The sequence below is a fragment of the Lepisosteus platostomus genome, chromosome 26 (genome assembly GCF_059453375.1).
Source record: "Lepisosteus platostomus isolate fLepPlt1 chromosome 26, fLepPlt1.hap1, whole genome shotgun sequence".
In the NCBI taxonomy this organism is placed as follows: domain Eukaryota; kingdom Metazoa; phylum Chordata; class Actinopteri; order Semionotiformes; family Lepisosteidae; genus Lepisosteus; species Lepisosteus platostomus.
In genome coordinates, this window is record NC_142636.1 from 6,711,945 (window position 1) to 6,851,518 (window position 139,574).

The window sequence follows — 139,574 nt, forward strand, 5'->3', positions numbered from 1 at the left end:
TGTGTTGGGCCATTCCCATTATTTTAGACAGGATGAGTCACTCCTGTGGAACGTGGAACATACTGGACTAGTCTCTGGGTTTTGACAGAGCAGTGAAGATCTAGGAGAAGATCACAAGCTCACATAGTAAAAGAATGATGAAACTGATCCTAAACCTTTTTTTTCTCTTCAGTACATCACCTCTGGTGCTTTAAGTATTGCAGCTGATAAAAAACTGAAGCCTTCTCTGGTAAGTAGAAAAGGACACTTTGTAAATTAAAGCAAGATCTGGGACTCTTGTTCCATCTCCACAGCTGGAATCAAGGCTGGAGTCAGGATTGCAGGAGCTGTAGGCTTGTTGTGTGATTATCACAGTAAAATAAAACATTATTAAATAACACTTGATTATCTAGTATTTGACCTGTCCATTTGAAAAAATGGAAGCCTTTGAAACCTGAAATGGCCTCATGGGTGTGTCTTTTTACAGGTCAAGGCTGCACTATCTATGAATATCGTGAGTGCAGTGGGTGCTGGCATATCAATAATCGTTAACTTTCTTCAAATTCTTTTCGATCATTCCTATTATACAACGGTAAGTTTTTTGTTTTTTTTTCTTTTATTTGTATATTGAGGCATATGATGTCACTAGATTGTTTTTTAACACAACTGCAAGACATTTTGCTTTCTCAGAAGTACACCATTTCAAATCAATTGGGAGTTTGGTCAATGTCAGTTCGTCTAATATTGAAGAAAGGTGGAATGTGGAACTCATCTTAGAGTCTCATATCCCCTTTATGAAGGCTCTAAAATTAGAGACAGTGAATTCCCCTAATTAAAAAGCGGTAATTCTCTATTCAGTTGCACATAGTGCTGTGAGGAAGTGATCTATTCTGGACCAGAAAAGCATATCGTGATTAATGATGAGATGCACATCTTGAACAAAATTGCCTGATACTTCAGTTTCAGGATAGAGGTGATGCTAAGTTCAGCTTATTCATTTGCAATTTGACTCACATCCAGTATTTTACGATAGGGAGGCAGGGAGTGCTCAGCACTGCTGCCTTGCAGCACTGCGGCCCCAGGTTCAATTCTGGATCTGGGGTGCTGTCTGTGTGGAGTTTGTATGTTCACTCCATGTGTGTCCAGGTTTCTCCTGGGTGCCACCATTTCTTCCCATATTACTAAGATCTAATGGTAGGTTAATTGGCTTCTGGGAAAGTTAGACGTTGTGTGAGTGTGTGCTTGTGTGTCAGTGTGTGACCAGTGATGGACTGGCATCCCATCCATTCCACACAGACATTTGAACTAATGTTCAAAATCCTTTTAATGGATGATCATGTTTTTTTATATTTTAAAGTGCATCAATTACACACTCATGAATCCTGTCTTAATATATATAATTTAAAAATGTATCTTGTAGGAGTTTAATTTCAAAGCCATCACTGGAAGTGCCCTAATTCTCTCAGTCCTGGAGTTCTGTGTTGCCATCTCTAGTTCTGTCTACGGGTGCAAGGCTGTGTGCAACAGTGATCCAGCGGTAAGAAAGATTTATAATGATTGTGTGGTTTCACCATTAGCTGGTTATACATTCAACTTCCTTATTCATACACGAGAGGCGTACTGTAAGTAGGTTTTTACTGAACCACAAAAGCAATGACTGCAGTCAGGCTTAAGACTTTCACCCAGGCACATACAAAGAATCTCATTAAAGCAGATTAAGAAATTAATGAAATTAAATTTTCTGAATGAATGGAGTGCAGTAGATTGCCAGGCCTGTTTGTTAAATCTACCTTGTCCTATTGGTATGGCCAAGTCTGAACTAGGATTTTCACTATGAACTCTAATAATCCTCTCTCATGAGAAACTTTCACTTTGGCTGTAGTCCTTGGAGCCTGATGTCAAAAGCTGAAATGAAAACAGTCAATTTTGACAATTAAAGAAAAGGTTCAATTGGACCCATGACCCAGCATTTGGCCATACCTCCCTGTAAATCAACAATTTGAAATATACAGAAGACAGAATGATAGGCAATATTACCAATCAGCCAAGACCTGATCAGACAAGAAAGACATCTGCAGCTGGTGACAGCAAAACTGCTGTCAAGGAAAACCCTGACATAACTGTCAGTGAAACATCCTCCAGAGTGCAGGAGTGAAGGAACCAAAAGCCACAATTCACTGATGACTGAGTAACAGAATTCCAGAGACTGCTGTACAGAGGCAAACAACTCCTTTTACCAAGAAAAGAAAGAACCGCTCGCACAGCGGGGACCAGACTGGACCGACCCTGTTCAGAGGGGTCCAGTCTGGAAGAGCAGGGCGCGTGAGGCCAAAAGAGAACAAGAACTGAGTGTGTGAGAAAGGGTGTGTGTGTGCCTGCCCTGTGAGGATACGTGATGGGACAGGCAAAAGCAAAAAGTTAACCTTACGTGGGTGCAGTCCCCTCTGGGACAGCAGGTGTAAACTCCCCCTATTGGGGATGTCCCTGCTGGTCCCCTTGGGGGGTGTCCAGTGTGCCTTTATAGGACCTGCCCCAGCTGGGGCTCATCTAGAAGCCGGGATAGCTGGGACTACAAAGGCAAGGCGTCGCCCTTCTACCAGGGCTCCGCCTCCACACTGGACACGCCCCTGCCTCATGCCACAGCACCTCAGCTCTCTGACCTCATTGGTACCAATTTCTTTCCATCTTGTCTCCTTGCAGCCTGTGATTGTGATCCAGTACACGGCCCAACCTCAGCCTGTGACCCAGAATGCCAGCGACACCCAATACCAATTAGTGTCAAACACGGATGTGTCCAGTATTCCCAAGATCCCTCCCCCAGCTTATGCGGAGTGATGGATAATTCGCAGTAGCTCTGGCAGTCAGTCAATAGCCCGTGTGTCAGTGTTAACTGAAGACACCAAAGTTTTTCAAGTCTCCCATCATATTTCTCAACCAAAATAACAAAATAGGCCTTCAGCAGTAAGCAGCTTTCAAGCAAAAATAATAATATTTCTTCTACTAGTATACAGGCAATGTTCCTGCTGTTTATGACATTTTTTATAGTATTTGCCTGCATATGTTTCAGTGGTTGTTTTCAATGTTTCATCGGCAACTGCAGGAAGTCTGGTCTCTTCTCTGTTTTTTTTAATCTCATAACTAAAAGTAGTTCTCCCCCCATAACGTTTATTCAAAGTGGAGAAAGTGCATTATCTCTGTGTCAGTCTGGATAGACGAATTCTTTCGTTGGCCAAACCTGTGTAATCAGACTCCTTTTCCTTCGTTTTTCTTGCTGTTTCTTCCCAATCTTGTACCTTTCTTTTGTATTTGGGGGAAATGTATTATGTTATGTTTATAAATAGAAATGTCCTCACAAAAATACAGTTTGCTGGTTATTTTGTTAAAAAAGGGGTAAAAACAGTTTTTTTGTGTGTAGATGAAGCTTTAATATCTTAGACAACAATAGTGGAAAGAGCAGTTCAGTTCTCTGTCGGATTCAGAGTAGTGACAGTATTCAGAGACAGCACTTACTGTACCACAGTCCCCTGGAGCAGGATTTTCCTGCTCGTCTTTGAAACGATAGTACAACTTTGTGTCTAATGCTGTATTATATTTTCTGTGTCATGCTGACTGAATGAGAACAAGTGTACTTTAGATGAGGTCTTACTAGTAAATTGTAAGCATAACTTCCCAGGATTTAAATTCCACACTTTGAGCTCTGTACTTTGCACTTATTAATGTTGAATTTTATTTGCCAAGTGTGGGAACAATCCCAGATTTTGTCAAAACATTTTTGCAACTGCTGTTTAAGTGGGTGCCACTTCCCCTAGTATCATTTAGTATCATCAACAAATGGGGGACATTTGTTTTCGGATAGAATCCAACATGGCAGTATTGCTGAATATTTTTTAGTTTTCGGACTGTGGTACAATAGCCAACACAACTATACTGCTGAATATTGCCAGCAGGGCTGAGACAAAAAAAGTTCTTTCTTTCAAATACTACAACAGAAGAGGGACAGCATAGAATGAAGTAAAGTGTGATAAAAAAAATGAGAAACAGATGAAAAGGACAGGGCAGATAAATTAATATTTCACTGAAGTGTCCAGCAGGGAGCATGTAGGAACATGCCAAGCAGAGTTTAGTTTTCACAGAGAAGAGGCAGTGCCACAAGTATTAGAAGCACTCAGGAAAATGTGGGTTTTCCTCTCATTATGCTTAAGGAAAACAGACTGAGAAAGCACCTGGAGAGGATAATATCCACCTTAGGCAATTTCCGAACATTACATATATCAGTCACCAACATTGAAACTATTAATGGAAAGTGAGATATACTGATCTAAAGCTTCCAATGAAAAATAATGTTCATCTTGGCAACATTATTATCTTCTTGACCAGCAGTTCCCAACGTTTTTCGGGTGCACAGACCCCACTGCGCTTTCCAGACATCTGGCAGACCACCGGACACCACTAGTTCTGTTTCTTGTTTAAATGTCACTTTGTTCAATGTGAAATTGATTGATTCTAATATCGAAGTTTATTGATTAATGATCATCATTTTCGCTAGCGTTGTATATCGCTCTCGTATCCAGCAGTATGCTGGCCCTTTGTTTGTATTGCTTCTGCATAACCTTCAAGATATGCGAAAGTCACAGGAGAGCTGATGTACTGTACTCTCTATTAAACCCATTCCTGCGAGGAGGTTTAGAAGATGTTAAGTTGACCTTGGCGAAAGCAACTTGGCGGTAGCTGCATCAAAACCTATAGATAAGAGCTGGTAGAAACCAGCCTGATTAAAACCTCTAAGGTTATACTGTATCAGCCAGACAGGATCAAGTAAGGGACACCAACGCATCATCCATTTGTCCTGGGGTTGCCATAGTAAATTCCGTAGTTGGCCATAGGTGCCTGTGATGAAGATGAGGAAGACGACGAGCAATATTATGGGATGTTGTCTGATATAATCTAGGAAGGTAGGTGGGATGGCTAAATGCTAATGAAATACTGCACTCTGCAGTGTATTAATACAGTAGAGGTGGGATCTCCACCTGAAAGTGTTTTCAATCCCAGGTGCTTGCTGAGAATTCTGTACTTTATGGAACTCCCGTTATACACAGCGTGAATAAAGAAAGACGATTGTCCTTACGACTGTCTCTGGTCCGATTCGTCTTCGGGACTGTCCTGACTACTTGCCAACAATCATCACAACATGATGTGACAGTGGAACACACCTCCCACTGCACTCAGCGGCGTGTGGGAATGTGCAGCTTCCACACCTGACGCTAATCGGCGCTGCGATTTAAGATCCCCACGCGGCCGCAGACGGCGTTCACGGCAGAACCGGATGTATTCCCCTTATCGGCGGCACAAACTAATTTCTTCGCTTAGAGGAAGAGTTCTCTCCTGTACCAGAGAACCGAACCCTCTGCAGATGAATACACACCGGCAAACCGCACGGAAAACAACACGCGCTCTGCCAGTGCTCAGGCAGCCTCCTATCTCTACCGACACTATCACAATGATAACGCATAATCTGCACTCTTTAAACATATTCAGACTCCTTTAAATACCTTATTCACTACCTCAACTCCTATATTTGCAACGCACAGCAGTGCGTGTGACTGAATAGGTATGTTTTGAGTACTTTCCGAGATGACTGATGCTGTTTCACTGCTCCCAAAGAAGGGATGTCAGGTAAGAGTGCAGAGAGACTTATTCTCCAGGACGAGGTGAGGAGCAGGGTAGTCTGGGAGGACCCTGGCGTACAGCAGCTGCTCCACAAGATCCTCACCAGGAGCTGGGTTAGAGAATGTAAAGGAAAAAGATGTTCCTCTAAAATTGAACAATCTACAAGTGAAACCTCATTTGAGCAATGTGCCACCTTGGCCACCATGTTACAATATTTGGCTGTTCTAGAATTCAGTCAGAATTCAAACTGAACTTTTTTTTTGTCCTCAGTTACTTCATACACCCTCCAAGTCCCACAGCTCTGCAAAGGAATTAGTCATGTTGATCAACTGTTTAGAGCAGTGGCAGCTTCAGCTGACATCTCTAAAACCAATCACTATGATTAAGCACTGTTGTACAGATACATTCTCATTTAGAGGTAGCATATCAGGTCTGTTCTGTTTCAGATTATCCAGCTGATCTAGGGCCAGCTGACAGCTGCATTTTTTGAAATAAGCCATGTTGTGACTTTTGCATATATCTTATGCTTCTAAATAAAGGCCCGTGGTTGAACTCATTGTTTAACTTCCTTCTTGAGCTTACATGCCAAGGAATCAGTCTGCATCCAAATAAAGCATGAGGCCTCCTGTTACTGCTACACTCTTCCCAGAAATGAAGAGTCACAACGGATGAGTCCATAATAACCTCATCTTAAATCTTAAAGATCACTGTCCCAGTGGAAATACAGGACATGTTGCTCCTTAGCTTTCATTACAACACTGCCCTAGTAATTTATTGAACCACTGTCTCTTTGTGTTGTATTCCCATTTTTTATTATATCAAAATACTGTTTTTCTTTTATATTTGCTAGTTCTAGTTTTCTAAACCATTATTTTGATTGCTAGTTTTTTCTTTTAGTCTTACAGATCTTTGGGTAATGGATTTAAGCTGAATTAGCGAATGATACTGTTATTCTTAAGGGTGTTGATGATTCACTTTAGCACAACTCGGGCTAGAAGTCTAGTTTATTCAGCTGTACTTTAGCTGAATAAAATGTGAAACTTCTGTGTAGAAATGGAATGACGACGAGCCTCTCTGTCTTTCCACTTGGATGCTCACTGGCGCTAATGACGGTGATGGTAGGGTAAATTCTCTGACCGATTGCCAACCCCTAAATTTAATACCGTTAGTTGCTGTTTGAAGATGAGTTTTAAATTAGCTACAGAGGGTATTCTGCAGTGTTTGAATTTAAACATGTACCGTGATCTGTTGCTCTGTCTGTAAAAATAGATATCACTCCCATTTCTGCCAAACAAAATCCTTTAAATTGGGCATTCCTGAGGAAGAGGGAGTTGAGATTAAGGCCTTCTACCTTCTTGACCCTTTACATTGGTCCTTGCATCATTTTGCGAAGCCTTGGTCCAACACTAACAATAATAGCTACGTGAGTCACTGATGGAACCTTGTGGTTTTAGGAACTGAGATTTTATCCTTTAGGATGGGCACAGCTACGCATATACTGTACCACACTCATGGGTTCAATCACAGCTCTCTACACTGTGTTTTGACCCTCGTGGTCAAAGTCTAAGGGAGTTCAGCCTAATAGGATGAACTGCAGTGGAGTCTTATTAAGCAACTGGAGAACAAAAGACTCACTTTTCTGCCACAGGTGCAATCCCCTGGCTCCTGATGGATCACCACTTGTCTGGACACAGCTGGATGATCAGACGAGAATAGAGTCGCCTACCCCTATGAGGAATTAATCCAGGACACATAAAGCAGTCCTACTCTCACAAACATGATGGATATTCCATAGCCAATGCCTTGGTAACATCTCTTCAGAGAGCCAGCACACTGTCACTATACATGAGCACCCATCCATCCAATCTCTAACCGCTTCATCCAATGCAGGATCGAAGGGGAGCTGAAGCCTATCCAGGCAAACGACAGGCAGAAGGCAGGATACACCTTAGACAGGACGCCAGTCTGTCGCAGGGCAGACTGACATGGACATACGAACCCTCACACCAGGGCCAGTTTTCCCAGAAACCAATAGAGCTATCAGTAGGTCTTTGGACTGTGGGAGGAAACCAGAGCACCCACACAAAGCCCACATGAACCCTGGGGAGAAGTCCACACATATAAAGTCCACACAGACAGTACGCCAGGTCTGGAATTGAACCCAGGACCCCAGCTCCAAGGCAGCAGTGCTAACCACTGTACCACTCTATACTTGGTTTGAAGGGAGAGTGCCACATACTGGTCCTCTAAAGCCCCTTACAGCAGGAGTGAGGTTTAGTCCAAAAGTTTCCCATCCCAGAATGAACAAGGTGCAGTCCTGCTTCTGAGAGCTGATGAGATCTGGTGACAAGGTACCACCTCACCTGCCCAAGATGGATATGTGTAATAATAATAATAATAATAATAATAATAATAATAATAATAATAATAATTGCTTACAGTTATATAGCGCTTTTCAGGTAATGGGGATCCCCTCCACCCCCACCAGTGTGCAGCCCCACCTGCATGATGCAAATGCAGCCATAGTGTGCCAATGGCCTCCTCTCGTTTGTATCTTGTGTGATCTTAGGTTCTATATAAAATAGTTTCACTGCAGATAAGCACATAAATCAAGGAATGCAGTTTATCTATCTCTTACAAATAGCTCTTCAATACAGTATGTATATAGTGCATAAGTTACATATAATATTACTTTGACTCGAATGCTACAAAGAAACTCCTGTATATACTATCATATTTAATTAATGATTATCAAGGAAGCTTTGATTGTTCTGGAATCATATGCACTTCCAGCACTTCCAGTGTAGATGACTGGGTTCAGTACTTGGTGTGTCTGGCTCTTGCTCAAGACAGGACAGCTGTGAGAATCCACACCGTGCAGCAGACAGTCAACAATACCTGTGCTGCATGACTGTAGCAACCCACTCCTGCTGTGGAATCTGGAGAGTCAGGCAGAGGCTTCTCTGGGAGAGACTGAGTGACGCCAGTATGCTTGCACAACAGCAGTGGTTCAGCCAGGCCACTGTCACTAATCTCTGATCTCAGGAAGTTCTTTTGCATCTGGCAGGGCATTGCGTAAGGTTGTAATATAAATATTTTGGCCTGGGTGATGAAACTATATTCAGGCTCCTGGTTTTAGCATCTGTCTGTATTTCCAGTAAGGTTTCGCTAGCACAGGACATGTCCTAATGTTATTGATAGGTTATGCTGTTCATAATCAACTGTAGCTCAAATGGCTGATTGAACCAAATTAGCACTGCATAGCAGGTCTTTCAGTACCTCCTGTAATATATTCCTTATTTATTTCATAATATCATTCACTCTATAGATATTATGTTCATAAAATATTCACACACATTGTCCAATACTCTCAACTAGACAACAAACAGAAGCAATAAAAATATAAATCCACATTATTAAGTTTATTATTATATAGTGAAAAACGTAGATATTATAAGATTCTACAGTGTACAGGTCGGTTCTTATTAAGAATGAGCACTGCTCTATTTAAGAAGTCATGTGTTAGTTATTTATTAACATACATTGATACTGCATGTTAAACATTGTTCTGAAACTGTTGCTGGAACTCACAGCCATACCTAGCTGAAAAGTGCTCCAGCTCTCCAGAGTTTCTGGTGGAGAGAGCCAAAGGTCAGGAGCTCAGAGGCTACTGGAGGTGTCCAAGGCAGGACAGAGGGTGACGGAGAGGGTGAAGGGACATGGCGGTTGTGAACAGGACTGGTCCGATAGAGCACAGTCTTCAGGGCAGGAACAGACAGGCAGACTGCACTGCTGCCTGGCCAACTGCTGGAAATCTCAGAACCACTGGTCCGGTTCAGGGTGGGAGACATACTGGTAGGCACACCAGGTTTGAGGACAGACCTGGAATTCAGGTGGAATCCGGGAGAGAGAGAGGTCAGTACTGCTGAAGTGACTCAATGACAGAGCACCACACCAGTCACATATCAATGTTGAATTAGAGGGGTTAATTGGTTGAAGGGAGTCGGTGAATCTGGCCCAGTGGAATGTGTCTTCTCATGGGAATGTTCTCATTTTCCCTGGAGACCAAAGGCTGTGGGCAGCCCTTTGATTACAACTTTAATTACACCAAATCACACTTCCATTAGCTCCCACTTACTACCTCAATGGACTGGAGAAACCTGCTCTAGACTCTTCTCATTTACCAAAGAGTTGGGGGCTAGATTACTGTGATTTCACTCTGCTTATAACAGGCATCTGTTCAACTAATGGAATCTGCAATTATTTAAAATTGGTTTATGATCCTTAAACGTTGCAGGTTGTAAAGCACATATCAGATTGTTAGGGTTACAATGAACACCCATTTGCAAGCTCCTAACAATTACCGAAAGGCCTTGATAGCTATTTATTCATTAGACAGCCGATAAGATTACTGACAGCAGCAGCAGAGAATAAAATTAAGCCAAAACCATATATTTTATATTTCATTCTTGAAATGACACCTGTGACCATCCAGCCACTGATCTTCAGGATGCTCTGACGCAGCACAGTATTTCATAGCTGCTCATTCCTTTTATTAATAAAATCTCTATTTCTGACTTATAATTTGGGGAGGGTTAACCATAGAGAGTGATTAGTTAATCAGGACACTGCAAATTCAGTAGGACTAGGTTAAAGTATAGGGGTACAGTGTGTTCTTTGGCAGTTATATCAACAGAAAACAGAAAACAAGAGAGCTGAAGTGTCTGTGGCCCTTGGTATATTCCTGTTATTCTCCAGCGGTGGCATTCCAACAAAATAGCCAACATCTCGGACAAATCCGGTCAAGAACAATCTGCATGCTTCCTGTTTTTCCCAGGCTTGCATACAGTAGAGGAAAATCCATATTTTAACAAGCTAAAGAGGTGTCAGGAAACATAAACACAAGCCAACACAGGAGTTGTAGAAGCTGTGTGTGCTTTGTTACATGTTCTGTCTGTTTTTTTTGTGGTCCTGCTCCCTGGAAGCACTATGGACACGCCCCGTTTTCATTCCCGACTCCCGCATGCTTTTCCCCCTGTGTTGTCCTCACTCATCCCCGGATTGTGTCGTCTGCATAGGGTCCCGAAAGAACGTTTTGTTACATTATGTCTCACCCCGACTCCACCCGATACCTTGAGCCCGGATGAACCCTCTCGTTCGCTCCATTGCTACGCATGGGGTCCTACTGCCTCACCGGTCTCTCTCCATGGCTGGCCCCCGGCTTCCGTGACAGTAAAGGCTATGCACACGCGGAAAGTTTAAATAAATTAGCAAAAGACACAAAGTTTCAGCTGCTGCCCCTTCCTCCAGCATGGACAGGAGAGATGGAGGGGAAATGCTGGGAATGAACTAGAGAAACAGTGAAATTAAAATTTGAGACTAATTGCAGCATCAGATTAAGTTAATTTTTCATTTTGTTTTTCAATTTAAAACTTTCTGTACTCTTGTTACCACAACCGTTGGATATTTTTATTTAGGAGTTATCATGGAAACTGCTCACCACCTTGGGAAAAAATCAGACACCAAGTACAACAGTGATCTCTAAACAGCTTTACTTTGAAGCTTTTGAAATACTGCGATGGTGTGCTACAGCTCATGTTTGAGTTACCTGTGACAGAATGTGAGGCAGAGTAATAGAGAGAATATTTACTGATGGAAAAAAGAAATGCAACATTTTCTGGAATGAGAATACTATAGTTTTAGCTTATGTACTTTCACAAAAAGTTGTCAATGTGTTTTAAGCCCCCTGACCAGCAATACAGCTTGTGCAGTGAGGCACTGCAACTTGCCAATCACACGAAAGCTCGTTAGGTGCACTTTTACCCAACGAGGTCCAGGTGGAACAATGCCTGATCAGGTCACCTTTAAAAAGGCCTTAATTCAAAGCTTAGGTCAATGCAAGAAAAAGGCCACACTTAGTCAGTTTGCTGTGCAGTCCATAATGCCTCGAATGTCACCAGAGGCAAAGGAGAGGGCCATCGGCATGCTGCAGGCAGGCATGTCATGTGCCAGTGTTGCCAGACACTATGGAGTAAGCTGTTCCACTGTGTCCCGACAGCAGAGAAGGTTTCGGCAGACCGGTGGGACAGATGACCGTCCAAGATCCGGTCACCCTCGAGTGACCACACCAGAGCAGGACAGACACATCAGACTGGTCCATCTGAGAGATCATTTCAGATCTGCCCCCCGTACTGCTGCTGAAGCTGACAGCAGACACAATGCCCGCACCAGTGACAGGACAGTGAGGCTCCATGCTGCTGGCCCTCTGCTCTTTCAGAGGCCCTCTGCTCACACCTCCTAGACGTCACACCCGACTGGCTTGGGCCAGACAGAGGCTGCGATGGACTCGTCAGCAGTGGCATCAGGTCCTCTTCACAGACGAGTCACTCTTCCGCCTGTTCCACGCAGACAGGAGGGCCAGAGTGTGGAGCAGGAGATGTTGCGTTGCTTTGCTAGCTGTTGCGTTGCTAGCTGAACTGCTATGTGATGAGGCAGGTGACGGTGACTGCCTTGCCTCTCACGATATAGAAGGGAGTGGCACAGCTTTCTGATCATCAAAGCTTCTGTTTGCCTCTACAGGAAAACTAGGGAACCAAGAGACCAGGGAATTTAAAACCCAGCTAGGACAGACAGATTTGTTACTAACCAGACAAAAAAAAGAGTATAAATAGTAACAAACTAATTAGGAAAAATCATTTGGGAGTTTTCCCAAGCTGGATGAGAAATCCCAAAGGAAAGATCCAGGCCAGTGGAGGCATGCATCCCTGAACTGCCTGTTAAGAAATAAAAGTAATAATCGTAATAAAAAAATAATCACTCCGATCATTCTGGCCATTCAGAGACTTTAGGTACAACAGTCCTCACTTACTCAGTAACATTGCAGAGATGCAACTTCTCTATGCACTTTCAAACACATTTGATAACCAAAAATGATTTTACATCTGATCCTGTCAAAACGGATGCACAAACAAAAATCTGTTTTTTTTTAATCAAGTTTATAAAACAATTCCAAAGAGACAGTGGAATTTGAATGTGTGTTTATTATTTTCTGAGTTATACGTTAATACACCTTTCGTATACAGTGCCCTCCAAATTTAGTGAGAGCGCAAAGTCAGAATAACTTTTCTTTTATTGTCGAGCAATCTCTATTTGTGCTCATGAGGTTTGAATCTATCGGTGGGATCGTTTGAGATTTTCTGTTGCTGCCACTTGAGCTGTTGGAAGTTCTTGGGGTTCTGTCCCAGATCTTTCTTCAGCACGTAAACTACGGACTGAGTTGGACTTCATGAGCTCATCAGCTGCACTGGCTTGCTCGGGGTCATTGTCATGCTGTGGGCAGAAGCTACCTGATATTTATCTGAACCAGAACGTCTAAGAACAACTGTAACTTAGCTGATACCTTCATCCTTGGCAACTTGTAAATTTTTCAATTATAAGAATACAATATATTATAAATCCACAAAGCACATAGTTAATTACAGAACCACAGAAAGATAGTACAGGAACAGCAGTCTGCATGTGAAAGACAGCAGAGCAGAAGATTCAGGATAAAATACTTCCCTAAGCTGAAACACAGACATCAGCGTTTGTGATGTTCCTGCTGTTTCTTCACGTCTCTGCATTTTTACAGATGGACATTCCAGGGAGCTTGGGAACTGTTTTGTTTTCAGAAAAACTGGAAAAACAGACCCTTTTACTAAAATGTCAGGAATCCCATGGCAGGCCTTAATAACGGGAGCATGTTGATAAACACAGGATATATATACAGTAGCTAGTCAAAGTATGATACATAGTGCAAAACAAATGACTGTGTAGTATTAATGGCTAACAATGGGAAGCAGTCAGACAGGAACTGTTGCATTCAGTGGCAGAGGGATTGAACACAGAGCTTCTTAGGAGAATAGCAGGAGGGAAATTGAAAGACCTGAGGCACAAAAACAGGGTAAATTGCTAAATTCTTCACAGTTTACTGTATGTCCCAAATGGGGCCCCCAGGAGGAAAAGTCTAAGAAGCAGATAACATTTCTGAAACAGAGAGTGCATCTACTTTTCAATCCCTCCCAAGACCACTCCATCTCAGTATCATCCAACAGAGACAGGGAGCCCTTGACAATATCAGCACTAAGCAAGAGGGTTAGTAATGGCTGGCACATTAGAGCTTTGAACACCTGCAGCTCAGCAAGGCCCTGTGCTACTACTGCTCAGCGGTTTGGACACTGGAGGAGCTACATAGTGTGGCTACTGGCAATGCCGGTTTCATCGTCCACAAGGGGGCAGTAGTCCGAGGAACGGGCAGGCGTCCCTGATGGCAATGGCTGCTGCAGTACAACTGAAGGCTGTGGAAGAAGATAGATACTTTATTGATCCCGTGAGGGACATTGCAGTGCAGAAGGACACAGAGATGGCGATCACGGGTTCGAGAGGCGCTTCCCACACTGTCCCTGGACCTCTGCTCTCCTCCCAACGAATCTAGAATCCCTGCAACTCGACCGCATCCGTTTCCCTCGTACAGACGTGCTCAAAGCGCTTCTGCCAGCGCCACTGGTTGCACCACTGGAGTGGCCAACAGTGGGAGATCATGATTTTTCCCAGCAGTTACCAAACTCCTCTTTCAATTTGGAAGAATTCCCCGTTCCTGTTTGACATTCTCCTCGCCCAGCCCGGAATCACCACTGTGCAGCACAGAGGAACCGAGGGGCGATGGGAATGCTCCTCCAGCATGCCTGCCCAGCGGCCATGCTGGGAAGCGGACAGTGTTTGGCGAACAGGACAATGTGCCAACCGGAGGAGCAGTTCTTCCCTTGCTAAGCTCATGGCAGATTGTAGGGGTCACTGTTGTAAAGAAAGGCAAGACAGCACTGGATGTCTAATAACCACGAGACACCAGCAGTGCAAAGGCATTGTCTCCCCCCTTGGGGGCGTCTCTCTCACGGTCAGGTAGCGACTCAACCTATATTCTGAGCAGAGGCCTGGAAGCACCTGACAAGTTATTGACATACTGTAAGTGCTTATTGCCCAAGTTTACAACAAGAAAACAAACTCCCCTTCCACACAGCAGAAAAAAGTATCTTTATGCAGAGAACAGACTGCGGAGGGAGGGCTCTGTCAGAGAAACAGCCCTGACCATACACAGACTGCAGAGGAGGGCTCTGTCAGAGAAACAGCCCTGACCATACGCAGACTGCAGAGGAGGGCTCTGTCAGAGAAACAGCCCTGACCATACACAGACTGCGGGGGGAGGGCTCTGTCAGAGAAACAGCCCTGACCATACACAGACTGCAGAGAAGGGCTCTGTCAGAGAAACAGCCCTGACCATACACAGACTGCGGGGGGAGGGCTCTGTCAGAAACAGCCCTGACCATACACTTTCTGGGAAGCAGACTGCAGGATTTAAAGGCACAAGGTGGGTATTCATGTTTAGAAGTCTAACAGGGTCTCACTGGGTAATATGAGACAGTCATGTCCTATAGAAGAGCTCCCCATGCTGAATTTATCAAATAGTTTTGAAGTTTTACAGTGGTTTTGACCTTATATTATCTTTGGTTTCCTATAAAACCAATAAATTAAGGCATACTGTATGATGGTCTATCATAGTAAGGCATAAATAATACAAGACATAAGAGATCAAGGAAAAGCCATTATAATGTATATTAAATATTGATAAGCATGGTTACATCACTTGCCAGTGCTTTCAAGAGTATTTATACTGTACTCCAAGCAGTGAGGGGTAAATTTTTTAAGTAGTGAGCGTAGCACTCTTCTGGACCGACACCGGAGGTCCAGATGCATGCCCAACTTCAAACCTTGTCTGACCGCAGGGGCTCCATCAACTGGCAGTATCAATAATAAATAACTGTTCCTCACCATTGAACTTCTGAAGCACGCATCTTTCAGCCCAAAGGCCAGCATGGAAGCAGCAATGCAAATCTCCAGGACAGTAAAAAAAATCAGGGCCCCACTTGTGCCATTTTGCAAGAGCTACAGGAAGGAAAACAGTACATATTGAACTTTAACACTGGTGTGCACTGTAGCAATTTTTCAGTTACACTACATTTTCAACAGGAACTGTATCGCACAAGAAAGATGATAAATCCCAAATCCTCCATGCAGGTAGCAGTATAGTGGAATTCTCTTTCACAGTGAGCTGCATGTATGCTATGTCGGTCATATTATTTTTTCCAAAGGTGAAAAGCATTATTAGTGTCATGATGTGGTTATTGCAAGATGCTGAAAGCTTCCATCTGCTACAGTCCTCTCTCTAGTTTCCCTGTACACTAACTGCACTCACAAAACATATTTTTCCCATGAAATGTACAAAGAAATGGTCCTTCTGAATGCCCAATCCTCTTCACAGTGATCCAAATTGACACAATTACATGGTGAAGCTGCCCCATCTGAGAAGAGAACACTCTTTATGTAGATGCTATGTCACCTCACTCAGATGAGTCAGGAGCGTCTTTTCAAAGAGGTGTACACGACTACACAGTCAGCGCCTGAAGTCTGAAATCAATCACACTTGCACGTGCAAGACAGTAACTTGGTTGACCTGTGTTCCAATGAAAGCCTTAAGAGGTATTGTGCACATGTATTACAGAGATCAGGCAAATTCTATTCCTACACATAACTGCTTCGCATCACATTTAAACATAACAGTTTGCAGTGTTAGTAAATTCTATTTATTCTATCTATTTATGTGTACTTTGCAATTTATGGTGCCAAACTATTTAAATGCATCAGAAAAGCACCTAAACTCAATTGGTTGATGTCCAGTTATGAATACTTGAAAGGAATCAGAGACTTTTACATGTTTTTTTAATGGGGAATTCTGTGTTGCTTGTACAAATGTTGGCCTACAATCAGAAATTTTGGAACCAATTGCGTTTGCATAGCAAGGGGTGAGTGTGTTTTGAAATTACTGGCAGCTATACTGTGCTACTACACTAATATAAGAAGAGGTCAATCCTTAGTTATGGAACAAAACGTGAAGGGAGCTAGTTAATACCTGTTATTACTTTTTACATGCACATCAAGTCATTTTTGTATAATGTAAGCATACTTACATCGAGTACAATGTATTCAAATGAGTACAAACTAAATGAATTCCATATAGGTAAAAATGCAAATTGTAAAACTATAATTAATTGAGGAAAAGGGACTTTTTCAGAAAGAACACAAAGGACAACATTTTTACCTGAGGAGCATTTGTGAACACTCATACAATATTTATATTATTATAATATAGTATTCATAAAAAAGAAATGGAAATCTGTACCACAGCATTCCTGTGATCATAGCACTCAGAATAATAATAATAATGATGATATTCCTTTTGGACACAAGGTTCTGTCTCTTTAAAGCTCAACGAATAAATTGCTGTTGCAACGATGGCAATAACCAAGCTTATGACATGCATTCCTACTGCTGCCTTGATCTGAAAAAGAGAACATTTGAAAAAAAAATAATCAGGAGAACATTGGAACATTCCAGAATTTTCACACACACACCATCTGTTTATAGACAAAGAGGAAATTGCCAACTAAAACACTGTCCGGATTAATATTATTGCATATGTTCTGTATTAGTTATACAAAGTCAAATCTAATTCAAATATTCCCATGCGTCTTGAAAATATAATTCAGCACACTTGTTCTTGCAAGGGGGCGCTTGTTCATTTACACGCAGGGCTCTTACAGCAGCAAACTGAGAAGAAGGCCTGTCCTTAAAATATGACAACTGCGTAACGATCTAGGATGTGTACAGACTAATCTCTGGGCAAGAGCCCAGAACCCCTATCGTCGACCACTGTTTCCTGTATAACACAGGAAAGTCAACTGTGTAACTGCCAAAACCCTCCAACTCTGGCTGCTGGCATTTACTATTAACACAGCAGTATGATCCGTTTGTCAGTGGGGAAATACATTGGCAGACAAAAAACCCTCCAATGTTCACTCAGTAAAGTACAGGAAAGCACAATGCAGATACTGCAGGTCTATTGCCATTGACAGCGATTGCTTGCTGGTGTTCATTGGCCAGGCTTGTCTCAGCTTCCAGTGAAACAGCGACTCCTGCAACTTGCTACAGTAGCTGCCTGTAGGTTTGTGGTGACATCACTGAGAGACTGCCTCTCTTCCTACCATTATTAACCCCCCTGTAAGGCGCTGCTGAGCTTGCGGTGGGTTAAAAGCTGAATGGCTTCTGGGTTGGTCCATCCCTTATTCTAAATATGCAGTACAGGAACTGGCGAACGTCAACTGAGATGTAATAGACATTGGAACTCAAGTGATATAAAGTGAAAAACACAAGAGCCAAATACTACCTGTCATTAGCCCTTCATTGCGATTTGCCACATTCGTACAAATATGTGCATATGACTTTACAGTTTGCTTTTAATGTCTTTGATGCTTCAGTTCCTAGAATGTCACTAACAGTTCTTGCTGGTGAAGCCAGTTCACTGAGAGACAATTGTGCTCCCACTGTTATCAGACCCTCCCTTTGCTTTGTTGAGCCACTGTCTGTCTTAAATTCTCCTGCTTCCCCATGTGTTGGACTGAATGCAGAAACAGCCACTGTGCAGAAAGTGTATTGGTGACTAATCAGATAACCATCCAGGCCAGATTTCAGCAGAATATCAGGACAATCTTAACCCACTGGACAGTCCTAGTGTATAGCAACTGGGTTTTCAATAGGAATAACAAATAAGCACTCACCACAGACATTCTGAGAGTGTTTTCTCCAGCGACACAGAGAGCCCCAGAAATAATGTACTGTTGAGAAAAGTCAATTTTGTAGATCGTTATTATTTTTTATTAAAAAAACATGTGTGGTTTAATGTACTGTAGCATGCATGTCCTGCTTTGATATTTGGAGAATGTTTTGCTCACAAGAAAAGGATAAACAGTGGGTATTCGCATCTCGCTAATCCCACGTTGCAATGAGAGCAGTGTCAGTGCTCACTGCTACAGTCAGGAATGCAGAGACGTGTGAATTTTGTTCCGACCATAGGATAGGATAACAATGGGTCCTACATAGTATGTCCCTTGTATGCAGCTTGTAGTGCTGATCATGAACACATTTCCCATGATTGTCACTGCTCCTGTGGTTCAGTCAGGTGCTCTCAATATATTTTTATCAAGTCATTGCTGACTGTGAAACTTAAATGATGTACTAGTAGCCTCAGTCAGGTTTCGGGGGGTCTTCTTAGTAGCTGTTATGAAACGTGGGGAAGAGAGTCTGAAATAGTAGGTACAGCAAAGTACACTGTAAGTTTGTCAGTGCAGCGGAATTGTGCTTTGCACTGTGCTCTCTCCAGCAATATGATCTCACCTGAGAGCTGCCCTCACGTCACAGGCCTACTTTAAAGCTATGATACCACTTCCAGAGAAACCTGCCCCAGCCACTATCAGTGACCTGGTGATGTTTCTGCTTTTAACAGCAGACTTTTAATGGACTACTAGAAATTCAACTCACCAGCAAACCTCCCCAGTAAGCGATTCCAGTCTCACTTGCGAGAACAGGGTCATTGTGTGACAGTATGATGCCAAGGAGCACACTGAAAATGCCAATCATAATCTGGGCCGTCTGTGGAAAAGGAAAGACGATATCATAAAAATGGCACAGCTCAGCTCAAAATGAACTCTTTTCCAATATAAATGGAAATAACAGGTCTTTGGACTGTGGGAGGATAGCTGAGCACTCAGAGAAAGTCCATGTGAGCACAGGGAGAACATACAAACTCCACACAAACAGCACCCCAGACATTGAACCCCGTGCCCCAGTGTCACCGTGCTGTCCTGATACGATACCGGCAGCATAAAATAAAAGATACAGCTCTTGTGCTTGTGCTAGGACCAACGTAACAAATTCTGATTAGACAGCAAGCTGGATGTGACATCATTTTTGTCTGAGTGCCATAATGCAAGCAGTAACACCATTAGATGGTAAAGGGTGTTGACATTCCTCTCTCTGCTTGCTTGCACATGAAAACGACACTCAGGTCCAGGTACTTCCTGGATTGCATTCCAAATGAATAAATCAATTCAACACATTCACTTTCATGTGAAGTCTAAAACAAATGTGGTCCCATTGCTATTGACTATGTCAGACCATCGGAGCTTAGCCCGTGGGAGGGTTATGGCAATCCTAACTGCCCAGGTGGGTGGTAGGTTGTCTTGGCCAATTCCTTGGGGCTTCAATCAGATGACTGCCTTTCTGCCACTCTGAGCCTAGTATGAGTGCGGTTTCAATCACATTGTAAACACATTCACAAGCACTTCTGCTCCCACACGGGAGGCTTTAATCAGTTATGAGAGGCGACACCTAGCATGAGGAACAGGAACAGGCCTGTAAAACCCAATCTGAAAATGGCTGAAAGGGCTCACCCCCAGAGCCTTGGGCTCTCCTCGCAGGTGCTTCTTCAGCTCTGCAGAATCCTGGGAGAGGGAAGTGGGGGCTGGCAACCACTGAGCCTGCAGGCCAGGAGAGGGCACAGGGGCCTGACCGGCTGGATACACCTGGGTGGAGATCACCAGCCCACCGGCGGTACTGACAGAGCTGGCCATGTCCGGCAGGTGGTGTGGACTTCCTGCACAGAGACAGAGAGTGAGGGGGCAGGGAAAGCAGCCAGCCGGCCCACAAGGATTTCACTGTTCGTGTGCTTTGCAGATGCACTCCCAGGGGCAAACGGAACACAGGTAGAAACACAAAAACTGCAAAGCAAATTGTCAGGGAGGTGTTCTTTCCGGACCCTATGCAGACGACACAATCCGGGGTAGAGTGAGGAAACACAGGGAAAAAAGCATACAGGGGTCAGGAATGAAAACAGGGGGCGTGTCCATGGTGCGCTGGTGTTCGGGGGAGGTGTGGCCTAGGCAAACAGTCCAAAACTGAGGCCAAAGGGAAATCCGAGACAAGGCGAAAGCCCAGAGCCGGGCGGTCCATCTGAGACGAAGACAAAGGGAATTAGGAACAGGAACAGCAAATAAAAACTTGATGGGACCAGGCGCTCCAGGTCCTGCACTCGCCTGGTACAGGAACCAATGCAGAGCCTGGAACAGAGTGAGCGTCTGTCTTTTAAGGTGGGTTGAATAGAAGGCTGGAACAAAGTGAAAGAACCAGAGCGCTCTTAAGGGGGAGGGACTACAATCGTGACATGAACTCGGCTTCTTGTGTACAGAGTCTTGTCCTGCTTCTATACGGTAACTTTGGAGATGACGATCAGGAAGCAAAATGAAAACAAAGACACGAATCAAAACAGCATGCGGGAGTCGGGAATGAAGACGGGGGGCGTGTCCATGGTGCGCTGGTGTTCGGGGGAGGTGTGGCCGAGGCAAACAGTCCAAAACTGAGTCCAAAAACGGGGCAAAAGTCCAAAGCCAGGCGATCCATACAAGACAGACAAGATAAAAACAAGAACCGGGTCCGGACGGGCACAGGAACAGGAACAGGAACTAAAACCTTAGGCAGTGCCTGGTCCCAGACTCGCCTGGTATGGAAACCAGAGCAGAGCCCGGAATAGCGTCAGAGTCTGGCTTTTAAGGGGAACTGAAAAGGGGGCTGGAACAGGGAGCAGGTGCGGGAGTGAAGTAAAAAACAAGGAAGGGCTGGAGCGCCCTTAAGGGGAGGGGTCTACGATCGTGACACAAAACAGTGCTACACAGTGCAAATCAAATACATCGAAGTTGCATAAAATTGTAAAGATGGCTTGCATGTACTGTATATGGTGGTTTTCTTCCAAAAACGCATTACATACAGTATAGAAGGGTGCCACCTCAGCCATCTGCTGAAGTGCTGGCTGCTGGTCACGTAGCCAGCAGCCATCTCACCCTGCAACTCCCAGCTGGCAGCCCCACTGACGCTCAGCAGGTGTGAGCCTGGTCAGAACCTGGATGGGAGTACCAGCTGCTGGAAGAGGTGTTAGTGGGGCCAGCAGGGGGCGCTCATCCTGCAGTCCGTGTGGGTCCTTATGCCCCAGTATAGTGATGGGGACACTATACTGTAAACAGGCGCCGTCCTTCGGATGAGACGTCAAACCGAGGTCCTGACTCTCTGTGGTCATTAAAAATCCCAGGGCGTTTCTTGAAAAGAGTAGGGGTGTAACCCCAGTGTCCTGGCCAAATTTCCTATTGGCCCTTACCAGTCATGGCCTCCTAATAATCCCCATCTCTGAATTGGCTTCATTACTCTGCTCTCCTCCCCACTGAGAGCTGGTGTGTGGGGAGCGTTCTGGCGCACTATGGCTGCCGTCGCATCATCCAGGTGGGGCTGCACACTGGTGGTGGTGGAGGGGATCCCCATTACCTGTAAAGCGCTTTGAGTGGAGTGTTCAGAAAAGCGCTATATAAGTGTAAGCAATTATTATTATTATTATTATTATTATTATTATTATTATTATTATCATATACAGTGAGATGACATGCGTCAGTTAATCTGCAGCAGCAGAAGTGAGATATAATATTGTTTCCCATCAGTTTAGAAAGGTCAGATCAAGCAAAGACAAAGCGAAATTTAGCGAGGACACGGGTTCACACTACTACTGTTACAAAGGCATGAGATCTTTAATGACCAGGTATTCAGGCCCTCAATTTAAAGTCTTATGCAGCATACACCACACAATCCCCAGGCAAAACACTGCAACATTGCTCTGTAAATGTGGCCGATGTAACACCTACTGTTCATGTACTGCCACCAGCAACACATGCTACAACAACCTGTCGCAGCATGTCGGTGCATACTTAGAGCAGAGTTTCCCAATCATACACACGATAACCCCCGTCCTTTCACCTTTCAACCTTTCAATCCAGATGGACTTCCAGTTGTTTTAACGAAGTAATAATTTGATCACGACTATTCTCTGTTCCCAAAGAGACCCTTTTCAAACTGCTTCTGAATCTAACACTTGAAAACAAATTAAAGTTCAATGGGAACAAAAACCATCATCGGACACCGGAACGCTGGTCATGGGATCTGGCTTAGAGATGTGATGAGGGTTCAACGTGGTACTGCTAAAAACAAGCAATGAAATTAGAATAAAATATGCAAAGTGCTGTCCCTAAACAGAGAAGCTTAAAGTATTTACTGCTTCTACACTACTGCTGACAAAATAACTACTCGCAAATGTTTCCTGTTCTGAAGTTTTTTTGATTACCATACCCCCCACTGTATTAGTCTCCTGCCAACAGTGTGTTAGCCCTGACTATAACGTATTTCTTAATTTAATTTCGGTTACATGAGCTTTTAACCGAATGTCTGCCACGCACTGTATCTATCTGTTGTGCTGGTCCACTTACCACATCAAACCATTTAAAACCGTAGCGATTATTTATACGATGGTGGGTGTTTGGTATTCGTCTGCGTCGAGACATGCAGTTTTCATACTTGTTAGCAGAAGAAGAAAACTCTGTTCTACCGTTACGTTGTTGCTCTCATTATTATTCCTGCATTAACAAAACCCCATAATACTGTACTAACATTGTAAAATTTGTAGAATGGCACAGTACAAACCTACAGTCTCGCTCCGATCATTGTAACCGACACTTTTCCAGAGTTAGTGGGAAAAACCTCGCCCGTGTTAAAACCTGGACCCATAACGCAGAACTAAACAGTTAAATATTTTTATCGAGACCCTTCTCTAAACGAGAATCAATAACAGCTGTGTCTTTATTTTCACTCACTTCGCTCCTGTGTCCTACCGCTTTCTCTCTTCCTCTCAGTGTTGTGTTTCGTGAATTTCAATCCCAGCCCTTCTGATTTCCCCCTCTATTCCGAAGGCACGACGGAGGCGTGTCTAGTCCTCCAACTGAAGGTTTTAACACCCTTCACCGAAGACACACATCACAGTCACGCCGCTTACACAAAATTGACCAACTGTGCCTCCTCGCAGTTCGCAGTTACGGTTTCGTTAGGCTGCCAGTTCCCGGAGCGATTTGCGCAAGAAGTACAGGTCGATCTGGCGGCGACCAAGTCACTTTAAAGCACAGATCTGCGAGCAAACCGGGTCATTTAATGATCAGAGGCGGACTCGCGTACAGTACGCTTGGAAATCTGGATGAGCTGCGACGTTTCGTTGCGTTTTGGCTTTTTAACGACAAAGTGAATCAAATTTCGGGCCAGCAACGTTTTCAGATCGGAAAAAAAAATTGTACTTAGTTAGGTGTAATGACCAGTTAGTTGTATATCAGTGTATTCTCCGGTTATTTGGGATAATTCGTTTGCACAGAATGCAAACAGAGCGTTGATTGCTGTGATGTAGCGCTTTAAAATATTGTAACGCCCTCGCCTGGTGGTGAGGAGGAAGCGACCCTAAGCGCTCATACTACCGCTGGGCAGGTTGTTAGTTGTAGTCGGGGAGAGTCTGAGGGTCAGCACGATGACCAGCGGCTGACCCTACAGTACCTGTGTAAATAATGTCATAGTAGTTCTAGTGTCCTGTGTAGTCTTATACAGTAAGTGTATAGCGTGTTGTTAAGTAATTACCACCCTAAACATGTGTTCCGTCAGTCTCCTCATGTGTGTGTATATCCTGTGTTTGGTTTTTTGGTTGTAAAAGAATAAAGCTATCGCTTGGTTTGTTAATCGCGTCTCCACTGGTCCTCTCTTCTGAGAAGAACCTGTAAACGCTACAATGTTTAATACGGCTCAAATATTGCAAATCAATATTCTGGATTTGATTCCACACGTTACAGGATTCGTGTGGTACTCTACAAAATCCCCCAGCACGCATTGCATATCTTTTGTCCTATTTTCTAATCTGTCACAGAGTGACAAAATCAGGGCGTGAGACCACAGGTGGCAGGGGTAGAACAGGGCAGGAATGCACCAGGGCATCTGGGCATATAGCCTGTTCACCAAAGACCCCTGAGCAGCTTGCTGTGCCCACACCCAAGACATCAGACCAGACCAAGACACCTCCTCCCTGGTTCTGAGTGAGAAGAGGTTCTGAGAGGGAAATATCGTGGGGGACAGAGATTGCAGGGCTGAGTTTTGCAGGGGGAGTTTCCAACACCAGGGACTTGACAGAGAGCAGCAGGGCAAAGGCCCTGAGGCTGGAGGTGGGGAGGACCGGGACATCAGGGACTACAGTGTTTGGGTCGGCCAGGACTGAAGAGGAGGGAGGAGGAGACAGAGTTTCTTTGCTGTGGCAGCAGGTAGGAGTCACACCAGACACACCAGGATGCTGCCGGACTTCTGCTCTGGGACACTGGGTTTGTGAAACTGGGGTTCCTGTTGTTCTTGTACAGTTACTTGCTGCGCGTGCAGTGCCTCTTGTAGATGAGTTGTGCTATGTGTTCTGTGTGTTGGGAAGGCAGCTATAGAAACTGTTGTGGGTCCTGTGGGATGGGGAGACTGGTGTTCCGTAATACAAAGTGTAATTACTGTACGTAGGATATCATCTTGTCTGGTCTATGGGTGCACTGGTGGTTCTAGGAGATATAAAGAACCCATTACAGGGGAATAGAGATCTTAAACCCTTTAGATTGTTTAATAATAATAATAATAATAATAATAGCTTGCACTTATATAGCTCTTTTCTGGACACTTCACTCAAAGCACTTTACAGGTAATGGGGATCCCCTCCACCACCACCAGTGTGCAGCCCCACCTGGATGATGCAACGGCAGCTATAGTGCGCCAGAACGCTCCCCACACACCAGCTCTCAGTGGGGAGGAGAGCGGAGTGCTCCAATATTAGGATTATTAGGAGGCCATGATTGGTAAGGGCCAATAGGAAATTTGGCCAGGACGCCAGGGTTACACCCCTACTCTTTTTGAGAAACACCCTGGGATTTTTAATGACCACAGAGAGTCAGGACCTCGGTTTTATGTCTCATCCAAAGGACGGTGCCTGTTTACAGTATAGTGTCCCCGTCACTATACTGGGGCATTAGGACCCACACGGACCGCAGGGTGAGCACCCCCTGCTGGCCCCACTAACACCTCTTCCAGCAGCAACCTTAGTTTTTCCCAGGAGTCTCCCATCCAGGTACTGACCAGGCTCACACCTGCTGAGCTTCAGTGAGGCTGCCAGCTGGGAGTTGCAGAGTGAGATGGCTGCTGGCTGGTAACGTAGTAACGTTTAGTTACGTTTAGTAACATAACCAGTAAAAAAGATCCAATAATTCTGCATTAAGGGGTCAACATCTGTGAGATTACTTTCATGCAAAGACTCAATTCAAGGAGCTTCATCCATCTAACCATCCATTTTCTAACGACTTTATTCAGGAGGGAGTCACAGGGGACGCTGGAGCCTATCCCAGCAAGCAACGGGCACAAGGCAGGGACACCAGTCCATCACAGACACACACTCACACCAGAACCGGTTTTTCCAGAAGCCTGTTAAACTACAGTATATCTTTGGGAGGAAACCGGAGCACCTGGAGAAAACATGTGTGAGCACAGGGAGAACATACAGACTCCACATAGACAGCACCCCAGGAATTGGCCCCAGGGCCCTACAGCGGCGAGGCAGCAATGCTGACCACAGTGCTGCCTTATTGTAGTTATTCTCCAGATAATTCGAAATATAACTGATTAAAACAGGACAAAAACATAAAGAAAGTCATCCTCCAAAAATGACCACGATAACCAGTGAGGAATCTGCACATGTATAAACAGCACCAGTCATTGGAAATGACTTGTGTAACCTGCACTGGAAAGACAGGTCTGCTGGCCCAAGAACAGAACAGGTGTAAGACCAGAGAAAGGACATTATAATGTACTGTGCTTGTCCAGTGGATTAAGAAAGCTACAGTACTTTACAGTATGTCACAGTATACGCTATACTGTTATACTGCTAGCAATGAAGAAAATACAAAAAATTAGGTATCACAAATTAATGGTGGTAAGTACTTTAAGTTAATGATCACAGATGTGTATTGGTATTTATTGGTTCAAAAGCTATAGCAGGACAGAGGAAACTGGAGAGTCCAGAAGAATCCAGAGGATACCCAAAGGAACATGGGAAGACCATGCAAACTCCACCTACAAGGTATCACAGTTTGAAATTGAATCCAGATTGAAGAGGCAGCAATCACACCGCATTCAGACTTGCCACCCTGCAGTATGATAAAGGGGAGTACTGTTTGGGTTAAACTGACTTCTGTTACTGTAAATTCACTTACTGGCGAAGGGATACATGATTAAGTATTGCAGTATTTCACTTGTGTGTGAAAAAACTGTCTCTGAGCGAGAGGAAACGACAGTAGCACAGCTCAGAGTGCTGAAACATTCACCGGTGCTCCAACATTTCTGAGCAGTTTTCAGCAGTAGTCTAGCACCAGAAGCATAAAGCCAGATTTATGAATAACACATTTCAAACAAGAAAAAGAATCTGAAATTTTAATTTTCCATTGATGAAGTACTAATGGTCGTGCTGTCATACAGGGGTTGTTATACCCTTGTTCAAAGGATGAAAACAAGGGAGTACAGGAACGATAAGATGGACGCCATAGCAGAGTAAATGCAGCTTTTAGCTGGATTCACAGTGGTGCCCTGTGGCTTCTGTTTCCTTCTGTGCACAATTTTCCTCCACAACCCTGAAGCAGAACTACTCTTAAAACCGACGCCGTGCAAACGTGCATTTTCACCTTCCTCTCTGTTTACATTTTCAGCAGCAGATTCAGAAGTACATGAATCACATTTGAAATCAGGTGGTGTCACACTAAGTCCTGGAATTGGAATGAGTCTGCTCCTACACCCTCCTAGTCCTTTACCAAGGCAGCCATATCTTCCCTGGCTGCAGAGAATTCTCCCTCCTCTATTTATCTCCCAGGGGACAGAAGCCCTTGAGGTCGAATGTGTGGTCCAGGCAGCCTCTGCGGTCACTCAGCATGCACACAGCTTGCACAAGCTTGGCCAGATCTCCTCCAGACACCTCAGTAAGAAACCCACCTGGAAGCCAGTGGGACACCAGTCCACCAACTGGCTGGAGTTCCTGCTTTGGATAGCTGCAATAGCTGCATTGACATCCTTGGGCACCACATCCCCACAATACAGCAGACAGCAGGCCATGTACTGTGCTTTCCACGCCCGCCATCACATTTTATAAACTGGTCTGCATGATCAACACAAACATTTGCGATCTCTGGCACTGACAGCTGCTCATCGTAAGCTTTCTCAGCAGATATGATGTGAGCATTAGTGACCAAAGGAAAGTGAATTCTGGGATATGGCACCAAAAGTGTTTGATTTCTCAGATAGTTTAATCTATTCCTGCCTCCTTGCGCTTTGATGGGGCACTGGACATAAATCTTGCAGAATTGCAGTCGGCTCAAATTGTGGTATGATGGACGCGCCACATTGATGCAGATGTCAAAGGCGGCCTCGCTGCCCACCATGAAGGAGCTGTCCGAGTGCTCCAGGGTGATGTGGGTGGTCAGTGGAGACCCATGGACCAGGGTAGACTGAGAACTCCAGCTTGGCTGTCTTGCCACTTATCAACAGGGACATGAATCCCTAACCAGCTCCACAGCTCCAGGTCTACCTCCAAAGCTGTGGAACACCAGGAAACCCCAAAAACCTGTACACTAGGAAAGACAAGAAAGCCAGTGGAAGAAACTCAAATGGAAAAACTAGCATTCCAGTACAGGAAGTAATAACACTAGTCACAGAATCCTGACCTGTTCTAAAGTAGACATGGAAAGCTTCTTGAGAGTTGCCATCAACTATATTCTTAACACACCTCAACGGGCACTTGGGCAGATGTTTCAATTTAAATTTGGTATCAATCTGATAGGCCAGATGACGTACTGGTATTCCTGCAGTGGATCAATCATTTCCTTGCGACTGGCGTAGTGTGTCCCTCCTTTCCCCACTGATGAGCTGAGGTGCTGTACTGTAGCTGGCAATATTTGCCAATTCTGATCTTATCTAACCGGAGAAAACCAGACTGATCAAGTTCAAATTATAGCAAATTTTTCTGAACTAGTTCTTCAGAAGAACATTGAAGCTACCATTCTCCTTTGAATACTAAATGTAAATTGAAATTAAAATGTTGGCAATCTTCAAGTGATCATTAAAGGATCTCTTGTTATTGGTAGGCTTGAGATTCTTTGAAGCAAATAACCCACGTTACCTATGACAGTTGGCTCCAGTTCTACAGTATGTGTAGAACTCTAGGGACATGCCTGCCTTACCCAGTCTTGCTGGAGAAAGTACTGAAGGAGGAATCCAATGGATCAGCTGTAGTCACAGCAAACACAGTCTCATCTGGTCGTATTCCATGTTCCAGACAGTAGAGCTCCCAGCATGCATTTCCAAACTGGACAGCAGCTTGGCCAATGTGGACAGAAATACACTCCCTCTGTAGAGGCAGAAAGCAAGAGGAATGCCCTTGGTCACAAATAAAGTCTTGAAACACTTGTGTGTTCTTACAGTAGCCCGAGCATTTACTAGAACTACCCAATGGGATGGATGGAACATACAGCTTTGGAATCTCATGTTTGGGTTCTTTGTCTTTTTAAAAATCCCCCACCATCTTTACAAACTCTTTAAAGTCTTTAAAAACTTACCAAAAGCCTATTCTGCTTCAGTTTAAAACCAGTATTGCAACTGAATATTTATCTCAAGCAGCCTCAGTTCAAACAGGTCACAGGCATCCCAGAGATAATAATAATAATAATAATAATTGCTTACACTTATATAGCGCTTTTCTGGACACTCCACTCAAAGCGCTTTACAGGTAATGGGGACTCCCGTCCACCACCACCAGTGTGCAGCCCCACCTGGATGATGCGACAACAGCCATAGTGCGCCAGAACGCTCACCACACATCAGCTATCAGTGGGGAGGAGAGCAGAGTAATGTAGCCAATTCATAGAGGGGGAGTATTAGGAGGCCATGATTGGTAAGGGCCAATGGGAAATGTGGCCAGGTTCTTTTCGAGAAGCACCCTGGGATTTTTAATGACCACAGAGAGTCAGGACCTCGGTTTTACATCTCATCCGAAGGACGGCGCCTGTTTACAGTATAGTGTCCCCATCACTATACTGGGGCATTAGGACCCACATGGACCGCAGGGTGAGCGCCCCCTGCTGGCCCCACTAACACCTCTTCCAGCAGCAACCTTAGTTTTTCCCAGGAGGTCTCCATCCAGGTACTGACCAGGCTCACACCTGCTGAGCGTCGGTGGGTTGCCAGTTGTGAGTTGCAGGGTGATATGGAGATCACTAGACTGCTTGCATATTAGTGTTGCTATTTCACAATGCGGTCTGTATCTACTATATTTATTATGGTTGCAGGGTTTTTGTACAGTTAAATTAAATATGCAGATAATTTTCAATAGAATGGGGAAGACAGGAGTGTACAGCTGTTTAATGCTTTAGTTTTGTTATCCTAAACCTCAAGGACAATACAAGTTTTTACTTGTTTGGGAGTTAATAAGCACTCAACTATCTGGAGCAAGAAAATAATTACTTGTTTGGAGGGTGCAGCATTTAATATATACAAACTCAAAGGCCACACCATGAAAATACCATGAAGAGTTCAAAGACCTGAATTAAAACATTTCTACTCTCCAACTTTAAATCCCTGTCAAAAGACTAACTTCTAGACCAAGCAATGGAAGAAAATCCTCTTTTATAAGGAACAGAGGAGGAAGAAAAAGCTTTTCCAGATAATGACTGACGTAAGCACACAAGCATCAGATAAGGAAATCTGCCACAATCCGTTCCAAACAAGATGAAAAGTCGGAGCACTTAACATTGCTACCCTGGTGTCCTAATTTCCCCTGGCCTTTACTAGTCATGGCCTCCTAACAATCTCTGAACTGGCTTCATCACTCTGCTCCCCCCCCACTGAGAGCTGGTGTGTGGGGAGTGTAGTGGTGCACTCTGGCTGCCATCATATCATCCAGGTGGACTATCCAGAAAACCACTATAAATGTGCAAGAAATTATTATTATTATTATTATTATTTTTGCTGTGCCAGCAGACATATCACCCTGCATCTCTCAACTGCCTACCCACTGGAGCTCAGCAGGGTTGAGCCTGGTCGGCACCTGGATGAGAGACCTCCTGGGAAGCTGAGGTTGCTGTTGGAAGAGGTGTTAGTGGGACCAGTGGGGGGCACTCAACCTGCGATCTGTGTGGGTCCTAATGCCCCAGTAAAGTGGAAGGGACACTATACTGTAGTGGGCGCCGTCTTTCAGATGAGACGTGAAACCAAGGTCCTGACTCTCGGTAGTCTTTAAAGATCCCCAGGAGTTATCCCGGTGTCCAAGCCAAATTTCCCAGCTCGGCCTTTACCGTGGCCTCCAGATTGTCCCCATGTGTGACTGGCTTGCACTTGCCCTGCGATGGACTGGCGCCCCCTCCAGGGTGCACCCTGCCTTGCGCTCGTTGCTTGGCAGGTAGGCTCTGGCTTCCCGCGACACCGAACGGTACACAACGGTCTGGTACATGACATGACATTATTATTGCTGCAGACAGTGATTTATTGATCGCCTCCAGTTTGTCACCACGCACTGAAAAAAAAAATCACAGCCATCCAAATACAAATTGGGTAATACAGGCACATACCAGACTCGGGCTTTGCTAGGCTCTTTTGCAGCTCAGAATTACATCCAGATTAAAATGAAACAGTTTAAGCTATAGTCAAGGATACCAGCTGATACATTTTCAGCAGCAACAAAACACAAGCAATGTCACTTTGTAAGCATTCTTTTAACTTCCAGATGAGTTTCATAGGTACCTTTTCTACTAATTAAATAAATGATTCCAATAATTGTGAATCTATATATGGGTCTATTATGTCCCTGTGCGTGTGTTTTATTTTTCCTGTATTCGGGTATCCTCCCCCACATTGGTCCATCATTACACCATCGCTGCTGACGTCATCACCAATCTACTCCCGGCCAATCAGAACCCAAGATCAACAGTTTATGTGCCAGAAGAAGGGTCAACTTTGATTTAGTTCGGCTCGTGTTTGTTCTTAGTTTCGGCTTCATTTGTTTGCTGGCTGGCTTGTTTCATTAATCTTGATTATCTGTGTTTTGTTATGACCTTGCCAGCGCTTGTTACTTTCCCTTTCACCTGCCGGTGCTCATTTGTTACCCCATTCCCTGCTCGCGTATTTCTTTGTGTATTACCTGTTTCCCATATTGTAGTGTGAACTGAACTTCTTGTATGCCAGGGGAAAAGGTAAAGGTAAGGTCGTGGGGTTACTTTGTTTCTTAATTTCAACACATTTGTGTTCTCTCGAATTGACTACTGTAATGCTCTACTCGCTGGGGTATCTAAATCTACTCTGAACAAACTGCAGTATGTCCAAAATTCAGCAGCCAGAATCCTGAACAGGTCTAGTGCAAGTGTTCACATTACTCCTGTCCTGGAGTCCTTGCACTGGCTTCCGGTCAAATTCCGTGTAGACTTTAAAATCCTCATGCTCACCTATAAGGCTCTGCATGGCTTGGCACCTCAGTACCTGTCTGAACTATTATCGCCCTACTCCCCACCTCACAACCTTCGCTCTTCTAATTCTGCTCTCCTTATTGCCCCCCCAGCCCGTCTACATTGTATGGGTGACAGGGCCTTCTCCTCTTATGTCCCCAAGCTCTGGAACTCTCTGCCCAGAGAGTCACCTTCTCTAAACTCCTTCACATCCAGACTCAAAACCCTGTTCTTCAGAAAAGCCTTTACTGAACTGGTTCCATTCTTCACCCCTCTGCTTTTCTTAGTACCACCATCCACGGTCTCCTCTATATATTGTAATTGTGTCTTATCTTGTGTATTCTTCTTATTTATTGTTGTAGTCTTCTTATTTATTGTTGTTGTCATCCTGTAAAGTGCTTTGAGAAGCCACCTTTAAAGGCGCTATATAAAATAAAGTTTCTTATTATTATTTTGTATTTTCTGGTTAGGGGTAGTCAGTGTAGGGGAGTCAGGGCGTTTGAAGACGCTGAAGACCTTTTTGTTTCCTGTTTTGTTCTGGTTAGTTAGGTCAGATCCCACTGTCACTGTATTAGCTACCGCCGGCTTATTTTCTTTGGCACCGCTCAAGTTCCTTTTCCCTGTGTGTTCTTTGTGTTGTCCCGAACAGTTCTTTCCGGGCCCTACGCAGACGACACGATCTGGATTAGTGAGGAAAACGGGGGAGACAGTCATGCAGGAGACGGGTATGGAGACAGGGGGCGTGTCCTAGGGGTGCAGGTGTCCAGGGGTGGTGATTCCGGGGCGAACAATCCATGAAGAAGTCCAAACGGGTAATCCAGGACAGAAGCGAGAGTCCATAGCCAGGCGATCCATCCGGGGGTTAAAACACGGGAACCGGGTCGGGACCGGCGGGGCAGGGAATCAGGAACAGAAGGTTAAAATCATAACGGAGCCAGACGCAGCAGGACCAGGGCTCTCACGAAACGGGGTTCAATGAGGAACCTCGGGTGACGTCTGCGTCTGGCTTTTAAGGGGGAACGGAAATCAGAAACAGGTGCAGGTAATGGGTCAGAACTAGGAAGGGCTGGAGGGCCCTTAAGATGAGGAGTAGCGATTGTGACATGTGTCCTGTAAATACGTACAGTACCAGTTCCTTATTCACTTTCACTTGGTAATCACTTTTGCACTGACATTTTGTGGTCACGCTTCCCTCACCAGAAACCCTCCTGCATCCAAACCCATCCTTAACGTTACACCCCTTTCCCCCTCGACACCTGGGGTCGTAACAGGGTCATTTGCATGTTAATACCTAAATGCAGAGTACTAACTGGAGACCATCCTGTGGTTAGTGTAGAGCTCTACACTACATGTGCCAATTTGTTGCACTTGCTCCTCTCTAACTGAGAAAATAATTAGGCCTATGTTTGAGTCCTCAAGTAGGAAAAAGAAACAAGAAGAAAGAAGGCCTTCTGGGAAGTGAGTTTCAGACCGATTTAAATGAGGTATTTATTGTGCCATGATGGATATAACTGAGTGCCTTTGTTTATTTAAATGCTTAAACAGGCCTTGATATTTGGGATGTAATTGCATCCTGGATTTATTTGTTATATCAGTCCTGGAAGGTCACAGTTCAGAAGGTTTATAGCTTTGTTTGTTTCTGAACACTTTGTAACCAAGCAAATATATTCAAAACACATTTTGTTGCTAGTGGCATAATGGACAGCAGAGAAAGTCCTCGAACAATCTAACTAAAGCTTTTCTCGGAACCCCAAGAGGCACAGTATTTCATCTGGGATTTGTCCATTGTTCTAGTTTTTCACTTTTTCGGTTACAGTTCAGAGTGTTTGAGGCTGTGTTTTCCCCCAGGAGGCTGTGTGATGCAATGTGTCGATAAAGATCAAATACATTCTGATTTTATGTCTTCCTTTTAGGCCATTAAATATGGTAGTGTGGAAGGTTTGTGTAGACTACAGTATATACAGGCACTATACTGCATATTCCTGGGGAGCTACTTGAAAAAACTTGAACACTTTGAGTGTACGTAAAGCCTGTTGGCTAAGCTCACCTACTAAACTAAAATTCTTTGACAACTACAGAGGTTAAAGACTGGGAGATAAAACGTCATCCAGCAGCCCCAGTTTCCTCTGGGGTTAAGCAGCTTGAGCTGTGAACACTACAAAGCTCCTTTTTTTTCCCATCCAAAGCCTACAAAATATTTCAGAGGTCCGAACAGTAAACTTTGTAACAAGGCAGATGGCCCCTTTGGTCTCCTTCCAAATTCCGAACGTTTGTTTTCCAGTAAACTGATCGTGAACTGCAGCTGCAGCTAGACTTGGAGAGCGGACTGGGCCCAGCGCCAGACAGCTGTACAGGTCATTGTACAGGTCATGTTCCGGCTCTGCCAAACATGCCTTGTCATGGAGCTCAGATCATTGTCTGACATGCTGTGTGGAATGTGGAGAAACATTAGGCTTTTGTTCAGCCTGAAGCTTTCCTTTTTTCACGTCAGCTGTTGTAGAACTGCACTCCAGTACAGCCATGAAAGCTACAAGCATTCAACCGATTTCCCAGGGCAAGTTTTTTCATTTTATACATCCCTGCACAAGATTAACCATTCCCACTTCTAAACAACCTGTGCCTAATCAATCCATATACTGTACATTACAGTATGTAGATAAAGGTTCGGGCTCCTCCACAAGCCTGTGTTAGATAATGGTTAGATTATGGATTATACTGGTATCTTACAGTACATTTTATGTGTAGGTTAGAAAGCTTTTGTCTAAGCTACACAAGCCTGTGTGTTGTAAATAAACAAAGAGAAGCAATTTCCATTCAGAGAAGGAAAAAAAGTGGGAAAACAATGTTTTTTTATGGAGTCTTCACTCTACTTTAATGAGGCTACAACCTAGAGTTTGCCCAAAGGGTTTTGGGAGTCATACTGTATTGTTGAAGCTGATCCCCTGGCTCCTTTCAAGAAACAGCTGGATGAAATTTACATCCTTGGATCAATTACTCCTACTAACAGCCTCTTATCTGTAACCTTATGGTCTTATTTGTACTGCTGCATGGTGACAGTGCCCATTTTGTGTTTGAGTCCTGCTTAGGGTGACCAGATGTCCTCTTTTTCCTGAACATGTCCTCTTTTTGAGACTGAAAATATCGGTCTGACTGGGAATTTCTGAAAATTCCAGAAATTGTCAGGGATTTCGTTCTGCTCGTTACTCAGACTGTGTAAACAAACACAGGCCTACATGTTTTCCTTCATTCCACGCATTACCGGTAGATGTTTTGAACTGAGCTTGAAAAGGGTTTTTTTTTTTGTATGTGGGTGGGGCTGTTTTGATGGCCATGAGAAATAACAATGTTTAACTTGTTTCATTATATTTGAAAATGTTTCGTTAACATTGATCATGTTTGCAACCAAGGGGGACTTCTCCTAAGTTGTGATGTCTTCATTTTGTCCTCAGATGTTAAGACTTTTGTTGTGTTAAAATGAAAAAAAAAAACTTTTTTTTAAAAGAGGGCTATATTTTGTTTCTTCCTTGTTTGCCATTTTGGAAGAGAAATAGCTTGTTTCTCTGCAACTGTTTAAAAGTTTACTATGACATTTAATAAAAACTAGAGAGTTCAAATTGATTTTTTTATTAGAAAAAGTAATAAAGATTCATTACTTTGGAGGCATGTGTCGAGTGTCGATTATACCCCCCCGGCCTCTTTTTTGAAACCCAAAATATGGTCACCCTAGTCCTGATATACTTCGGGGAATTATTTTCCCGTAAATCACAGCTTTTTCCAAACAGACTCCTAGCTGTGTTCAGCAGTCTTCAGCTCTTCGTATTTTTTTAGTGTTCTTTACTGTTGTAAACCACACCTCCGATGGCCAATCTGGAAAGGAGATAAACTTGTTATTCCACACTCCTGTGTTGCACTACTCCGTTGTGTGCAAGATTTCTCCCGACGGTGTATTTTTTTTTAAATTCAATCTGCCTGCAGAATATTCGCCTGCATCGATTAAACAACACGACGATCGTATTTTTGCACTTCTGTCCCACTGGCTCCTTCGCCAGACTCCACTGGCAATGTGGACTTTAGCGAATGTCCATCCAGCCACATTCGAAACGCTTCCTCCAAAACAGGGTCACGGGGTTGGAGCCCATCCTGACAGGCAACAGGAGCTGGGCAGCGTTCACTTGGATTGGGCGCCGGGGCATCGCACAGTAGGTTTCAGCGAACGAGAGACGCAAAAATGTACTGTACCTATCCTAACACTGGCCAGGTGTACTGATGCTTCATGGCATAAAAAGGGAATTTGAAAACATAATTTTAATGAATAAATACTGTTAGATGTAGTAGTATTAGATATTTTAGTGTTAATATTTACAAGCCTTACTAATAAATATTAACCTTTAAATTGAATGGCGACATCAGCGGCCTCTTGTCGTCGCCAGCTCGGAAGAGGGCGCTGTGCGAGTGGAGCTGCGATACGAAGCCGCAGCACGGCGCTGACACCGGAAGTAATAGTGGTGGGGCAGCGGATGTTGATGTTGTTGTGTTGACCTACTGTGCTGTCATGGCGGAAAATCCTTGCTTGGCGACTTGACTTTTCATGTTTGTGCCAGGTAAATCGTTCCTTCGATAGCGAGAGATGTTATAAAAATACCAAAGATTTACAGGGAATTGAACTTTTGTGATAGGTAGCTAATACATAACGTGATCAAACTGGGATCTTCACAAAAGCGGCTTTTTTTGGTATGAATTAACAGCGTGCATTCACAGATCAGGACAAAGTGATACCTGGCCGATCAAAAATGGCAGAAACGTCCCTGTTCGAAAAACGCAACATGTCCAGTTTCGACAGAAGCGCTGATTTCTTGCTCACGGACGAGGAGAGCCTTCGTGCGGTAGAGCGCGCTGTCAAGGCAGCCATAGAGACGGTGCTGTACGTGGTGTCGAGGATAAGCGACAGTAAAATGCGGGAGTACCAGATCCGGGTGGCAGAGGCCGAGAAAGAGAACGAGCGGCTGCGGGCCCAGGGGGAGGCTGCGGTCCGGGAGCTGACGGACCTGCGCGTCCGCCTGCGGGCGCCTGAGCCGCCTCCTCTGTCGCACCCGGGCCACGCTACTGGCGGCGGGGAGTCCGGGATCTCCGAGGAGGTTTCCGTTGCGTCCCCGGAGGACCCGAGAGAAGAGGATTTGTGTGCAGACCGTGAAACAGCAGACGTGTGTCCCAGTGAGGAGGAGGAGGGAGGCACAGTTTCAGGTAGCTAACTTCGCTATATCGTTTTTAATGCTATGTTGGTGTGTTGTCCTCATGAATTCGTATTTCCTGCTGCAGTTCTGCTCTGGTTAAGATAAATTGATCAGTACTATCATGAATCCCTTGTGCACGCAACGGTATGCTTTTGTGCTATCCAACAGTTCACGTTTCTAACTCTTGAGTTACCTTTCATCTAGTTAGTTGAAGATTTGAGCAAATGTATTTCCCCCTTCGTTTTGTTGTGTACCTTTTCGGAGCTCTTTGACAAAAATCTTGCCATTTGTATCATTTTCTTTGTATTTATCTTTGATAGGTCTAAACTTTGAAAAACACCACAACAAGAATTGGGGAAAGAGGGATCATGACTTGCATAAAAGAAAATCTTAAATTAACAAGTCACATTAACCTGAGTACCACAGATGTAACAGCTGTTAGCACGTATGTATACTGCCTACAAACACACATAACCTTGACAGTCTGTACTCAGTTCTGTAGCACAGCTATGTACCATATAACAGCAAAAGACATGGAAGAACATCAGTACCAGTAGGCCCATACAAAACAGTAGCATCATGTCATCAGAAGGGCTAGGAAATCTGGTTTTCCCAAAAGATCGTACTGTGCTGAGACAAGACAGGACAAGAAATCCCCATTTTAAAACAATGGTAAAGGCTTGCATCTGCAGTGGGGATTAATCTAACGTGTATCAGGCGGTAGGCTGAATTCATAGAACATGGAAAAATCAGGACTGGAATATTTGTAAGTTCATTGACCTGTGCATAGTCATGTGAAGAAAGGGATAGCAGAGATAGGAAATTAAGCCTCCAGAGGTGGTTGTTATGCTGGTAAGCTGTTGTTTGTAATAAGAAACACTTGAGGCACTGTAGGCACACAGAGCTGGTAAAGATGACTTTTTTTTAAGGGTATGGATGTTTGTCGTTGGCCATGGTGCATAGAAGGTTGACCAATGTGCTATTTATAGCACACTTAAAATGCTTATCAAGAAAACTCAAGCTGGGCTGAAAACCAGAAGATCCGTAATAAATCTCCTCAGCTCTTCAGCAACGGAAGAGTGGTAAAAGTAAGAGGTTTTGTCTTGTTTGCAGGTCTGTTTGAGAAGGGGACTGTGAGGGAATGGATTAAGGAAGAGGCAACCAACGTTTCTGAGATTCCTGTCCGGATCAGCAAGGAATCCTGCTCCGGTGGCCCCGGCGAGAGTGCAAGCACTTCGGCCTCTCGGGCATCCTGTCCCGAATCCGCGAGACACCTGAAGCCTTTCCCTGCGGACTGGGGGCGCTGTTACAGGCTGCAGGAGGCTCTTATTAAAGAGGAGCCCCTCGATGATGACGCCGCCTGCGTCAAAAGGGAGGGGTCCGAAAGGAGCGATGGCTCTAGCGAGGCAGAGTCCAACTCCATGTTCGGCTCCGGAGAGCACCTGTCCGATCTCGGATCTCCTTTCGCTGCTCCGATGCTCCCCGGGGGGACACGGAATCTGGGCATCAGACTCTTCGCTTATAATGGAGAAACGCCAGTGCAGTCTTTTCCCAGTGCACATAGTAAGTGTGTGCATATTACACGTGCTTCAGTGGCAGAAAGCCACAGCTCAATAAACTGTTTGCATGCAGGGATATAAATTACTGTTATTCTGAGCAGTTTGAGGCTTTACACATTGTCCAGCCAGTTGACCTCTATATATGTAAATCCTGCAGGTGAATATTGAGATGCTAGATGTGGAGTCCATTGGCACTGTGGCTTTTAAGTGTGATTGTGTTTGTGCTGTACCAGTGCACCAGTGTAAGTCAGCATGAGTTGAACCAGATTCAATTCGCACTCATCTGTGTGCAGTAGAGACTTGCATCCTGCTGGCTGCAAGGTCACTTGTGCTGTAAAACCCAATTCATTGTCTCATTCTCGAGTTGCACCGCAGAATGAATGTGTTTTATATATTTCTTTTGTTTATTTAAATTGGTGAGTCTTGTATCTCGCTTGACTAACTATAAGGCTCTGCTTGGCACCTAAGTGCCTGTATGAGTACTAATGTCCTACTCCCCACATCGCTACCTTCGCTCTTCTGATTCTGGTCTGCTGTTTGTCTCCCAGGCCCGTCTACACTCTGTGGGTGACAGGGCCTTCTCTTCCTGCGCCCCAAAGCTCTGGAACGCTATCCCTAAGCTCTTTCAAATCTAGACTTACCCATTTGCTCCTATAGTATTCCTTATCCCCATTTACTATCTTCTCTCATTGTGTTTTTTTTCTTTTTTGTCATGCTGTAAAGCATTTTGAAAATCCACCTTTGAAGGCGCTATATAAACTTATAGTTTATTTCTTTTTTAAGTAAAACAGCTAAGTCCAAGTGTAGGTAACATTCGTTTTTTGGTATTTTTAAAACCCATCTGAGCAAGTTAACAAGAAAAAACAGTGTCACTTTATTTTGTCATGAAGGGGAGAGAATGTAAGGCAGAGACATCCTTTTACCTGGACCACTTGTAAAAGTGAACTTTTTCCGCTGGCTGCCAGGGTCTTTAAAGTCAGGGCGAGTATTCACTTCCCAGGGTATGTGAACTGCGGTTTATTTTCAGGGAGAAACGGCAAGCTGTCGTCAGCCGAGAGGCAGCGGCGCTACCGGGAGAAGATCAGAGCTGATCCTGAGAGGGGCCGAGCTCATCGGGAAAAGGATCGCCAGAGGTATCTGTCTGCTCACAGCAGCTTTCAGCAGCGGACAGCTCTCCTGTCGGCAGGAAGCCATGCTGTCACAACACATTGCACGCGCTGTACTACGGCTCATTCCAGCCAAAGCAAGAAACATAATCACTTCTGTAGTTACCGATCAGGGACCAGCATTTTCCCTTGTCAGTGTATAACTGTACATAATGAGCAAGCACAAATGTTCATCAATGTATTGATGAAAATAAAAAAAAACCACAGGAATACAGAGATTCACCCTGGATGGGACACCAGTCCATCACATGGTTATAACCACGCACACTCACACCAGGGCCACCTAGAGGAAACCCATGTGAACATGAAGAGAACATACAAACTCCACACAGACTGCACCCCTGGGAATTGAACCAGGGCCCCAGTGCTTCGAGGCAGCAGTGCTAATCACAGTGCCCCCCCCCATCTTCTTTCAATACTCCTTCTTTCTCTCCTACACAACTCAGAAATTTCCATCACGTGAACGTAAACAATTGGTGATTCCAAATTGCGAAGCTCTTGGAACTGAAGATATAAAGCATTGCTGAAGACATATTGTAGCGCTCTCGCCGCTGCCGCCTCAGGTCAGCCCCCCCACCGCTGGGGACTCGAACCCGGGCCTCCGGGGTCACTCAACAGGGACCCAGCCACTTGAGCTAAAGGGAGATCTCCCATCAGCTCGGCGGCTGCGGTCCCTGCTATCCACAGGGAAGGGCGGTGACGTCATCGCGCTGGTGAGCCGGCTCTCACAACCTGCAATGGTGGCCGTATGCGTTACAGTATTAAGACTGAATAACTTGTCTGACTTTCCAGCATTATTATCTAAAAGCTTTGTCAGGTGAGTGAATGAAAATCTTGGACATCAGCTTACTGTAAGTGGCTCGGTTTGAGATTATGAAACCAGCACGCAATCGATTAAATAGTTTTAGGTCAAAAAGAGGCACTTGAATGTTGTGCACGGGAGCAGTTCTGGATAAAATCCAGGGAGAGATCAGAAGAAAGCCCCTGTCTTGCCCATTTCATCGTGCAGGGCAGGGCAGCCCGTGCTGACTCCGGACTCCTGTTTTCAGGTACCACGAGAGGAAGAAGCTGATCAGCGATCTCTCGGAGCACTGCCAGAGACTGAAGCGGGAGGCGTGGCGAGAGGCGGCCAGGCGGTACCGGCAGCGGAAGAAATCCTGCTCCGTCCCGGGGCCCTCCTGCCTGCAGCATCGGTCGAGCCACTCTGTGGAGCCCGCTGCCGGGCAGAGAAGAGGTGCCTTCTCTCCAGAGATCAGCCAGATAACCTGAGACACTCATCAGCGCCAAAGCTGGGCAGAGGCCGCGTCTCAGAAGCTGTGAAATCTCTGCAGATGCCCGTCATTCCACAGGTTTTGATTAGTCTCGGGTGTCAGGATGTCCTTTTCAGGCCACACTCTTGTTTAAGAAAGACACGCCGCCGATGTCGTTTTACGGTACAGTGTAGCAACTGCCAGTCAAGGCATGTAACCTCGAGCTTCTCAAAACAGAAAAGAAAGTCTTTTAAGACTCTACGTAGATGGCAGATCTTTTTTTTTTTGGCAAGAGGAGTAGTCACAAAATATAACAGAGTAAAAGTATTTAGGTGATTTAGATGCACTGTGGTCACTCAAGGGATGCTTCCTGGTGTCTTCGTGTTGGGTGGCAGGACAGTGCTGGAACTATGGGACACAGGCTGAAGGAAAGAGAAAACAAGGATGAAGCAGGGCGAATCGATTTCTGAAACCACTAACCGCTGTGCCTGGTGGCAGGATCCACCCTGTGCCACACAGCCCCTCCTGAGTCTAGTTGTAGTGATGGCGTCAGGTGTAGGTGGATTGATCTCCGCGATTCCATTTAGTACAATTGCCTTGGTTTTACGTTTTGGATCAGAACAGCGAGACAGCTGTACCCTGTTTCTACTGGCTTTATTTATTGGTAGCTTAACACGGCATAAGTATTTGAAAATGCTTATGTTCCTTGCATAGTTGTTGGTAAATCATCGTCGCCTGGGTTTTTGAAGGAGTTTGGGAGATTTCGCAACAAAGTTCTATAGAGGTGTGAGCCTCTGGGCCTGTTTGTCAGGTTTAAATAAAATTTAAAAAAAAACATGGATGAGGTACATGTTTGGATCACTTTCACTTCCCGGCATAAAGTAGGGCCTCCTGTTAAAGCAGTCTGAAGATCCACATCTCCCCTTTCCTGGACTACACAGCACTTGTGGTGTACAATGGAAGCAACAAAAATATAGTGAAGTTGAACATTGTTGCTGGTTTAAATCTGGCAGAGGAACTGCTGCAATAATGGTGTTGGCATAGTAGAGACATTTTTTACTTTTAACTTCAATAGTGTCCTCTTACTTGCGTAACTCCTCTGTCGGTGAGCAACACTGTTAATCGATTTGCTTATTCACAGTCCTGTACAATAAATTAAAACTGTTCCAGATCCCCCAGAATTCTGTGTGAAGGACAGCCCAGTTCTGAGTTGTCTGCCACACACAGACCCATGTGTGTGGCTTGGGAAGCCTACATGTGTGATTGCAGCTCTTACATAAAGATACTGTATATTATTACAACACTTTGGGAATGATGTGTTAAACTGTTACCGATCTGAATGTAGGTGTTTCTTCTTTGTTTTTCATTTAGTATTTTTCTATTTACTACAATGGAATTATTTTAAATAAAGTTTTAACAGAGGTTACGCCTACCATTAATTGATGTTTAGCTAAATGTTGCATTTCTACACAATTTCTTATAAGTAAAGGCAAAGTGGTTGTTTATAAGACTTGATTTGTCAGAAGAATCGAATTTACGAACATTTCTTCTTAAATGCTGGGGATTTGAGTTTGCCCCATGGAGCAAACAAAATACAGAATATCTCATTTTGAAAGGTGGCAAAGCCAGAAATGTTTCATTTATAGGTGTAGTATTCATTACATTGGGGCATCTCTTGGCCTATTCAGGTCACTGTATATGGCTGTGCTGTCATTAGGGTTCCTCAAGTTCAGTCCTTGAGGGCCGTACTGTAAAACTTCTTACAGGTACCTGCTTATATGTTTATATTGCGAGGGAAAGCAGTCCTGTGCGTGCTGCTAGAGCATGGCTATTCATCACTTTTGGCTTGTTTTTGTGTGAGGGTGACAAGGATTATATTTCATGAGCAGGGCGTTTGAACATGACATGGGGGAAAGACTGTCCAAGGTTTCCAAAACCATCTTTAAGGGGTGTGCTTCACTTTGGGGAGGAGCTGCTGCAGTCAAGAGAGTCCAGTCCATCCAGTCTGTTCAGCCATGTGACCTGAGGACCTGAGGATCTCCTCCAGCTTCTTGAGGATCGTGAGATGTTGTTCTCAGCACCATCACTGGGGGCTTCCTGACAGTTTGTTGTCTCCAGTTTTCTCTAGTTCATTCCTTGAATTATGTAATGGGAAGGAGGAACATATTTTTTTCTGTTCTGTAAGGAAGTGGGAAGAATATAGTAAACATTTAGCATTATTCTCCATGTAATAATTCTGTTGTTTTTCCAGCAGGGAGCTCTTTCAAGCTAGAAAGATTCTGATTATGTCCAGAAACGTGCTATGATTTTCACCTCAGCGTGGTGAGTCCTCACAGAGCTCCAGTTGAAGGAAAGCCAGAGGAAGACGGACGAATTCTGATATTTTATCAAGACTGGTGCTCTGGAATCTGTCGAGAGCAGAGCCACCAGATTTGTTCCGTAGCTGAACTGCATGTCCGACACTGGCAGGCAGTCTTCAAGGGGACCTGGTGAGAAGATCCACAGGTCTCAGAGTTAATAAAGTGAACGCAGAAGACTTCTTCAGAATAAAAAGTAGGACTCAAACCTGAGGACACGAGAGGAAACTACTTCGAAGTACGTTTAGAATGAAATGGAAGGAACTGCTTCTTCATGCAAAGGGTTGTGGGGATCTGCAACAAAATCCCCAGCCATGTTGTTGACGTTGGCTTCCTTCAACAGACAGCTGGAGGAGATGGATGAATGAGCCAGTAACGCCATTGAATTAGATTCTGAATCACCCTGCGATCTATGTGGATCCTAATGCCCCAGTAAAGTGAAAAAAAGGCACCGTCCTTCGGATGAGATGTTAAACTGAGGTCCTTACTCTCTGTGGTAATTAAAAATCCCAGAGCGTTTCTCGAAAAGAGTATGGGTGTTACCCCGGTGTCCTGGCCAAATTTTCCCCTGGCATCATGGCCTCCTAATAATCCCCATCTCTGAACTGGCTTCATCACTCTGATCTCCTCCCCACTGAGAGCTGGTGTGTGGGGAGCGGACTGGCGCATCATCCAGGTGGGGCTGTACACGGGTGGTGGTGGAGGGGATCCCCATGACCTGTAAAGCACTTTGAGTGGAGTGTCCAGAGAAGCGCTATATAGGTGTAAAGAATTATTATTATTAAGTAAGTAAACAAGATATCTATCTTCAGTCTGCTTTTACTCCTAAGGGTTGTGGCATGAACAAGACATGATTTTATTAGTTAATTTAGGAAACTTATTTAAAGCACTATAATGTTGTTTTTTTGCTTTTTTGGGGAAGATGTGAATGTAATGTTTGGAAATTGTATCACTATAAAACTACAGTATTTTAAAGTATTTTACCATACACACAGCTCTGTCACTCTGTAACACATCGAAACTCAGAATCTCACCCCAGCAGCAGGAAGTGAAGGAACGTTGCTCAACCACAGAGGAAGTAGATGCAAGGTGTGGCCTAAATTCTAAATAAAATAAGTCAAAAGAGTCTGGAACTGCAGCAAAAATATAACCTAAATAAAAAATTCAAACGTCACAACAGAGGTAAGGGACAATCCTTTTCCATATCAAACCTCCTGAACCCTGGTATACTTCATGTACTTCCTTCCTAGTATTTTGGGAGGAAATGAGACTTTTGTCTGTACCCGTGGTTTGGTTTATCGAACAACTGGACGAGCACAAATTCCATGCCTGTATCATCCCGTCTTTAGTAGAAATGTATATTGGTCCGAACTACTACATGTTCCCAATGCCGCCAAATCACAGGACATTAATTTTAATGTTCAGTGTTTAATAAATACATATTTGCATCAATCGAGGTCTTTTTGTTTTATTACTGAGAGGCATCAGATTATTATGTTGGTATATGAAGTAACCTGAATTTAAAAGTGGTGTACTGTATCCTGTATATGGGCATATTGCTCTTTGTGGAAGAGCTTTTGCGTATGTATTCATACTAAAATGACTGATAACTGAAAGGATATGTCTATCATTGTCGATTGGTTCTGAAGACCTCTGACAGGACACTCAGAGCTGGGAGCTTGGTGTTGGAGGGGGTCAGTTCATATTGGGGTGAAAATACTGCATCAATCTTTATTTTTGGATTTTCTTCAAATAATACAAAAACAAAGCTTTGTCAGAGAGCTCTGCATTTCATTGCACAAACCTAAATTGACTCCACGCTGTCCCCGGTTCTTCTTCTAGCAGAGCCTGAGAACTTTCCCCGGGGTCAAAATGAGCACACAGCTGGGGCAGATGCTGGCAGACCGGAAAGACATGGTGGAGGAGTGTATGGAGCTCCTGGGGAAAGGGACCGAGCTGCTAGCCAGCACTGTGGGTGAGCTCTTCCCTGTCTTTGAGGTTGCAGCTCCAATCCTGAAGCTTGCTTTGGATAACATCGAGTCCACTGAGGCAAAATACATGAAGGAGCAGTTCCAGAAGGTGAGGGACAAGATGGAGGTCATCTCGGAGGAGATCACCCGCATCAACGAGGAGATCAAGAAGAGCCAGGTGGACGCGGAGTACTTCTCTGTGGAGGAGAACCTGACCAACCAGTTCCGCAAGTACATAGACATCCTGAACGCCAAGCCCAAGTTCAAGGAGGTCAAGAAGAAGCTCTTCCTGGAGCACTTCAGCAAGACGGGGGGCGACAAGAACCTCCACACTCTGTACAACGCCGTGACGGGGGACAACTTCTCCGGGGAGTCAATCCTGGAGATCACGCTCAACTACGAGGAGAAGAGCCGGCGTCCCATGGAGGAGTTCTGCGCCCGGCTGATGAGGCTGTTCTGGGTGGGCCTGATCGTCCTGATGGGGCACGCCGCTCTGAGCCGGCAGGACGAGGAAGCGCCGCTCGAGGCCTGGAGGGAGAAGATGCAGGACGTGGAGAAACGTGTGAAGGAGGCGATCGCAGACTGCACGGAGAATTTCGCCAGCCAGGCCGAAACGGATGTGGCCAAATGGCTCCTGAAGTGGACCGCCGGAGCCCAGCAGGAGCTGTCCGACCACATCCTCAGATTCCTGGAAGAAAAGTACGACTGGATTTCCTGGTCGGTAAGGGTGTATAACGACTCGGGCTCTTGCATTTCAAATTTTTGGGCTGGAAAGAAGTACCAAGGGATCAGTGGCGGAAAACACTTCACCATCCATAAAGACAACACTAATGTCGTGGTGTCTTACAGCACAAAGCCTGAGCCCATCGATAAGACAAAAATTCAGGAGCTGGTAGAAAGCCGAGGACAGACAAAGAACATGCAGAAGCTGGCGACGTTCCTCCACAGCCGTTGCCCACAATGCTTAGCGCACGCGGTCAGCAAGTACAAAGCCGTTGCAGAGTCCAACAACTTTCCAAAGGAATGTTGCTATTCTGGAAAGTATAAAAAGGCCTGCGTATTTGTGTATTCAGATTAGTTTTACGACTTACATCACTTAAGACTTCTTGCTTGAGCATAGCTGCTCTTCTAATCCTTTTTGGACAAAATTGGATTAAATGGAAATCATATCAGATATCTGCCCTGCTCGCATGCATAAGCAACTCACGACGACCAGATTCTAAAAGATTCTAAGATCTGCCTTCCCTAGTACATGTTTGTGATAAGTCAGCCCTGTCCACACCTACCTGTATGGAAGAGTGGCTGAATGACCTCTGCTCATTTGCAAACTTCAATGCTTCAGACTGTAAGACAGGTTACACATAAGACGATCCGTTCGGGCAGTCTAGCCTGTTTGATTGCTAGTAGCTTAGTGACCCAAGGATCTCATCCCGCTGTTTCTTTCAGTAACATGGCTACACCACACCTTGTGTAAGAAAGAGCCTCCTGTTCTCCAATTTAAACGAACTGCTATGCAGTTTCCACGTGTGTCCTCTGGTTAGAGTTCCACTGTTTGTTCTGAACGCGTTCGTTGGGATGACCGGTATCCTGGTCAAATTTCCCCATTGGCCCTTACCAATCATGGCCTCCTAATAATCCCCATCTATGAACTGGCTTCATTACTCTGCTCTCCTCCCCACTGAGAGCTGGTGTGTAGTGAGCGTTCTGGCGCACTATGGCTGCCGTCGCATCATCCAGGTGGGGCTGCACACTGGTGGTGGTGGAGGGGATCCCCATTATCTGTAAAGCGCTTTGAGTGGAGTGTCCAGAAAAGCACTATATAAGTGTAAGCAATTATTATTAGTGTTATTTTTTTTTCGCCTGCCAGTGTAAGACATTGCTTGAAAACTAAGAGTCCAGCTGGTTGCTTTTCTTCGGACTGATTGCAAAGCAGCAACATATTGTGCAGTGAGCAAAACTGGACAGAATACTGAGGTGGTTCTGAGTTCTGAGTCACGGTGGTCTTTTTCTGTTTGTTGGCAAACTGAAAGTAGTTGGATGGAGCCCCAGAGGTTTCGAAATTAATAACCCTGATGAAAAGTAATCTGAAAACTCTTTGGATTGAGGCATGATAAACGTCTACTAACCTGTTGGGTAAAAAGCAAACTCTGATTTGTATACTGTATATGACAGAGCTGCTCAAACCCAGTCCTAGTTTATTGTTACTCAACTATTTAATCAATTCATTCTAAGACTTTTTGAGGAACGTCTGGAATTTGAATACATGATAGCAAAGAGGAAATATGGATGGTTAAAAGCTTTGAGTTCCTGTGAATTAGTACCTTTCATTGATAAGTGTCTCTCACAGAAAATGATGCCAACTTAAATATTAAAAAAAATACTGGATGTGTGTAGCTTTCCTATAACGTGTAAATAAGCATTGATATAAATTGTAGGCTGTAATGTGCCAATCTGCTTCAGAGTATGTACTGTACAATATTCATCAGACTCTAGTGTGTTTGAGTCTGCTCGGTTTTGAGCCTGGGCTTGTGTCAGGGTCTACCCATATTTTATCCATGACAGAGCCTCTGCCAGAATTCCAAATGGAGGAACATTCAGTGAAATAATCCAGAAAGGAAGTCAGACACGGGCAGCAGTAAAACCTCCCTTTTGCAGCAGACATGCAAACTGCTGAGCTTGCAGCTGCACAAGTTATAATTCTCTCAGGAAAACAACAGCAGCAACACAAAGTGTCACATTTATAATTAAAACTGTTCTTCAAAGACCGTGAATATAGGAAATGAGAATTAGTAATTGTAACTGTGGCTTTTTATCTCAAGTGGCTTATGTGGATGAGAGGATACTTTTGCACCTGTGGCTGCAGAGTCATTTTGAAATACAGCCTGGATAGGAGATAAGGTAACAAGTGCGGAGGATTTGATGTGTTTGGTTATTTTGGCATTGGTATGTTTTTCATCTTAAGTTTCACTATTTTAGTTAATAAAAAATGTGGTTTAAGATCAGATCAGAAGATATCAGGTCAGAGCGCAGGGTCAGACATTTATAAGGCGCCCCCGGAGCAGGTGGGGTGAAGGGCCTTGCTCAGGGGCCCAACAGAGTAGGATTCCTCTGCCGGCCGCAGGAGCAGATCCTTAGGCGCAAAGCCACCGCTCTGCCCCTAATTATTTAACTATTAATTATTATGAACCTTAATTTACATTTAGAAATAAGGTGTAGAACATGTAGTCATGATAACAGATACATCATCTTTTTCTCGGTTCTTAGAGTGACAAATCCTCCTTCTACAAATGTAACCATCAAAAACACTCAAAAGGGGGGGGCGTGAAGAGCCCCGCGCCGCTGGCGTACGTGAGGAAAGTGCGGCCTGCAGGTGGCGCCACACGCGCTTTCACTTTCCAGGCGCGTGCAGCAGCGTGGGCACCTGCCAGTCGTCGGCGATGCGCTGGGAGCCGTAGTGCAGCCCCAGGGCCAGGCCCCGGAAGTCCTGCGGAACCAGCAGCTTCCCGCGGGCCTGCCCCAGGGCGGGCGGGCGTGTCCCTGCCGCGCCACAGCAGCCGCCAGTCTCCGAAACCCGCGCCCGTAGCTCACCAGGGCGGCGCGGATGGCGTCGGTCTCGCTGAGCTTCCTCCTTCGCCGTCATCAGCACCGTCGCCGTGGGCCGCGCCCCGAGGAAGCGGGTGACCTCCGCCAGCACCTCTCCAAAGGGCGCCCGCTGGTAGATGATGCCGTGGTGGATGGTGAGGTTGCCCCGGACGTGGCGCACTCTTATGCCCAGGAACCGGATGCCCGCTTCCAGCTGGAGCTTGAGTGGCCACGACAAAAGGTCATGGTATTGTGGGTGCCAGGAAGGGTGACCCCTGACAGGAGGTGCCGGTCTGGGAGCTGTGCCATCCAGGAAGGGTTGAGGAACTGGGGCGTGCTGGCGTCATCGTAGTCTGGTCTCTGAATCGACTCCTAACATCCACTGGTGAAAACCCTGAAGACAGGTGAGGTGTCACGATCGTAAACCCTCCTCTTAAGGGCGCTCCGGCCCTTTCGGATTTTAGTTGATTATGTGCACCTGCCCCCTGTTCTGTCTCCTTATTTAAGCCAGGCGCTCTCACTATTCCAGGCTCACCACTGGGATATGGACGCCCGGAAGCCCACGTACCAGCGGGTCCAGGAGAGAGCCGACGGCATCTGGGTCCGGGGCTCGGAGCACCTGGCCTCATTTCAGATCCCATTCCGGATTTTAACTGGGTTTGTTTAGTCTTGGTTGGATCCCCTGGTTTTGGACTTTGGACTGCGCCCCAGATTCCCCCTTTTGGACTGCCTGAACTTGTTTGCCATCGCCACGCCCCCCGAGCACCGGATCACCGTAGTCACGCCCTCCTGTCTGTCAACCCGTCCTGATCCTCTTCGTCTCCTCCCCTGATGTCCCTCTCCGCTTACTTCCGGATTATACCGTCTGCATAGGGTCCTGAACTACGCTTCGTGGGAGTCTGGACCGGCTCCTGTTACACGATGTTGGTTTTATTACTCATTCGCCTGAATTGTGCTTGAAGTCACATAACACAGCTCACCTCATCTTTCTGTCCAGCCTGGAGCTTCCTAGATCTGTTCCCTGGGAGACCAGATTCATCCGATTTTTCCCCCATCTGAGCTTATTTAGGAGAATCACCAATTACAGTGCCTTTTGTAAAGCAGCGCTTTCGTGCAGGATAAGTGGAGCTCTCTGAGATACAGCACTCAAAGAAGACATAGTAACAGGGTCCTAACAGAATGAGGTTGCCAACAGTGACATTCTTTACCTCTGGTTGATTATATGGGTTATTTGTGACAGCTTGCAAATTGATAGTCTGCAAAACACTTGTTTGAAAACATTTATAAAGAAAGGAAAAAAAATAAAAATAAAGTGGAAGCAATATTGACTGGACACTCACTGGCCCAGCTCGTCTTCCACCCATCCATCCATTGTCTAATTGCTGTATCCAGTACTGGGTCATGGGGAAGCCAGAGCCACACACACACACACACACACCGCACCGCACCGCACCGCACCGCACATGAACAGACATTGTCGGTCGAAGAGTTAAGAAAATGAAGCGAAAGCAAATAAAACAAATGTAGTCATTCTGCACTCCACTTGCCCTCTTTAGATAGGTGTTTAAAAGGGAAATGATAGCTATGATGTGGTTTTGGCCAAAAAATTTTAACCATGTTCCTTTTTTTCTTCTACTCAAGAGCATAGTGCCCAGAAAGCATTTTAGGAAGTACCTTTTTAAGAGATACTGTATGCCTGTAACAACTTCTTTAAATACATAGACTGGAACCAGAAACCTGCAACAAAGCATCATTTGTATAAGTCTGTACAAGAAATGCATAGAAGGAGATACTTAAAAAAAAAAGATTCATCTATCCATCTGGTTCACTTATCTCTTTATAATCAGTGAGATGGGGTGAGCTGGAGCCTAGCTCCGCAGACACAGACCCCAGACAGGACAGAGAAGGTGGGGGAACAGTTTAGTGCTGCCAGTTCCTGTACGTTTTGGGACTGGGGGACAAAACTGGAGTTCCTGCAGAAACACCACTTAGAAATGGAGAAATATTCAAATTCCATACGTATTGCAATGAATGCTTTTTTAATTATAAGATCATGCTTAATTGTAATTATTGTCTGCTTTCGTGCACACTCAATTTCGAAAACACCAGTTGCAGCAGGGTGCAGGGCCCATCAGTGTGAGTACATTCCTCTGCTGACATGGGGGTCAATCAGCTCCTCACACACTGTGACTTTCACAGGTTCCTACAGGAGAGTTAACACCTGCAGGAGGAGCAGTATCGCCGTCAGCCTTCACCGACACTACTTTATCGTCACAGACACCCAAAAGTTCAAGAAACTCAGGACAACAGATGCGCTTTTAAAATCCCGGAGAAATCTGAAATCCACTGGCGCAATCTGCTCTGTTTCTACTGTAGTGAGTTGCAAAGGCTGAAATCTCTATCTTATTCTAAACATGCAAGGTACTGAGGTACTGTACTGATTGTCATTTATTGGGAATTTGGGATACATGCACTACGAAGAATCCAAGCTTGAGCAGACGTTTCCAAAGAATCCTGACAGCTCTTCCATTGGTGTCCATTCTGAATTCTCCAACGCCTGTGAACAGCTGTTGGGTTGAACCTCATGAAGAGCAAGGAATTCATTAGTGACTGTTTTAAAGGAAGTGGATTGTGAAAGCTCTGATTTCCTATGAGCCAGCGGTTGCCAGTCCTGATTAAAGGAATCCTAGTTTTCCTTTAGGATCCCTATGAGTTTCGAATTACAGTACTTAATTGTACCCTTAACTTGGATCACATCATTTTCTCAAACATTGTTTTCAGTGCTTCCTTAAATGTTGCCATTTTTGAGTTTTATATTCTTGCTTCAAGGCCAAGAGAGCTCTCCATCTGCCTCCTCGTTATTTAAAAGGTATCATTTTGAAAGACATGTGAGTGGGGATCTGCTGCAGCAGGCATTGGCAGTTTTAACTTAATGAACCTAATGAAGATATAGCACAGGGGAGCAAAGCCTGAAACACGATGCCACTGATCTGATCGGGAAGTTCACATCTCTTAAGCCTGTAAGAAACCTGAGGAATTTCACCCAACAAAGCTTGATTTCTCAATAATTATTTTCTCTAAACCACACAACCAAAACATAGACTGAAGATTTCTCACTAACCAATCATGACCTCCTAATAACCCCCATCTCTGAACTGGCTTCATCACTCTGCTCTCCTCCCCAATGAGAGCTGGTGTGTGAGGAGCGGACTGGCGCATCATCCAGGTGGGGCTGCACGCTGGTGGTGGCGGTGGAGGGGACCCTGTTGTCATCCAACTGGTAAGTTTTTATATGCAATAAATGTGCAAATAGCAGCTGAGCATGCTTTAGGACACTCCTGCACAGCGTATGCCTCAGATCCACTCCCGGGAAAAAAAACTATTCATAAACTCAACTGTCAATATTGAAACTGCACTTCTAATTCAAGTACCAGCTCTTAGGGCTAGTATGCATCCAAAATTATACTTTTGCATTTTCATTTTATGTCCACTCAATTCAGAATCGCTAATTGTTTCTTTACTTCACTACCTCTTTACTAATCTCACAACAATGGCTCCTGTGCTGGAGAATGAAGGACAGATGTGCTCCTGTGATCAGCTCATAAGTCGCAGAGATTCATCTTTAGACAGGCAGCAGGCCCCACAATAAGGTACATGAGGGCTGCTGATGTGTCCTTGATTGTCACTACAAATCTGCAGTTCTGGGCTCAGCGTTTCGCAGGTAACCAAAAGAACACTGCTCGATTGATCCTGGCCCCATTCCGGTCACTGCTTGCTGAATTAGGGTCCAGAAGAGCAATTTTTGAAAACTCAGCACTGTTATTTTTACAGAGACATTTTGAAATTTGAAAACCTCACCACAGGTCGCAGCTGGAATGCAGGTCTCGGTCTCCAGAAGGCTTGACGTCTCTGTCGCAGCAGGCTGGACCTGATGCTGGGTCATGCAGATATCAGAGCTTACCCTGGGTCTGCCTACTGTACCTCCAATTTTGCATTTCCTAATTTGAATGGGCTTGTCAGAGATGTCCACGAAAGAGTCTCAACAGGCTCAGAGAGACCCTCAGAGTGGACATTCAGAATTTATCTACTCCCTGTTTTAAACCATTTTTGAAGAGATTCTCAAACATGGTCAATTTAGTTCAGAAAATAGATGATTGTATCAATATTTGCTGTGAGTGTAGTAAGTATGACATGTTAGGTCTCTCTTTAGATAATAAAGCTTTTGCATTCTGCATTGATTGAATAGTTATGTATTATGTGTTGCAAGTTGCTGATGATGGGAATGACAGAAATCCGAAACACTCTGGAATAGCGAACCAGTGGCAATCTGCAAACACCTGAGTTCTAAAAATTCAATGGCAGCAGAGTGTTTCCCTCCTTTAGGATTCAGCACCCATGGTGGGCGTCCTGTAAAAGACAAAGCATGGTGAAGGAGCAAAACAGTCTAGAATACCATGCTGTGGCTATCCACAAGAGCTTAGTATGGGCGATAAGACGAGTTCCCAGCTTTTCCTTCTGTGGGTGTCTCAGAGATTTTTCAGAACTCCTCTAGTGGATATGGAAAAAATAGGAAATTGGAGCAAAAAGGCAGTAACAGTAATATACAGACAGAAAGACACACTTGTGTTGGGCTGTCTTGTGTTGGACACACAAAAACAAGAAAAACTTTTAGTACAATACACATACATAAATATTCTTTTCAAGTTTATAATCGACTGTATATTACAATTTGTTGTTATTATTATTATTATCACACAAAAATAGCACACTGCTGTTACCTGGCTGCACAGGATGGCTGGTGTCTCTCGCTGGCAAGCCTTTAGGTGACTGAAAAAGTCCACAGTAGCATTATCAGCTGCAGTCCATGTCCAGGGTCACTTTACATATCTGTACGAGTGGGTGGGATTGGCAGATCACACCACCCCTCGCAGCCCCCCTGCCCATCTCTCGCATTCACCCAGGCTCACAGACAGACACTGACTGAACAGCCAAGCACAGGGCTCAGCACCCTTTCACCAGCACCTCTCTGGCCAGCCTGTCCTAAACTGGCTTCATGGACAGCAAAAAGAGGAAAGAGGTCCAACTCGCTCATTTTGTAGTTCAGTGTGTTCCCATAATTATCTTCTTTGGGACCTGTGATGCAGCCTGTGTGGAGTTTGCATGTTCTCCTCATGTTTTTGTGTGGTTTTCTCTGGGTGCTCGATTTCCTCCCACAGGCCAAAGACAACCTGACGGGTTATTTGGCCGCTGGAAAAATGTGTATGTCTGGTGTGTCTGTGCGCCTGTCTGTCTGCCCTGCAATGAACACATTCTTATAATAACATACAACAGCACCATTGACAACAATCATAACATTCACTGGGCACATTATTATAAGTGAGGTCTTACTTAAAGCCAGCACGGATTTCAAAAGTGAATTTTCTCCTGTGGTCTAGGTTTGCGTAGCTCTGAAGTGTCCCTTTGGCTGTGGTCCTGGGACAGACTGGCCTCCTGTCCCGGATCATGGGGAACAGTTCATGGGGAGTGCTCTGTCTGTCCCACCGTGTGTCCTGTATGGAAGCCCGTTTCCGCCAGGGAGTAAAAAAAACGCGCAACGTTTCTCGCAATTGCGACTTCATATCTCAGAATTGCGACTTAAAAACTCAGAACCGTGTGTCCTGTGGTCCCGGAATGGAAGCAGCTGTTGATTAATGGCTGGATGGCACAACTAGACGCAGATACATTTACAAACACCAAGTTAAATTTTTAGTGTCAAAAACCTGACTCCGCAAATCTTGATTGATTTTCCAACAGGCCAGGTAGAGAACAGGTAAAAGACTAAACAGAAATAAGGAATGGCACAGTTTACCTGCGGGGACTTTTATTTGAAGACACCCCCCCACCTCAAAATCCAGCAAGGTGGTCTTTAGAGACCGTTTTACAGCACTAAACGGGATTTAACTTTAAAAACACTTATCCGGGCTGGAAAAAGGCTTAAGTTGTGAAACTGCAGAAATATAACTCATCAAAAATATTTCCATTGACCTGGTCCTCGCACATTTCTCGATTTGCGCAAAATATTTTGAAAGCACCTTTTTTAATTTATCAGACAACACACGTAGCCCAATAATAACGTTTAAGTTGTTATTATTATTATTATTATTATTATTATGCCTCTTGTTCTGTTAGATTCTGGGGATCTCTGTATCGACGTCCACAATCTGTGCGCAACTGGTGCCCGAATTGCTCCCAGGGGATTTCAGCCGATAGAAGCGGCCGTGTTTGACACCTGTCGTGTCGTGTCGTGGCGACTAAACGGCTGGGCAGTGTCTGCTCGCGCCCCGGCAGCCGATTAACTCATCAAAGCAGACAGAAGAGGAGAATCACGTGCGGCAGAAAGAGCTCTTTCAGATTTTGATTTTAGGCAGCACCTCTCTGGCACGGAAGCATTCTCTCTCTATTGAAGTGCTCGGAAAATAACTGTCACTATTTGAACAGACCGGTGAGTTTTAAACACCTTTGTAAAAATATTGTATAAGACACTTGTATTCCATGTGGTTGAATTAAATACATACTGGTATGTAGATAATTGGTTTTGTGGTACAGCAAATCTCTTTTCTGGCGGTGTCCGCGTATAGAAATAAACGGTAATGCGTTAAAAACGCTCTTTACTAGAGGGGTTTGCAGGAATTAACTTGTAAAAGTTCGGGGTCAAGTTGTTCAACCTCGAGAGAGGAGATGTTTCAGTTGTTTTTTGTTCTCTCTCTCCCTGGTGCTGTGCCAGTGCGCCGATATGCCGCGGCGGTGTTTGAGGTTTGAGCTGCGGAGCCGCAGCTGCTGTTGTCCGGCTCGAGCGGCGCAGCAGACGCGCAGCAGCTGAGCGGCGCTGTCCCGGAGAGCGTCACTGTGTCGTCTTGTTCCAGAAAGTAAATACGGATCTATAAACCAAAGACGTGTGCCCTCAGTGAGTGCGGGTCTCATACCCGCCTAACCGCCTCTTTTTTAAGTGTCCACAAGTGCCCACGGCCTCAGGGTCTGTTTTTATCAATAACAGGTGCTAGTGTGCGTAGTTTTTCTCTGACAGATTTCTAGCAGTTTCATATGCGGTGACTGGCATTAACAACGTGTTTTCAACAGTATTTCGTTACCCACCAGTTGTTCCCAGCAATATCCCGACAGCTATCCCTGTCGATTCCTTCATCAGATTTATTTTTTAACAGGGGGGTCTTCCTTAGCTTCTGCAAATGTTACAGATGTGAATGTCCTGCAGTTTTCGTTTCAGATCACACTGAGATGGTACACTAGTCTCAGGCAATAGTGTTTCCCTAATAGTCTTACCAGCACTCTGCTCCAAGTGCCTAAATAAAGTTGCACCTAAAGCAGGGGACAGAGGTACTGTACATTGTGGTGGGCATTCATTCAACCCACCAGATGTCCACAAACCCGTGTTCCACTGTCTTCATCCCCTGAGAGTAGGAAGGTATAATCTGATTTACTCCACAAATCTGAGAACAGAACTGCAGCATGGAGGTGTCCTGTATCAGAAGGGAGCTGTCTATAAGCACCAGAATAATGTGCACAAGCTCCAAATATAAATTTACTGTACTTGACCGAACACACTGCTCAGCCTTTCCTTCTTCTTGAACCCAGGCCAGTTGGGTAATGTTTTCTCCTCCCCTCTAAAGCAGATGAACACTTGGAAATACTGTACCCTGCAGCGGTTATACTGAAAACTCTTTTCTTACCAGGCTTTGCCTTGGAACTCATGGACCAAGAGCACATTCTTGGGAGCCTTATGGTGGCAATACCTGTTTATCTGAAGGTGTTTGTGCAGCATGGTGAGGGTAAACTGAAGTCTGCCTGGATCATAATTTGAGTACAGATTAGTAAAGCTGTAGTTGGCTCAGCGTATTGACTTGGTGCCTCTTTCTTCCTTAGTTTTGTCAATCTGGGCTCGTTTTCTACCTCCAAAGCTACAGTGACTTATCTGTATGTCCCTACTTGACCAGGTTCTCACATTCTCCCACCATAAAACCCAATCGAAACCTTCATTACAGCTACAGACTCAATATACAACAGTTTCTGTGTCTCAGCTGCCTACAGTGCGTCCCACAGGCCAAGGGTAAGCACATGGCTTTGGTGGAGTCACCTGGCGTGATGTTTGGGAACTGCTGAAAGGTTGTATGCAAATACAAACTGGCTTTTCTGTGGCAGCGGTTCATTTAAATAACGGATAGAGTATGTAATCGCAGGCACATTTCAATTTGTTTGTGTTTCTGAGTCAGCACAGAGACTGGGAGCCTGTTCTGGGTGCTACTGAGTCAAGTGAAGGTGTGGACAGCTGTCCAGACCCCATCTGAATTCCCCTGGGCCCAGCTGTTCTGTAAGAGACAGTTGGTGCTCAGTTGGCTCTTTCTGGCTAATGAAAGGGCTCAATTATTGGAAAGCCCTTGAGGGAGGAGGAGAGGAGGGGGGGGAGAACAGGCTCTGGACTTGTGGCACACCAGCTGACAGTTTAAGAGCCTGCATGTGTATGCAGGTCCTTCTTTCACTGAACAGCTAGGGCTACAGTACAAATAATGGTACAGTCCATATGAGCACCCCTGCTCACTGAACCTACATGGGAGTGCCCCAAGCAGGGATTGCTGGGAAGAAGAAGAGAGACTGGGAATTTGGAGAGTGAGGAAGAAGGAGAAGGACCCTGAAGAGGTGAGTGGGCAAAGCAGCTCAGAGACAGAGAGCCCCTGTGGGTCTGGGGACATTTGCAGGGTACAGGATTCAAGGCCAAGACCAAGATCCCTGCTTGTCAGGTGCAGTGAGGTCTGAGGTCTGTGATACAGAGGGGGGGGGAGAGGGCATTCTGCCGTGCATAAACAAGGAAATGGGAGAGCAAACGGATAATGAAGACAGGAGGGAAGCCATAGTGGGAGAGGGGGCTTGAAAGTGTGTGGATACAGAAAGCATTTCTGGGGGACTCCATTCTCACATGCCCAGGGAGACACAGGAAGGAGCTTGCATTGTCTTCATTTGGCTTCTTTAGTTGGTTTCTGTTTGTTCTTTTCTGGCCTCCCAGGCTTGTTTCCAAGTGCTCTGGCTGTCAAACAGGCGGATGTCTGAAAGGGAGAGAAAGCAAACTGTCACTTTCCAGCCATTGTCGAGGCAAACCCCCACATGGCAGGTGCTACACTGCTCACAGTGTAGTTGCTCGAACAGTATATTTGTTTACTTGCAAAGTCTTTAAAGGGCATTGCCAGCCCTTTAAACAAAATGGCTGTTTAACATGGAGGAGAAACAGAAACTCATTTCCTGTTACTGCTGTGGCTGTGTGTGGAGGTTTGTACCACACCACTGACTAATCTGGGCATTTATCTGGGTCAGAAATCCACAGAAGCTACAAAAAAGCCGGAGAATATAGTTCTAGCAGGATGTATACTTGTTTAATTAAAGGGATTTCAGGAAGTGGGCCTGTACTAACTGACACATACCGGCAAGCACTGTTGCCTTAGTAACAGTCAGGGCCCTGGAACAATACCTTCCAACAGTTTTAAAACGATGTTTGCAAGCTTTCAGATGGTGCAAAGTGTTGCTAGAAACGGTACAAGTGTGTGTGCCTAGTAGACAGATACAGACACACCCCCAGGAAACAGTAAACAACTGCTAGTGTACCGTTTTCTGTGCTGACAGTTACTTTCAAGTGCATTCCTGTCTGTCAGTTAGCCCTCAGCTAGACCTTAACTGCCGATCTTATCTCGAGAAGAATTTGAGTAATGTCCCTAATGGTGAAGGGCTTCAGTTAAAAACTCTGGAAAAGGTGTAAGGTTTCGTTTTTAAGAGGCAGTTTTAGTTTGACCTCACTAAGATGGCTGCTGCACTGAGTGCTTCTTCCCCTTGTGGGTGTGGAAGTGTCAATATTCTGAATTACAGGCCTCCGATTTTGAGGCGCCAATATGTACCCTGATGTAAAACAAATCTGAGTGTCACTCTGTGGGAAATTAACCCTTTCCACGCTGCCCACTGGCATGTAAGACAAGGAAGCGATGGATTTGCTATCACAACACATACAGTATGAAGCAGAAAAACATATACAGTATCAAAGGAACTGCCTTTCTCACGTTTAGAGATACAGTAAAGAACCAGTTTAAAGATCCAAACTCCCATAAACTTAATGAACAGGCTGGTTCCAATCTTGGCTTAGATCCCAGATAGTCTTTTCTCCTCCCTCCATAATTAAGGTATTTATTTGAAATCAAGAAACCTTCCAAAATTCACAAAAGGAGGCGTTTTAAACAATTAAGACACACCCATTGAGACTTTCCTCCTCACATGTTTAGATTCTGAACTGTGTTGTCCGAAAAGACACCGACAGAATGAGGTCCAGGCTGGTATTTACAATTATCAGACATTGGAAATGTAAAGGGGTAATAAAAGAAACACAACATATGTGTATTGTTGTATTTAGCTGTAGTGTGTTGCAAGATGTGTCTCATTGGTGGTGCAGAACGGGGGTCTAAATGAAAGCAAAAGCCTAAATGTGGAGAGGCCCTGTCTCCCCGTGAACATGGAAGAGTTTGGGACAGGGAGAACAGTGAGTTTCACTGGTGCTGAGATGAGTTGTTCTCCTTTATTTTTCTGTTGCCTTTCTGCAGCTTGTGGTTGGTCTGTGCGCAGGGCCACATGTCGCAGCTAGAAAGTCACCAAGGCCTCTGGGCAGTCAGTGAACTCCTGCATTCTTGAGTGAGGCTGGGCAAAAAGCATTCTCTGGGGTTAAACGTGCCTGCCTTCAGGGTTTAGGCTCTGTAGCTCACACACGAGTCCTGCAGATTAAAAGACTTCATGTCCGCTCAGCTTCTCTCGCCTTGAAAGCCTTGTCCTACGTGTGCTGTCAGTTTATCCTGCCAGTGGTCTGTTTAACCTGGCACGGGAGCTATACCAACGAAAGTAAGTTTTAAACCTTGTTTTAACTGCCTCCGAAGGATTTACTACTGTCTTATTAATTCGCCATTCGCTTTTAATGCCGATGAGTAACTTGCAGCTTGTTCTCAATGGGCATAATCTGAGAAGAATTTAAAACACAGAATCATGCACAAAACCGCTATAGGATTTGTTGCATACACAGATTTAAAGAACAGAAAATAAGATAAGTACTGCTTTACAAAGATACCAGCTCCTAGTATTCAAATAAATGTATCGTCATCACATGGTACTGGTTTCCCCATATTCTGATGCCTATTAATGTAAGACAGGACTGGTACAAGCTCTCGGCTTGAGCACAGCCCAGCTGTAATGGTGGTTGTACAGATTAAGCCATCACAGGACACGTACCTTTCTGGTTTGCCTCCCCTGAGCGTCCTCCCTGAGCATGTCTGCGCGCCCAGGCTGACAAGCAACCGAGACGTCCCTGGGCTAGAATCGCTACAAAGAGCCCGCGCTTAATCATTGCGTTCTCTAGTTGGGGAAAACTTGAGTCAACTCAGCCTCATGTAAAAAAAAAAAACAGCTTTGTTTTTCGTTCCCTGCAGTCACGTTTCTTTCCTAAAGAAAAGGGAGTGTGGAGCACAGGCTATTTTAGACCCATAACTGCAGCTTTTTTAAAACCCTTGTGTCGAGGGTTTAAGGTAGAATCCCGCGGTCCTGCTTCAAACGGCTGGGACAGACCTCAGCGCGGCAATCCTTTGGCTGAACTCCCATGAGCCTCTGCGTTCGGGCACTGGAATTCACCATAGAGGCCTGAAGAAGCGAAGATCCAGGAAGGACTGAGTTATTTTTTTTCCTTTTTAGCAGTTGCCCCTCCTCTTCCTCTCTCAGTCTGCTGTGGGGCAGGATGGGCCCAGCAGACACTGGTTATGTTTCTTAGCTCAGCTTGCTGGTTTCTACCTGTAAAGCCCAGGTGAAAATGACTCCTGATGCTCCTTGTGCAAATACAGTGACTGTGCTGAACAAACAGGAGAAAGCAAACATGTTCTTCAGCACATGTTCAAACTTTGGATGCATTTTGGAAACTGCCATGCGTTTGTCCAATTTACTATTGCAAAGTAACCAGACTGCCTTGGTTTGATAGGAAACTCTATTCTGTTGCAATTTCTAATAATTGTTGCAAATAATAATTGTAACATAGCTTAGCAGAAACACAAAACACAAAATGCTAAATGTTTGTTCTTTTTTCTGTTTGTGCTATGGCCAGTAACAGAAAGATTAAAATAAAAGCCTTCAGAGCTTCCTCATTCCTCAGTGGTTAAATCATAAGCTCCTATAGAAATATTTTCTTTTGCTTGTCTTGTGGTGAAAAGTGTAATAATGTGGTACATTTTGAAATGCGCTAAGGGTTTTCTCAGTAATGCACCCAATTTACTGATCCTTTTGAAATAACTAGATTTACATACTGTATATATTTAAATCAAGGTCATGCATTAAATATTACTTCTTCTAAGTCTAAAAAGCCATTGTGTTTTGTTTTACAGAATCTTGTTATACAGAATCTCAGTGTGGCTTGTATTTCTCTTTAAAATAAGCCAAGGATAAAGAAAGCCCAAAAGCAGACATTATCTACTATGTATAATACGAGTATAATTCAATATCACTCCTGATGTTTGTGGATTTATATTCGTTCACTGTTACTGTGAAGGGAGCATGATCCAAACTACGAGCTAGATGGGTCTACTGGTGATATTGACTAGTGGTCATATAGACTACTGTATGCACACACAGACGGAATAAACTGTTAAAGTGAAATATGAGATTCAATCAACAAACAGCAGATATGACAGACATTGAAAACAGAGGAGTTTGTAATCCATATTTCTCAGCTACTTATACAAAAGCATTCTGCACCCTTGTCAACATGCCAGCCCATCAGAACTGTAGTTTTAAATTTTGGCAACTGATGTGCTCTTATAATAATAATTGCTAACACTTCTATAGCGCTTTTCTGGACACTTCACTCAACGCACTTTACAGGTCATGGGGATCCCCTCCACCACCACCAGTGTGTATCCCCACCTGGATGATGCGCCAGTCCGCTCCCCACACACCAGCTCTCAGTGGAGAGGAGAGCAGAGTGATGAAGCCAGTTCAGAGATGGGGGTTATTAGGAGGCCATGACTGGTAAAGGCCAGAGGGAAATTTGGGCAGGACGCCGGGGTAACACCCCTACTCTTTTTCAAGAAACGCCCTGGGATTTTTAATGACCACAGAGAGTCAGGACCTTGGTTTTAAGTCTCATCCGAAGAGACTTTTTACAGTATAGTGACGGGGACACTATATTAGGAGCCACATAGACCGAAGGGTGAGAGCCCACTGCTGACCCCACTAACACCTCTCCCAGCACCAGCCTCAGCTTTCCCAGGAGTCTCCCATCCAGGTACTGACCAGGCTCACAGCTGCTGAGAGCTGCAGGGTGATATGGCTGCTGGCATTATCTTAATAAAAGGAGCAATTTCTTTTTAAAAGCCTTTGTGTGTTAGTATAGAGTGTGAGTTACTTTGCCAAATCTGTCAAAAACCTGCTAAAATAAAAGTGTCTAATTTCCTCCACAGCCAGGTAAAGCTGTTTTTTCACAAACATGATTGACTGTGTACAAACACATTTCCATTGGTGTCCTAGTTAGGTTCTTGTCACAGTTCAAGTACAACAGCCTATTGCTTACCTGCTTGTTTCTTTGCCAGGTGAAATTTCTCCCAGACAAGAGACATTCCTGGTCACATCTCCTTCATCACTGCTGTCTTTCCGTTCAAGAGGGAAACCTGACAACAACAAGGACATCTTTAACGTAAGGAATTATATTTCCATTTCCCTTCATTTGGAATAAACTCTTAGGAATGTACTTACTAATGTAAATGTAAATTGTGTCCGAAACTCCCACCCTCATTGTCTGTGAGAGGGGACTGCATGTACATCTGGATTGACAAGCACTCTCAACATTGTTCTTACAGTGAACAAAAACACCCATCAAATGAATTTTGTTCTTGAGTTCAAAAGGCGAAGTCAAACATTTACAGTTCTGCATGCCAACATCAATGTGCTTTATTCAATTTGGTGTGACGAAAATGTTGAAGATCTGGTGGATTGTAGCGGAAACTCATAAGAACATTAGGTTACAAACAGGAGACCTTTTGGCCCGTTGAATAATAGCTAACTGATGCAGGGATCTCATCCAGCCATTTCATTAAAGAAGCCAGGGTATCAGCTTCAACAGCATAGCTGGGTGACCTGTTCCATACTCCGACAACCTTTTGTGTAAAGAAGTACCCCTGCTTTTCTTCTGGGATTCTGCAGAAGTCCACTGACGTTGGCCTACACCTCCAGGTCACCTTGTGTTTTTCTGTGTTCGGGGTAAAAAAAGGGCTCAGTCCTTTGGCCTATCAGGACAGACAAAGTGAGTGTGGGATGAGCATGTAGCGATTTGCTGGGCTTGCATTTCATTTTTCTTCCACTGCTTTCACAGGTCTGTCAATTTATCCAATATCTGAATTTGGCAAAAATGTGTTTGATGGCCTTAATTAATCCATAACGTATGGTCTACAACGTGGGGTGAAACAGATTGATACAAGACCTGTTTTGGGTAGAAAAGAGCTGCAGAGCAGCTGCAGAAGGGATATGGAATTTTCTATGTTTTAAGGTATTAATTGCTTAAAGAAGTAGAAAACTAATTTCAAATGCTACTTATAAATAGAACAGGCTTGAGTAGACTTGCTTCAGAACTAAAATATTTATCTTCTGTAATATTTGATTGTCATGTGCTCTGCTAAACAAGTGGCAGGCAGCTGACATTCGGATTCCTCTGATTTTTGTGAATTAATTCCTGGTCCTAAGAACACCAACGTCCTGTTCAAACCAATCAGGAGCTTACTTTTCTCATTTGGAATTACTCTTTTTTATTTCCCATGTCAATTCTGAGTGTACTTAGAACAGTAACCAATACTTGAATAGATAGATGGAACTATAAGTCTTTAAAAACTCACATCAATTTAAAAAGTATTTAGATTTTGGGTTTGCTAAACTACACTGTAAATGATAGGCACTGTTACACCATTTAAAGTATTAAAAGCTATGTTCTACAAAGGTTAGGGTATTGTTTAGATCATTCTCGGGATTAGGGTTTTCTTACTAACATGCAATTAGTATACAGTAGTGGTTGTTTGTTTTTCATTTATGATACTTTATACAGTAAATGCATTATGTTTTGTTAATGTGTGTTTTTACCATTTATAAGACATTTAGAAATGGCATTTGTAGCTTTGTATTCTAAAGGTGTGACCAAATTGGCTAATCAATTATTTCCATTAAAGAATTAATGAAAAAAAAGCTTCTCTATAATGGAATCAGGACACCTAAACTTGAAAACTACATGCCAGCCAGCCTGTGCTTGCTCCAGACCGCTGTCTGTCTCACTTGCTGACCACCATGCTATGGGAGCTGAAGTCATTACCTGGAAAAGACAGCTTCCCGAGCTGTTTGAAAAACATCAGATACACAGCAGATTGGTAGACCCAGCTCTTGCACAGATACAAGCTGACGTCTCGAGTCAGTAAGATTATACTGTGGGATCAAAGACAATTGCAGTAGTTACAGGAGAGCCAGCACCAGCTGGAGGAAAGAAGCGTCTCTTACTACAGCAGTGTGAGCTCCCAGATGCCCTGGCAAGACCGCGAGATAACTCTCGCATTGCCAGACAAGGACACCTGCTGTTTGAGGAATCAGATTGGACTAATAACAGAGAGACCAGGCTCCAGGGGACGATGTCATCTCTGCGTGCCTGGAGAAAGCACTTCTGCTTTCTGAGACAAACTGAAATCTGCCACTTTCTGGGGGAATTGGGATTGGTTGAAAGAGTCCATCACTTCGCTTATAGATGACAGAATTACTTTGCAAGAAGACAGGTGTTCATCCGTTTGTAAAACCTTTGTTAAACATGCCAGATGGAGAAAGCTACCTCAAGTTGATTGCACGGGGCTTCAGGACGTCAGCCTGTGTAGGTGAAGGGGCTGCTGTCTGTGTGAGGTCACTGCCACCTGGCTCTGTGCTTCCATCACGCCCGGGTTTGGAGAAATCTGCTTCCTCAGCTGCTAGGAGAACCTGCATTCATGTCAACACGAATGACAGATGACAACACGATGGCAAATATTATTTTTTCAGTTACAGAAGCAGAAACCTTTCTTTTATGTACCAGCTGAATGAGTTTTCCTTGAGGTAAACTGAAGTAACTCGGATGCAACACCTCTCCAGTGATAGCAACAGCGCATAAATTTGAGCTCTTGAGGCGCTCAGTCAATAAAGATGCATATTTCACAGTTTTCATGGACGTGTCTGAACTACAAGTGCAGGGCAGGCACTAGCTAACGAGGCCACAGAGTTATGAACAGGAATGAGGTCCACAGCAGGGAACAGCTCCCAAACTGCATTTGCATGAGAGCAAATTTCTAAAGGTTCCCTTTCTCAGATTTGTTTCTATGTGGTTGCACATGATATCTACCGCTGTGGATTCGGCATTTTAAACAACTTTGAGTGTGTTTGTACATTAAAAACCTTGTTTCTCAGACACCCCCTCCATCTGCTGTGCTCATCATCCTCTTTTCTTTATTTGAGTATTCAGTATATTCAGCTTGGCTGTTCCTTCACCTGTCCTCACTCCCCCCCCCCCGTGTGATAAATGTCTTCCAGCAGGTGTCCCGTCATGCTGCTTGTGAATACACTGCCGCACTGACTCCTGTGAATTTCTGTGTCTTTTAATTGCTTAAATCCATTTTAAACTATTCCAGAACAAAATGGGTTTAGTTTTTTCAGACAGCTAATAGGCAGGTATTCTGTTGTCTTTTTAAAAACAAATACACAGGCCTTATCAGACTATATACTGTAAGTACCACCCCTGCTCCACTGCCTTTCTCCCATGGTTCAGTTCAACGGCAGTCCCTGGAACTAGGAACTGCTGAGAGGCAGCATTCTTCCCACCCAATCGAAACTGCTCGTGTGTGTGAGTCACTTCCTCTTCCTGAAGCTAAATATGGTATCATATAGGCGAGGCCTGTCTTACCCATTCAGGACTGAAATGGTGGCTGATAACACGAACAGCAGGAGCTTGTAGGAAGTGAAGAACAACAGTACATATAGAGGTAAGTTCCCAGAACCGAGCAATAGAGCTTTTGCATTGTGACTGTTTAATTGTGTGTTTTGTTGGAAATGAGGAATCAATAGCAGTGCCTTTAGATATTTAACAGCATCTCAGCAGAACGGAGCTGCAGTAAACAGTGAATTCAACCTTGTAATAACCAGGCTGAGGGGAAGTGAGTGCCCTGGCTGTTGAAAATTACCGCTGTGACAGGCAGTGAAAAACCGTACCCCTTTGTAACAGTGAGTCAGCTCATCTTTTCTGCCTTTTCCCCGAAGAAACGCTTGAAACGTCATCACATCAAAGCTCTTTTCATTGCTGCACAAAACTTGGCTTCCTGCAGTGTTCTGAGTGTCTGGAAACTGAAACGCTGTGAAAAAACTGAGCTGCTTTATCCCTGTAACAGAGACTGACGGACTATGCTAATATAAGTAAGATTCACAGGAGAGAGCGAGCAAAAGACTGCAGAGAAGCCAGGGAAGAGGAGAAAGGGGTGTGGCAGTGTTAGTGTGTAACAGGAGGCAGATTGAGGGTTTTTCTTAAAGAAGCTAAAAAAGCTACATATGACAAGGAAGTCTTGTTCTTAATTTCTGCCCAGCAATATATTCCTCTTTAAAAAGGCCCATAAAATCTTTTTTTTCTGCTTTTTTACAACCTAATCACTGTTCAGTGCATCTTATACTTGGCACATAAACTGTAAACACAGCACACTGACACAATACTGCAGCCAGAATTGAATTATTATATTTTCATGGCAAAAATTAAAGAAAAAAAAACAAAGCATTTCTGAAGCTTAAGGGCTTTGGAGCATTTTTTCGTTTGCTTCTTCAGAAGTTCTTTAAAGAACACCCAGTTACACCCCTGGTCATGTTTCCCTTTTGTGAGGAGCTTTGTAAAGAAAAGAATTTAAAACACAGCAAAGTGCTTATTTTCAGTACCTGAAACCCTCATGCTTTTTTCCCTGCCTGTCACAGCAAATCCTAGATAATTCTTCAACAGTGACAGCTTTGTAAAGAAGCATTTACTTGACTTTACTGTGCAATTACCAGAGGAATGTTGAAGTCACATACGCAAGTAGGCCACTGTCTACTTGTTCCTATTTCACTGTTAATGGCTGATCCTGGTCTTTTAATATACAATCAATTAATATTTGCTCTGGTACAGGATGGGACTGTGACCTATTTTATCCTTCCCATAAAATAATACAAACTATTCAGCAGCTGTTTCTAGATGGCTCCTAAATATAAAGTGTATGTTTTTGTTGTTTTTAAATAGCTGTATTGGTATAATAGGAAATAATATTTATAATTTCAGTTAGCCCTGTAGATCTTCTGTAGGCAGGTGAACATGCAGTGAGCATTGTTACAGGATGATATAGAGAAGACATCCTGACCAGCTGGTTTCTCCTTTTCCACTCCTTCCAGGTGTGACTTCGGAACGGCCGCCCCCCTCTGCTTCCCCCAGCCATGGGCGACACGGAGAACATCCGGAAGAGCACGGCCAAGGTGCTTTCCTATGTGGAGAAGGTCTCCTCCTTCGCCTCTTCCATCGACCCCCTGTTTGGGATCGTCACCTCCTTGGTCTCCATCGTGCGGAAGGGCATCTACGACGAGGAGACGAACGAGCTGGAGAAGGACTTCCAGGCCATCTACAGCACGCTGGAGAGCATCTCGCAGAAGAACAAGCAGACCCTGAAGCAGATGCGCATCGACGAGATCCATGAGACCTTCACTAAGTACGAGGAGTACATCAAACACCAGTACAAGGCCTTCAACACCATGGTGGAGCTGGTCAAGAGAGACCCCGAGCACAAAGAGAGCCACATGGCAGACTTCCAGGAGACCTATGAGAGGGACAAGGGGGATCTGAGCCTGGACGTGTTCTACCATGGGGTGATGGGCACACGGAGAACTTTTGGCCGCCCGCTGCTCCCTGTCTACATGGAACATTGCGATGGGGACCTTAAGATCATGGAGCACCGGTGCTCCCATCTGACCAACCTCTTCCACGTGGGGCTGGTGGCCCTCATGGGGTACACCGCCGTCATCGAGGACGACGAGGAGGAGGTCAGAGACAAGTGGGCCAAGCGAGTGACCGAAATTCAAGCGAAGATGCAGGAAGTGCTGAGCCAGTGCAAATAGCCTCAGGGCACGTGCCCAAGGGCACCCAAGGAAGACCAAAACCCAAAAACTAATCATTCCTTGATTCAAAATGATCTTGGGAGGCAATATCCAGATGGGACTTGGATAAACTCCAGGAAATTCATTGATTCATCTTCCGATACCGTTTGTAACCCTCAGCGGGTGACAGTCTGATCTCTTGTGGCAACTGTCTTCATTATCTATTATAAAAAAAAACTAAAGAAGAATTCAACAGGAAACCCAAAGCAGCTCACTGAAAACTTTGCACCACAGCCACTTTGTACTATTTTCTTTATTTTTAAATCTTGTCTCATGTGGAATGTGTCATTAATGAATGCCTTAAATAAACAGAAATAATTCTAAATCTCTCTAGCCTTCTTTGTGATTTCATGAGACGGAATTATATAATGTCATAAAATGAGCACAGCAATATACTGTACTTCAAACAAAAATAGACTAAAATTGTAATACTCAAGTGGGTTGAGGGGCACGCATAAAGTAATTCCGCAACTTTTTTTTCTGTTAAACTGTATTGAAGAAAAGTGAAACCAGAAGATTTGCTGGTTCAGTGCTCATCCATTTTCCAAGTTAAATCTTTCACCACTTCATCTTGTGAGAATTAGCATCTCTAAGCATATGGGGAATCACGTTTTGGGAGACCCTTGCAAAAAATGGTTTGAAGGACAGATATAATGTTGGATTCGTTTATTCTTTATGACCCCAAAATTACTGTTTACTATACAACCCAGTCACGTGACTGAAGCGGATACTCTGGTTTCCTTCCAAGTACAGCTGCACCACCATGGAGACCACAGATTGTTATACATTTTATATAGGAGGATGCAATCTCTACAGCTTTACACACCACACTGACCCACCTGGATAAAAAGAATACCTATGCAGGAATTCTGTTTATTATCTTTAGTTCAGCATTTAACAACATCATACCCATAAAACTTGTTACCAAGCTCTGGGCTCTGGGTCTAGATACCACCCTCTGTAGCTGGATCATGGACTTCCTCACCAGCAGACCCCAGACTGTCAGGATTGGCAACCTCACCTCCAACATGCTCACCCTTAACACCAGTGCCCCTCAAGGCTGTGTGCTCAGCCCACTGCTTTACTCCCTATTCACCCATGACTGTACTGCCAAGTTCAGCACAAACACCATCATTAAGTGTGCTGACGATACCACAGTCCTGGGCCTGACAACAACGACAACTGCCTACAGGGAGGAGATAAAACAACTTGCAGACTGGTGTCGAACCAACAACCAATGTCTCAACATCAGCAAAACTTCAGGAGACAGGGAAAAGTCCACTCCCCCATTTACATCGAAGGATCTGTGGTGGAGATGGTGAATAACTTCAAATTTCTAGGTGTTCACATCACTGAGGACCTCACATGGGCACTCAACACCTCCAATCTCATCAAGAAGGCACAACAGCGGCTGGACTTCCTGAGAAGGCTGAAGGAAATATGCCTGCATCCACGGATCCTCACCAACTTCTACAGATGGACGGTGGAGAGCATACTGACCAGCTGCATCACAGTCTGGTACGGCAACTGCACCGCATCCGACCGCAAGGCCCTGCAGCGGGTGGCCAGAACTGCCCATCACATCATCGGCAGTTCCTTACCATCCATCCAGGAAATCTACAACACCACGTGCCTGAAAAAAGCCCCTGAAATCATGACTGACTCCACTCACCCCAGTCACAACTTGTTCGTTGTGGTTCTGGGTTCCGGACGATCCAGTCACACACAACAAGACTCTGAAATAGCTTCTTCCCCAGAGCCGTCAAGCTGGTGACCCCCCCCACAACCACTCACCAAACTGTGATCTCTCCTCACTTCTTCCTGTACCACACAACGACTGGACTCCTACACCACTACATGCAACATACCTCCAACAATCGAATGTAAGCCGAACTTGAACATAAAACTGTACTTGATTGAGTTGTACTATTTGATAAGTCGCTGTATTATTTTGCACTGTTTGCTCTGGTTGTGTACTTTTGCACAGTTTTTGACAGATATGGGTACTGTCATACTGGTACCATACTCATTGTTTACATTGTTATTGTGTTTACTGTCTATTGTCTGCTGTTGTGTATATACTGCACCTGAGAGACTAATGAGAAACACTTTTCATTATTACTATGCACCTGTGTAAGTACGGTATAATGACAAATAAAGTTGAATTGAATTGAATAGAACAGAATTATAATAATTGTTTACAACATTATTAGTCTCAGATGCCCGTTGTATTAAAATCATTTATGGTAAAATCATTTATTTATAAGCCTTCAAAATAAGATGCTGCCATTTGCATCGCTCCAGATCAGCTACACGACAAGGCCAACTGCTGAATCCTATAGTAATGGTGAAAAAGAGTATTTAATCCGCCACATTTTCCGCCACGTGTTCTAAAGCAACCTAACTCCCACCATATATCCCAAACAATCTAAATTATCCCCACCTGAAAATGTGAATCATAGCTATCCGCTAATTAATTAAGAAACAGTGTGCCTCATGTGAACCTACTGTACTGTATATACAGAGCATTAAGGCCTTAACTCCCTCTAGTGGCAGGCCAGCGGGGGGGAGAGGAAGTATTCAGTATCAGAAGTAAAGGAAAAATATATGTAACACAGAGGCACTTCTAAAATTGTGGAAAAAATTACACTGATTATTCAAAATAAGCACTCTGCACTTCTGCATTGTTAGAATACTTCAACTACAGCTGTTTCCTGCTCTCCTCACAGGCACTACTGCCTGCCTTCCAGAAGAAGCCATGTCTGAAATCCTGGAGGACCGAGAGAAGCTGAAGAAGGGGCTGGTGAAGGTGCTGCAGTGCGTGGCCACCATCTCCTCGGCCGCCGCCGTGGTGAACCCCATCTTCGGCATCGCGGGGTCCCTGATCAGGGTGGTGCTGCACCAGATCGACGACGAGGACATCAAGACCCTGAAGAAGGAGTTCAACAGCGTCCACAAGGCCCTGGACGACATCTCCCAGCAGAACCGCAACGCCCTGCTGCAGATCAAGAAGGAGACGCTGGACGGCCAGTACTCCAAGGTGGAGGAGAACATCAAGAACCAGTTCCGCAAGTTCATGGAGCTGGTGGAAGCCAAGCCGGAGCACCAGAGCAGGAAGAGAGAGGATTTCGAGGAGCATTTCGCCAACGACCTGGGCGACCAGAACCTGCACACCCTGTACGATGGCGTGATGGGTAAACCCAAGCTCTTCAGCAAGCCCATCCTGGAGGTGTACATGAAGCACTCCCATGGGGACCGCAAGGTGATGGAGCGCCTCTGCACCCGCCTGACCTACCTCTTCTGCATCGGGCTGATCGCGCTCATGGGCTACGCGGCCGTCATCGGCGATGACGAGGAGGAGCTGAGCGAGGAGTGGGCCGAGAAGATGGAGAACGTGCAGGAGCGAATGCAGGAGGTGCTGAGGAGGTGCAAGTGAATCCTCTGCCCCAGAACACGCGCCCCCTCCCCGAACTGATGATCGACACCCCACCCTCCCTGTTCCAAAGGAAAGCGCCATGAAAGCACTGCAAAAGAAGGTAGCAGCTAGAGTGGGGGCTGACAGAAAAATAATGACATACTTTCATCTTTCCTTTGAAACGGGTAATAGATGATGGCCAATTTATATACCGATTAGTACTATCAACATCTTTCTAAATGGCTGCTTTCTATGTGCATCTAGATTGACATAGCATTTTTTCTGCTTAGATTATTTTGCATGCTACCTATTTCAGCATGGCAAGTTGGTGGACTGTCTTGAGATGTTTTCTTGCCTGGCAGGCGGATTATAGTTGTCTATGATCCAGCATGTCCAGCTGTGGACTGTGGCTGCCTTTGAATTATTTACTTCAATGTTACCATGAACCGAATTAATCAGGCTTAATAACATGCCGAAATACCCTAGTGAAAAAAATCAGGTGTTGGGCCTTCATTTTGCAAATCTTCCCTATAGCACTACTCTGCCTGTAGTTAAGCTTTTGATTAGTATTTCAGAAGCCATTGCTGCTGGAATAGTTAAATACCCTGGTCCACAGTCATCTAATCAGAAAGAACAGCAGAGTCAAGCTGGACACATACAGTATATAGCATCCTCACAGTGAGGAACCAAAATAAAAGAAGCAGCCAGTGACATGAGCTATTCATACACTATTCCTGCACTACATCATTATTTTAATATGTTTATGTTTATTTAATCTGATACAGAAATAATGCATAAATACTCTACATTTAACAGACCATATTACTACCAGCCAATATAAACACATCACACTGCACTATATATGTTATGAAAGAGCTTTTATCTCCTTGTGAAACCACAAAACACAGTCCAGACACTCTATACCAGGGGAACATCACATCCTCATCTAGGTTTGGTTGGCTTTGTCCACTAGCATCTACAGTAAACCAGGCTCTTCACTGCTGCTGCACAAACACTAATTCCATTTAACTGCCACACATAACAGGTCCTTAAATATTATAACACCTAGTATCTGATTTATGAAGAACTTCTTGAAAATTATAAAAACCAAATGTTCTTTCCAGCTGTGAAATACAGAAGACGACTCATGAGTTTAGACTCATCTCCAAATACTGTTATAAGTTGAAATAACAACTGACACATTTTAATCTCTTGTTTCATCCTCACCTAGTACAGGCAAATCTCTTCACAGCGTAAACACTGAATTAAAGTTCCTTGTGCTTGTCTAGGGAGAATTGAGAAACACTACATTTAATATATATGAGAGAAAAACCCTATTAACACATTATTTTGTTCCAAATGTCTGCTTATTTGTGTCTTGCAAAATTTAAATAAATCAAGCACCTTATTTTTAAAAAAATTTAAATCATTTTAAGCTAAAGCAAACATTTTTCCAGTTTTTCACAATCAAATGGAAACATCCAATCCCCAGAGCTAGCAGTACAGTGAAATTGTCATAATTATTTTACAACAAGCAGTACAGTAGGTGAAACACTAATAAATATTTTACATCAAAATATTTTGTTCTTCAAAATGTAGATGACAAAATTCATTTCTTTTTTAAAATTTCATTCTGAATGTCAATATTCTTTTAAAAACATGTTAGAAATCTATTTTTATGATTTACTAGACTATTGTGATCTAAACGCGACACGGTTTGTAAGAGGTTTCTCATGTCTGCTCTGCAGGAGGCCATACCGGAATTGTGTTCAATACTGAAATTCTATGTTTATAAATTAACACTTGGTAGGTTAGGTTGACTGGATGTATATTTTTGCACTATCTCAATTTAATTCTGTCTTTTGTTACTGTACTCTACAGTATATCTGCAGGACTGAAAATGTCATGCTGTCATATAGAAAAACCTCACTTCTGATTGTATGAATGTCATTATATACTGTATAGCTCAAGTCATGCATCCTTGCTGTTGCATTCATGATGCATTTGAATGTAAGCACAGATATGCAGTGGGGTTCATATATACAGTATACATACTGTCTTAGCTTATACCACTCGATGCAAGATGACTGGTGAATGTCAGTCTTGTTTCCCTACTGCTGACATCCACAGTCTGAGAGTCCAAATAGCATCTTCTATGTTCACAATATGGAGGAGTGAAAATGTACAACCAGTGTCTCCACTCATCCTATCCTAACCAAGGTACCATGTACCTACTGTACCATGTGCTGTAACAGCGTCAAACTTCATTAGAGAGAGAGGGTCTTTATTAGCCCTGGGGTACAGTCAGGTTCCTCTGAAATGGAACACAAATGGAACTCTTTAATGGCACCAACTCTTATGCCGAAACTACCTCCCCCAAACTGCCAGGACGAAAAATCAATGATGGGGAAGAATAAAGTCTTTCAGGCAGACCCCTCAAGAGATCACCGAAGAAAGTTTGAAATGATGTATTGACTCCACCCCCAAAAGCTGGCCTGACTTTCCATTGTGTCCCTGCCTACCATAACTAATTCAATATCAAGAAAAGGTGTCAGCTCCTTATCTATTCACAGGAAGTAGAAGGACAAATCTGAAAATTAGGTATCGGTCTCATTTTGTTTGTCCATTTAATCAATTAAAGAATAACAAAGCTCAACTTTGTTTGTGAAATAAAGTATTGCTAATTTTTTCAGTCTTAAGATTCTGGTTCAATTAATTTCAGTCTAAGGTGAGCAAGTTCATTAGTGTCCAGCAAGATTTTAAAATCCTGCACATGTGGACTGATACCCCAAACAAAAGACATACATAATTAATTCAATATCCAAATCTAGTTTCTATGCAGGCTGTAACCATGTTTGTGGTTTGTCTTTCTTGCCGAATGTAAAATTGTAAAATGACAAGGAAAGACTGAATTCTGTTTTTATTGTTCTATGTCTAAGAAACAGGTTAACGTCTCACATGTAATTCCGATTATTTTCTGTATCAGCCTGCTGTTGTTTTTACTCTTGATGGTTTTTAATTTCGAAAGAGCCATACGTACACGAAATGAGCTGTTAGTGTTGTTTGTATCCTTGAAGCCCTGTGCTCTCCTGTGTCCACCCAAGCTCAGCCTAGATGACTGGAACCTGCCAATAGTGCCTCTTCTTTATGTAAAATTACTCATGTGAAATTCTGCTTTAAGCTTCAGAATAGTCTCTCTCCTATACCAGGTCTGGAACACTACATAAGAAATGTATGTTATTTTTTAAAATCATGTTGGTCTATATGTTGTATTCCTCTATAATCAGTTATCATACTCAGTGATATGCGTGTCATGCAGGTATATGTTGTAACCAGATATTGTGCTTGTCTTTTGGTTTCAACTAGAATGAACTTTCAAAAATAGCAGCTGCCTTGAAAGCACTTATTCACAGAATTCACAGAACCTGATGTATGATTAAGTTCTTTTCTTCCAATACTGTTTCAATTTGTTCTTCTTTTTTTAATTCATTATGTCTGACTGCAACCATGAGACAATAATATCAATAAAAATATATGGAGAAAACAAAACATTATTTTATGTGTCTAATTTTATGTTTTCACATAATTATATGATTCCATCACTGGCACCTTTTTTGTACAGTAAAATTGAAGTCCTCCCTAAAAATATCTTTCTAAACTCTTAGATACCAATTCATAAGAATGGCCATATATTTCTAAGAAGAGAAATGCAGAAACTTTAGATGTTTTTTTCCCCGTCTGCGTTCCAGTCACTGAAAGTAATGATTCATTATTCTGCATCAGGTGTTAGGGTTAAGCATCCTCTCCCCAGGGTGCTAAACACCCTCCTGCTCCAACACCAGTGTGCACAGTTCTGTGTCTACAATTGTCAGTTTGATTTCTACTGTATTAAAAAACAGATGGATACCGTAATACGTATTTACATTTGTCTTTCAAGGTTAATGGCTGAATGTAAAAAAAAGTTTTCTTTTATTCAGAATTTAGATTCGAAACCTAAATTGGAAACAGACTAAAATAAAGTTGAACTCCGTTAATCAGTAACTGGAAGAATAAGAGTGAATTAACTCTCTAGTTCAATGATCAGCTTGAGCTGTGAGTGTGAGAAAAGAAACCCCAGACACTGGGACAGGATCTCCAGTGTCCCCAAGGCTGCGAGCGCTTGGGGAGTCACTGGAGGGGCCGGATCCCACTGTGGAGGAGACCCAGCTCTGCGGGTTCCTGCAGCTGGTGGACGTCAAGCCAGAGAACAAGCAGTGCAGGAGGGAGGAGATCAAGGAGAACTGACATTGTTCTGTGTGACCGGAATCTGTGCTCACTGCAGGAAGCTCTGACAGCAGGCCCAGGCTTGTGACTAACCCAGCCTGGAGGGCTGCATCAAGGAGAGTGCTTTAACGAGCCTGGTTGGAAATTATTTGTACTGGAATAGCTTGTCTCCCTGGGAAAAGAATTATCTGACCAGAAAGGACACGCAAAATTTAAAATTTTAAATGGGTTGATTTTTGTCAATGTTTTTATGCGTCATATCCTATGATTTGAAGTGTAGTGCTACAATTAATCTGAGTTGCTTCATTTTTAGTCCAGCCACAAGGTGTCAGCAGTCTAACACAGTGCATCACTAAAGCACGACTGCACCTTGGAATTGAGATTTCGACTGTAATTTTACGAGATGAATCTATTCAAATATGCACTTAAAAGTTCATGAATAATTATGACTGTAACTTAAGCTATGTATAAGCAATATGCAAATATATTACTTTCATAAATATCCTTCTGTATAATGGACTCGCTATCTCCATCTCAAATTACTCTACCAAGAGAAAACCCAGCGCTCCTACTATACCTGATCATGATCCAGCCTCTTAGAATGATCGTACAATATGTTACTGAATAAAATAATGAATAATGTAAACTGGAAAATGCAATGTAAAAATGCTGGTTAAATTACTCTTAAAGTCAGATATAAAGTACAAAACTAAATCCATCCTTAACAGCAAGAACAATAATCATCATCTGAGGAATGTGATTTGTATAGCTTAGAGCATTCTTGAATCTGAGATTGAGGTGATCATGGCAGGTATTCAAAGTCCTGAAAAGTCAATACTCAACTCGGTTGACTATTTCATTTGTGCATTTAATCATGTGCTATTAGTTCAAAACCTAAATTATAATGACAGCTGTAAAAACTGAACACCACTAGTCATACAACATTGAGTTCTTTGCCACTCGGTCAATTCACCCCATCCAGTACCTTTTTATGGTAATATAGTGTTTGAGTTATATTACGAAACTTAGCATGACAATTAAGTTTGACCATATATGTCCCACGACTGTTGTTAAGAATATTTCCTCTGAACTGGCATCATCTTAGATAAATATCAACTTAGTTCCGCCAAGTTCTCCATTTTTGGAGACAATAACCATAATGCAGAGGTCATGTTGACGTATTTACAGTAATTGCCAGAATACTGTAAGCCTTTTCCAACACTTTTATATTTTGTAACTATCTAAAACAATAACAAAGGTGAAAACTTCAAGCGTTTTTGTAGTCAGCATTACATCAACAAACCTTAATGTTTATTTTCATTATTTAATTTGTACTTCTAAGGATCCATTTCCTAAGCACCTTAACCAGTACAAGGTTGCAGAGAAGCCAGAGCCTAACCTGGCAAGCAATGGGATCAAGGCCAGTCCATCACAGGACACACACCGACCCAGACACACACACTCACACCAGGGCCAATTTCCGAGATGAATATTGCAGAAGCTACACCAGCAGAGCTCAGCTCCTGTCCCCAAGGGGGCGCTGTCCAGCAGGGTATACAGGTCTCTATAAACCTCCATCTTCCAAAGAGCAAGGAAAGACTTCAGCTTCTTGCTTAAACACACGATACGTTCAATTAGGTAGTTAAGCGAGAAAGAAAGAACACTTCATGCCTCCCAAGATAGGAGTCTTGGAGCCAAGAGATAAACTAATGTGGCCATGAATGTCATCAGATCATCCTGGAATCTAGTAAGAGGAGCTGGAGTTCCTTCAGGGCTGTTGAGCTTAGACAGATAAGAACTAAGCTCTCTCAGCCCCAACCCCTATTCTATCAATTGTAACTCATGCAATAAAGATTGGTTAGAGACGGCCCACATTTCAAATAAAAACTATACTGTATTCAGCAGGTTTTTAAACATCATACTCAACCATCAGTGTTTCCATTATTACAAATGTATCTTTCTGTTTGGCCTGGTTAATCTGCTGGTTTAGGAAGCACCTGCAGGGTTGCAGAGACCAGCACTTTTATTTGGAAGGACTATTCATGTTTTCACCATCCAACCATTTTCTACTGTTACGTCCCCAATATGGCTCAGTCCAGGGGCGAATGGGGACTAAGATACGAGCCAGGGTTTAACAGACAGAAAAACACACAACTACGTGTAGGATGTACCCTAGGAAGTAAAAAAAAACACACGGGTAAGTGAACAAAAAAAACAGCTAACTACACTATTCTACAACACAATTACACGCTAAACCTGTCTCCAGAGGAAAGGGTGTAATGGAAAGTTAATGAGAAAAAGTGTTTTATCCTAAAAATGTTGTTTATGGACAGAGCTGTGCTGCAGAAGCAGCTGGATACTTAGAGAAAAGTGTGATAGCACCCAGCTCGTCAAGGGCACGGGATGTTTTAATAATGTTTATCTCTGCTGCTTGAAGAAGGGAGTATGAGAAACTATTTGAATAACTGCTCTTCTTTGCTAAAAGCAAAAACCTATAAGGAATGGAAAATTACTGCTTTGCCTGTCCTTGAGGTGTTGCCTCAGCTTAAAAAAAGATATAAAACAAGGGCTCTCCCTGCTTGCTTTTGAATCAGCTTTCACGTTTCTGCACAGACGGGTGATGGCTTTTTCCCAGATTGCAATATGAATAAAGACCTTACTGAGTGAATGAGGACACCTCCCCTGGCTCATCTTCGATAAAATTCCACGACAATCTTCGGCGACGAGGATGGGATCACAAACCTGATTGCGGACGGCTATTGGAACTCCATCCGGACCCGGACAATTTTTGTGAATTGGACGAACCTCGGGGGATAAATACTTATCCTTTCGGAGAAGCGTCTGGAGAAATCCACGGCCGTCTGACATCAGTAAGTGATCCTTAAAAGAACTAATAGTCTGAATAGTGAGCCACAAGGGTGTTCTCTTCGATAAGTCAGGGACTTATAACGGGTTTGGGACCCGGCGAGTCTGGGACTCGTGAAACGAACATACCACACAGACGTGTGGTTTTTGCTCTGCGGAGTAGTTATTGTGATAGTGTTCTAGAAACAGTAAGGCATTGTCGACAATGGGTAACGAGAGCTCTAAAGGCAAAGCTGGGCCGAGTGGCCCAGCCAGGTACATGTACGATAAGTTTGGCGATGTGGGAATAAAGTGTCTTCCCCTTTGGAGCAAGTTGGGTTTCCCAGAGAATGGCAGCTTTAGTCCACGACAGGTTGAGCAGCTTCAGGAGAAGTTGCAGGAAAGGGAGAAAAAAGGAAACAAGAAAGTAGACTGGAAATGTTTTGAGCTGTGGAAAAATGAGGTGCAGGCTAGAGAAAGGAAAAGTAAAGAAGCACATAAGAAAGAGAGAAATGGGAAATCTGAGGGAACTCCCATGAGTATAGTAGGGAGAGAATATGGATTGGTTTATTGCCAACCTTTCACTGATTGCATGTCAGGATGGACGAATGAGCAGTGGCCTCGAGACGGGAGTTTTCAGCCATGGGCCATTAGGCTGCTGCATGAAATGACTGACCCTCCAAATCCAGGAGGGGATCCTAATTGGGATTATGAGTATATGAGAAAATGTGTGTCAGTCTGGGATGCGTCTGGAAAAAGATTCCCCCCCTTGCTTACTAACCCTGAACAGATGATGCTGAGCACATCTAAATTGTATCCAGACCTCGACTGTCTTGCTTCAGCCCCAGCTCCACTTTTACCAGCGGCACCACCCCCATATAACTGGGGCACAGGAGGCCATGGGACCCCTGTGGGGGAGAACCCTAAACAACAGGCCCTGGAATTTATACCAGCGCCAGGGGAAAAGAGTGTTAAGCTCCGCCCGACAGCTTCTGAGTTTATGCCAAAAAAGGGACCCCAACCAGTGTGGGATGGCCTCTCCCCGCCCTCTACGAGGCTGGGAGCCCAATATGGTTCCCACCTGGACCCGTCACTGGTCCCTTTGCCTTTTTCTGATGGAGAAGAGGAGGATGACCCAAATCTGGGTCTTCAGTTCCCTATGATTGAATGTCCAAACCCCCAGGGCGGTAACCCTGTTTTAGTTTTCCGCCCATGGAAACTAGCAGAGCTGATAGCCGTAATCGGCGAACCACCAAACTCCAAGACAAACGGGCAAAAATACACCACCGCCTTGCGGCGTCTAGTCGATCAATGTGAGCCCACGAGCAGCGAACTAGAGACCGTTTTTCAAAAGACCCTGAAGCTTGACTACGGCGATGTGCGCGACACGTTCAACCCAGACGTGGTGTATGACGCTGTCATCGGCAGTGGCTATCAGAACCAGCTAGACGCCATTTGCCAGAGAATAGAAGCAAAGTATCCCCCCAAAACGGACTGGTTCACCTTGAGACGAACCAAGCAAAAGCCCGGAGAAACGTGTACTGATTTCTTGGAGAGACTGACCCCCCGCTTCAGTAACCTCAGTGGCCTGCCCCCACCTGCCCCTAACGACGACGGCTCAGTATATGAAACTCAACTTACGCATCTTTTCGTGGACGGCCTGCTCCCCGAAATAGGGAGCATGGTAAAAAACACATGCATTGGCTGGGACACCGCCCGGTTGACCGAGGTGTGCAGCCATGCTTACCATGCTGAGAGACAATTAGCATCAAAGAATGAGAAAAAGGCACGAAAAGACAGGAATCGGCTACACCAGCTCCAGAGGGCCCAGCTCCAGTTCTATCAAGGAGGAAGAGGAAGGGGACCAGGAGGCCGTGGCCGCCGAGGAGGCCACCGAGGAAAAGGAGACCGCGACGCGTGTTTTCGCTGCGGAAAAACAGGACATTGGGCAAGAGAATGCCCCAAAAATGAGGGGGGAGAGGAAGACGATGGGAACTGGGACTCGGCGCCCCCGGCTGGAGTAACAGTCAGCACACCATGGCAATGGGAAAAGAAAGACTGACTATCCCCCCCAGGAGAGGTAGGGCCTGAGGGCACCACTTCCATATTACCTGCTGTCTCCTCCCCTTCCCAGCTGCCCACAGTCACTTTGCATATTAATGGCGATCCTTATGACTTTTTAGTTGACACAGGGGCGACCCATTCCCTGCTTAGAGACGACGCACACCGTTTCAAGCTCTCATCGAAATCTATCCTGACAATAGGAGTAACAGGCACTCCGACAGAGGCTGATTTCACCACACCGCTCACTGTGGAATGCCAGAAGCATGGGTTTGGGCCCACCAACCACTCATTCTTACTTTCAAAAGAATGCCCTGTTAATTTGTGTTGCAGAGATTTGCTCTGTAAAATGGGCCTCGCCATCGTCTGTCCAGAACGGGGGCTCGAACTAACCTGCAATGAAGACTGCTTGCCCCGAACCATGCTTGTCCAACACTCCCCCATGGTCCCGGATTATTACTACAGATGGGACCTATTAGGAAAAGATGTGGGTCAGGTTTCCCAAACGATTCTGAATGACGCAGCCAGACTGTGGCCCGGCCAGGGTGATTTTCAAGATATTGATAAGTTGCATTGCACGGCCTCGGTTAGTTTCGGGGGCCCAGATGAAGGGTTTGAGGAAGTCTGGTTTAGAGATGGACAGTGCAGCGATGGACTAAAAGGCAATGGTTATCTGGTCTCAAGGGATTTTGCTACCCTTGCAGTGACCCTGACTACCGAGCAGCAGTCTCTGTATCGGGCAGGGACGCACCCACACGTGTCTCTGGCGAAAGCTGCAGGCTTCCGCTGGCAAGATGTGGGTGTCTTTGTCCAACAGTGCGTTACTAGCCAGGCATGGACAGCCCCAGATGCTGAAGGCATTAGGCATAACTCTGCTCTCCAGGCCAGCTGGCATCCCTGCTCACCTGTTTTTAACACCTGGAGGACAGTGCACCTGACGACGGGATGGGCCGATTGTTTGCCTCAGTCCCAGTTGACACTTTACGCCCTGCACTGGAGGGAGTCCCGGATTCCCTCTGGGCTGCCCACAACTACGACGTGGGCCTGATAAAGGGTGCTGTCCCTCTAGAGGTGGTAGCAGGCCCCCTGCAGGCCGCAGTATCCATTGAGACCCGACACTGAGGCTGGATTGGAACCTGTTGTGGACAAGCTGGTGGCTGAAAAGATTCTCATCCCCTGCCCAACGTCTCCATGTAACACTCCAATTTTCCCCGTGAAAAAGGCAGATGGGGAATCTTGGCGTCCGGTCCAGGACCTGCGGGCAGTAAATGCCGCCATCCATGCTCGAGCTCCAGTGGTCCCCACCCCGTCCACCATTTTGTCTTCTATCCCCGGGGACTCAAAGTTTTTCTCTGTCATTGATTTGGCAAATGCTTTTTTTAGTGTTCCAGTTCATCCTGAGTCTCAGTTTTGGTTTGCTTTTACTTTTAAAGGGAAAAAGTACACATGGACTCGGATGCCCCAGGGGTATACTGAGGCACCTACTGTTTTTTCCTCGGCACTGCAAGAGTGTCTCTCAGGATTCTCTTTTAAGCAGGGTAGCACCCTCATCCAATATGTGGACGACCTGTTAGTTTGCTCCTCTACCGAGGAAGCCTGCAATCTAGACACCAGAGATCTCTTAATTTTTTTAGCTGAAACCGGTAACAAGGCCTCACTTTCTAAAGTAGAATGTGTACGTTACTTAGGCCACGACATCTCCGCTAATTCTCGTTCGATTGGCACTGACTGGATAGTCGTCCAGGACTTTGGCACTCTATGGAAGAACAGAGGTTTTCTCACCTCCCAAGGGACGCCATTTCAGCACTCTCTTCTGGTCAGTAATCTGCTCGAGGCTATCCTCTTACCTCAGGCCATTGCAGTGTGTAAGTGTGCAGCCCACACCAGTGCCACCGACGACGTCTCGAAAGGTAATGCTCGGGCTGAGCTTCTCCTTCTTCTCCTCTTACCCTCCCCTCCATCCCCGTCCAGCCGGAGCCCTAGGTAGCTTCTCTACCTGACATGCAAGCCCTTGCTCCCGCGTCGGAAAGAGGTGAGTGGAAAAAATCTGGATCGTTCTCCAGCGGGGTGTGGCTGGGGCCCACAGGTAAACCTTGCTTACCCCGCCATTGTTTTCCCTACATAGCAAAATTGACACATGGAAAGGACCATGTGTCAAAAGGAGGGATGGTGAGTATGGTAAGTACACAGTGGGATACAAGGGGGTTCACCACCTTTGCTGAAAAATTTTGTGAAAAATGTCTTCTGTGCCCAAAACAATGTCGGCAGGGTTCACTAAGGCACAGTCCTCGGCCCATCCCACTCCTCAGGGGCCCTTTGATCACCTCATGATGGACTTCATAGAATTGACACCCTGCAGAGGATACAAATACTGTCTAGTTATAGCGGACATGTTCTCGAGGTGGGTAGTTTTTCCCTGCAAACATGCAGACGCTAAAAGTGTGGCCAAACACTCACTGCAGGATGTCCTCCCAAGGTGGGGAATCCCGGGAAAACTCAGCTCAGACAATGGTACCCATTTTGTGAACAATGTTATTACAGTACCTATTTAACTGATCACCTAGGCATCGACTTAAAGCAGCACTGCTCCTACCACCCACAAAGTGGTGTGGCAGTAGAACGAGCAAATGGGACCATTAAAAACAAATTAACAAAAATGATGGCTGACACAGGAATGGATTGGGTGACCTGCCTTCCCTTAGTGTTGATGTATATCAGGGCACGGCCCCATGCAACTACTGGCCTGTCCCCCACGAGGTCCTCACGGGCAGACATATGCCAATGGGTCTTCCAAATCCCCAGGGAACGCCCACAGACCTCACGCAACTGGATGAGTGTCTAGTGGCATACTGCTGAAAAATGTCTAAACTTGTCAGTGATATTCACAAACAGGTAAAAGCTGCCCTACCGGCTCCAGACCGAGACTACTGCCACGCCCTCCAGCCAGGAGACTGGATCCCGGTGAAAGACTTCAGGAGGAAAAAGTGGTGTTCGCCCAGGCCCACACCAGGTGCTACTGACCACAACCACCGCTGTGAAGGTTGCAGAAAGAGTGCCCTGGATCCATACGTCCCACTGCAAGGTGACCGGCGATCTACAAGTAGACGATCTATCAGAACAATGATGACGTCTCAGTGCCTTTGGCACTCATTCCGACGCTTGGGGTGCTCACTCGGTAGAAGCCTGCGTGGACTCGTCTCCCTCAGTCTGTTCATCATCGTCCCCATTCTGTTGACAACTGACTCTGTGACTACTGGAGGCCAAAACGGCACTACTCCAGTTCCAAAAAGCAGACAGAAGAGAGAGGTTGTTTCCCCACTGGATTGACTGAATGAGACCGATCATACTGATTTCCAGGACAATTTGTGGTGCCGTTACATGAACTATACTGCAAAAAGTACTCGACCAAATATGTCCTGTTATGTTAGTGGGGCCAGCAGGGGGTGCTCACCCTGTGGTCCATGTGGGTCCTAATGCCCCACTATAGTGAGGGGGACACCATACTGTAAACAGGTGCCGTCCTTCGGATGAGACGTAAAACTGAGGTCCTGACTCTCTGTGGTCATTAAAAATCCCAGGGCGTTTCTCAAAAAGAGTAGGGGTGTAACCCCAGCGTCCTGGCCAAATTTCCCATTGGCCCTTACCAATCATGGCCTGCTAATAATCCCCCTCTATGAATTGGCTTCATTACTCTCTGCTCTCCTCCCCACTAATAGCTGATGTGTGGTGAGCGTTCTGGTGCACTATGGCTGCCGTCGCATCATCCAGGTGGGGCTGCACATTGGTGGTGGTGGAGGGGAGACCCCATTACCTGTAAATTAGACAACACGCATAATAATAATAATAATAATAATAATAATAATAATTGCTTACACTTATATAGCGCTTTTCTGGACACTCCACTCAAAGCGCTATATAAGTGTAAGCAATTATTATTATTATTATTATTATTATTATTATTATTATTATTATTATTATGCGTGTTCTCTAATGCCTCATTCCACAGCCTCACCAGGGAGCCTCATCCCTCAGTCGGTTGCAAGTATTTTCTCTGAGTGTATAAGTTTAGTTGCGGGATTTCAGAGGCCTGACCCCGGAGGATTTGTCCTAACCTCATTGGCCTACTCCGAGGGGTACAACTACAGTACAATAAATGGGTACAGGGGACATGTCCCAGGCTCCATTGAACTAAGCTTCAACACATCTGACACTACTACATGAGGGTTGAGCTTCAGTCTTCACATGCCTTACACCGGCGACAAAAAACCTGAGTGCCCCCCGATTTGGAATCACATGATGAAATACATTCCTTGGACTGACTCCCCAGTCAAAATAGTAGTTCACCTCCCATCCATGATCTACCACTCACATTGCTATGAAAACAAGGGTCAGGGTTCGTCAGGGTCAGGACGAACCCTAGGTTGTAATCTTACTACTACTGATCATACCCTGTCTGATGGAACCATGGTGTTAATGGACTGGTATTGGCAATGTGGTGCAAAGGTGTACCATAGCCTTCCTCCTCAGTGGAAGGGTGTTTGTGCATTCGTAACCCTGCATCACCCAATCCTAGTAGTTCCGGTAGACTCCCACTTGCTAGACTCCACCCAACCTTTAATCACCCAGAAGGGAACCCTAGCCAAGAGGGCCTTAACCTGGGCAGAAAGGTATTCCCCAAGTATGGTAGGGATCCCAGATGATTATAGACTATTCTCAGGAGCAGAAATGGTTTCCTCATCGGGTCTGAGTATCCAATCCGTAGCTAATGCTCGCTGGCTGCAAATAACCCGCTATGAAATGTACTCCTTTATTAATATAATGCTGGATGGCCTTAACGCAATTAAACAAGAATCAAGGAGTCAGGTTAATGGCGTTGCAAAATAGGTTTGTGTAAGACCTCCAGAATGCAGCCTCTGGAGGGGTGTGTGCTCTGATAGGCGATTCGTGCTGTGCCTATATCCCTGCTAATGACAATGACCATGGTAACCTCACCCTCGCAATACACCAGCTGAAAGAACTTAAAGACAGGGTAAATCAAGAACGGGGCATTGGCAGTGAGTTCCCCTTCTTTTCATGGTTAAAATCATTATTTGGGTCATGGGGACTTTTTTTCTTAAAGCTATTCATGCCTGTTGTTATAATGTTTTTGCTGTTGTGCTGTTGTATGACTTGTATTATTCCTATGCTTCCATCTATGGTAATGAAAATGTTTACGTATCAATATGCACTGCTCAGAACAGACTCCGAGGAGCCCTGGGACCCACCAGGTGACCCCTATGAGGACTCTGTGGTGTGAACATATTTAAGGATAAAAAGGAGGGAATGTAATGGAAAGCTAATGAGAAAAAGTGTTTTATCCTAAAAATGTTGTTTACGGACAGAGCTGTTCTGCAGAAGCAGCTGGACACTTAGAACAAAGTGTGATAGCACCCAGCTCGTCAAGGGCACGGGATGTTTTAATAATGTTTATCTCTGCTGTGGAGTATGAGAAACTATTTGAATAACTGCTCTTCTTTGCTAAAAGAAAAAACCTATAAGTAATGGAAAATTACTGCTTTGCCTGTCCTCGAAGTGTTGCATCAGCTTAAAAAAAGATATAAAACAAGGGCTCTCCCTGCTTGCTTTTGAATCAGCCTTTACTTTTCTGCACAGACGGGTGATGGCTTTTTCCCAGATTGCAATATGAATAAAGACCTTACTGAGTGAATGAGAATACCTCTCCTGGCTCTTCTTCGATAAAATTCCACGACTAGGGTAACAAAGCTAAAGAAAAATCTTCACAAGCTATCTTCCTACTCTGTACTTAACTAAGCTACAGTATAACAGAAAGCTAAAAAAAAACATGGGCGCCACAACAATTCCAACTCTACACCACAGCTAAGCTAACAAATCCGACACCTTTCACGTTTTTCGCCGTTTCTTCTTCTTCCATCTCTCTTCGGACTCACCCCTCAGGAAGTCCCGAACCGCCATTTAAAACCGGACCGCTCTCTTCAACCAATCCAGAGAGAGACTTAATTAAGGGATACGCCCACTTCCCAAACTGGATTCCAGCTTGGGAGGGGAGTAAAATAAAAACGGAACGTAACACCGTCCCCCTTCGTCCAATTCAGGTCGCGCTAAGCAGGCGTCGACCCCGGCAAGCAACGGGCACAAGGCAGGGTACACCATGGACAGGACACCAGTTCATCACAGGGCAAACTGACACAAACACAGACACACTCGCACCAGCGCCAGTTCTCCCGGATGCTAATCAACCCACCAGTACGTTTTTGAACTGCGGAAGGAAACGGGAGCACCCAGAGGAAACCTCAGTGAGCATGGGGAGAACATGCAAACTCCACACAGACAGCTCCGCAGGAATCGAACCCAGGGCCCTAGCGCTGAAGCAGCAGTACTGATCACTGTGCCACTGTGGTGCCCATCATGTTTCATCCCAAAGCAGAATTCCTCCAGTGAGCAAATAACCTGCTCAAGTGTCAGATATGATATAGATCCATGTCTTTAGAAACCGTTGACCATAAATGGGGAAATCGATTGATCTTCTTATTCCTGTTATTCTGATATTAAGTGCTGCTGCAGTGTGGGTCTCTGATTCCAGCAGCGACTCCCCTGGTTTAGAGGCTCGTGAGAGAGCCCTGAAGTTTCCTCTGATTTGCAGATCCAGAGGGAGAGTGTTCCAGGGCTGGTTCTGGGCGGGAAGGAGTTCGTGGAGTGATGCTGTGGCTCTCAGTAATTCCGTAGCCCGCCAGCCAGTTTGAACCGGCCCTTGAGATAAAAAAATAAATAACTCAATATTCCCCACATTCCACTTTGTTTGCTGCTGTTTTTTCTTACATTTCATTATTCATGCAGTTAGAAGGCGCACGAGTGCTTTACCACAGTGATTCCGAACTGTGCATCGCACCACCCTGGGGAGGTGCCACTGTCAATCAGGCGCTCAGGTATGGCCAGTCAAATAAAAAAATGTATTACATCAAGTTCGTGTATCAATAAAGTAACTACGGCACATTTCTTGTCACGCTATGATCTTGTTTGTTCCCTGTCTGAATTCTCAGGCTCAGGCATCGCAGGTTGGCATCAATGTGATAATGTTAATGGGTGGAGTGCAGCTCTGCGGGGAGTTTTTTACAGTTTGGATTGTGTACTCAGTGTGTTTGTACAAAAAACATTCTAGTTCTGCTGGAATACTTTTGAGAGGAGAGTTAGTCACATTCTGAAAGGTGGTTTTGCTGTATTTTATAAATATAATTCAAAACATATATCCATCCATTTGCTAATCACTTCCTCCAATTCAGGTCTGCAGTGATGCTGGTGTCTGGTGTCTGGTGCCCAGGCGCAGCGCTGGGTGCACCCTGGATGGGACACCAGACTATCGCAGGGCAAACAGACACAAACCCAAACCCACAAGAACACAAGAGGAACACGCAAACTCCACACAGAGAGCACCACAGGGCTGAGATTTAAACCAGGGCCCCAGAACTGCAAGGCAGCAATGATAACCCTTCCCCACCATGCCACCCACATAACGTTTATAATACTAGGAAAGTTAAATACGAACTGATATTTTATTGCATTTATATTCAGAAAGATTATTGTTTGCAGAGAGAATGTTATTACCTTTTTAGAGTATTGGAGTGCCCTTTGGGTCTAGATATATAGCTTATTCTAGATCTACAAAACTCTTGGCATAATTCTAAAGGTCTTAACTTGTCTTTTATTTGATAGCCTTGTTCCTGTCATTATGCGTCTTCTGTAATGTTTAAGAAGTTTTCGATAGAATCATCTGAATTCCCATGTTTTGAGATGTAAGTGATTAATAATAATAATAATTGCTTACACTTATATAGCGCTTTTCTGGACACTCCACTCAAAGCGCTTTACAGGTAGTGGGGTCTCCCCTCCACCACCACCAGTGTGCAGCCCCACCTGGATGATGGGACGGCAGCCATAGTGCGCCAGAACGCTCCCCACACACCAGCTCTCAGTGGGGAGGAGAGCAGAGTAATGAAGCCAATTCATAGATGGGGATTATTAGGAGGCCATGATTGGTTAGGGCCAATGGGAAATTTGGCCAGGACGCCAGGGTTACACCCCTACTCTTTTCGAGAAACGCCCTGGGATTTTTAATGACCACAGAGAGTCAGGACCTCGGTTTTACGTCTCATCCGAAGGACGGATGTGATGATCTGTCCTTGTCCTAAATAACCAATCTAAGACTCCTTTCTTGCTGTTAACTCCTTGTTTTGTGTTATTCTCCAACCCTTTCAGGAAGTTTCTGCTTTCCAATACATTTTGAAATTAATAAAGGTTTGATATCCAACATTGTGCTCTGGGCATGTAAGAGACGAGCCCAGCAGGGTGTCCTAATTGAGAACTGGAAGGATGACCAGGAAAGTATCCCACTATGATCCTATACAACAGTTACAAGCACCATGATTATCATAAATACAGCTATTTCGAGTACACAAACTGATGAGAGCTGCTTTTATACAATATAAGAACACAAGGAGCAAATGAAATGTAAAATCCGTCGGTGTGGGGTGTGCTCACACAGCAATGGGAACTCTCTCTCACTTCCCTGGAAGTGCCAGGTTGTCTGTATGGGCATGCTGGGTTACAAATCGCATTTGAAGAAAACAAAACACTATTTTCCGGAGGCAAATTTGGAGTTTAAAAGGTTGGGTGAGGCGAGATCTGCCTCAAGGAAAATCATATCAGGTGTCTTCATAAACATTACTGTGCCAGTCATTCCTTAGAGCTCAGTATCTTTATACTGTGGGTACCAACAACTAATGTAGTGAGGGCAGCTGCTGCCAGTCAGGGATGCCAGTGTCTGTTCCCCATCAGGTAAGTAACCTTCTTTCTTTAAAACTGCTATAGCCTTCTTAATTACTGTCCTATTCTTTCTTTATGATATTAGGAAAGTTTGGGTGGGGAGAGGTTTAATTTAAAATGGCAGAACAACACAAAAAAGACCATTGAACAACATTGGTAACTGTATCTTTCACCGTTGTATCTCTTACTGAATCCAGACTAGCAGGAGTAGGAGATCACCAGGTTTTGCACATTTTGTGTGTTTTCCAAGGAGTATCAGGTGCAGGTGAAATACTTTATCCGTTCTCTAATTCTCTTATTGCCTCAAGGGGATGAGTACTTATGCATGAAGCTACATATTTTAATTTTTTAATTTCCCTTGGAGTTTGTGCTGACATTTGGCTTCTTTTGATTGAACTCCTTTCAAAGGTGTAACTATCAATCTGTAATGGGACATCCCTGGAAGGGGGTGAATAATTTTGCAAGGTTCTATATACAGTACAACACAATGAATATGAGAAAATAATGCTGAGTGGTTATAAATCAGCACCCAGCACATTAATCCACAAGCACCATGCCTGGCACACATTCCCATTGTTGTAATCAGCAGAAATCACATCAATCAATCAATCAAGGTTTATTTATCAATGCACGAACAGTACAGCATACAGCGGTGTTGTCGGCAATCAAATGTTTTGTCTGCGTCAACCTCTTCTGCAACTTGATGCAACAGATGTACATTAGATCCATTTTCACTCACATGATAGTGATGTCAGTATTTGACTGGAAATGATTTCCATTTATAAAATGAAAATAAGCACCAATGTGGTCAAATGGTCATTATGCATCATTACTGGGTGAGGGCCAAGCAGGGCCCAGTTAGCTACAGGCTGATGGTTGACTGGACAAGCCATCGTTTTATGCTTTCATCTCTGCCTAGATTTACACCTTCTGCCCTGTGTTTTAGATTATTGCAGATTTTTTTTCTGCTTCATTTGCAATGAACAGAGCTGACTGGATACGAAGAGAATCAGACTTACAATGACATCCCATTTTTGCCCACTCAGTCCACCTCCCTGTTGGGATCACAGTATTCAGGGATTATGATGTACTGTACTGCACAGCAGTACAGCTGGTTACACTGCAGCTGAGTTTGACTGAATAAATATTTTTCTTGGAACAACATTTCCAGGACCTTCAGTCTGTGACTTCCTTCTTAATATTTGCTCTGACAACGTACTGTAAGTATAATTTGCAAATCCTGACTCACTGTCTTCAGCAGACAGTATTTACAGTACATTACAATCAAAACTGGATTGTCAGACTCACTCATTGTCAGGTGCTTCAGATACAAAGTCAAAACAATCCACAGGGGATGTTTCTGGTAGCACTGGTCTGTTGAAAACATTCATGCATTGCAACTAGCATGACGACACTGAAGAAGTGGAATGGATGGGGATTCCAGACATCTCCTTCAGAGATTTGGAGCAGGTCATTACTGACTTCACAGATACAGCCATGTGGGCAATAGAGTTTAAATTAAAACTGAAAAGCATTGCACAGTAACATGACAAAATGCGAAAATGCAAAAAACAAGTAAATGTAGCTGAAGTTGGAGAGTGTTCACAACTGTGTAATAAAACTTTCACACGTCGAGCACAATGCAGAATGCTAGATTTGCCTTCTTAGAAAAAATCTGTCTCTACTCTATAGAGCATGCAAGCAGTCATTTTCCAACTTTAGAAAAATAAATTCACTCAAAACATGCTAACTGGATGAATCAAAACCTGACCAGCAATGAAGAGGGCTGCACTTGTGCTCAGGAATAAAACTACTGCCCAGGAAACAGGTGATACTCAAGGTGATTTTTGTGGAGAATCAGAGCACAGACTTATCAACGTACATACTGTACCTTTGTTAAACAGCTTTCTTTGTGACAGTAGGACACATTGGGTTGGTGTGACAGTTGTGAGAGAGTTTCTTTATCGGTTCCTGCAGTGTGTGTTGCTCAGATGGATATCTGTTCAGGCACAGAATAAGCCAGTGAATAATAAAAGGCTTAGAGTTAGGAAGAAGCATAAAAAATCTGTCCTCAAACCTAATCTCTCAGTGAATCACTGGCTCCTGCAAACATTTGCATCTTTCTTGGTTTTTAAATCTTTCCCACATTTAAAGTGTCAGAGGTAGAACGTTAAGGGTCTTGGTTTTTGTAAAATAGCAGCCAAAATGAGTTCTTGACTTTAAACATTACTCCATACCATAAAACATAGATAAAAAGTCTATACAAATATTTGCTGGACAGTATCCTTCACATTCTCCACTGTGAGTTCTTTGGAAGTCAAGGAGGACTTGGGTGGAGCCAGGAGGTGTGTCCATGGACAGAAAACTCTATATACACCAAAGAGCAGACCCCTGCTACAGAGAGACAGCTGATCTTGGCTGGAGACCTGAGTGAGTGTGAAGCACTTTGTTGGGCTGTAGGTAAGATATATCTCCCAAATTTCTACACAGACTTTCTGAAATGAAATGTTCTTGCTGAAGAAAGTATCTTGCTACAACAAACGTGTTTCATCAAACAAATACTAGGAGCTAAAACGTCCTTGGGATTAGTAGAAGAATATAGATAGATCAGGTATTTGGTACTGATGGCAGAATAAAGCTGTAAACTCTTAATCTGCATTACATTAGAGAGAATAATATTATATAAATTATTATTATATATAACTTATTTTACTGTAAATAAGAATGACTATTATATATAATAATCACTATGCTATAATATAACTATAGTTATATGATTTTTTTACATTTTTATTCATATTAAGATGATGCCAACATAAATACATTCATGGGTCTAAAAAAATAAATAAACCCATGTCATTTTAATATAAAATCCCAACTTGATTCTAGAATATTTAGGAGACGACTCCATTCAGCCTTCTTGCAACTTGTAAAAACAAGAGGACAAATCACATTTCATTCAAAACAGTCAGCGTGTACCAGAAATTTGCCATGTACCAGAAAATAAAGACAAAGTTGTGTGATAAGTTGTGTGATAAAGTTAAGCAGGAGCTTGTGAATCTCATGGGTCTTGCCTCAGTGTAACACCAGGTTTTACTAAAAAATGTGCAACACCTACATACCAAAATGCTCTACATCTAAAATTAACACATAATCAGCTGCTTAAATGCAAAATATTGTAAAACTAGTGATAACCCTTGAGATACATGTGGCAGGCACAAATCTTTACAAAAACAATACGATAACAGGCGTATTTGCAGAAAAGGTTAAAACATTATAACTTTTCACAAAGTATATAAACTTAATATGGTCAGAAGGAGCAAGTAAAAATGTTTCCAAAATAACCACATGTAAGACTTTGATGCTTAAAATGTTTAGGAAGAAAGTGGAATACTGGTGTGTATTTTTTCTTTAAGCTACCAATACCAGCAATATACAGTTTACATAATATGTTTATGTTCCTAAATTAATATTGTTTACGGTGATGTATCATGGTGTTCATTTTTGTCAATGAAACATTTACAAAGAGGGTTACAAAGAAAGTGAACCACGGTAATACTTTGAGCTTACAGCCTGTCCAAGGTCATTCATTATTCATACTATTAGTAATATCTTCCATAAAGACTGTACTGTGTACTTCTGTCCAACTCAGCAATCTTGCTTTTATAAAACATACCGACTTTTTAAAGTTTAATGATTAACATGCTGTAATACACAGTTTAAAATTTTTAAAAGTCTAAAGAGTATACAACTTAAATTCTTAATTGGAAAAAGATTGTCCTTCAGTAGTGACCGGGATTTGAAACCAGGCGTTTTCTGGCAACAGCTCAAACGCTGTACATGAGAAGTTAAGTTATTAGCTCCACCTGGTGGTGATTCCGGATACTATTATCATAACTGCGGTATTACAAGGTATGATGTGATATGACGCGCTGTGATGCGACACGCCCATCGCATTTTACCGTAGTGTACCCTGCTCGTTTTGAACGGCTGCGTCTGTCTTTATTTTAACAACCGTCCCTATTGACCCCTCACATAATGCTGCCTCCACCACCAGTGACTTGCTTGACATTAAGGATGGTCTTGACTGGGGGATGTGCTGTGTTGACATAACTCTTTGTATTTAGACCAAAAGAGTCCAATTTTGTCTAAATTTCTTTCATAGTCTCGGTTGGTCTCATGGGCACACAGTACCTAACCAGTTTCCTCCTAGCCTATCTGCTCTTCCACCTCTTAATGGTAAATGTGACAATTTAGACTATTTAGGGATATTTAGTGTCTTTGGAATTTTTATACTCTTCTCCTAATGCATGCACCTTAATACACATTTATCCCGAATTCCTTTGAAAGCTCTTTGGTTATCATGTTTGACTATTTGCTTGAAATTCTCTCGTCTACCTGACGGAAGGAAATTTGTGAACCTGTATTACAGCAAACAGAGGTCAAGCAGCCAATTCTGTGACTTGCTCAAGTAATGTTGTGCAACTGAACCAATTCAAATTTGCACTAGCAAATCAGCCTAGTTTTATTTTCCTTTGTGGACATTCAACCTCTTTCTCCTGTCAACTTGTTTAGCTGGAATCTGGGGTTTGAGGCAAGAGCGCCACCTACAGTATCAGCCTTTCGGCACCAGCCCCAGCCTTGCTTAGCTTAGTTTCTGTCTATTAAAGACCATTTAAGTCAAGGCAAATGAAGAGATTAAGAATTCAGTGAATGTTTGTTTCATCTCTGAATTTTAAATATGGAGAATATGGGAACACGTGGGAGTACTTTCAGAAGAGTATATATATAAGAAGTTATATCTAGTATATATTTATTCTAGTTAAAGATGCAGGCACCATGCTGCATGCTCAAGGAATGTGCAGATATTTTTAATATCTCCTTGTGCCAGGTGGTCCTGTATGCTACAAAACCACTATTACACCAGTGCCAAAGAAGTTAGTTGTGTCCTGCCTCAATGACTATCGGCACCTGGCACTCACACCAATTATCATGAAGTGCTTCGAGAGGCTAGTCATGATGAAAGTGCTCCTCCAGCTAAACAAATACTCCCTTAGCCAAGCTGCTTAAGCCAAAGTTTCGCTCCATAATCCTTTCATGACGCTTTAATCTTGGGTGTTGTCATTCCTAGTGAATTAATATTAGTATTATTAGTCTGGTCTACATTGTCTATGTCAGAGTCTTGTCTATATTTGCACCATGGACGAGGAGGAACAATATTTCGTTCCACTGTATACTTGTATATGGCTGGAATGACAAACCTGAACTTGAGAAGGGCACAAATGACACATTTTCATTTCCTCACACAGCTATAAGAGGAAAAACTAATTTCCTGCTTCTCTTTCAGCACTTGTGAAGATCACCTGAAGGCCAGAAGATAAAAGGACCAATGATGGAGTGCGTGGAAGAATGGGTGATGGAAAACAAGGAGAAGATCGAGTTGGAATTGGAAATCATGGGGAAAGGATATGACTTTTTTGCCACTACAGCTGGAAAACTGAACCCCGTCCTGGAGGCTGTTTTAATTTTTTCCAAAGAGATTCTCAGCAACCCAGAGAGCAAAGATGTGAAGTATTTGACCGAGCTGTTTGAGAAGGTCAACCAGAAATTAGAAGCTGTTAAGAATGAGATTGACAGCATCTACCGAGAGATGGAAAAATCCTCAATTAACAAAAAATATTTTGAGGCGGAGGCGCGTATTCTCAGCCAGTACGAGATATACCTGGAATTTGTGAACGCTAGCACCAAGTTCAAGGAGAGCAGCAAAAGGACATTCATAAGACACTTTCAGGCCACGAAAGGGGACCTGAGCCTCCTCACTCTGTACAACATGGTGATCGGGGACAACCCATCTGGGGAGTCAGTGCTGGAGACCGTGCTGGTCACAGAGGAGAGGAGCCGCAAAGCGGTGGAGGAGTTCTGCGCCCAGCTGAAGAAGCTCTTCTTCATGGGCCTCATCGCTGTGATTGGTCATGCCTCCCTGGAGGACCAGGCAGCAGGCAAACTGCTCCTGAAGGAGTGGGGTGAGAAGATGGAGGAGGTGGAGAGGCGCATGAAGGCGGCCTCGGACGACTGCACCAACAACTTCACTGCCCAGGCCAGAACGGACATGGAGAACCAGCTGCAGGAGAAATAGACTAAACTCATCCAGGAGTTTATCAACCACTCCTGGACTTCTTGGGGAAGAAGTGCAACTGGGTGTCCTGGTCGGTCAGAGCATACAGGATCTCTGGAATGTGGTTCTGGAACTGGTTAGCAGGCAAAAATTATGAGGGAAAAGCAGGGCAAAACATTTTTGACGTCTCAACTACAAACAACATCAGCCTCGTGGTGTCGCACATTCTGAATAGTCCTGTCCCCTGGGGTCTGTACTAATAAGGCTTCTGTAGAGCTTGAATGGTAGTCTAGCGTCTGACAATATTCGTCACTGAAAACTGAAGCAGACTTAGGCTGGAGATACTGTAGGTTATTCTAGGGTGTAACTGTGCATGTAAGTTCCAGTTCTTGTGTTCCTAAGTTAAGCTTCTGCTTTCTACCTTTGCTTATTTAATATACCTTCAACACCTTTTAATTGGGCAGTTTTTTTGTGTTTTAACCGACTTGTCTATCACCATACACTGCTGTGCAAACATGCCAGACACAATCAGGAGTCACACTTTGCTTAAACTTTGGTCATACCCTCAGTGTATATATACATATCAGGTCATAAATAAATTTCAAGTTCAGTCAAGGGTAACAAAGGTATTTTTAGCAAAATCAATGCAAGAGTACATAAAGTATTTTGCATATGTACAGGGTCAACCTTAAATGGGAGTCTTGGTGACGCTGTATCCTGATGAGTTTTATGACAATCCGTAGTTGTGAGTCAGCCTCTCAAGCCATGTTTCTGACTTCACATATGGACAAAGCCTGTTTACCTTACATTTTTACATCTTGGAACGTCTTGATGATGTAAACCGCAGGTCAAAACTGGGATGTCCAACGGATTTCATGTAAAGCACTGGAGTTGTTTAGGTCAATAAGATCTTAAGTGTAGAAAGGGAAAAAGGCGTGGGGATCCTAATGGAACAGTCAGGTCTCAGGCAGAACGGAGGCAGAAACTCAACCCTAAGGAAAAAAAAGAATGCAGCCGTTATTTGTAGACACCATGTGTCTTGTGGACATTCGGCATGGGAGGGGTATTGGTAGATGATAATGTGGAAACCCTGCAGGACTCTGTGAAGCCAGTGTGCAAAGCCAAGGCAGGGAGAGAGAGGCTTCTGCAAGTGCAGTTGGAGGTGGACAAAGGGGAAGAACAGACGAGATATAAGATGTACAGATCAATTGTGTATTGACTGCACCCCCTCAAAAACACAGCTAGCCCTGCTCGCCATGGTGTCCTTATCTCCCATAACTACTGCAATATCAAGAAGAGCCGTCAGCTCGTAATCATTTCAACAGCAGATTTGAAAAATAGGCACTTATTCGTTCTGTTTGTCCGTTTGGTCAAATTCCGACTTACTGTATAACCCAAAACAATCGCCAGTGATAGCTGTGGTTAGTACAGTTTCAAAACTGAAACAGACAAAACCAAAACAAAAAGCTTCAAATTAAAAATGTATGCTGAGCATAAAGAATTGTAAAGCCTAACTTTCTAGGCGAATGAAAGTGTTGCCACTTTTGCAAATCTTAAGGTTCTTCAATTAATTCCAATCCAAAGTGAAAAAGGTCTTAAAAAGCTTTAGTGTCCAGCAAGCTTTACAAATCTTGAGCATCCCACCTAAAATCCAAAAAATACAGTAATTAATTCAATATCCAAAACTAGGTTCCATGCAGGCTGTAATCATGTTTGTTTTTTCTGATTTGCACAATGTAAAATTTTGTAATGACAAGGAAAGACTGAATTCTGATTTTTATTGTTCTGTCTTCTAAGAAACAGGTTAACGTCTCACATGTAATTCTGATTATTTTCTGTATCAGCCTGCTGTTGTTTTTACTCTTGATGGTTTTTAATTTGAAAAGAACCATACAGTACGTACACTAAATGAGCTGTTAGTGTTGTTTGTATCCCTGAAGCCCTGTGCTCTCCTGTGTCCACCCAAGCTCAGCCTGGATGACTGGAACCTGCCAATAGTGCTTCTTCTTTATGTAAAATTACTCATGTAACGTTCTGCTTTAAGCTTCAGAATAGTCTCTGTCCTATACCAGCTCTGGAACACTACATAAGAAATGTATTGAAGAACTTGCATGTTATTTTTTTAAATCATGTTGGTCACTGGGCTCTGTATCCCTCTATAATCAGTTATCATACTCAGTGATATGCGTGTCATGCAGGTATATGTTGTAACCAGATATTGTGCTTGTCTTTTGGTTCCAACTAGAATGAACTTTCAAAAATAGCAGCTGCCTTGAAAGCACTTATTCACAGAATTCACAGAACCACTGATGTATGATTAAGTTATTTTCTTCCAATACTGTTTCAATTTGCTTTTCCTTTTTTTAATTCATTATGTCTGACTGCAACCATGAGACAATATTATCAATAAAAAATAGGGAGAAAACAGAGATCATTATTTTGTGTGTCTCATTATACGTTTTCATGTAATTATATGATTCTTTGACTGGCATCTTCAAAAAGTACACACACCGTCATTTACAAAGCCCTCCTAAAATTATATATAAAAATATATGCAAAAAGACAGTATCTCATGATAGCTGTGGACTACCCCCAACTACTTTTTTGAACAGTAAATATTTTATGGAAATGCATCTTCTTTAAAATCTTAAATAACCAGAAATATTGACTCAGGGCTATTTTCACCCGAGAGACTCAAGAGGGAAAACCCAAAACTGGTTCTTAAGTAGTCTACAGCTGTGAGGCGTGGCAGCGATTAAGAAGGCTGACTGGATCATCAGGTATGATGTCTATGCCTTCTGTAATTGACAGAGGCTTGTCCTTGATTACGAGAGCCCATGACCGATAGTCTATGGTAATAATTCTCTACGTACTCTAGAAAGGAAAAAGTACAGAGGTGAGTGTGAGTCACATAAAAAATAATGTATGAAATAGTACGAAAGCACACCTACTCCATATACTGTAATGTTATCTCAACTGAAAAACAAAACTGTCTAAAAGTCAGGAACTTTCAGCAGGTAAACAGGAATTAAAGTACTCCTTAGCTGATGAATGTCAAGGAAAATGTGAGTACTGTATCTATGTTACGCATTCCCACGCGCACACCCTGTAGAACAAGCTCACGCCGCAAGTAAACGCCAATCACCTTTCTCTCCCGTCTCTATTTTAGTTCCCCTTTTTCCTCACTTCCCCGCTCACTATTGCGGATTCTCTTCGAGCTCCCTAGTGCGCGGCTATCTCTTGCTTCTCTCCGGTTTTTGATCTCCTTGCCTGCTTCTCGTTTTCGATTTCGCCTTGTGATTTGGATTGCTGCTTCCTCGTTTGTACTTCCGTGTTCTGACCTACTCGCCTGCTTCCTGGATTCGATTTCGCCTTGTGTTTTTGGATTGTTGCTTCCTCCTTGTCTCTCCGTGTTCCGACCTACTCACCTGCCTCCTGGTTTTCGTTTTTGCCTAGCGTATCTGCTTGGTGTCTTTCTCTTAGTCTTGAGTCCTGCATAGGATCCTATTGCCCTAGCAGCCCTAATCTTACAATCTAACCAAGTGAGCTGTCATTCAGCACCACAAACAGCTCCCCTTTCCTTGTAAATGAGAGACTATAAACACCCTCCTGCTCCAACATCAGTGTGGACAGTTCTGTGTCAGTTAGTTTATGCTTTAGCTTCTCATTCTGCTGTGTTTATTGTGGACCACACTTTGCCAATTGACATGGATCTAGAGGGAAAACAAATTCTGATCGTGATTCATTCTCTAACCATTACCATTACAAAAGCTGTTGGGGAAACAGGATCTGAACGCTGTGAGGATCTGGAGTCTATCATGAATCCACTCACGGTGATGAAGACGCAGTAGTAATGTACCAGCACCCTTTCCAGAAGAAAAAAACATTCACACATACAGTAACTGATTGATCTGACTCAAGAGCAGTCCTTCTCCAGAAGGATGTTTCAGAATTGCTGCTTGAACTTGTGAGCGTAATGGGTGACTGGTTCAATGGTTAACTCAGAGATCAGCATGACCAATCTGAGATGAGCTCATTCAGTTCCTTTCTTTGGCTGTTATACACTGTATGTGTAAGGTACTGTAGAGGCAGGCAAACCTGGTCTTTGATTCTTAATGTTTTTGTCCGGTTTATGACTCAATGACTTACATGAACCAAGTAAGTGGATAAGGAGTCCATTGTCTTAATCAGGAGTTAATTAAAAGGTCCCTTAAAGACCTGAAAGAACCCAGCACTCAAGAACTAAGGGAGCTTAACTTACCCTGGTCGACTGCCTGCATTAAAGTACCAGTCTGAATCAGAAGCCAGGAAGAGCCTCTGTCTAATAAAATGATCCACTGGCATGATTGGCCATTTGTAGAGAAATAGGCACCACATTTACATTACACTGGAATTGGTATTAAAGAACATACACAAATATTTTTTCAGACATATAGAGGTCTTTAGCTTGTTTGTAAGGCATCTTAAGTCATTAATTGTAGAAATGGGTGTGTCTATGTTACAATACAATAATAAAGAGTAAATTACAGTAGCTCCAAAAAAGCACTGTAGCATAAAATCCCTTTGAACTAGTCTAATGTTTTATTAAGGGCACACAATCAAAGTTGTATACATGACTGTAAAAAGGGCATTGCTTATTTAATAATGGTTTAAGAATTGTAATTGTAATAAAATGTACAATACAGTACATAGTATGCACATGTCTGTGTGTCTGCCCTGCAATGGTGTCCTGTCCAGGGTGTACCCTGCCTTGTGCCCATTGCTTGCTGGGATAGGTCCCTCTGAATTACACAAAGCAGTTAGAAAATTAATGTACAGTATGTATAACACATATGTACAGGAGCCTTCCAAAGATACATTTCTGAATATTAGAAGTTTTTTCTTTCCAAATTTAGATTCTAAACATAAACTGAAAGCAGAAAGAGATTAAGTTGAACTCCATTAATCAGCAGAATAAGAGTGAATTAACTCTCTAGTTCAATGATCAGATTGGGCTGTGAGTGAGAAAAGAAACCCCAGACACTGGGACAGGATCTCCAGTGTCCCCAAGGCTGTGGCCACTTGGGGAGTCACTGGAGGGGCAGGATCCCACTGTGGAGGAGACCCAGCTGTGCAGGAGCTGCAGCAGGTCTCAGTAAGATGTTCAAATACAGTATAAGCGTCATATGGCAGTATCAGAAAGTATCACGGAGATCTGATGCAGGCACAAATATTTTTTTTTGTAGACGGGTCTTACAGACTCTAAATGAGGCCCCCAGCTGAAAAATAAAAAGGTGGAGAGTCAGCGCTGAAAAAAAAGAATAAAAAGTACAAAAAGGGAAACAAAAAATGCCTAAGAAAAAATAAGACTCATAATACAGAGGGGAATCCGCTGTATTGTTGCATGGTGAAGCAAGGAATTGAACATAGTAGCTTTCACTGGTGAGACGAGTTTACTCTCGCACGTAAATAGAGGCTCAAATGACAGGGCAATGATACAGCAGTTCAAGGTGACTAAATAAGGCGTCTAATTAATGTGTTAATTAACTAAATTAAACTAGATCGGGGGCCTGACTAAAAAAGTGTTTCCTTAATATTGCTCCAGTTAATCAGAAGTCCTTGGGTGGAGCGGTGGCTCTGTGGCTCAGGATCTGTGCCTGTGACTGGAAGGTTGCCAGTTCGTATCCCGCAGACGGCAGAGGAATCCTACTCCATTGGGCCCCTGAGCAAGGCCTTTCACCCCAGCTGCTCCAGGGGTGCTGTATAAATGGCTGACCATGTGCTCTGACCCCAAGTTTCTCTCCCTGTCTGTGTGTCTCATGGAGAGCAAGCTGGGGTATGCGAAAAGACAATTCCTAATGCAATATAGGGCTAATAAAGGTATCTTATTGGTAAAGATTTATGGAAAAGGGCATACAAAACCTCTTAGAGCTTCATTTGTACACCAGCCACTAGGTGTCAGCAGTCTAACACGATGCATCACTAAAGCACAACTGTGCATTTACTAACTTGTTAATCTTAGATTTATAGCTATTGAGTTCAAATATATGTGTGTATATCACATTCAAGCAAATGTAATTTTAAAAGCTAAAATCTTATCAAAATATGCTCTTAAAAGATCTTGAATATGCATGACAGTCACCTGAGCTATAAAAACGGCAATGCAAATGTATTCATTAACCTATGGAAATCTCTTTCTGGATAAGGAGCAAGTGATATAAAAATTTGCCAGGGACTTATTTAAAGCAGTGCCTGAAATATACAGTAGTATGCTGCCACTAACGGGTTAACTCAATATTGAATTATCAAGAGAAAACCCAGCGCTCATACAGTAGTATACAGTACCTGATTATGATCCGACCTCTTGGAATGAATAAGGCATAGCTCTAAACTATGTCACTAAATAAACAAATGAATTAATTGAACTGGTTGATAAATGACTGTTAAAGCCTGATTCAGGAACCTACATCCATCTTTAGTAATACTATTATTATTATTATTATTAATAATAATAATAATAATAATATAGACTCCGGGGAATGTGATTTGTATAGCTTAGAAGATTTTCTAATCAGATTGAGGAGATCATGAGAAGACCTGACAACTATACAAAGTCCTGAAAAATTGACTCACTTGAGTATTTGACAGTCTACTCCATGAGTTACTGTATACTGAGATCTTTAGTACTCGGACAATTCACCCCATCCAGAATCCTTGTATGGTAATATACAGTTTGATTCATTCACAACTTAGCATACAGTTCATAATTATTACCATAAATGCCCTTTGATTACTGTTAAGAATACTTCCACTGTGTTGTGATCAGCTTAGTGTGCAAAATATGCAATTTATTTAGTTCCATTCATATTTATGAGCAAATAATCATAATTCAGAGGTCATATTGACGTTAACAGTAATTGCCAGAATACTATAAGCAACTTTTTTCCTGCACTTTGTAGTGGCAATGCTTGTTAATAAGACAGAATTAAGTGTTGCTGTGCTTTCCCAAATGAGGCCCCATCTCTCTCTTCATCTCTGTGATGCAGCCACAGAGAAACTATTCATGCAGCTCCCAAATGGGGATGCACTTAGCTAAGCCTGGCTATCATGATCAATGGTCATCCATTGGCACCTATCTGTCTAGGGAGTGCCAGATGGACATCTGGACTGCATTCCTAGGTGTCAGGAGTAAGTGACTCATATCTCACCTTGATCAACCAATCTGGGACTGGTAGGGCCGAGTAACCCACGTGGGACTCTGATGCCCATGAAACTTTCAGCCAATGAACGAGCTGAAGTTCCTCCAGGTAAAAACAGGCAACACAGAAGAACTATTCGGTGGACTTTTCTAAGGAAAATTCTAAGGAGGATTCCAGGGGTGCGAGACAATTCCAGGGCAGGACGGCCCAGGAGCAGAAAGGCTTCCAAGGGCAGGACATTCTCGCAGCGCGCCTCCTGACCATCCTGAAACTCCGCCCGGAAAACCACGGAATGGCCAGTGTGTCCGAGTGCCAGAACTTTCCTTTGTTCTAAGAGTCTAGAGCGGAGGTTGCCAGAGAGTAACCAGAGGATCCACCCGAGGTTAGCACCAGCAGCAAGCCTCGTGAACAGGTCGGAACTGTGGACAGCTGAATCACTATTCTGAACTAGCACTTCATCAGGAACGAACTGGTCCTCTTCCTGACCTGCTGGGACCCACAGTCATCTTTTCTCCTGTGCACAAACTCTTGCTAGTTTCAGCCAAAACTAACTAGCCGGTCTTCAGAGAGCATCAGCAGCGCACCGTCACAAGCCGCAACAGCACAGCTTGGCACCTAGCCAGAGAGCGCGGATTGGACAGCAACAAGCCTGCAACTGTTTCTTTGTGCCCGCAGGAGATCTGAATCCCCAGAGATTGGATGAGTATTCAACTTCACTGCATTGCTGCTCGAGAATTCAACTGTTAACCCAACCAGTTGATATCAATTTAATTCCTAAGAGTTATGTACTTGTTTTGAGTATCTAATGTAGAAGTTATAACCAAGTTCATTTACGAAACGGTCTAAATGAATGATATACCGAACGTATGTCCTCTTGATATATGTAACACTTTGTAACTGACTGAATATATACCTTTTGTATTCTGATAACCCTCTCGATAAGATCTGTTAGGTTTATATGCATATTTTATGTATTAATAAATGTATTCTTGTGTATTAGTACCTGTGTGTGTGCGTTGTTTGAGTTATATCGCATGGTTGGATTCTAAAGCCATCAAAATAATCAATTTAGTGATTTACTGCTACAATTAATAATTGTTCCAGTAAATGCCCAAACCGTGCAGAACTGGTGCCTCGTGAGAGCACACTACAACTCTAATATAATAACTGCTTGTAGACAGAGATGAAAGCTTTAAGCTTTTTTGCAAGTTTATTTTCATTAATTAACTTGTACTTCCATGCATCCGTTGTCTAATCAGCTTATCTACTACAGGGGCACAGTGGAGCCAGAGCCTATCCCAGGGTACACCCTGGACAGGCCGTCAGTCCATCAGAGGGCAACACAACATAGTTGCACCAGATTCTCTGAAACAACCCCAAAAAACTGATATGGTCCAAAACGAAACCAGTGTTGAAAATGGGTGTCACCTGGGGGGAACCATGCAGACTCCACACAGACAGAGCCCACGGTTCCAGAACCCCTGACCTGTGAGGAGGCGGAGCCTCTGCACACTGTTGTCCTTCTATAGAGCAGAGGAGTTGGGGCAGCAGCCATCTCACCCTGCAGCTCCCAGCTGGCAGCCCACTGGAGCTCAGCAGGTGTGAGCCTGGCCAGTACCTGGAGGGGAGACTCCTGGGAAAGCTGAGGCTGCTGCTTGAAGTGGAGTTAGTGGGCCAGTGGGGGGCGCCCACCCTGCAGTCTGTGTGGGTGCTAATAGCCCCGGTATAGTGGCAGGGCGGAACATGCCCTTTATCTTACTGACCAAGGACAGGCAGCATCTTTATATACATTTGAGCGCAAAGCTTTAAGACACTGGACTGCATAGTTTACAAAAATGATATTATTAAATCACTTCCCAGGTGTCTCCCTTATCTCTTCAGGTTTTACCATTGTTTACATCAATCATTTCTTTCAAAAAGCAGTTTTCCATTTGTCACATCATCCTTTTTAACCTATTCTGAACTCTGAGGGGATGTATCCTCAGCCATTTCCTTCTTGATTTTCTCATTAAACTCAGCTGCTTGCTTATTACATGCATCCTGTATGGCCTCCCAACTCTTCTTACTGAAGATTCTTTGATACACTAGGTCAATTATCATTAAATTATAGAACATGCATATCAAGCGGAGGCACCCCTGCTTCTTTTCTTCAGGATTGCAATGTGTTTTGTACACCTTTAGCACAGAATTGCCAAAGATGTTATTACCTTTCATTATCTGTTGCAGTGCAAACAGGTTTCTTTCACCATCATATTGCATAAATGTAGTCTTAAATTTCTGCACGGCTTCCTCATCCTTTGGATCAGCCTTAATCAGGGTTTCCAAGGCATTTAGCTGATATTGTAGTTTCTTCTGTAAATCGCTTAACTTAATGTTGACTTCACCCATTTCAAGCTGTTGTCTGCAGCTCCGAATGGCTTTTGAAACCTCTTCCAGTCTTCTCATTGTGCCTTGGACTTCTTTCTCCACAGCTTCCCTATCTTTGACATTTTGGATAGCTTCGAACAGGGGAATGGCTTGCTGGAGACCAGGGATGGCGGATGCTGCAGCTTCCAAAATCACACCTGCGTATTTCAGAGCTGTCAGAATCTTTTTTTCTATCACCTGTTCAAGCGCTGCCTTATCCATGATATCAATATCTTCTCAAATAAGGAAGAAGTCAGTCCTGAAAGGAAATCAACAACACAACTTTCTCGCCCTGTTAGAATATTCAATCATTAGAACATTCCGGAATGTAGTGGAAATAATATCATCACTACGAAATGAATTTAAGCATCTGACACTTGAAAATTATTGTAATATCTATTTTTGACCACATTTATTATGCGATTATTATAATGAAATATATTAATACATATGTTAATTAATAGAAGTATAATCTATTAATAATGAAGTTTAACTTTATTAGTAGCTGTATCTGCACCTTTAATACGACAGTGAATGTTTAGTGAAATTAAGGGAGTGTTTATAGTATAGTATTTAAATGAAGTGTACGTCTCATATGTGTCCAGTTACTGTACATCTGGGTGTCGATTGAGTGGATATGTTGTTTTTTATTGTGATGGGACTGTACACTTGTGGTTCTCAGGTAGATTGGCTGTGGTCCAATATCAACAGTGTTGAAACAGGAGGAGTGTGCCAAATGTTTTGGAGACGGAACAGCAGGCTCACCCAGTCGATAAGGTTGTGTAGGACTGCATGTGGCACTGTGACAGTACTGGCTCTTATGCACACCAAGTGAGAGGCAAGCAAAATGCTTTAAGAAAGGCTCACACAGTCAGGCGCAGTGATAAACTGAAATCTCCAATGATCTGTTACAGAAGTCTGCTAAGCTTACTTTTTTTTTCTTGCAGATGAAATCCACTCCCATATGCCAGCACCTTGTATTAATGCTATTTCTGTATAAAAACAAAATTGCTATGCTATTTAACCGGTGCTTTCTGTAACAATTTACTAACGCTGCTTTAATATGCAATACTTGCCTTCATCAGTCATTGTTCAACAAACCTGTAAACTTAACTTATCTAACATACTACCTCAAATGGAAAAGATCCACAAACTCTTAGATGAAGCACAACAAATGTAGCCCCAGAAAATGCACAAGACATACATTTATAGTACTGCAGACACAAATATAGCCTATACAAACTTTAAGAGCAAAAGAGCAATAGGTTTGCTTAGTCATCTGAAGGATCTCCATACGAATCTATATCATTTATCAGTGGAAATAAAAGGCGCCATAAACCTAAACTGCAGCTGGTGTACTCATGTGTTCCATAACTAACTACAGTTGAGTATTGCATTAGTGGTTACACGTCGCACATCCAATATCTGGAATATTTTAGCATAAATACAGATCTTAAATTTAACTGTCATAGACGTTCATTTATATATACTGTAAATATGAAACAGACAAAGTATGAATTCAACACAAAACATTTAGAATTGTTTTCTATATTGTCTAATTACAGTATCAGATGAGGTTGTGTTGGTTTGGTGTGAGGGTTGCATTAATTTCTTCTGTTCCTTGAATGAAATTTTTTTTCACTTGTCACTTACAAAGCATTTGCCATGTTCTAATGTAATAGTTCAAGTTAGTTCCATAACTTACCGTACAATAATAATAATAATAATAATAATAATAATAATAATAATTGCTTACACTTATATAGCGCTTTTCTGGACACTCCACTCAAAGCGCTTTACAGGTAATGGGGACTCCCCTGCACCACCACAATGTACCTAGCAATTTCTATTGTCAGAATATGCTTGTCAGAACAGTTATTGGATGTTACTTTGGAATTCGGAAAAATTGATATAAAGCCAAGAAGCCTGCCCTTTCAGAAACCTCTGTGTATATATAAGGGTGGTCATCAGCTCCAGAGACACAGATGATCTCTGCTACAAACCAAAGAACACTTCAGCACATATCTTAGGAATATAGGTAAGACTTGTGTCATTTCACTTTAACTCATTGCAATGCAGATCAATATTGCTTTCAAATGCTGATCTTTATGGTTCTGTTCTATGCTACATTGATTTAAATAGTGGGAAATTGTTTAATAAACTGCAAAGAAATGGTTATGGCATTAACCATTGTAAGTGTCTCATATTAAACAAATTAATGTGAAAGAAATATTCACTTAAGACTGCTTTAGCAGGCAGGTCTAGGGAGAACTAGAAGTATTGAAATGCTTCATTATCATAGGAATTTGTGACTTGAATACAAATTTACAAAGTGCTAATGTTAGCACACAAACCAAAAATATGTCTTATACTAATATGCCTATAGTATGTTCACGACATTCAGTATTATCGTGTGTTCATATGCAGTTGCATTTTTTTTCTGTATTGTTGGTAAGCAAGGAATTATTCAGAAATTATTTAACATGACAGCAGTTTTTAATAACGTAGATTTACTATATATCTGGTGCACATCATTTAATACATGTTCATCTTTAACATTCCTACTATTAGTTTTAATTTATGGAGTAAATCTAAAACAATCATTTCAGTGCTTTTACTGGTCTGTAATTACTGGTTCAGATAAAAAACTGTTTTTTTTATTTTAAGCTTTTTCACTCTTGTTTTTCATTACAATCAACTTTCCAGTCTCATTCTGGATTTGTAAACCTGTCTTTTTTTTATCATATTCACAATATTCCCGATACAGTTTGCTGTCACTTTCAACTCAAGTTTCAGGATCTTGCAACGCCTCCAGTTTTGATTATTTTTGTGGCTGTTTTTTGTGTTCAAGAACTTAGATACTGAAGATTCCCCATGAACTGAAATTCTGTGTAGGTGCTTATGCAGACTATTTTATCCATTTCTCTTTTGTTTTGTGTTTCCATTTAAAGAACAGGCAGCCGTAGCTGAAGAGAGGAGTTACTGTAAATGAGTTTGCAATAACAGGAGCACTGCTGTCACATCAGATAAAAAGGTATGGAGGGAAGTATTATTTTCTGATTGCCTTAAAACCTGGAGTACATCCGATACCCCTGAATCGCAGGCAGGAACTTCACACAGCAGATATGCAGCAAAAGAGACAAGTAGTTCCACACACAGCCAGGAGATGGCGTTCAAAACTCAAGTTTATATACTTTCCAGGAATCAAAAGTGAGAATTTAAAAAAAGGCTACACCTCATTAGGGAATCCCAATTGTACACGGGTGACTCTCACTGAGATCTGAGAAGAGAGAGAAGTAGTTCTCTCTCTAGGAAAGATTTGAAAAACTGCAGTCGCTGCTCAATCCCTAAGTACACTGCGAGAGTCTGACTGAAGAAGAATGAACCACATCCATGTGCAACAGCAGCACTAACTGACCCTCTTAAATCCTGCAGCTGTCAATCTGCCAACTCTTGGGTTCATGGGTCTGAATTCTTATTCATTCAACACATTTCAGTTTTTTTCCCCTCTAGTCGCTGCTGGTGTTTTCTAAAACCTAATAAACTCCTAATCTGGGAAATGCCTCTATTTGCCCCGATATGACCTCTGCGATCTTTGGTGATGTTTGTCTTGAGAACTGTCTTTTTGTTGTATTGTTGGGTTGGACATTATCATATAACAAATATCCCCCAGGGGATGATTATGATAATAATAATAATAATAATAATAACTTTTATTATTGTTTTTATTTAACCTAAATTGTGCCACATAACTTAAGACCATGTTAGCCTCTTCATTTGATTCTAGCATTACCAACTTTTCAATGCTACACCATTACATCTCCTATAATTTTCACTTCTTTATTCCTGCTCAGATTTCCTGGATAATATTAGAAATACAAAAACAAATATTAAAAAGTATAGCGGACTGAGCAAAAAAAAAAATAGAAGTCTGTCGAAGCTCTGGTTTGACATTAGAAATCCACGATACTTGTAAAAAGCAAGCATCCTTCTGCTGACACTGTGTCTGAAAGGGTACTGTATGTCACAAGACACTAGATGAGTCCAGTTATCAAGCTGCGGGTCTCTTGTTTGCTTTTTTTTAGGACCTAAAAAACCAACCTGCTCTGCAAAACACAAGAAAATATCACTTCTTTCAGTCTAATAAAGATGGAATTTCTCCTACAAAACAGGAAATATGTTGATGTTGGAACAGATGTGCTTGATTTTCTGGCTAGTAAAGCTGCTGAGCTGCATCCTGCACTGAAGCTTTTAACATTCATTTCAAGACAAATCCTTGACTGCCCGGAAAGCACCGAAGCCCAGAACTTCATAGGGCAGCTGAGCAAGCTGAATGAAAAAATAGGAAGCATTCAAACTGATTTCAAAGACCTTCAGAGTGAAATAGAAAAAAGTTTTATGAATCGGCAATATTACAACGACGAAATTACAATTTTACACCACTACGATCTATTTTTGAAATTAATGAAGACCTACACCGCTGATAAAAAAGACGAATCTGACAAGATCCGCTTCTTCGACCACGTGGATGGCACGGATGTGACGATCATGGAGCTGTACGAAGGCGTGATGGGCAGCAACAACCAGAGGCCTATTCTGGACATAATTAGAGATAACAGGAAGAGAAGCCTCCAGAGTGTGGAGCAGTTCTGCATTAATCTGAAGAAACTGTTTGTCATGGAGCTGGTCGTCTTGTGCACCCATACCAAGCTGAAGGGGAACGGGAAAGAGGAGAAGCTGATGGAAGAGTGGGGAGAGAAGCTCAAGGACGTGGACAGAAAGATAAAGGAAGTCATAAACGACTGCACTGACAACTTCGCCATGCAGGCCAGGAGTGACATGGAGGGGCTGCTGCACGGGGGGGAGGCCGACAAGGACGATGAGGAGCTTCCCAAGCAGCTCCTGTCCTTCCTGGAGACGAAGTATAACTGGGTCTCGTGGTCAGTGCGAATGTTTAACCCTTCAGAAAGTAGGATCTGGAAGCTGCTGGCAGGCAACAGGTACACCGGCATCAGCGGCTGCAACCATTTTTCTGTGGAGCTTCAAAACATACAACTGGTCGTGTCCTACTGCCAGCACCCCAAGCCCATCCCGAAGGATGACATTGAAAAACTAGTTGAGACAATGGGATGGAGACGGAACATGGCTGGCGTGGTCAAGACCCTCCACTGCCGTTTCCCACGGTACCTTGCTCATGTGGTCAGCACCGTAAAGAATGTTAAGGAAGCAAACAACTTTAAGGATGACCATTACTATTTCAAAAAGCACAACGTGGCTTATATCTGCATTCATTCAGAATAGTCACTGTCCACATCGCGTATCTTCAGACTAGATCTTCCATGACATTTAAGCCAGTAAGTATTTGAAGCAAGGCTTACCTTTCAACAAATAAATCAAATATTTTATGTTGCATGTATTAGCACATCTAGCATTAGATAAGTATCAGAAATTTAGCTAATTTTAGAATGCCTTGATATAAGCTTTTTTGTCTAGCTTTGGAGGGGTCTTTACTGAGAACTACTTAGAAACATTTCCCAAAATGGTTGAGAATCTGTACATGATCTGATTATTGTACATCTGAGTTTTTGTATTTCTGCCGTTCACAGTAAATATCAAGCTTCCTTTAGATTCTCTTTATAATGTGTTGCCAGTAGAAACAGAATAAAAAAAGTTGAAAAATGTATTTTGATTTTTTTTATGTGGAAAGTTATTGCCCTTTCTGAACGATGTCTTAAACGTTAGCTTTCTTCAAAATGCAGCAACATAATTAAAGTAACTTATTTATTTATAAAGTGCCTTTCCAAACCCAAGGATGCTGTACATAACGCTAGAGAAAAATAACAAAAATGTTCAATAAAAAGTTCACAAAAAAATCCAACAAGAACATACGAGATCGAATGTAGGGCAACCAGACATACAGCAGACGCTAGTAAAAGGGTGAGTTTTGAGTTTAGATTTGAAGAGTCAAAAAATCTCTCTCTAAGAGTCAGAGGAAGGGCATTCCATAACACTGGAGCAGCAACAAAAAAGTCAAGTCACCAAAAATCCACAATTTAGTCCTGGGTATAGTGAGCAAATGACCAGCCCCAGCTGAACAGAGCACCTTTCCAAACATGAGGATGCTGTACTGCACATAGTGATAAGACAAATGGAACAAGAATACAATAAAAAGTAAATAAAGTGAGGGGGTGGGGAGAACATACAGGATAAACTGTAAGGAAATCAGACATGAGCCCCAGTAAAAATGGGAGTTTTAAGTTTCGATTTCAAAAACCGTCAAAGAATTTGCTTTCAAAGAGTTGGAGGAAGGGCATTCCATAACACTGGAGCAGCAACAGAAGAAGTACGACCGGCAAACGTCTGAGGTATAGTCCTGATTAAAGTGAGCAAACAAGTTCGGAGATACAAGATGGAAAGTTGGTTCATTTTGTGCATATTATTTGGTAACCAGAGTTAAATGAATAATTAAACGTGTATTTTCAACAGAGATTTTCTGTTATAAATCGTGGAGTCCACTTCACCCCTGAAGAAAACTCCACGGCCATAATGTTGTCTCTTTTCTCTTCCTTTCAGCAGAGAATAAACCTTTACTTGTTCCTTTGCAGCCTACGCATGCTGACGCAGCCCCCTACTTGAACATCTGTAGTTATATGTTGTGTCAGTCATTTTTGTAATTACAGTCCTGATAATAGAGCCCTGGACTTCATTAGCCACCACATGTGTTACAGGCTGAAGGCAGCTTAGCAGGCGCCTAGCTGGAGTAAAGTCTGCCTCTGTTTCAATCAATATCCCATTGAGGCAATAACTGCAGTCTGTGGTCCAATGAAGTCACCAAACACCAAACCCCCTTCTTGCCTCAAAGGGCTCTGATATGAAACAGTACATTTTACACTCTAAAACTGACTTTGTATGAGTATGGTCACTTGGAATGACTGGGTTGAATCCTACCTGCTCATGCTTTCCAGCCTGACCAGTGTGTCACAGTCGGTCAGTGATGTAGCTGGATTCAAACTGGCAAATTTCAGGCGATGAGTCTCACCCTGACCTCCGCAGGAACACAACATGCAAACTCCACACAGACAGCACCCCAAGTCTGGAATTAAACCCAGGGTTCCAGCACTGTGAGGCTGCAATGCTGACCAGTGTGGCACCAGAATCCATTCTACTTTCAGGGATATGTGCTAGGTCAAATTATCCAAAAAATAAATTTTACAGAATTAACACCAGACATAGAGCTTAGTTCTCAGAGAGTAGGTAACATACTGTACACGTACGTTTGTTAATACGCGATGTGATATGATAGCATAAACAAAATATGAAATAAAACGCGACAATAAAGGTGCTCTTCCTCTTCTCACCTGCAGGCGGCGCTACAGTACAGTAGATCACTGTGGTCTGCTATGAAGTATTTTGAGGAATGAAAACGTGAGATCAAAGGGATCGGCAAACACTACAGCCAGCTGATTAACTGATCCTGCTCCAGGACAGCTCGATTTCTAGACAAATCGATGAAACGCTAGAAATTCAACACCATTCCAGATTTCAGCGGACCCAAACTAAAAGCCATTAGCGCTGCATTTTCATAGTTCATTGATCTGAGCTTGGCGTCCTTAACGGATCAACCCTGTCAGCACCATTAATGTCTGATCTCTTTGCAGCCCCTGGGGTGCGGTGTTAAAGAGCGAGGACCGCTTTCCGTGTTCGACTGCAAATCCTCACAGGAAGCAGTTCAATGGGTCAACCCGCCGCTGTGTCAAAACAGCGGAATATCCATCTGCTGTACTTTTTTTTTAGGACAAAAGTAGGCAGAAATCAATTCAATTCAATCATAGTAAAACACCATCAAAACTGAAAAAATAAAAATGACAAATGTCTATAGTTCACACATCACACAGCGCTAAATCTATATCGATGTAACCTGAAATTTCCACTCAATGTATTGATAAATCTCGGTGCTTTTCTGGGTACTCGGAAGTTCTCCCAGTTTCAAAAGACACAGTGACTAGGTTGACTAGTACCTTTAAACTGCCCCTCTGTCTGTGAACCCCATGACGGACTGGGGTTCAGACCAGGATATAGTGTGACCTTGCTCTCCAGGCTTAACGGAGCTTGTGATGTGTAACGCTGACGTACGCGGTAGTCTCCGCTAGAGGGCAGCATGTGACTGCACTCCACTAAAGACCGGGCGCGCCGGCTCGTCTAAAACAAACTTGCAAAACATACTATGGCTCAAGCGAAACCAGCAGGCTGCAGGTTAATGAGCACACACGAGAAGTGTTCATGTAAAGAAAAATGAATTGTTCTACTTGGGAAATAAACGCATACTGCAAAAACAGACCTCGTGCAAAGGAAAACTGTGTCGTGCTTCACAATGCCGATCTCAGTTATGGACTGTCTCGCTATTCTGTACAGCATGGCCCTGGCCACAATTTTAGGCTACCCCAGTAAATGGTTTTGAGGAGCATGTGACACTCCCTGCTCGGCTTCTCTGACCAGAGCAATTCCCAGATCGCAATCCGAATCAAAACCAATAGAACAGGAACATGCAGCGCAATCCCACACACCAGTATGCTGATCATAGCTTTAAAACAGCTAAAAGCTATGGGGTGTAGTGGTGGCTCTGTGGCTCAGAATCTGCACCTGTGGCTGGAAGGTTACCAGTTCAAATCCTGTGGCCGGCAGAGGAATCCTACTCTATTGGGCCCCTGAGCAAGGCCCTGAACCCCAACTGCTCCAGGGGTTCTGTACAATGGCAGACCCTGCGCTCTGACCCCAGGCTCTCTCCCTGTCTGTGTGTCTCATGGAGAGCAAGCTGGGGTATGTGAAAAGACAACTTCCTAATGCAAGAAATTGTATAGGGCTAATAAAGTGATGTTAAAACATAAGCATGTTGCAGGGCTTGGTGCCGCCGAGCTGTAAATATTTCAAACAGGCCATAGAAAGTGTGCCAGATGCAAGTTCAGTGGTCTCTGTCACTCACAGAGCCCTGAACACCAATATTTTGGTCAGCAAATGTAACTGGAACAGTGATCAATTGGACCAAACTTTCCTATTAAATGTAATGTAGTGAAAGATTGTCTCTGATCTGATTTTTCAGGCAAACGGCAGAGAAAGCCAACTTTCACAGCTGGCAAGAATAAAGAATGTGAGAAAACGATAAGATGTCATATCTATGTGTATGAAAAAAACGAATGTTTTGATAAATATTTTGTGGGAAAAAAGGAAGTGGACATTCAGTATGCGTCTTACTGCTTTCACTGTTTTTTACTGGACAGCACCTTGATCATTTGGGGGGTGTTTTTGTCTTTTTAAAAAAGATAAAGAGCGTGCCTTGAGAAACGTTAACCCAGGTCACACAGTTCCACGATGGTGTTCCCAGAATCAGAGACGGAGCACGTACTCAACCTTACAAAGAGTTACACACCAGCAAGACCCAGACCTCCCACAGCAGGTGTGACAAGGGTGACAAATCTCAAGCCAACACCCACAGATATGACAGAATAGAGTACAGCACTAGCCCACAACCACAAGTTCATCAGAAACGATATCTGCATCAGCCTAGTGGTCTCCTCAGGAAAATACTCAGAATTAATAGAGTTTAGCATTTCAAAACGCACATCAACGAGCCTGGTAAGTTCTCTGACAACATCCAATGGGTTGAAAGCAGGGACAATACATAGGCTGTACTGTAAAAAATGTGTGACTGAAAAAAAAATTGCATTTAGCAAAGAACTGCTCTGGACTCATATCTCACCTGGCAGCTGTAGGCTCTAGCCTCCCATTTCAGCATGACAACAAACCTTAGCACAAGGGCAAATAACTCCATCTCCAAAGAGGGTAAGATTGATACAGCATCCCCAGCCCAATCAGACGATCTGTATGTACACATCCACTCATTTTAATAATAATTAATAACTCCTCACACTTATATAGCACTTTTCTGGACACTCCACTCAAAGCTCTTTACAGGTAATGGGGATCCCCTCCACCACCACCAGTGGGCAGCCCCACCTGGATGATGCGACTGCAGCCAAAGTGAGCCTGTCCGCTCCCCACACACCAGCTCTCAGTGGGCAGGAGACCAGAGTGATGAAGCCAGTTCAGAGATGGGGGTTATAAGGAGGCCATGACTAGTAAAGGCCAATGGGAAATTTGGCCAGGACACCAGGGTTACACCCCTACTCTTTTTGAGAAACGCCCTGGGATTTTTAATGACCACAGAGAGTCAGGACCTCGGTTTTATGTCTCATCCGAAGGACAGTGCCTTTTTGCAGTATAGTGTCCCCGTCACTATACTGGGGCATTAGGACCCACACAGACTAGAGGGTTAGCACCCCCTGCTGGTCCCACTAACACCTCTTCCAGCAGCAGCCTCAGCTTTCCCAGGAGTCTCCCATCCAGGTGCTGACCAGGCTCACACCTGCAGAGCTTCAGCAGGTTGTCAGTTGCAGGGTGATAGAGCTGCCTGATAAACAATTCATCCAGATCATGGTCACAGGGGGCTCAAGTCTATCCCAGCAAGCAATTGACACAAGGGAGGGCACACCCTGGACAGGACTTCAGTCCATCACAGCCTACACACAATCACAACAGAGCCAATATTTTCCAGAAGCCAATTAACCTACTGTACCAGTATGTCCTTGAACTGTGGAAGGAAACCACCTAAAGGAAACACACCAAAAAAAATTTCCCACCAGTGCGTCTTTGGACTGTGGGAAACTGGAGCACCTTCAGGAAACCTACGTGAACACGGGAAGAACATGCAGACTCCACACAGACAGCACTCTGGGAATTGAACCCAGGGCCCCAGCACTGCAAGGCACCACTAACCACTGCGGCAGCATGCCGCCCCATCTGCATCTCACTAAATAATTAAATGCTCAATGCGAAGGTGAGGAAGGACACGTTCGTAACCTCTTCAAGACAACAAAAGCAGCCCGGAATGTGTCAAATCGCGGCCCGCACGGGACACAGACGCTGGAAGGGGAGACACTGGAGGTCTGTCTGCTGGGACACCGGAGGGACACATTCGCGTGGAGTTCACTCCCAGCGATGACTGCTTTTCCTGTTTTTTTTTTAATCCTCTGAACCTGAACATCAATTAAAACGCACACACACCCTCGCGCTGAGTAGCGGTTCCCGATTCACTTATTAAAAAAAAACATCTTCTTTAATATTAACAATTATTTACAAGAGTACAACAACACGACCGTTGCATTTCTAAGCACATTCGTAGCAATTCTAGAGTAGAGTTTATGGGGGCACCGCTCCATTTTGTTTTAACGGATCCCATTTAGCAAAATGTTTTCAAAAAGAAGCAACACAAGACATTCATTATATCTGTAATAGTGGTAACTGACCGACAGATATGAAGACTTTTTAAACAAAAATATGTTATTACCTGCCATTCACACGATATACACGTATAATTAGATATGACGTTCAAAGCCTCGTTCATTTCGAGATGTATACCCTGAAAAGAAAGGGCTAATGGCCACTCCATGTGTCACAGTAAATCATGTATAATTGTAGTATTAGAGCAGATAAAGTTAATTAATAAATAAAGTGAATTTTAAAAATAAAAAACTGAAAATGGAGCGTATTTCATGTCATTCAGGGCTCATTCGACACCATTAACCCTTTCATGATTTAAGGAGAGGCCACGGTGCCCTTAAAAACACGGTTTCCTTTCATTCAACTTCAAAGAACACGTTAAATGAAAAAGTCATGTTTACCTTCTAACACGTATAACCAGGCAAAAGCTCTTACCGGACTGGCTGTGGAGCTAGAGGCTCTTCTGAAGGGTCACCCCTGGTAAGTGCGCAGTTTTCCTCGCTTCTGGCTTCATCTGAGCGCATTTCTCTCACGGTTCCGCGGCACTCTTATCGCAACGTATTTATTTCCTTATTTCCGATCAAACAACAATCCAATCTGACACAACAGCTCTGCGCGGTGTCCAAACCCCTTCCCCGCAGGTGTGAGACCACTTAGTGGAAAGGCTGCGTGGACAGACGTTCCAAATCCACGCGAAACTCAAAGGTCTGGCTGGCCGCTCGGCGTGCAAGACCCCCCTCCTCCTCCCCCCTAATTCGGCTCGCCTGTTAGCCTCCCAGTCTCTGAACAGATGCGCAACATCTCCAGCCCGACAGCCCCGGGAGAAGCAGCATCACTGTCCAGACCCAGAACAAGTCCAACTCGCCGCCGCTGGATACCCGCGCTCGGGCGTGGAGGACGAGACAAGCCGGTGAGCGCAGGTACAGTACGCAGCGCCTCTGTTCTTGTCTTTAAAACCCGTGAAGACCTCCCGAGAGAGGTGAACGTGTTCTCAAGTAGACTAGCTGTTCCAAAGGTGTGTCTGAGCTAGTTTTATAAGAGGGTATTTGCGCATTTGCCATTTAGGTTTTAAACCATTTTATTTATTTTTTTCCTGCAAAGCTGTTGAGAAGCGTTTTTTCCCCCTTCATGAGGATTTTGTTTTTCAAAATATGAACGGCTGTGTTCCCTAGAATCTGCCACTATACTGTAGGTAGAAAAGCTCACCTACGGAGAACCTGCGCCGTTGCAGGCAGGGTTTAGGAGTGGGAGACTGTGGCAGAGGCCAGACAGGAGAGGATAGTTAACACACCGACGCGCCATTTCGCGGCGCAGGAGCCTGAAGAAGCCGCCCGCGTCAGGGAAGAGGTTCGTGACAAAGCATCTTTGGGGAAGTCTCTCGGTGCCCTTGATTTCGGCTAAAACACCCCCTGAGTAACAGTTTCCCCTCTGTTGGCCTGGAACGTTCGCAGAGCCCCCAAACTAACTTCAGCTGGTGCTTTTCGGAGCTTTTAATCAGCCCGATTGCACCGCGCTGTTCTGCATCCCGTTAAGCGCCTGAGCGCCCGAGGCAGGTGTACTGCGCCAAGACAGGTCGGATTCCGCGCACTGCCGGCCGAGCGCCTCTCTCCCAGCCCCGCTGGAGCCGGGAGAGGTGTTTGCACTCTTTGCTGGGGCTGAGAAATGACCCTGAATCAGGCATTTCCAGATTCCAAAGCTTAAACGTTACCTAATTACAGGATTAACCCAGTTTTCTTAAATCTGGTCTACGGGCAACGAACTACCCTCTAAATAAGGAGGTTCCTGCGTTAAATACGGAGCTGTGTTACAGTACGTGCATTTTTCGCATGTTGTAGAACATGAAGTTGATTTTTAACTGACGTTGTGCTGCATCGTTCAGAAAGCGGTCAGAAGACTGTTATTGATTGAAAAGCAAGCCGTCCAGCAGCTCCGGAAACAGGGTGGTGCCCGGTAGTCATCTCTCATGACAGGAGCACTGCGGACATAAAGACCATCAGTCTGGGGGGGGAGAAGGATACAAAATGGCGGCTCTACAAAAACGCACTAACTTGTAGTTCTTTAAATCCTCTTGCTTACCTGATATAGCCCTTAAACACTACTTGTCTTCCACGTCCCTTCTGCGCAGTGCAGCCCCCGATGATGCCCAGCCCTCTGGAAAAAGCAGTGGCCCAGAAGAAGGAGGCCATCGAGGCGGTGATGGAGATGTTCGAGAGGGGGGCCGAAGTCTTGGCCAGCGCCGTGGGGGAGCTCTTCCCCCTGTGCGAGGCGGCCGCCCCCGTCCTCCGGCTGGCCCTGGACAACGTGCAGAGCAAGGAGGTCTTCTACGTGAGGGAGCAGTTCCAGGCGGTGCGCAACAAGCTGGACGTCATCTCGGAGGAGCTGGAGGACATCGACCGGGAGATCAGGAAGAGCCTGGTGGACACCCAGTACTTCTCCGTGGAGGAGAACCTGCGGAACCAGTTCCGCAAGTACATGGACATCCTGAACGCCAAGCCGGAGTTCCAGGAGGTCAAGAAGAAGCTCTTCCTGGAGCACTTCAGCAGGACGGGGGGCGACAAGAACCTCCACGTGCTCTACGACGCCGTGATGGGCTGCAGCACCTTCGGGGAGTCCGTCCTGGAGGTGGTGCTGAGATACGAGGCGAGGAACCGGCGGCTGCTGGAAGACTTCTGCGTCCGCCTGAAGGAGCTCTTCTGCCTGGGGCTGATCGCCCTGCTGGGCCACTCGGCCCTCTCCCTGGGGGAGGACGAGGAAGAGGAGCTGATCCGCGAGTGGGGGGGGAAGACGCTGGAGGTGGAGAGGAGGATGAAGGCGGCCGTCGACGAGTGCGTGGCGGCCTTCCCGGAGCAGGCCCGGCTGGACGCGGAGCGCCTGGTCAAGGAGGACGAGGGGCGGGGCCACGAGGGGGTGGCCAGGGCCCTCCGGGACTTCCTGGCCAGGAAGTACGACTGGGTGAAGTGGTCGGTGAGGGTGTTCAAGCGCTCCGGCGGCGGCTTCCGCGCCTGGCGGGCGGGCGAGAACTTCCACTGCGTGGCGGGCGGCAACTGGTTCGACCTGACGCAGGCGAGCGACACCGACGTGGTGGTGTCCTACAGCGGCCAGCCCCGCGCCGTGCCCACGGAGGGCATCCGGCGGGCGATGGAGGGGCCGTGCCGCAGGGGCGACGCCAGGGCGGTGGCAGAGGCCATCGCTCAGGAGACCCCCGGCTACGTCGTTCACGCGATCAGCCGCCACAAGGAGACCTGGGCCTCCTGGAGCTTCCCGGACGACTGCCACTACTGGGAGAAGCACAGGAACGTCTTCCTGTGCGTCCATTCGGAATAACCGCGGGTTCACAAGCCAGGGCGCCGTGGTGAACGTGATGTTGTCGTTGCCCTGCGTTTTGCTCTCTGCTCGTCTAGATGATCTCTCTTCCAAGATCGAAGACGTTCTGAAAAAAAAAAAAGAGTAGAAGCCAGTGTCACAGATCACCCAGAAGGAGATGGCCGGCTCTGGGCTCTGGTGTTGAACGGGCAGAAACCAGCTGTTGCAGGTTATGAAACATCAACACACGACCGGTGCAGTCCTCACACTTGTATTGCCGTAATACATCGTTGGTCCTGATCGCTATCGATAATGACATGTCTCACTTGTAATGATTCCTTGGTCCATCATTAACGAAGGAGATGCTTGATGATGGACATGTTAAAAATGTCGAGACCTCAGGGATGGAGGAGTTTGACAGAGCCTCTAGTCGAGCAGCCTCTCCTTCAGCCATTCATTTCTCAAGGGTTTGGAAAAAGTAAATCGCTGTACCATTGGTTACGAAAACAATTTTCTCAGTTAATTAATTTAGAGAACACTTGTATTTCACTAATACCCCGTTGCACTCCCAATAACCCAGCAGCTCTAAAGGAGTTTTAGATGTGCTTCATATTATTACAACGTGATCATACAGGCAGCCTATAAACCTGCAGGATTGTGGACCACAGCTGGCCACCTGTAATTCATACTAGTCAGGAAGTTGGAGAACTTGCATGCATAGAACACAGGACAGGCAGAAGACAGCAAACGGGCTTATGTCTATCTTTCTTGTCATTAGTACGATACTGAAATCTCATTTATCTGCTCCTTAATGGATAATGATTATTGCTGCCCATTACGATCCAGAAGGACCCTATGCAGAATCCTTAGAACTCGAAAGTACAAGTAGAAGTTTATCCAGAAACGTGGGTCAGTGTCACACCCTCTGCAGCCAGAGGGCGCTCCTTCTTCTGTCCTGTCCCTAGTTTCCTGTTCTTTGCTCTTCTTCCGGTGTCTCTCTCTGTGGGGCTATATATTTCTGAGTCACTTATTCTGCTTCGCTCAGCATTGATGTTCGGATGTCCTGAGCCCCCCCCTTCCCTGGCACCAGGCCGCTGCTCCGTCCATGGCCTGAGGGCGTAGGTTTCTATACGGCACTCCAGAACTCCTGCACTGCTGAGCTCGGGCTAACTCCCTGTTCTGCCACTTCACATAGGGTCTTTTTCCGATCTCCTGCCATTCCACGGTTCATCCCTTCTAAGATCCGTGACAGTGAGGAGCTGAGGCCAGGGTCAAAAACCAGTATATCCACGGAGACAGAGACAGAGACAGAGACAGAGACAGAGACAGAGACAGAGACAGAGACAGAGACAGAACTGTATGTTGACAAAGGAAGCAGAGTCCAAACCAGAATCACCAAGTTGAGAGCCAGAAGACAAAGTCAGAAACAAGCCAGGGGTCCAAACCAAAAACCTAGAAATCCTGCAACAAGAGAACAGGAAACAATGCAGCTCTAGCTGGGTAAAAACCCAACACTGAGCAAGGAGCGGCGTGTCAGGCTGGTTTAAGTAGGCAGGTGGAAGAAGGTGTGTCTGATTAGTTAATTGGACTAACTGCACTGGGATGGGAATGAGCTGATTGAGGGCAGTGAGTTCTCCGGGGGCGTGCCTGTCCAGCCTCATTTATTTCTCCTCCTCTCTACTTCTCGTTCTTGTGTACAAAACATTTCAATTACCACAGCGCTGCTGTGAGGTGGACAGAGCTCATGTGACACGACCACTTGTCGGACGCCTGCCTGCATGTCCTGTAAATGTGCACCTTGATCACACTCAGCCAGTCTGAGGTCTCGTGGGCTCCAAACTGGGGGGGCTGTATCTGCATTCATCCTTGTCATTCCGCATGATGTCTTGATATGTACTTCGATGTCTGTCTAATGTCTTGGATTCTTCAGTCCACCTCTGTGGCTCTATCTGGGAGGATGGGAGGTGTGAGGAGTGGGAGATCTGAGCTGCTGTTACTGCTGCTCCAGTCCCTTTGAAAGTAACTAGTTGCTCAGTAATGTTCGCAGCCAGTGGGGCTCCCTAGTAAAGACTCTCGCCCCTAGCGACAGTTTCACTCTATATCCCAAATGTCATGGGTTCGAACCAGAGTCGTGTCACTAGTAGAATACCCCGTGCTGTGCAACATACTGTAACTGGCAGCGCAGCTCTGGCCCGGGCTTGGGATGAGTTGCCCAGGGGCCTCTGGGTGATTCCGGCCAATCCCTGAGCACTGTTCCATATTTGCACTGACGTCAGCGGGGGAGCCTGCACACAGACGAGTGACTCCATCTCCGTCTGTGCTTCCTCCTCCTCCTCCTCCCCAAGCCTGTTCACGAGTCCCGATCTGAACAGACGCCTGGCGATTCTGAGATGCACATTTGCACAGTTAAAAAGGGAAACTGGGTGAGTTCTTCTGCTGTAACTCTTAGTGCATTTGTGAACATTACGCTCAGTGTTTTTTCTTTCTCTATTTGTACATACATTTGTTGGGTTGAGCACATTTAGACAACAGAAGAAAGTAGGTGACGCGAGAAATCTTCAAAACTGAAGTTGAATTAAGGCTTTATCGGTGTAGCCCAGTGGAAACTGTTAGAAAAGTTGGCTTCACCCGTTCGGAGACTCAACGGCTTTGAATTCTCCTACAGCCCTGTGACTTTGTATCACAATTGAACCCTGGCATTCGAAAGTGGACCACAGCCGTAAACTACAGTATACTTAAGCAAGCCCAACAGCTGTATAAATGTGGGTATAGACTGTGGGTTTATGTTTAAAGGACTGACACAGTCCTTCAGTGTAATAAAGTTGATGAAAACACACATTCTGACTTCTGATCTCTTGCTGTCACAAGGAGTCTTGATATCTATCCACTTTTCCTAATGAGGGCCATGGAAATGAGTTTTATTACACTACAGGTTCGAAATTACAATATATAAGTAATTATTGATATTATGAGTGGATAACATTAAAGTATCCAAAGGGGCTCTGTGATAAAAAGACCATGATGTTTTCCACATGAAAAATACCCAAGTTGTAACCCATAGTACAAAGGAAATAAACTGTCCCATTTCAGTTATTACTGATTTCTACAAGTGATTTTAAAACCATATTTTTTGTTTTTTCTTCAACGTTTTAAATGTGTTGCTGGGAGAATCTTCGGTTTCAAAGCCCAGTAATGGCAACAGAGCACACGCACTGCTCTCCTGCATTAGCAATCCTTTTAGCTCCAAGTTTTAATATTTTAAAAAGGAAGTGACAGATCCACTCCTAATCGCTGTGTAATCAGCACATTGCATTTGACATCAATCCACCAGCTCCTGTGCATGAGGCCATAAGTTATATCTCAATGTGTTTTTAAAATATAGCTGGATCTTGGTCCCCGGTTTATAACTGTCATAAGCACAAGTGTCAGTGCTTTCGAATTCAGGACATTTCATTTAATTGCCTGTGAATAACCTCTGTGAGCTTGTAGCTCCATTAATACAGTGGGAATGAGCTGGAAAGTGCTTCTCTCAGCAGTCTGAAATCAATCACTGCAGGGTGTCATGGTGGAGTGGAGCTGAAATTACTGCATATTTTATTGGTAACAGAACAGCTGTGTCAGGACTCTGCCCACTCAGCTCAAACGTACTTCAAAGCCATTTCTTACTGCAAGCATTTTCTGCGGGAGGATCATTTAATCTCTTGACTTGTTTCTGCATCCTTTTTGTATTAAAGTTTTAAGTTTAGTTGTTTCCTGAACATTATTGAAGATGCTGGAGACACATGGGGAGTATAGGTTGAAGTCTGAAACCCGATCCAATTCAACAAAAATACATTTGAGAAAAACAGGAAGTAACAGCATGACTTTTCTGCTACTGTACTTTATCATGTGCATCAGAAATAGAAAACATTAAAACATATAGGAAGGAGTTGTTTGTCCACATTGCTGCCTCACAGCGCTGGGGACCTTGGTTCAATTTCTGGGCTGCTGTCTGTGTGGAGTCTGCATGTTCTCCCCGTGTTCACATGGGTTTCCTGAAGGTGCTCCAGTTTCCCACAGTCCAAAGACACACTGGTGGGTTAGTTGGCCTCTGGGAAAATTGGTCTTGGTGTGACTGTGTGTGCGTGTGTTTGTGTCTGCGTGTCCCCTGCAATGGATAGGCGTCCCGTCCAGAGTGTGTCCTGCCCTGTGCCTGTTGCTCGCTAGTGCCCCCCACATTCCTGTCCTGGATCAAGCCATTAGAAAATGGATGGATGGAATTGTTGGGATTTTCCAAATGGGTATCAATGTTAAATATCAATCACTTCTTCCTGCTTTTTAAATTGAACTAGTGTGAATTGCATGAAGGTGAAGATGCAACTTGTGTGGTCTTCTATCATTTTTAAAATGGGAACATTAAAAGTGCTTTTTGACAAATTCAGCTCTGTACAATAGCTTGGATGCAATACACAATGAAAAGAAAAGGAAGGGAAAAAAAGAATCAATTAAAAGCACAGGAAATAAGCATAGTGAAGCCAGGAACAAAAATAAATTATACATTATAAGTTTGAATGAAATATACTGTAGGTCTTTAAAGGACATTTGAAAGAATTGATAGTCTCTTTTTTGGAGCCTGGTCTGATGTAGTAAAAAGACCCGAATCAGCAGATAGCAAATTAAGAACTAGACTAGAATCCTGCAGAGTAGAGCTAGACTATTCATTGCCTTACATTTATGCAGGAAACCCTACATTTCCCTCTGAATTTCACTGGTAGCCAGTGCAGTTACTGTGGACAGGGGGTTATGGACTGATGCAGAGTATTTTCAGCACTTGAACCACAGACTTCTGGACATAATGTAACTTACTTAGTATCGATACCCCGATAAGTAAGGCAATACTGCAGTCCAATCAGGATGAAATAATTGCATTTATCAATATTTTGAAAGTATAATAGTTAAAATGTATGGATTCTGTGGCATGCAGCGGAAATCTGAACTGTTAGCCGGGGTTTATTGTAAGTCATTTGGGGATAGTTCATTGTAAAAGAGAACTGTATCAAATTACTGGGATCTGCCTGTTAATCCCAACAGCTGCATGCAGCCAGGATTTCCATTCACTGTACAAATTGTAGCTAGTGACTCAGAAGAATACATTCTGAATAATGGGTCCCACACCCAGATAAAATCAGAGCTACCAACTGCAAAATACATCAGGGCAGTTTTCAATTCAATTCAGACTCTGTCATTTGTGATTAAGGGGTGGATAGAAATCAAGAGAGTCTCCTGTACTAATTCACCTGGTCACCTAGTCGGATATCCAGGACATCCGAGACATTACAGGTTTTTAAAATTGCCCCAGACCTGCAAAAAATAACACCATAGTTGGTTATTGTAATTCTGCTAAATCTGTTTTGCTCCATAATAATACAAGGGCATTTTAATGATCTATAAAAAAATTACTGATCTCAAACTAGATCCCAAAATGAGTAGTTAAAAAGCGACAAGATGGTGAATATACTCTAAATCAGGGCTTTCCAACCCAGGCTCTTGAGATCCCAGAGGTATCTTATAGTTTTCATTGTGAATATACTAATTAGATACACTATTGATCAAATCACACTTAATCAAATTAAATGTGCTACTTAGAACATTTGAGAAACATCAGGCATTGAAATAGTTGCACAATTAAATAATTTGCGATCATATATCCAAATCCAGCAGGCCCTGCTTGAAAAGGGTGCAAAAATGAATCAGGCCAGGCCTCCAGCTATCCAGAAGCTGTTTTTCATTTTTAATGAAAGACTTTATTTTATAAGCACCCTATGTTACATGGCGAATTGTTCCTCAACCTCACAGCTCACAGCAATGATTCCTGTGCTGCTTGGAGAGAATGAGGACAACACTACACTACACTCACAGCCAGTGCCTTTCCTGTCAGGAAACAGGCTGCCTAGAGAGGGAAAGTAAATGTTTATTAAAATAATGTGAAGTGAAGGTGGACCTGTTCTATCCTTGTTACAGTATGACATTTTAGTACAGTTTGGTTGGACAAAAATTATATTATATATATGAATATATTTTAGCTATATTCTTAGATAAAAAATAATATATATCTAATTATATTCTATATATTTTAATCATAGCCTGCAGCTCACAGCTGGCAACCCACTGAAGCTCAGTAGGTGTGAGTCTGGTCAGTGCCTGGATGGGAGACTCCTGGAAAAAAACTAAGGTTGCTGCTGGGAGAGGTGTTAGAAGGATCAGTAGGGGGCGATCACCCTGTGGTCTGGGAGGGTGCTACTATCCAAGTGTAGGGATGGGGACACTCTGCTGTAAGAAGGTGCCGTCCTGTGGATGAGCTGTAAAATCAAGGTCATTTTTTGAAAAGAGTAGGGGTGTTACCCCCCCTGACCTTTACCCATCATGGCCTCCTAATAATCCCCCTCTCTGAACTGGCTTAATTACTCTGCTCTCCTCCCCACTGATAGCTGATGTGTGGGGAGCGTTCTGGCGCACTATGGCTGCCGTCGCATCATCCAGGTGGGGCTGCACACTGGTGGTGGTGGAGGGGATCCCCATTACCTGTAAAGCGCTTTGAGTGGAGTGTCCAGAAAACTGCTATATGAGTGCAAAGCATTATTGTTATCCTTTCACCCACATAAAATAAAAATGTGTTTTTCCGATTTCACTCTTCATAAAACTACTGAACACAAATGGCGTCTGCTTCAGGACAGTTTGTTTCTGCTCAGCCGCCACCCCCCTTAGAAAGGACTCTTCTGTTTTTCTCTTTAAAATATTCGCCTTTTTTCTGTTACTTTTTCAGTACAATAATGAGTCACAAGAAAAGTGTCTTCTCTCTTTCAAACCATCGAATTGTAAAGCATACTGTATATATATTACACAGAAAAGTACAATAGCTGATTATAAGCTATCTGCGCCTGTGGCTGGAAGGTTGCAGGTTTGAATTCCGTGGCCGGCAGAGGAATCCTACTCCATTGGGCTCCTGAGCAAGGCCCTTAACCCCAGCTGCTCCAGGGGTGCTGTATAAATGTCTGACCCTGCGCTCTGACCCCAGGCTTCTCTCCCTGTCTGTGTGTCTCATGGAGAACAAGCTGGGGTCTGCGAAAAGACAAATTCCTAATGTGAGAAACTGTATATGGCCAATAGAGTGATCTTATAAGATCAAATAAGCTATCTTTCACTCTCTTTTTTTTTAAGAACACCAAATTTGTAGAGAATATACAAAACAGATACACAAATGTGTAATATCTGGTCAGATAAGAACAAACTATCAATTTACCAATAACCCCCAGATCCCCAATTACCCATCTACACTGTTACTCACTGCCAGGCCTCCAGAACACATCTTCCTTCTCCCAGCCTGATCAAAATGTATCAAAGTTTGTGGCTTCATGGACATTTGCATATTTGACAGCATTAGCCAGCAATTCTTTCCAGAATGAGATATCTTTTCATCCCCCGTGCCTTAACTTGTGGTATTGCCTGTCCCCTTCAGACCTAAGACACCATTTTCCAATTAATACATGAGGAAAAAAATGGTATTTACAGTGCTTTTATATTCATTAGTGGTTCTGTGGGTTTTTCCTTGGCAATAATAGCTATTGATCTTTGTACCTTTCATCTCCCCATAAGAGGTTTATGACTTATTAAAATAATTACTGTACCAAGCTGACTGCCTCAGGAGAGGTTATTAGGTTTAACCACTTTGTGAGCACAATGTTACTTCAGCCTGATTGTACGGTCTCTAAAAAACATCAAAACCTCAGTGACACTGCCTATGTTGTCGTTTTTCCTTGATGATGCCTCCATCCATTTTCTAACAGCTTTATCTAAATCCGGGCTGCAGCAGAGCCGGAGTCTATCCCAGGAAGCAACAGGTGGGAGGCAGGGTACAGCCCGGACAGGACGCCAGTTCAATGCAGGGCAGACAAACACAAAAACACACACACTCACTCACACCAGGGCCAGTTTATACAGAAGCCAAGCAAACTACCAGCATGTCTTTGGACTGTAGGAGGAAAGAGGAGCACCTGGAAAAAAACCCATGCAAACAGAGGGAGAACATGCAAACTCCACACAGACAGCAGCCCAGGTCTGGAATTGAACCCAGGCAGCAATGCTCACCACTGTGTCACCATGCCACCTCCTTGATGACAAATGTTAACCAAAAAAAATACGTTTAGGAGGTTATTTTGTTACAAAGGTGTCCTGAAATTAATGTGTTAATGTGTTTGACATTAACCTGTAGAATTAGGACTTCAGTTTGCAGCAAATCGGGATCTGACAACAATATACTGTACATCAGACACAGGGATAAATATTAAAATACTTCGCCTGGGAGCACTCTCGTTTTAAATGATTTCATATTCGGTTCACATTCTGTAGCTCTAAATGTACCATTATTTATCTCTCAAAACATTTTGATAGCAGTCAGTCCTTTGGGGGAATAAGAGAGAATAAGCGTCTTGCCTTGTTAAACAAGCTTTTAATGTCAAACAGCGCTTTGCAAGCAAGGGCAGAGGATCAGGTGACCTCCCTGTCTTTCTGCGCCTCCGATTTATTCATGATTAAGTTCAGAGAAGGAAAATGTAGAGTGCTCCTGAATGACATGGTATCGATCGCCTCCCTGGGGCCCTGAGCTGTCTCCAGGAATGGGGGGGAGTCTGGCTGATTAATGAGAAGCTGCAGCGCTTCCCTTGAGCGTTCAGTAAAGATACTTACACAGAGCACTCAGGCAGGGAAACAGGATGACAAGTGGGGAGGAGCTCAGTGAGGGAGGGAGCTGGAGTCGGTGGATTTAACCTTCAGTGACTCCAGTTCTTTTGCAGTCTCGCAGCTGCAGTACTCCAGACAGAGATAACATTGGCCCAATATCTCAGCAAGGTGAGGAAACACAAGGAGAACAAGACCCTGACAAAGCACCGGCTCAGAGACCACAGCCCGGCCATAGAAACTGGACACAGACAGACCTGCCTGTCCAGAGAGGACAGGCTCAGAGACCACAGCCTGGCCATAGAAACTGGACACAGACAGACCCGGCTGCCCAGAGAGGACAGGCTCAGAGACCACAGCCCGGCCATAGAAACTGGACACAGACAGACCTGGCTGCCCAGAGAGCACAGGCTCAGAGACCACAGCCAGGCCATAGAAACTGGACACAGACAGACCTGGCTGTCCAGAGAGGACAGGCTCAGAGACCACAGCCTGGCCATAGAAACTGGACACTGACAGACTTGGCTGCCCAGACAGGACAGGCTCAGAGACCACAGCCCGGGTACAGGATAATAGGAACTGGGCAACACAGACAGACCTTGCTGCCCAGAATGGACAGGCTGTGCTCCCACTGCCATTTGAGATAAGCAGAGTCAGAGATGCCCTTTCTGTTGTATTGCAATTAATACTCTGGGATTGGAAAAATTCTCCACTAAAACTTATCTGATTTCAGAATTCCCCTGCTGCATGGAACGAGCAGGAGGCAGGTCTTTAGAATGGGTGGTGGGAGAGTCTAGAACAGACTACCCAGCTATGTTGTTGAAGAACCTGCCCTGGCATCTTTCAAGAAAACGCACAACAAATACCCTGGCTGGATGAGATTCTGGGATCAGTGAGCTGTTCATTCCCAAATGGGTCAGCTGGGCTAAAAGACTTCCTTTCATTTTGTAACTGTTAATATTCATCTTAACATCTTACGTACTGGGGACACTTGTCTCCTTCCCTGGGGTTTTTAATGGCTTTTTTGCATTATCGAGTAAACACTAGGTGTCATTACTGTGGCTCATCTGTAAAGATCTTTAGAGAGATTAGAGAGATGCACAATGAGCATTAGTATTAAATGCACAGTTTTGCAAAGCTGGACATCAAACTCCCTGGCAGTCTCTCCCTCAGTGACAGACAGCCCCTGCCTGCTCTCATAAGCCAGCGAGGCTTCCAGTGATAGGATTAGCCATCAGTCAGAGAGGCTCATTGATCAGGCGTCTGCTGTGAAGGTGGCCTAGTCCAATAAAAAAAAAAACCTTAAAACATTTTTTTAATGTCAAACACCATAGTTTTGTGAAATGGCTTTCACAGAACACAGGGATAATTGGGTGTCACTCTTGGGTAATGCCTGTCAGTGAAGGACTCCCTGACTCTTTGAAAGGATGTTTGTTCACATGCCTCCAGAACAAGATCCTCACAGTACAGGCTTTGTGCCCCTTTCACGTCCTCAGAGGGGCTCGTCGGCTCCTCCTGTCTCCCCGTCAGCTTGAATTATTTACCAGAAGACACGAGCTGCTGGAAAACGAAGAAAATTATCCTCCTGATACAGTAAAGACTGCACATGATCCAATTGATTATAAATGGCAGTCCTCTGACTGCCTGCCTGTTAGAGGACTGTTTTTCTCATTTAAAAAGACATCACCTACTTTTTTTCCTTTTAGTTTAAAAAAAAAGTAAATATAAGAAAATAAGAAAAAAGTAGCATTTGATTAAAAAGAGGTCCTTCTGTACCTTCAGTCAAGAGGGGTTGCCGAATGGAAATGAATTAAGACTTTTTTTTATTTTTCTTCTTATGAAAGACCATTTGTCATAACCCCGGCGTCCTGGCCAAATTTCCCCCTGGTCTTTACCAGTCATGGCCTCCTAATAATCCTCATCTTTGAACTGGCTTCATCACTCTGCTCTCCTCCACACTGAGAGCTGGTGTGTGGGGAGCGTTCTGGCGCACTATGGCTGCCGTCGCATCATCCAGGTGGGGCTGGACACTGGTGGTGGTGGAGGGGATCCCCATTATCTGTAAAGCGCTTTGAGTGGAGTGTCCGGAAAAGCGCTATATAAGTGTAAGTAATTATTAATATTATTATTATTATTATAACGTGACATTAGTTTTGACTGCTATTATCATATAGAGCAGCATGTTGGCACAGTGGCCAGTATTGCTGCCTCACAGCGCTGGGGCTCTGGGCTCAAATTCCAGACCTGGGGTGCTGTCTCTGTGGAGTTTGCATGTTCTCTCTGCATTCACGGGTGTTTCCTCAAGGTGCCCCAGTTTCCTCCCACAGTCCAAAGATATACTGGTAGGTAAATTGGCATCTGGGAAAATTGGCCCTGGCGTGAGTGTGTGTCTGTGTCTGTCTGACCTGTGATGAACTGGCTCAGACCCACAACAGCGTCAATTTTCTCAGAAGCACTGTGAGACAGCAATGATGATCACTACACCACCCACTCGATTAAAATCAAAACCACACAATCATTTAACCTCTGTAAGAACATAGGCAGCATTCCTGTGATGGGCTGCAGCTGACAACAGATCAAACCTGTTCCCTCTAATTAAGATCTGTGGGAATGCTCCTCAGATCACTCCCACACCTGCCTGTCCTGATAGTTAAAATGGATGATAATGAGCTGGCTGGAAACTGCACAATTAAACAATAAAAGGTAACAGACATGATCAGATATTGGCTCATGTAGGATAGCAGCAGCTCCCTGTGGTTAAAATGTTTCTATCTCTCTTGAGTTTACTTCAGTAGTGGTACTTCATTGCATTATAAGTACAGATTATAACATTGTCTTATACTTGGACATTTCTTAGTGGTGAAAAACCCAGATCAATTCTGAGATGAAAATCCCCAAGTATCAAATTCAAGGCCATCCCAAAGTTTTTGTGATTAGAAGTGGAAGGAATTATTCATTATTAGGAACTGTAATTCTCAAGAAGAGAGAAATAGAAATAGAAACCATAAAATAGAGAAGAACCATAGAATAGGGAAATAGAGACCATAAAATCTGTGACACACAAAAACATAAATTAAATTAACTGGAATCTCTGGCATACTCAAAACACAAGACGACAAGTCCAGTTTTGTCTACAAGACCTTTCTCAAAAGATTTCTGATGCTGAAATTAGCCTGGTTTTAGCTAAAGTTAAAAAATAAGGATAAAAAACTGCATGTTACCTAGCAGGTGCAAAGCAATGACACATTTAGAAACAACATTTTGCACTTTATTTATAGTATTAATGGTGTTTTCTATTTTTACATCTACTGTAAAAAACAATCCCATAACTATTTATGTGACAAAACATTGCTGATAGTGTTGGTTTTGTGGAGATCCAGCCTGTGGCCAGGGGACCCCTGGGTGTCCTGAGATCTTGTCCAGAGTCCCCAGATGCAAAAGAGAAACTCTTCTCCCAGGTCCTGAACCCCATTGTGATAAACCAGCACTTTCACACAATGGAGCTGACAGTGCTCACAATGAATGGACAGTTCTGCTTCTATTACTGTCTGATCAAATTTGGAAAGGACTCCAGAACTCAGCATCTGCATCAGTGAATGACCAATAGCTCACTTAACCATGAGTGGATTCCACACCAATGCAGTCAATGAGGAGGCATTTACAATTGACTCGTAATAGTCTCTTCCTGCCTAAATCAACATGAGCATCCACAAGGCCATTAGCAAATTAAAACTGGAACTAATATGTTGATCAGCATTCTGTCTGCTCTTTTGATGTCTGTATTGAGCTCATTAATGGAGAAGAGTGTGTCTGTCTTCATAAAGGACTAGGGTGAAGGTGAGGGAGTCCGTGCTTGTTTGATTTTCCTGGGGGCTGTTCAGAGTTGCATCTTTTATTTTTATTAATGTTTGTGCATCTGTGTGTTGCACTTGCCTGTGAATAGTTGATTCAGATGCTGAATTCAGAGCAAGGAAACACTGTGACAGCAACACCAACAACACGAGAGCTGAGAAATTGAAATTGTGTGTACAGTATAATAATAATAATTCCTTACACTTATATAGTGCTTTTCTGGACACTACACTCAAAGTGCTTTACAGGTAATGGGGATCCCCTCCACCACCACCAGTGTGTAGCCCCATCTGGATGATGCGACGGCAGCCATAGTGCGCCAGAACGCTCCCCACACATCAGCTCTCAGTGGGGACATGTATGAAAATGTAACAAATGCATCTTGGGAAAGTAATTGATTATGTCATGTGCAGTGTAAACCAGAGTTTCCCAGCAGCAGTGAGTATGTGCTCATTTTATAATACGTCACCTCCTTTGTTTCTTGTACTAAATCTCCAAAAAGCAGTTTTTATGTATCCTTGAGTAATAATGGGAGAAGGTTAGATTGATCCATTTAATGTTTTAAGTCACAGTAGTTAGTTGCAACAACATGAGTGGGTAGCTTGTTTCATACACTCACCACCCTTTGTGTAAAGACCTGCCCCCTGCTATTGGTTTTAAATACACTTCCTCATAGATTCCAATTTTAATAATAATAATAATTCCTTACACTTATATTGCGCTTTCCTGGACACTCCACTCAAAGCGCTTCACAGGTAATGGGGATCCCCTCCACCACCACCAATGTGTAGCCCCACCTGAATGATGCGACAGCAGCCATAGTGCGCCAGAACGCTCCCCACACATCAGCTCTCAGTGGGGAGGAGAGCAGAGTGATGAAGCCAGTTCAGAGAGGGGGATTATTAGGAGGCCATGACTGGTAAATTTGGCCAGGACGCCGGGGTTACACCCCTACTCTTTTCGAGAGACGCCCTGGGATTTTTAATGACCACAGAGAGTCAGGACCTCAGTTTAACGTCTCATCCAAAGGACGGCGCCTGTTTACAGTATAGTGTCCCCATCACTATACTGGGGCATTAGGACCCACATGGACCACAGGGTGAGCACCCCCTGCTGGCCCCACTAACACCTCTTCCAGCAGCAACCTTAGTTTTTCCCAGGAGTCTCCCCTCCAGGTACTGGGCAGGCTCACAGCTGCTGAGCTCCAGTGGGGCTGCCAGCTGGGAGCTGCAGGGTGAGATGGCTGCTGGCTTTTGTTCTCTGGTCCATGTTCATTGTGAAAAAGGCCACCCAATTAACTTTGCCATTGCCTTGGGCCGACACTGAGGAGTCTGAATACCGAGATTAAATCCCCTTATACTCTGTCAGTGTTCAGTTCAGATGGATGGGATTGCTCCTCCCAGAACAGATTCCAGAGTAGCACCGTTTTTAACTTTTAACATCTTGTACCTCCAGCAGCCTCGTTTACTGCATCTCTTGCAGTAAACACCCAGCCATCTACTGTACATTGGGGAAACAGGAAGGAGACCCGGAGACCGCTTCAGAGGACATGTCAGGGCTGTGAGGATCAAAGATTTCTCCAAGCCCATAGTTTCTCATTTCACCTCTGACGGCCACGATCGCACTGATCTCTCTGTCTGCCTTCTCAAAGAAGGGTCTTCTTAACTCCCATGGAAGAAGGGCATCAGAAACTAAAATGATCCTGAAACATGTTTCACACCTTCCCCCTTCTCTCAGTGATACTAGTTTTTCTTCTTATCCTCTCTATTCATTTGCAGGTTTCGACTTCACCCCTCTCTTCACCTCTCTCGACTTCACACCACCTGAGTGCCCACTCAGCCCCCCCGGCTCCCGCCTCCTCCGCACTCCCGGCGTTTGTTCTGCTATATAATCTCTGCTGATTCCCCTGTCTTTCTCACACCTGAAGGAGGCTCCACAAAAAAAAATTCGTTCTTCTCTTTCCAGCAGGGAAGAAACCTTTAACTTGTTCCTTTGCGGTCTACGCATGCTGACGCAGCTCCCTACTGAACAGTTTTAACTATTACATGGCGACCACAGTTGCAGACAATATTTTAAATGAGCTTTGCTGTTGTATATACAGTATACAGTACAATACATACGATACACAATTTTAACGTACTGTAACACCTGTTGTGTTAAATCCCCTCGCTTTAAATTATACGTCCTGTCATTTTGTTCACCTTTTTTTCGTTTAAAAAGAATCCAGTAGTGGGCTAACAGCAAAAAAACTTCAATTTACTGTAGGTGTTATGCTTCCTCATCTGAAGAAGGCTAAAAGGCAGAAAGGTCGCGTTTTTTTTTTCTACTTTTTAGGTTAGTATTAACGTCTACGTGTTCCCACTCGAACCTCGCTCTACAGACCCCTCCTGCGCTCGGTAACACAATGTGTGTTAGAGTGACTGCTTGGCTTCCTAAGCGGGAGATCGACGAGTACTTGAAGAGATTCAGAAGATTAGCGGAATCGATGTTTTTGTTTTTCCTTTAGATCGGCGGAGTGATCGATCCCACAGCGGGGCTCGGAGGGAGTCGGCCGGCTGTCTCTGGGGGAGCAGCGCGCTGTGCTGACGGCGATCAACGCGAAACCTTCAGGAGCGGCTGGGACAGTGCCGAGCCCGGCAGGAACTGGCACAAGCTGCACAGCAGCTCCCCCTAGTGAGACACGGCCGCAACACAGCACAGATACTTCAGTAAGCTCGCCTTATCTCCTGCAGGTGAATTCTAACGGTTATTAATCAGAAGGCACGTCTGCTGGATATGATGGGGTTCCTTCTATGTGAAACATTACTTGGTTGTGTGCAAACTCGAATTCACAGATCTAAAATAACTCTCTTCTGGGCCACTATGCTTCAGAAACCCATTTTTCGTCGGCGAGTTAAGCTGCTGAATTCTGCCAAACAAAATAAACAAGTCTCAGTAGAGAAGCCATTTGTGGTGCTCATTAAACACCCCACGCTGTGTATAAAGAGAGAAGTGTCACATCTTTTCAGGGCCAATGGCTATTTCAAACCCAACGGAACAAGTGTTCTAGTAACAAACACATTTAAACGCGTGTTTAACTCTCTGGGCTCTCCTGACTGGGAGCCCCAGTCACTCACCCAGACTCCACCTGCAGCTCAACCAGGTCCTGTCCTCTGAGGAGCTGTGCTGTTGGCCTGTGGCCTGTCTGTCAGCACATTTGACAGGCCAGCCGCGTGACAGACACAGCCCCACAGACACTAGTGTGACAGAGTGTGTCGCTGTCTGTGAGAAACCAAGGGTCACCAGCAAAGGCCACACTGCGAGACACAGCCCAACTGTCAAAATCCCAGGGTGTTTCTCGAAAAGAGCAGGGGTGTAAATTCCTGGCCTGGCCAAATTCCCATTGGCCCTTACCAATCATGGCCTCCTAATAATCCCCATCTATGAATTGGCTTAATTACTCTGCTCTCCTCCCCACTGAGAGCTGGTGTGTGGGGAGCGTTCTGGCGCACTATGGGTGCCGTCGCATCATCCAGGTGGGGCTGCACACTGGTGGTGGTGGAGGGGATCCCCATTACCTGTAAAGCGCTTTGAGTGGAGTGTCCAGAAAAGCGCTATATAAGTGTAAGCAATTATTATTATTATTAAAAGTGGAATTTATGAGGAAGTGTATTTAAAATCAATAGCAGGGGGCAGGTCTTTACACAAAGGGTGGTGAGTGTATGGAACACTCGCTATATAAGTGTAAGCAATTATTAGTATTATAATTACCCAAATCTGAACATGTTAAAAACTTACATGGCTTGGAGGAGTCTTATTGCAGGGAATCTAAGCAGCTATACACATATACAGCTATGATACAGGGTAAGTATACAAGAGCCCAGTCACAGAGCTCTGAGAGACCCTTAGATCACACTGTAAACTGATGGCACCCCATGTGAGAACATGCATTACAGTGCAGCAGTTATTCAATTAGTGGTTACCCCAGGTGAACTACAGTAGGTTGCAAATCTGTAAGGGCCTAACCAGTGCCCTCTAGTGGCAAAGCAGCTGTACTGAGTCCTTCACGGCCCAGCCTGCACATGGAGGTCGGAGGCAATGCCGGTCCATACCAGTTAATCCAACACAAACCAGAGGACACCAGTGTGAACTGTGGGGGAGTCAATTTAACGCCAAGAACAGGACAATTACACGAAATTCTTGTTTATAATCATTTCCAGGCTGGAGGGAATAACCTGTGGCAATATACAGGGTCTACCACTGTGGAGGCCCCAAATTACGGACCCTGTCCCAGTGAATGGACTATGTTTCATAAACACGGCTGGTGCCATAGCATCACAGATCAGGAGCTCTGATCTCTTAGGGAGGGGATATGAGCATGTCGCTTCCACAGCATGTGTGTTACTGTAGGCCAGAAGGCCACACCACTGGGGCTGGATTGACCTCAGCCCAGCTCTCAGAGCCAATGGGGTGCTTTGGTGTGCACCCCATTCATAAAAAATTAAAAAAAGAACAGTAAATAATATTCCTGTTTCAAACTCATTATTGTGTTGGTAACAAGTGAGTCTCGGAGGATGTCTAATTATCCCCATGACACATCTGTGTAAAGTGAGATCCAGGCGTGATCAGGGATTCTGATTTCTGGCTCTCACACTGGGAGGTGTCATCAGTAAAAGCTACAGGTCTTGCCACAGAGTACACAGTTTCAAGCCCGCGGCCAATTCCCACGTCTCACAGCTTTCCCACACGGCGCTGTCACGCATCCGTCTCGACGGAACAGATCCTTTCAAGGAACGGGCTGCCCAGCCCACACTAGTTTTCCCACGGGACCAACCTGTAATCTGGACCAGCGGGATGTTTAGTCATATCCCTTCGGAGACAGTCACTCCTTTGTTTTGCTCCCCAGTGGAATCACAGGGGCGTTTTTCTGTCTCCTTCGGACCAATGTGATTTCGAACCACCTGCTCCCCCCTCCGAGCCCCGACACTGAGGGCTCAGAGTCGAGCTCTGGGGAGGAACTGCAGACAGTCCTGCGTCCGTCCTGCGGGACACGTCAAGCTTTCGGACAGCTAACACAGGGGCGAACCCGAAATCAGGCTGGAGCTCTGATCCACCTTCCACTGACCCCACCCGGTCCTTCAGGCTCTGCGGCAGAGAGCACAGTTTTGGGAAGTGCTGAGGATCTTCCGCTGAGGATCAAGTGTTCTGTCCTCCACCCAGTCCTGGTGGGAGCCGGACAGCTCAAAATAATTCCACAGGACTCCCTGCTGCAGCTTCTCCAGGCTTGTCTGGCAGTGGGGCTCTCTGCACAGCTGAAGCCATGGTGCTCGTACAGGACCTGTGACTCAGGAGGCACCAAAACAGCACATTTCTAGCAGAAAAGTTCTCTTTCCTGTAACTTTACACGGCTGTTAGGATGAAGTGGAAATGTGCTCACTAAGGGATTTGCTACCTGGAGCCTAGAATGTAACAGTTTTCCTGTCCTTCTTGAGCTCTAAATGAATGGGTTTGACCATTTAAACGCAAGACAATAACCTGACATTTTTCCAGGTTTCTGCATATTAACTTTTCAAAACGACTCGTAAAGAAGTCTGCCAGACTGTGAGTCTGCTATTTCAGTTTTTCAGCTAATGCCTGAATCAGGAGTGAATACAGTGATAAGCTGGCCTTCTGGATGGATTTTTTCCAATCTTCTTGCCTTTTGTGTGCACACCGGTGTGCAGGATCCAAACCAACTCACCTCTGAAACCTTCTCATCCAGTGAGGGAGAGATGAAGACTTCCCACCACATCATGGCACCTCCCAGCTCTGCTCCTTCAGTGCAGACCCAGCAGTGTAAATGGTGGAGAGACCGTGTCCGAGGCAGGACCAGCGCACGCTGGTAGCACTGCCTAGCACCCGGTTGTCCCACCGGGGGGAGAGTCTGCTGCTGTGTGGGAACGAGGGGACTGCCAGCAGGCTCCCCCCACGCCGGCGTACAGAGGGCTGGGGCAGCCACACGCTGCCCCTGGGGGCACCCGGCTGCACCCGCCTGCTGGCACGTCCAGCATGTGAGGAGGCACCAGACCTCGCCAAGGAGCTGACCGCACAAAATCAAGAAGAGAAGTAGAGTCTGCTGGCCGCACACTCTATACTCCAAAAATGCAGTGTCATCGAAATCCTTCATAAAACGTCTTTGTCTTTGAGGAAGTCCACTATGTGTAAGCGTGCCTTCATTATGAAAGGAGACATCCCCTTCTTTTTTAAATTAGAAGAACCATAGCTGAAGAAACAGACCCGTCTAATACTGTAAATTAGAGCCGAAATTGATTGCTTGTAATATTGATAGTAATTTATATTGAGCCGATTTTAAAACAAACCAAGCCAAATGTGTTTGTCCGGATGGAGGCTTTTGTGCTGGACCATTGACAGTGTGTTCAATCAAATATATTTTGGAGTGTGGAGTGTGCATCCAGCTGGATCTGCTTTTTTACTGTACATCCTGGATGTGAACCTGCAAGCTGGACTGGTAGCACAAGGACTGGTCCCTTGGTAGTCCCTATGTTACATTACTTGGTCACGCAGGTTTGCTGGCGTTGGGAATGCGAATTCTTAAATATCCGTGTCCACCAGCTGCCCAATGTCACTCTCACATCCCTCTTTCACTAATGGACACATCCTTACAGTACTTTCTGTCCTTGTTAAACGAGATTAGAAAAATCTACTGACCTTCATAACCACATGTGTTGCTTTTGCTTTTAGTGCCAAAAACACAAGCACCTTCAAAACAGAGCCCTAAAACAGAAAAATAATGCACTTAACTATTTGTTGGTTTTCCCTGTTTTTTTAACATATTTGCCTTCTGCTCTCCATTATGTCACTAACATAAGGTC

General features: G+C 44.1%; 10 protein-coding genes, 1 long non-coding RNA gene and 1 pseudogene across 25 annotated transcripts in view; 9 read left to right on the forward strand and 3 right to left on the reverse strand.

The window, feature by feature from the left end:
* LOC148639853 (membrane-spanning 4-domains subfamily A member 4A-like) overlaps positions 1-3,337 on the forward strand; it is a 10,240-nt gene extending 6,903 nt beyond the window's left edge. For 2 of the 3 annotated variants that reach the window (XM_088620295.1, XM_088620294.1), the window contains 4 exons: positions 173-229; positions 467-571; positions 1,400-1,516; positions 2,680-3,337. In XM_088620295.1, coding sequence (XP_088476421.1) covers positions 173-229; positions 467-571; positions 1,400-1,516; positions 2,680-2,814 — 414 coding nt within the window. In that variant the 3' untranslated portion in view covers positions 2,815-3,337. The remainder of the gene's footprint in view (positions 1-172; positions 230-466; positions 572-1,399; positions 1,517-2,679) is intronic. The other variant, XM_088620296.1, reaches the window with a different exon arrangement.
* Positions 3,338-12,668: 9,331 nt separating this feature from the next.
* On the reverse strand, positions 12,669-23,555 carry LOC148639854 (membrane-spanning 4-domains subfamily A member 4A-like). 2 transcript variants are annotated; one of them, XM_088620363.1, is made up of 7 exons: positions 23,316-23,555; positions 20,025-20,227; positions 19,114-19,224; positions 18,354-18,410; positions 16,919-17,077; positions 15,511-15,624; positions 12,669-13,982 (listed from the first exon to the last, which is right to left on the reverse strand). In XM_088620363.1, exons 2-7 carry the CDS (start codon positions 20,202-20,204, stop codon positions 13,872-13,874), a joined length of 732 nt encoding a protein of 243 aa, XP_088476489.1. In that variant the 5' UTR covers positions 20,205-20,227; positions 23,316-23,555; the 3' UTR covers positions 12,669-13,871. The 2 variants fall into 2 exon arrangements, with proteins under 2 accessions (XP_088476489.1, XP_088476490.1); XM_088620364.1 differs by lacking the exon at positions 23,316-23,555 and adding an exon at positions 23,146-23,289.
* Positions 23,556-26,869: 3,314 nt separating this feature from the next.
* On the reverse strand, positions 26,870-28,301 carry LOC148639855 (tubulin alpha-3 chain-like; annotated as a pseudogene).
* A 7,611-nt stretch (positions 28,302-35,912) lies between these two features.
* Positions 35,913-42,655, forward strand: LOC148639856 (uncharacterized). Its single transcript, XM_088620466.1, has 4 exons — positions 35,913-37,268; positions 38,372-38,821; positions 39,845-39,950; positions 41,033-42,655. The coding sequence occupies exons 1-4, from the start codon at positions 36,818-36,820 to the stop codon at positions 41,250-41,252; spliced, it is 1,227 nt and encodes a 408-aa protein (XP_088476592.1). The 5' UTR covers positions 35,913-36,817; the 3' UTR covers positions 41,253-42,655.
* A 147-nt stretch (positions 42,656-42,802) lies between these two features.
* LOC148639857 (protein rapunzel-like) lies at positions 42,803-48,136 on the forward strand. Its single transcript, XM_088620467.1, has 2 exons — positions 42,803-44,772; positions 45,433-48,136. Exon 2 carries the CDS (start codon positions 45,463-45,465, stop codon positions 46,636-46,638), a length of 1,176 nt encoding a protein of 391 aa, XP_088476593.1. The 5' UTR covers positions 42,803-44,772; positions 45,433-45,462; the 3' UTR covers positions 46,639-48,136.
* Positions 48,137-53,744: 5,608 nt separating this feature from the next.
* LOC148639858 (uncharacterized) lies at positions 53,745-62,867 on the reverse strand. The gene is made up of 2 exons (XR_015930624.1): positions 62,764-62,867; positions 53,745-58,234 (listed from the first exon to the last, which is right to left on the reverse strand). It is a non-coding gene; the product is annotated as an uncharacterized LOC148639858 (long non-coding RNA).
* On the forward strand, positions 57,795-75,366 carry rpz (rapunzel). Its single transcript, XM_088620962.1, has 3 exons — positions 57,795-57,830; positions 62,783-62,886; positions 71,132-75,366. Exon 3 carries the CDS (start codon positions 71,161-71,163, stop codon positions 71,836-71,838), a length of 678 nt encoding a protein of 225 aa, XP_088477088.1. The 5' UTR covers positions 57,795-57,830; positions 62,783-62,886; positions 71,132-71,160; the 3' UTR covers positions 71,839-75,366.
* Positions 57,796-68,727, forward strand: rpz2 (rapunzel 2). The gene is made up of 4 exons (XM_088620964.1): positions 57,796-57,830; positions 62,783-62,886; positions 66,132-66,226; positions 67,647-68,727. Exon 4 carries the CDS (start codon positions 67,689-67,691, stop codon positions 68,361-68,363), a length of 675 nt encoding a protein of 224 aa, XP_088477090.1. The 5' UTR covers positions 57,796-57,830; positions 62,783-62,886; positions 66,132-66,226; positions 67,647-67,688; the 3' UTR covers positions 68,364-68,727.
* A 2,714-nt stretch (positions 75,367-78,080) lies between the features above and the next one.
* On the forward strand, positions 78,081-86,698 carry LOC148639861 (uncharacterized). 10 transcript variants are annotated; one of them, XR_015930517.1, is made up of 3 exons: positions 78,334-81,004; positions 82,957-83,017; positions 83,878-86,698. XR_015930517.1 is itself a non-coding variant. In XM_088620375.1 (2 exons), exon 1 carries the CDS (start codon positions 79,151-79,153, stop codon positions 80,984-80,986), a length of 1,836 nt encoding a protein of 611 aa, XP_088476501.1. In that variant the 5' UTR covers positions 78,334-79,150; the 3' UTR covers positions 80,987-81,004; positions 82,674-86,698. The 10 variants fall into 10 exon arrangements, 4 of the variants coding, with proteins under 4 accessions (XP_088476501.1, XP_088476502.1, XP_088476504.1 ...); XR_015930518.1 differs by having other exon boundaries at positions 78,081-78,950; positions 82,674-86,698; XM_088620375.1 differs by having other exon boundaries at positions 82,674-86,698.
* A 5,429-nt stretch (positions 86,699-92,127) lies between these two features.
* On the forward strand, positions 92,128-98,367 carry LOC148639862 (protein rapunzel-like). Its single transcript, XM_088620381.1, has 2 exons — positions 92,128-92,283; positions 95,171-98,367. Exon 2 carries the CDS (start codon positions 95,213-95,215, stop codon positions 95,957-95,959), a length of 747 nt encoding a protein of 248 aa, XP_088476507.1. The 5' UTR covers positions 92,128-92,283; positions 95,171-95,212; the 3' UTR covers positions 95,960-98,367.
* Positions 98,368-107,458: 9,091 nt separating this feature from the next.
* Positions 107,459-111,653, forward strand: LOC148639863 (protein rapunzel-like). 2 transcript variants are annotated; one of them, XM_088620965.1, is made up of 3 exons: positions 107,459-107,560; positions 108,474-108,556; positions 109,608-111,653. In XM_088620965.1, the coding sequence occupies exon 3, from the start codon at positions 109,672-109,674 to the stop codon at positions 110,821-110,823; it is 1,152 nt and encodes a 383-aa protein (XP_088477091.1). In that variant the 5' UTR covers positions 107,459-107,560; positions 108,474-108,556; positions 109,608-109,671; the 3' UTR covers positions 110,824-111,653. The 2 variants fall into 2 exon arrangements, with proteins under 2 accessions (XP_088477091.1, XP_088477092.1); XM_088620966.1 differs by lacking the exon at positions 108,474-108,556 and having other exon boundaries at positions 107,496-107,560.
* Positions 111,654-117,642: 5,989 nt separating this feature from the next.
* Positions 117,643-122,997, forward strand: rpz3 (rapunzel 3). 2 transcript variants are annotated; one of them, XM_088620957.1, is made up of 2 exons: positions 117,643-117,776; positions 118,982-122,997. In XM_088620957.1, the coding sequence occupies exons 1-2, from the start codon at positions 117,647-117,649 to the stop codon at positions 120,178-120,180; spliced, it is 1,329 nt and encodes a 442-aa protein (XP_088477083.1). In that variant the 5' UTR covers positions 117,643-117,646; the 3' UTR covers positions 120,181-122,997. The 2 variants fall into 2 exon arrangements, with proteins under 2 accessions (XP_088477083.1, XP_088477084.1); XM_088620958.1 differs by having other exon boundaries at positions 117,667-117,776; positions 118,987-122,997.
* The last annotated feature ends 16,577 nt before the right edge of the window (positions 122,998-139,574 follow it).

Excerpts from the sequence above, each read along its gene's own strand:
- LOC148639854 (XM_088620363.1), bottom strand. The coding sequence starts at position 20,204 with ATGGCCAGCTCTGTCAGTACCGCCGGTGGGCTGGTGATCTCCACCCAG. Across the intron at positions 17,078-18,353 it reads ACACTCTCAGAATGTCTGTG|ATCAAGGCAGCAGTAGGAAT; the intron begins GTGAGTGCTTAT and ends TCTCTTTTTCAG. Across the intron at positions 15,625-16,918 it reads ATGATCACAGGAATGCTGTG|CTCTTGCAAAATGGCACAAG; the intron begins GTACAGATTTCC and ends TCCTTCCTGTAG.
- rpz3 (XM_088620957.1), top strand. The coding sequence starts at position 117,647 with ATGCGCAACATCTCCAGCCCGACAGCCCCGGGAGAAGCAGCATCACTG. Across the intron at positions 117,777-118,981 it reads AGACAAGCCGGTGAGCGCAG|TGCAGCCCCCGATGATGCCC; the intron begins GTACAGTACGCA and ends CCTTCTGCGCAG.
- LOC148639863 (XM_088620965.1), top strand. The coding sequence starts at position 109,672 with ATGGAATTTCTCCTACAAAACAGGAAATATGTTGATGTTGGAACAGAT.
- LOC148639857 (XM_088620467.1), top strand. The coding sequence starts at position 45,463 with ATGAGCACACAGCTGGGGCAGATGCTGGCAGACCGGAAAGACATGGTG.
- LOC148639862 (XM_088620381.1), top strand. The coding sequence starts at position 95,213 with ATGATGGAGTGCGTGGAAGAATGGGTGATGGAAAACAAGGAGAAGATC.
- rpz (XM_088620962.1), top strand. The coding sequence starts at position 71,161 with ATGTCTGAAATCCTGGAGGACCGAGAGAAGCTGAAGAAGGGGCTGGTG.
- LOC148639861 (XM_088620375.1), top strand. The coding sequence starts at position 79,151 with ATGGGTAACGAGAGCTCTAAAGGCAAAGCTGGGCCGAGTGGCCCAGCC.
- LOC148639856 (XM_088620466.1), top strand. The coding sequence starts at position 36,818 with ATGGCAGAAACGTCCCTGTTCGAAAAACGCAACATGTCCAGTTTCGAC. Across the intron at positions 37,269-38,371 it reads GGAGGGAGGCACAGTTTCAG|GTCTGTTTGAGAAGGGGACT; the intron begins GTAGCTAACTTC and ends TCTTGTTTGCAG. Across the intron at positions 39,951-41,032 it reads CGGGAAAAGGATCGCCAGAG|GTACCACGAGAGGAAGAAGC; the intron begins GTATCTGTCTGC and ends TCCTGTTTTCAG.
- rpz2 (XM_088620964.1), top strand. The coding sequence starts at position 67,689 with ATGGGCGACACGGAGAACATCCGGAAGAGCACGGCCAAGGTGCTTTCC.